Genomic DNA, 144,179 nt, shown 5'->3' with positions numbered 1-144,179 from the left:
ATATGCTAATCTTAAGAGATGTGGTCAAATATGCCTGGACCTAAGCATTTGCCTAGGGTGGCAGGCTGATGTGTGTGCAGAATTAGGATCGCCCCATGTGACTTCAAATAGAAAAACAATTGTTTGCATTAATTTTGCCAGCCTGAATTGTTCTCCCTTGGCAGAGCACTGTTTTTTAAGTGGATAATTTTGTATGGTCCGTGAATGATGTTATAAATATCCAAACGGCCCTTGGCAGAAAAAAGGTTCCCCACCTCTGTTCTAAAGCAATACACTTTCTTTCCAGGCCACTGCTGGCTCTTCTGATTGTTCATTCCAAACTGGGATATATGGAAGGCACTCAGTCTGCCAGAATTAAGTATAAAAATGTATACAGTGGTGACCATTTAACTAAATGTCCATGAAACTATGGGGCAAAAGATTTTCATCATGCGATACTACATGCAATTGGGGAGGGGGGGGCGGGAAAGCAGCCAAAATCAAGTTAACTCTCATTCTGTTTAATGATACAAAACACTTACAAATCTGTCCCTTGAAAAGAGTTTTCAGGAACAAGTTTTGTTCTGTTCCAAGGGCAACTGAATCTGGGCACAGCTAGGCTTTTAAGACTTCCTTACAGAATCATGAAAATTGGAATTACAGCCATAAAGATCTGTTATTACAGGAGAAGGGGGGAAACACAGATTTTCTGCTCTATAGCTGAGGCACAGAGGCATAGTCCTATTAAGAAAACAACCATATGAAGCCAAAAGGATCGATGATACTTAAATTCACAAACAATATATTCAGGGTGAATTAGCTATTTGTGTGTATAGAAAAGGATTACATTCCACTGCAGTCCACCTTCCACTGATGTCAAGGGCAAAATTCACATACATTCTAAATGATCCCTACAGCATTTTGCAATAATTTAATTTTTTTAAAAATCCAGTACTGTGATGTAAAAAACAACAACTATTTATTTTCCTGCAGGCCAGTATTATGGAAGTTCATCCATAAATCTTTATTTTCTTCCAAAATCTGAAAAGGCATGTCATCTGCTTAGGCTTTACTGTTCAACCTGATGGTGCTTCAAAATGAGATTTTGTTAGGAAAAACACTGCATTGGTCCCCTCTGGCTCAGACAGCATCTGAAGTAAATTCAAACAAATGGAGACTGATGATGGGCTTTCTTGGTGGTCTTTCTTGAGGGAGATTATTATGATAAAATGGGGATATATGGGCCTGTTAAAGTGCTATGCTTCTATAGGGCCAAAGAGCCATTATTATAACATTGTAACCAAAAGGCAGAATCATCCATCAGTCCAATAGCCTAATTCAGAAAGTTGTTTTCTACTAGCAGACAGTACAGATGCATGTGCTGGCACTAAATCTCTTCTGTCACTGACTAAGGCCAGTGCAGACATTAACTGTATGTTGTGGCTGGAGAAGGTCACTAAAAACAAGTTCCCTCTGGAGAGCTCCCTGTGCCATGGCTATGACTTCTGGCATTTGGGTCATTGCTATCATAGTGAGAGTTGGCTGCTGGCAACTGCCAGGGGCAACCAGCAGGGGTGTGAAAACACTTCACATGTTAACACAGGTCCCTATGTTCCGTTGCTGCAAATGTTACAGCCATAGTACAACAGTTGCCATTGTTTTCTGCATTTTTGGCAAATGTTACATATACAGCCTTTACATATAAAGGCCTTTCTGCCTTTGGAATAGTAAATTCCCAAATAATGAGCAATGCAAGAGTTATCCTTCCCTTAAACCAAACACTTAAGTCTCCATTTCAAAATTTCACTAATTTCAGTTGTTTCAGTCCCGCTATTTTATTTCTCTGTGATTAGAATCTGAAAAGGAAAATTTGCTTCAAGCATCACTTGTTCTATAACCAGGAGCATATTTTATACTCAGCGTTCTTTCTTTCTTAGTTTGCCATTAAGATCCCATATAAATGAGTGATTCCACAATGCCATTTCTGAAATAATTATTGTTATGTGTGTCACGTATCTGAGAAACAATCTCAAATGTGCTTGAGAGACATTTTTGCACACAGTCCCCTAGGACTGTTGGGGTACAATTGCAGTATGGCTGGGCCTTGCACATAGCAGCCAATGGGAGGTGAGCTCATTGCAGATATTTAATCATGGCTTGCCTCCTTGGTTTATTTCCCAGTTCCACATAGCAGCCACCAACTCTTCTAATGTTATTTAACAAGTTTACCTAGGTACCCCTTGGTGTCAAGTAGACTTTCTCCTTTTGACCTGAATTTGAATACAGAAAGAGTTGTTATGGTCTGCACTTTCTTTTGATACTACAGATTATTACCTTGTCTTGCTGCCTTCAGCCTGTCATGCTACCCTGTGCTTGTTTTTTCAACTAGAAACTCAGACTTCATCTCCTGCCTTGGCTTCCAAGCTTTGGACCCTGGACTCCAGACCTTCCTGTTTGCCCAGCCAGTGGACAGAACCTTCAGCTTCCTGACTCTGTGCTAGTTTGTTGACCTTGCTCTTATCTTGTGCCTTGATTGTAATTGTGCCTTCCAGAGACCCCTAGGCTTTGCCCTGAACCTAACATTTGCAGTGATAGATTGTAATTGTATTTGTGCATTCTGGAAACCCTATGTGGAGTAACATTGCCTGGCTCTGCCCTGAATATGATAGTTTACAGGAGCAGTGCAAGCTAAAGAAGCAAATCTAGAATAGGAAGCTAGAGTCAAAAGGGGGTAGGTTCTGAGATCCATAACCCAAGGATGTCTGGCTAGGATAGGGACCATCTTTGGGCCAAATCTTCATATCCATCATTAAACATACATCATTCATTGTGCCCCTCTGAATTAAAATGATGGGATAGATTGGATGGAACTCTGGGCCTAACGCTGCACTTCCACAAATGTGGAATAAAATGTTATCCCAACAGACCTAGTATTTTTGATCAACATCACTAAAAGGACAGGCCTTGAAAAGTGAAGTAGAAATAAGTCGAGGAATGAATATTACATTTTGTGCTTTCCCTCTGTCTAATAATCTATAAAGCAAAACTGTGATGCTACTAGTGCACATGTTCAATAGAAATCCCTGGAAGCTTTTTATATTTTCCTACAGCACTTTGTTGCTCAAGAAACACTGACTTCAAAACTAATCTGTGTCACAGTTGGTACCTTCAATACAGGACACATGAAGAGCTAGGGAAAGGTAATATATTGGACACCAGACAGAAAACACAGTCGTTATTTCTTGTTTTTTACTTTGTAGTAGGCAGTTATCTCCTTGTCACGCGGGGCATAATCAAAAGCCATTTAAAATTTCAAAACAGGTCACAAACTATATGCCAGCAATGCTTTGAAATCATTCAAGTTGGTGCATTATGGAGCACAGCCAGTTTGAAATAACACAGTAATTACCAGTGTGTAGTCTCATCAAGACAACATGAGCCCCATATAAAAAATGTTTTACATCTTAAAAGTTTTATTAAAAAGTTCTCACAGTATAATACAGTAGCTTGTTGATTAGTAAGCACCTTTGACCAAATTACAGAGGCACTGCCTCCCACTGCTGGATAATTAACTTCAGTTGTTAAAGTCTGTATGAATGGAATCTCATCAGGTGCCCAAGAAGTAGCTTTATATTTGTAGGACACCCATGGTCATCAAAGACTACAGTACAAATTTTGCTGTTGTTGATAAGTATTGCACCTCATTCAATAAGCTTTAACTTAAAAAAGCCCCAAAGATGTGGGTTAAGAGAAAAGAATGTTCTAAAATATGTAACATGCAAGGGTCGCTGCTTTTGTTTCTGAGACACTATGCAGTGTGGATACATGCAGGTCTGGCAGGTGGGGTTCTCATGCCCAAGGCAGAACCTCAGTGTGTGCTCCCCCCTCTGTTAAAAGTTTCCACCCATGTGTGGTGTGATGACATCACAGTGACATCAGTACACTGGGTGCTCAGTCCTCACTTTCGGCTCTGAGGGATCAGGGGAAGCTCCTCCGATCCCTCAGAGTCAAAAGAACAGTCAGCCCTTCCCTTCCCTGGCGCCCTCGGAGGATGCTGGTGAAGGGAAACGCCACTCTTTTGGCTCTGAGGGATTGGATATATGTATAGTATAGTATACATGTATCCAGGGCCGGCATGTGGAAGTAGATGATTGCCCCTCCCTGCTCACGCCATTCCTGAGCCCTTGCCACTCTTTTGGCTCTGAGGAATTGGATCCCTCCCTCCCTCTTTCCCTTCTTTCCATCTGACATTTATTCTATGTGGTTCTTACATTAAGCAAGTTTGGCCACCCCTGATCTGGACAATCCAGAGTAGCATGACATTGTCAGATCTTGGAAGCTAAGCAGAGTCACCCCTGGTTAGTATTTGAATGGGAGACCACCAAGGAATACTAGGGCCATGACAAAGAGGCAGACAATGGCAAACCAACCTTGACTGTCCCTTCTCTTGAAAGCTCCATGTGGTCACCATAACTCAGCCATGACTTGACAGCAACAAACACATGTATACAAACTGGGCACCAGCAGAAAGAAAATCTACACTTACACTTTAATTTCCTAGCCATGGTTGAATAGGCATATTGTCACCAGTACTATGGAATGAAGACCACAATAGTTCCACAATTGTAGTATCACACCTTAATCTTGCACAATAATTGATCAGTTTCCCCTTCTTGAACATATGGATAGTACCCCTCAGCAATGAGCTCACAAAATTGGCTTAAAAATATACATGAAACCAGCAATTTTGACATTATACCAGATGCAAATCTTTGCTGAAGCTGTATAAGTGGTGACGATCTGGTGCCCATGTACCTGAGCTTGTGCCAGGATGAACAACCAAGTGTTAGCAAACCCAGGTATATGTGCAATCAAAATAAGACACAGTATAAATCCCATGCAACAGCCACTGACTGATGTTATTGAGACTTTCCGTAGTTTATTTTTCCAGGTACTTCAAGGCAAGATCAAATTGTCAGTGCACAAGCATTCTCAACCGGAATAAAATTATTGTGTAGACTGCTTTGTGTTTGTTTGTTTTTGGCAAAATCCTCAGCTGTCTCTCACCATATGTCTTTCTGGGAAGACAAGCTGGATATCATGATAACTGTCTGTTCATTTAACACTAGAAAAATGTTTGCCTCACACATTTAATTTGATTGAAAATTATAGCACTGCTGTAAAGTGTCCCGAGTTTAAATTCAATTTACATTTGTTTCATACTGGCACAAGTAAATGGCAGAAACTATTAAGAACTTGCCTGGAGCAAACCATGTTGGAACAAATGGTATTTAGGTAAGATCACAGATGTGCTTTCCTTCCAATGCAGGGAATTGGACATTTACAGGTGGATTATTAAGAAAAAAATAGCCTCTAACCTGGGGTCATATTGCAGAAAAATAGGTGGTGGCGCTCATTCAGGGATTGTTATGTAGCTGCACATACTATTAAATGGACAAGGAGGTGGAACTCTCAGAAGGAGGAGGTGGAACTCTCAGAAAGGTTCAGGAGCTGTGCTCCTGTGAGCTCCTACTGAATCTGAGACCTGTCTCTAACTGATTAGAACCCAAGACTGACTCCTGAACAAATAAAACCTGTGTACCCAAGCTTTTTTAGCCTTTGAAACCAATTTAGGGGTTTATTTGTCTACTTCTATGAAAAATATAGCTATGAAAACAGTATTCTGCTCCTCCTTCTTTCTGCTGCCTTAGGTTATGAACAGTAGGGTGTACATGAGAGAATGAATCTTGCTCTGTACTCTATCTCTAGCAATCCCTCTAGCTTTACTAAGTCTAGGTATTCTGATGTGGATCAGCACTCGGATACACAGGTAAGTGTTAAGAGCAGTCAACAAATATCCCAAGCATCTTGAAAAGTACTCTAACAAGTGAACATAAATCCTGCATCAATTGAACGCAGGTAAATGGGAATTAATCGAACTACAGCTAGGGATGTTGTAGAAATAAAAATAAAATACCTTGCTGTACATGGAGAAATAAGCTTGTTAAGCAGAAATTTAACAAGGCTTGGCCTTGCTTGTCAGTCTTTGTTTTCTCTGTTCCTCCTTAACCCCCTTAAAAAAACAAAACCCAAACCAGGTCCTTTGTGGATTCAGTCAGAACTTTGTGTATTTGACAACACTCTCCCCACCAACACCCAACTACCCTGTATTTCACGTGTTGTGATAAGGAAGGTTTATGATGCCTGCATTGGAGATTACAAAACATCCATCTTGCCACATAAACAGTCCTGGCCCAAATGACAGTTTAAGTCTCCTTAGATTCATCCTGTTTTCTCTGTGCATTTGTCACCCTAAAGCTGTCTTCTTCTTTTGGAGTAATTTGAGATAATCCCTTAAATTATTTCTCATCCCATAAACAAGATATTTTTTTCCTAATCCTTCACATTTACCTCAGTATATAAAGTGTCTTTATACTGCTTCAGAATACTGTTTCATCTATTCCAACGCTGATTCCTCTGACTGGTTCCCTAAAGTCTAAGAAAAAGATACCTAAATCCTAGTGATACTGACATGACCTTCCAGATCTCAGCTGTTGTTGAGAAGAGAAGTATAGAATGTGTAAGATTAATAATAATAATAAAAAATAATAATTTATACCCTGCCCTCCGCGCCGAAGCAGGCTTATGTTAATACAGGTGGTCTGTTACCCACAGGAGTCCTCTGATCTTTCAGTCTCCAAAAATGGTGGAAGGAATGTAGGAATGGCATATCGGCCCAGATGTCCATATTACATTGTGTATGTAGTGGCTGAGCCTGGATTTGCACATTATATCATTATGTTCTTTTCAACTTGCCAGCCATGCACAAGTATGTATGTAGCACTTTTCCCACAACTTAAAAGTGCTTTTTCATGCAATATTGTGGTAATTTTATAATGATTGTCAACTAGGCCAGAATTGTTAGATGAAAAGTTAAAACTGTGAGATGATTAATTTTATATTGGCAGAAGTAGGCAGCTAGTCTAATCTAAATGTCCAGGGTATGTACACAGTCAGCCTCCAGGTGGAGCCTGGAGAGCTCCTGCTTTTACAACTGATCTCCAGCCAGCAGAAATCAGCTCCCTTGGAGAAAATGGCTTCTTTGAAGGATGGACTCTATGGCATTATACCATGCTGAGGCCCCTCCCCTCCCCAAACCCCACTTTCTCCCAGATCCACACCAAAGTCTCCAGGTATTTTCCAACACAGACCTGGCAGCCCTAACACAGCAGAATGATATTTGTCCAGGAAAGGCTGCAGCTGGCTCACCAGCTGAAGCTGATGAAGGTGTCTCTGGATATCATTGCCACATGCTGTTCCAACAGGGAGTCCAGGTCCTGGGTCAGATACTTCTAACCACCAGTTACACCTCCAGTTTGTCAAGATTGTTTCTGTTTATTAGGCCTTGTCCATTCCAAAACTGCACCCAGACACAGGTTCACAATTTCTATAACCTCCCTGGGATGTTCTGGAAGCATAAGCTACAGCTATTATCTGCATATTAGTGACAACCCAAACCCATTCCATATCTCCAGATGACCTCTCCCAATGGCTTAAAGTAGACATTAAAGAGCATGGGGGACAAAATGGAACCTTGCAGGACTTCATAGGCCAGGGGACAAAGGGGCTGAGCAGCAATGCCCCTGCACCACTGGTTGAAACCTACCATCCAGATAAGGCTGAAACCACTCCAGTACAGTGCCTCCCAGTCCTAAACTCAAAAGGCAGTCCAGAATGATACTATGATAAATAGTAACAAAAGCTGCTCAGAGGTCCAAGGTGATCAACACAGCTGCATTCCCCTTTTTAGGCAAGTTAGGCATGTCACTAATTGCTTTAACATGACTTCAAGGTTCCTGCATTATCATATCAGAACAGGAAGGGACTTCTCAGCACCTCAAACACATGTGAGGCGAGGGCAGGCCCAGGGCCAGCCATAGATAGGGTTGCCAAGTACAATTCAAGAAATATCTGGGGACTTTGGGGGTGGAGCCAGGAGACATTGGGGGCGGAGCCAGGAGCAAGGGCGTGACAAGCATAATTGAACTCCAAGGGAGTTCTGGCCATCACATTTAAAGGGACAGCGCACCTTTTTAAATGCCTTCCTTCCATAGAAAATAATGAAGGATAGGGGCACCTTCTTTGGGGGCTCATAGAATTGGAGCCCCTGGTCCAATCGTTTTGAAACTTGAGAGTTATTTTGGGGAAAGGCACTAGATGCTATACTGAAATTTTGGTGCCTCTACCTCAAAAAGCAGGTCCCCCCAGAGCTCCCAATACCCGTGGATCAATTCCCCATTATTCTCCATAGGGAATAATTACCCAGCAGACATTTCCCTCCCCCCTACCACTTTCCGATGACCCTAAGGCAGGGGATGGGTATCTCCAAACCTAGGGATTGGCAACCCTCTCTCTCTCTCTCTCACACACACACACACACACTTACTTACCGTTTCATCTGAAAAGAACAGGGGTTACACTGCTCTCTCTCTCTTTCTCTCTCACACACACACACTTAGTTCCTCTGAAATGAAAGCAAAACAAACCGAGGGACTGTATTGCTGACCCTTCCCATGAAGTACTTCCTGCTCGACTTTAAAGGCACACAGACACACACACATTTTGAAACGGACCTATCTGCAGGTTTCTAAACCTGCCGGAGATCTAGAGCTGCATGGTGGCTGTGAAGGCGGGGCTTCTGCCACCGGCCAGTTTGCTGGGGGCGGGGGGAAGCCTGTAAAACCGGGGGATCTCCCGCTGGGACCTGAGATTGGGAAGCCTAGCCATAGACTGTCTGGCACCCTAGACGAGGCTAACTTCTGGTGCCCCCCTTCTGCACTGATAAGATCACCGAGTCACATGGGGGGGTACCCAATGTGCCCCCAGAAGGCTGGACTCCTAGGCAATTGCCTAGTTTGCCTAGTGGCAGGGCCAGCCCTTGATAGGCCCTCATCCACTATACTTTCTCAGGTCCCTTAGAACCGTAGTCTAAATATTATGTTTAAATGCAGCTGAATCCTAAGAGATCTGTTTGTTGATTTCTTTATTCTTTTTGTGAAGCAGAAGTAACTTTTGTACTGGCATTCCTGAAAGATAATTTTAATTTTTCAGTTGAATGTTCTTTTATACAGAAAAGTGAGGAGCGAGTAAGCAAGACAGTCAAATTGCTCATTGAAGTGGGAACTGAAGACACACAGAAGGGGAGAAAACATCTTTTCTGGCGGCCATATCTATAAATGTACAAACCCAAAATAAAATGTCAGTGCCTATCTAATCAGCTACATATGATATTGGATAAAATTCCTCTTATCTATGTTACTTCATTATCTAGCAAACATTTCAGCAGGTTTTAAGAGACTTTCCAGTGGTGGCGAAAGGTACAGGCAAGATAAAAACAAACAACAAGGCTTTAAACATTGAAAATTGCCTGGCTGAATCTTTCATATTAGAAACTGTGGTTATTAACTATAATGAGTAGGCACAAGCTCAGAACAAAGAAAACCTTAATGTGGGAAATATCTTCAAAATGGTGCTATTATTAAGTACACACAGACAGACAACGCCATTTATCAGATACAAAACATGTACACATATTCATTCTGATCTTGGAAATAAAGAAAAGAAGTATGCACCATTTAATGTAGAAAAATAAGAACATAAGAGAAGCCATGTTGGATCAGGCCAATGGCCCATCCAGTCCAACACTATGTGTCACACAGTGGCCAATATACATATACACATATATATATATACACACTATGGCTAATAGCCAATGATGGCCCTCTGCTCCATATTTTTTTCTAACCCCCTCTTGAAGCTGGCTATGCTTGTAGCCGCCACCACCTCCTGTGGCAGTGAATTCCACATGTTAATCACCCTTTGGGTGAAGAAGTACCGGTACTTCTTTTTATCTGTTTTATCCGTTTTAACTTGACTGGTCAGCAATGTTATCGAATGCCCACGAGTTCTTGTATTGTGAGAAAGGGAGAAAAGTACTTCTTTCTCTACTTTCTCCAACTTCAAATCATTTATGAACAAGTTAAAGAGCATAGGACCCAGTACTGAGCCCTGCGGCACCCCACTGCTTACTGTCCTCCACTGCAAAGACTGCCCATTTATACTCACTCTCTGCTTCCTATTAATTAGCCAGTTTTTGATCCACAAAAGGACCTGTCATTTTACTACATGACTCTCGAGCTTTCTAAGGAGCCTTTGATGAGGAACTTTATCAAAAGCTTTCTGGAAGTCAAGGTAAACAACATCTATTAGGTCTCCTTTGTCCACATGTTTGTTCACCCCCTCAAAGTTAAAGAGCATAGGACCCAGTACTGAACCCTGCGGCACCCCACTGCTTACTGTCCTCCACTGCAAAGACTGCCAATTTATACTCACTCTCTGCTTCCTATTAATTAGCCAGTTTTTGATCCACAAAAGGACCTGTCATTTTACTACATGACTCTCGAGCTTTCTAAGGAGCCTTTGATGAGGAACTTTATCAAAAGCTTTCTGGAAGTCAAGGTAAACAACATCTATTGGGTCTCCTTTGTCCACATGTTTGTTCACCCCCTCAAAGAAATGTAACAGGTTAGTGAGGCAAGATCTTCCCTTACAGAACCCATGCTGAGTCTTCCTCAATAACTCATGTTCATCAATATGTCTACTCATTCTGTCCTTGATAATGGTTTCTACCAACTTTCCCGGTATTGAAGTCAGACTGACTGGCCTGTAATTTCCCGGATCTCCTCTGGAACCCTTTTTAAAGATGGGGGTGACATTTGCTACCTTCCAGTCCTCAGGAACGAAGGCAGATATCAATGAAAGATTACATATTTTTGTCAGAAGATCCACAAGTTCAACTTTGAGTTCTTTCAGAACTCTTGGATGCATGCCATCCGGACCTGGTGACTTATTAGTTTTTAATTCGTCTATCAATTGTAGGACCTCCACTCTTGTCACCTCAATCTGACTCAGGTCTTTCAACATCCCTTCCAAAATAAGTGGTTCTGGAGTGGGCAAACACTTCTTGTCTTTCACAATGAAGACAGAGGCAAAAAATGCATTCAGCTTCTCAGCCATTTTCCTATCCTCCTTCAGTAATCCTTTTACCCCATGGTCATCCAAGGGTCCCACTGCCTCCCTGGCTGGTTTCCTGCTTCTAATATATTTGAAGGAATTTTTATTGTTGATCTTTATGTTTTTTGCAATATGCTCCTCATAGTCCCTTTTTGCCTGCCTGATCGCAGTCTTGCATTTGATTTGCCACAGCCTGTGTTCCCTTTTATTAATCTCACTTGGACTAGCTTTCCACCGCTTAAAGGAGTCCTTCTTACCTTTTACAGCTTCCATTACTTTGTTTGTTAACCATGCAGGTCTTTTCTTATACCTGTTTGTGCCTTTCCTAACTTGTGGTATATATTTTATCTGAGCTTCTAGGATTGTAGTTTTCAATAGCCTTCAAGCTTCCCCAAGGGTTTTGACTGTACTTATCTTTCCTTTCAGTTTCCTCTTCACATGCCTCCTCATCTCAAAGAATTTACCCCTTTTAAAGTTAAACGTGGTTGTGCTGGTCTTTTGGGGCAATTCTCTATTTATACAAATGGTGAAATTTGTATAAATTTGTATAAATAATAAATAATAATGTTATGGTCACTGCTCCCAAGTGGTGCAATCACTTTTATGTTTTCTCCCAACACTAAACATTCCAACTCACCAATTTTACTTCAAACACTTCTAGCATTTGCATACAAACATCTATAATTTCCCAGGCAAGCTAGGCCCGCAACCTTCCTCCTGCCGCCTCGAGACTTTAGCAGACAGTCCATACTGTTTGTCACCATCTCAGTGGACAACTCTGATCCATTACCCGGACATTTGGAGGACATTTCTGTAGTTGTATACATTGGCATATATTTTGATTTTTAAAAAATAGTTATTTGTTCAACATGATTCCCCAGGGGTTTTGTTCATATCATATATATACCTTGTAAAGTTTTTATACACAGTCTGTATAGGGATGGATGCAAAGGTTCTGTACTGCTAACAATGGAATCTTCCACTGCTAAAAAAAAAAAAAAAAAGCCTTCGTTCAGAAGCACCTCACCGTTAGCAGAACTGACCCCTTGAATCCAGCTCCTGGTTCTTTTTAGACAACAGTTATATCTATAGATTTATCACATTTTTGTCCCACACTTCCTCCAAGAGATCAGGGTTCCATGCATTATTCTCTCTTCCCCATTTTATCCTCACAATTACACTGTAAAACAGGTCAGTCTGAGAGAGGACAAGTAGCCCAGCATTACCCAGAAATTTTCACACCAGTGGAGATTAGAGACCAGATCTTCCTGATTATACTTTGATACTCAAAGCATTATAACACACTGATGTAATAATTTATTAACACAAATGTTGAAAATTGCATTTTATGGGGAAATATTGGTGTGAGGAAACATAATTAAAAGAAAATAATCACAGGTTTGATGTTCACAAAAGAGACCTGGAACTGGAACAGGATCTAGGTATCAAAACAGCAGAGATGAGAAATTTCAACCTTTTCCTGGATTGGATTCCAACTTGCCCCACTCTGGCTGTCTTGCCCACTGTGTCCCCTGACCTGAGAAGTGTTCAGAAGTGCCCATTCTTCTGTCTATTCCTCACACATAGCCAAGGATAATTTCACAAGTTCCCATGTTCCAGCTAATGTGCAGCCACATTGCTGAAGGCAATACTGGACCTCTTTCTCAGAGAAAGACAAATATGTTAAAACAACTCCACCCTCCACTATCTGAAGGAGTCTTGGAGGGGCTTACAATCACCTTCCCTTCCTCTCCCTGCAACTGGCCCCCTATCAAGGACATGGGGTTGAGAGAGCTCTGAGAGAATTGTAACTGTCCCAAGGTTACTCAGCTGGTTTCATGTGGAGGAAGGAATCGAACCTGGTTCTCCAGATTAGAGTCCTGCTGCTCTTAACTAAACTGACTGTCAAGAAAATGAAGGCACTTTTATTGTTAAGTGAGTCAGCCAGCTCTGAATCAACCAAGAGCACTTTATTGCAAGATGAACAGTCACAAATAGCACAGGCACTTCATTCAATATATACACTCTGGCCATGATTAACCATGCCCCCCTAGCAAGCAACAGTTACTTCTAATGGCTTACTCCAGAATCCTTAATTTGCATCTCTTTGCTAGAAGTGGTTACATGCCTAGCATCCTAATTGGCCAGTTCTTTCAGGCTTCAGGATCCTGGTTTGCAAGGAGTGCCTGTCTCAAGCTCCCGCAATAATAACCCAGTAAGATGCAATACAGAACACAGCAAATACATAATAACTTTGCTGTCTGCTGCTTGTTTACTCTGCATCAAACTATCCTACACTGACTTTCAAAGCAAGTGCATTAGAAAAATGACAAGAAAGTTATTTTAAGACTTTAAATTTTTAATAGCATATTTACCTTTAGATTAGATTTGATTGTAATGAATACAAAATAGCAGGAACACAAGGACATGCAATAATACTTACAGTCAAAGGTTGTTAGTGATGGAAGAATTATAATATGATAGTTTGAGGTCACACACATGATGAATCCACATGCATATACCTTACACCATCTTCGGAGATTTAACCGCTAGAGACCAGGAAGGAGCCTGAAATTTGATGAATGCTTACTCTAACAAGTCATGGTTTAAAATATTTGTATCCCTGGCATCTCTCCAAATGAGAAAAAAGGACAACTGTTTACTTGGAACAGATACCAGAAAACAAGGACTGTTCCTAGCAAACCAGGGAAATTGAAACTATGTGTTGTTTATCTCATTTAAATCTCAAAAACAACTATGAGGGTAAAAATCTGTACAATGCAGAACTAGAGCAGGAATTTGCTTTCAAGTATGAAAGTGAAATTAAGAGCTTGTTTACAGAGACAGTTTCACTTACAAAATTGGTGATACTAATGTGTCCTTGAACTCTCTTCAACCTCTAAACTGTACTTGTTCTTATAATAGGAATGTTTTCATTACAGGTGGCTAAATGTGCCATTTTATAACCAAAGTGAGGCACAAAAAAATGAACCCAAAATTTACCGAGACAGAAATGTGCACCATACTTTTCAGAGACATGAAAATGCAGAAGTTGAGAAATCTCAGATCCTCATTATCTGCTCCTCCTACACCACTGATCACGTACATTCCATGGAGTGGGTGCGTAAAACCTTAGTATTTTCTTTTGCCATGGAGCAAAGTTTAAGAATCTGCCTGTATTTCCCCATATCTGCAATCTTGCCTGATTGTATTTCCCCATATCTGCAATCTTGCATGTGTCTTGCACTTCTAGCAGAGCTTCTGTCTGCTATAGCACTGGATCTGAGTCCTAACCTTTTTAGCACCAGGGACCGGTTTTGTGGAAGCCAATTTTTCCATGGACCGGGGGGGTAGGGCGGTGCTGGGATGTCCACCCACTCCCAGACAGGACTGCCTCCAGTGGCTCTAATCCCCCCCCAGCACAGCCCCCCCCCAAGCCTGGGGCCCACAGCCACCCACTCTTACGGGGAAGACTGGGGAGCTGATGGCCTCTACATGCACTGCAGGAGCACTGGTCCAGCCAGACGAGGCAGAGGCAAGCCCCCGTCGCAAAGCCAATCCTGGGGGTGGTCTGGAGGAGTGACGTGCCCAGACCCAAATGCAAGCAGAGCTTCATCCACCACCTGCCTTGGCTCTATGGGTCAGCAGGACACCGGGGAGCTTAGTGGGGCAGGCAGGGAAGCCGCGGCTTGATCTTCAGCCCTGGGAACAGGGCCTCCCAAGCCGTAGCAGGCCCACAGGCCCTGTAATGCAGCAGCAGGAAGGGGTAAGCCTGGTGGGTCCCGTGACCCAGAACTTGCCTTTAAAAGGGGAGAAGAGCCTGGCCTGGAGCCAAGGGGGGGAGACAGGGGAGCGGGGATGGGTAAAAAGGGAGGAGAAGAAGGCCAAGAGGGAGGTCTGTGAGGATCCTGCAGTGGAGCTGGTGCTGGTAGGCCTGCAGCAGTCAGAAAGAGAAAGAGAAAGTGAGGGCCCAGTCAAGATAATCCAGCCAGAGGGGTGACAGGGTGACTCAACCCATCCCTCCACCTACTTCTGAGACCTCTCAGCCACCCCAGGGTGGTGCCCAGGGGGCTGTGAGGTGATGGCCACCTGAGGGGTGGGCCCCCTGGACCAGGCAGGGCATGACAGAGGTTTTTGCAACCTCAGGCTGCCCCCCAACCGTGCTCCATCCCTGCCCCCATGGGGGGGTCTTTAAATGGGGGGAACACAGGGAATTTCTGCTGCCTCCCCACTAGGTGGCCAGGAGGCAGAAGGCCAATCTGTCTCTCCCTCCCATTTAAAGACCCCCACTGATCAGCTGATTGACAAGGGTCTATAAATGAGGGTTAGGTTGCAGCAGCACTACGCCTTCTGCTGGCTCAGGACCCGAGCGGATGAAAGAGGCAGTGAGGCCATGCTGCCTTTTTCATCTGCCTGGGTCCAGTGAAAGGGGCAGCGGGGCTGCTCTGCCTTGCTTCAAAGCTGCCTCTTTTGTCCATCCAGGTCTCAGGTGGGCAGAAGGATTGGCAGGGCTGGCTGCTGTGCCTCACTCTGAAGCCCCATTGCTAACAGACTACGGAGTGGTACCGGTCCATGGCCCGGTGGTTGGGAGCCCCTGTGCTATGTTATAGGTATGCTAGCTGGAGCTGCCAGACTATTGCAGAGGGGAAGCCATATGCCCTCATTAGGGCTGTCAGATCAGGATTTGGAAATCACAATCACAGACTCATAGAGGGAAGGGATATCCAGGGTCATCTAGCCCAACCCTTTGCGCAATGAAGGAATTTCACAAATACCACCCCCACACAAACATCCCTAGTGAGCCCTGTTCTACACCTAGAAGATGGCAAAAGCCTCTAGGATCCCTGGTGAAACTGGCATGCAGAGAAATTGCTGACTGATCCCAAAGTGGCAATCAGAATATTCCTGGGCATGTAAGAAAGGGCCATGAGAACTAAGCACTGATGCAACCCTTCCTGCCCTCCTCCTTGTGATCTGCCTAATTCACAGAATCAGCATTGCAGTCAGATGGCCATCTAGCCTCTGTTTAAAAACCTCCAAGGAAGGAGAGCCCACAACCTCTCAAGGAAGCCTGTTCTGCTGAGAAACCATTCTGTCAGGAATTTCTTCGTAATGTTGAGCTGAAAACCCTATTGATTTAATTTCAGCTTGTGGGTTTAGGTCTGACCTTCTGGGGCAACAGAAAACAATTCCACACCATCCTCTGTATGACTGTTGTTCAAGTACTTGAAGATGGTAATCATATCACCTCTCAGTCAACTCCTCTCCAGGCTAAACATACCCAGCTTCTTTGACCCTTCCTCACAGGGCTTGGTCTACAGACTCTACACCATCTTTGTTGCCCTCCTCTGAACATGTTCTAGCTTATCCATATCATTCTTAAATTGAGGTGCCCAGAACAAAACACAATTCTCTAAGTGAGGTCTAACCAGAGCAAAGTTATACCATCACTTTGTGTGATCTGGACACTATACTTCTGTTGATAAAGCCCAAAATCACATTGGCCTTTTTAGCTACCACATCACACTGCTAACCCATGCTCAGTGTACAGTCTACTAAGACCCCTAGATCCTTTTTACAAATACTATTGTCAATAACGATGCATTTTTCCTACCTAAATACAAAACTTTACATTTATCCTGGTTAAAATTCATTTTATCTGTTTTAGCTCAGTTTCCCAGCCTGTCCATCCTATATTCTGTCTCTGCCTTCTACTATATTTGTGACCCCTCTCGATTTAGTATCATCAGCAAATTTAATAAGCATTCCCCCTATTCCTTCATCCAAATCATTTATAAAGATGTTGAACAAAACAGGTCCTAGGACAGATCATTGAGGCACTCCACTTGTCACTCCTCTCCAAGATAATGAGGATTCATTCACAAACACTCTTTGGGAGTGATCTGTCAACCAGTTATAGATCCACCTAACAGTAACAGGATTCAAACCACATTTTCCCAACTTGTCACATCAAGAATAGTATTTGGAACCTTAATAAAAGCTTTACTAAAATCCAGATAAACTATGTCTACAGCATTCCCTTGATTCAGCAAGGTTGTTACTTAAAAAAAAAATAGATAAGGTTAGTTTGACATGATTTGTTTTTGAGAAATTTATGCTGGCTCTTAAACCCTTTTTTAAATGTTTCATGACTGACTCATTAAAGATTTGTTCTAAAACTTTTTCAGGTATAGACATCAAACTGATGTGCTGGTAGTTACCCAGATCCTCCGTCTCCCCATTCTTGAGGATGGGGACAACATTTGCCTGCCTCCAGTCTTCTGGCACCTCACCTGTTCTCCAAGAATTCTCAAAAATAATAGTCAGAGGCTCAGAAATTATGTCCACAAGTTCTTTTAGTAGCCTTGGATGCAGTTCATCTGCCCCCTGAGGACTTAGTTTTTTTTAAAGAAACCAAGTATTTATGTCCTACCCCTACACTGATCCTAGGTGACAACTCCCTTCCCTCATCATATGTTCTGTTTTTGCAAATTCCTGGAGATTTGTGGGTAGAGTTTAGAGAAGGCAGGGTTTGGGGAGAGGGACAAACTCAATGGTTAAATTGGGCTTAAACCACAGAGTTTGCCCCAAACCCCTCATTGTGTGTCCCCTGCACAATGTTCCTAATTTGATGACATCACAGGTGACATCACATCCCTGTTTAGGGGAGGGTTTTCCCCTGCCAGCTAGCTAGTCCATGGCACAGAGGAGCTCCCAAAACTGGGGGATCCTTTGCTGGGGGCTGGCAACCCTATGCATAAACCACACTACTCCTGGTTTCAAACAATTTTATTAGTAACATATGGTAATAAATTTCAATTTCTTACTTCATTAATAATTACTTTTTTTAATCTATCCCATATATTTTCTACCCACCCCTTCCCATTATTTGACCCACGCCAGTGTTATATACTTAAAATCTTAATATTAAAGGTACCCTTAATTAATAACCAAAATTAATATCCTCCTCCCTCTTGTACTTAGTCATTATCAAAAATTGTCCAATGTCCTTTTATTTTCCACTCTTTTTCTACGTATCTTCTGAACTTTTTCCACTCCATCTTAAATACTTCTAAATCATAGTCTCTTAAGGTCCTTGTTAACTTGTCCATTTCACTCCAAAACCACACTACTCCTGAGACTGCTTTGACTTGTTCCCAAAGCAAAGCTTTCCCTTGCCTATCTAACACATGTGTATAGAATCAGGAATGTGAAGTGATATGGGGGAATGACTTGCAGAAGCGGACATGTGGAGCATAAAACCAATCCTGCTCTAATGACCTAATGTCCCAATCTGCAGCTGATGAATTTTTTCTCACTGTCCGAACCTCTCTCACTGCCCAGGTAACTGAAATTAGACAGCAAAGTGACCAAATAACTCAGACTGGAAGGTTTCCAATCATTCCCAAAAGTCCAAAGTAATTTTCTACTGGTTCAGAGTGTTTCTAATATTTATGAATAGGAGCAGTTTAGGTTGGCTCTTAATTAGTAAATGTTGGATTGCATGCCTCTACTGTGTATTGATGAAAGTAACAGACAATGTGTTCTTGACAATTTTATTTGCAATGCGCTGCTGTATCATGTTTACAATGTTAAGCATTTAGTCAATACATTCTTGAAGATTTGCCTCTGCCTTTAAGACAGTCAAAAATATTTGCTGACAGTTAAAAGTATCCTTGCGTTTTAGAAAACAGCTTGGATGTTATATTTTGAAGAGGGAACACATTATTTCTAAGATGCTTTTAAGAGTTCCCTTCCAGAAGATTTTTTATGCTTTCTTTCTTTTGAAGTATTGTTGTTTGGTAATAAAGGGCTCCCTTCAAGCTTATGTGAGGCTTGAATCTTTCACTTTACTTCCAACTGTTCTATTTAACTTGGATGAACTATTTGCAACTAAACCTGAACAATGTTTATTACCAGCTCTAAAAAATCAATGGTTTCTACCCCTCCTCTTTATAAGCAAGTGTCCACATCTTCCAAGCCCCGAGCTTCCCATTCTCTACTGTGTACCATTGTTTCCTTTCATATCAGATAAAGTGCAGCTGTAGATCTCAAAACCACAACCTTGATTTGTAAACTTTTGATGGATCCATGATAATTTTGCTCAAAATGAAGCATGCACACAACCTGGGCTCACAGTGTCCTCATATGATCAATACTTTTCAAATATTTGCTTTTGTTCCGATGTATCCAGTTGGGCTTTGCTGTGTATCCTGGATCTAGGAGCCTGAAGCAACAAAACTCCTGAAGCATATTTTTGACAAATCTGTATGAGTTGTACATGCAAGCCTGCTGAACAAAGGGTCCGCTGCTAATAAATCAGTGTATCCAAGTTATTTCAGTAAGTCTCCAAAACTTAATGAATACAGGGAAAACAGTATTTTACAACACCCAGCATATGGGAATACCGTCCCACCCTCTAAACTTGGTCCATATTTTGTCCATCTGGAGTACAAAGTGTGTGTGTGTGTGAAGTGCCCACTTATGATGACCCCACAGGGTTTTCATCCTTAAATTCTCAAATCTTCCACAGATCCTACAGAATTGTTCACTTTTCATTGAAGGAGTAGCTCCATTGTTACTCAATTGCGTGAACTGCAGTTTAGGACAACTCACTGCCTATGTCAGAGGTCCCTGCGTTTCAGCAGGTTCATCTGACCCCTGTAAGAGCAACTCAAGGGTGTGGCTCAATGGTCAAACTTCTGCTTTGCACACAAGAAGGTACAACATTTAATGTCCAGTTAAAATGATCATGTGATATGAAAAACCTTGCCTGGAGAACTACTGCCAATCAGAGCAAGTGAGACTGACCTTGATAGATCAAGGGTCTGACACAATATAAAGAAGGACCTTTGGTGGGTTTACCACCTTCTCTGTAATAGCCCATACCATGTGGAACAGTCTGTGCCTTCCCTGGAAAGACTGAGTAAGGCTATACCTGCTTTATTCTAGCAGATTGCATATGTCAGCTGTTGATTTATACAGTTTTGTACAGTTAGTCACACTATTATGTTCATGGACAAGGTTTCTGGAGTAACAATTGGATTGTACTGAGTGAAAGTATTTTTGTTGCATCTGGGGCATTTTTGTTAGGCTTGTTTTTGTTAGGCTATATACTGTTTTAATGATTCTTGAATTGTTTTCTTGCAAAAGCATAAAATGTAGGATTAAAAATATGGAAACAAATAAAACAAATTCCTTCCAAAAGCAAGTCTTTTGTATTGTTAAAAATAACTATCCCTTGCTACTTTAAGCATTGGCTGCTAGATCTGAAAGCCATATTCCAATTCCAATTTTTCATTTCCAGTAGTAAAAAATAATCTTTTGCACCCAAAAGCACTGCTTTCAAATACTGAACTTCATAATCAATTAGTAGTATCACAGATTTGTGCTTAACTTGACTTCCAAGATGTGTTTTGTAAATTTAATATTAAAGGAAAAGAGAAGTCCTAGTGCCAGTTGGCTTGCATCTCGTGGCTTTATAAAAAGACGATTAATGAGGAATCACATTGAGGTTCTTAGATTCTAATCCTAGAAGCATTCATCTGGTTCAAACCCCATTTGTTTCAAAGTGGCATAGAATTTTGAAGATTAGGCATGCAGTCATGCATCCAGTCAGTGATAAAGTGCATGAGTGTAAGTACACTGTGTTGTCCCCACATTGATTTTACGCAGCAGAAAAGAATTTAATCTTGACATGTTATAGGTCTACAAAGTATTAAAATCCAATCATTTTGGTAAGAATTTCAACAAGTTTCAACTGAACCAAAGCAACAAATTTATTCCCTTTGACAAATTATTTAAAACAGACCTGTTGTTATGATTTATGAAAAGTCCTGAAGCTCCCTCAGAGAACAGATCCCTTGAACCACTGCAGACTAAGAAATCCCATTAATCCAGTTACTGTGTAAAATGCAATGGCATGCATTTTGCTTACTTTTCCACGATGAGGCATGGAGACAATTAACTCATCTTCCTTTGACTGATAAGTTTCATGTTTGCTCCAGCTCCAGCTCTCCTGCCACATTTTTGCCTTGTATACTATTAGGGAACTGACATGCCTTTCACTGGAAACCTATGGAGTATTTTAAAAGGTATAAAACTGAAACCTCAGCTTTTCCTGCCATGCTCTCATTATTGCTATACATCTGGTTCATATGGCCTACATTACAGAGTCTGAAAACTGTTATATAAAAGAAGTTCTGTAATTACCGGTTTACAGTACAAAAACAAAGTTAATACAGTTCTAGTGAATTATTCTTCCCTTCCAAAAGGGCTGAGTATAGCCTATTTCAAAAGTTGCTGTCCAATAGATGACAAAACCATGACGAACCTAAGCCGGTTTTATTGTGTTTATTTATTTAGGTATTTTATATGCCTTTGTATAAACTGAAGGCAGATTGCAAGCAATGTTCCCTCCAAGCTGCAGAGTCTTGTGAGCAAAAATTCTACTTTGTGAGCTACTGGCATTAAAGTTGTGAGCTGCTGGCATTAAGGTTGTGAACTACTGCATAAATTATAGTGTGCTTTGGGGTCATCCTTCCTGAGCAAAGACAAAAATGTGTGAGCTGGAGGTTAAAAATACGTGAGCTAGCTCACACTAACTCAGCTTAGAGGGAACACTGACTGCAAGTAAATCGAACTCCATTCCATGGAATTTACTCCCCAGTAAATACAGAAGACCTTTCATCACTTTCATGCTCTATTGTTTCTGTTCTTTCAGACTTGCTCTAACAGGGACTTCCTTACAAAACCATTTCCTCAGACGTTATAGTTACATGCCATAAAACTGAATGGACAAATCAAACCATTTTCAATTTTGAGCACTATCAAAATTTCCAGCATCCCCCCCCTCTCTTTCTTTCATAAAACTGGAAGAATTAACATTGGTAGTGGAAGTCTGGGATCATTTAAATGTTTTTAAATGGCATTTGTAAAGCCAATTAAATGAGCAGAAATAGTACCAAAGATAAGAAAAGAAATAATATCAATCATGTTGGTAGCAGCTAAATCTTTGGTTGCATGTGAATGGAAAACTAATATCCTTTGAAAAACCAGTGACTACATAAAATCAGGGATTATTTGGTCATGGAAAAAATCTCTGACTAGATTTTAGACACTAAAATCAATTTTTTTAATGGTTTCTCGTTTTTGAGTTTACTGGAAAAATAAGAAGTTAAAACAAATGATCCCTGGGAAATAGGGTTGCCAAGTCCAATTTCAGAAATATCTGGGGACTTTGGGGGTGGAGCCAGGATACTTTGGGGGTGGAGCCAGGAGACATTGGGGTGGAGCTAGGAGCAAGGGTGTGACAAGCACAATTGAACTCCAAAGAGAGTTCTGTCCATCACAATTAAAGGGACCACACAGTAGTCCAATGAGAGATGGTATTGTTTCTGAATGCTCCTCCTTGCACAGAAAAAGGGACTTTCTGCAAACACAATACCAGCAGCCCAGGGAGAAGAGACTGAAACCCTCCAGTCCAGATTTTTTTGTGTGTAAAGAACCCCCTCCACTTTTTGTCTAGGCTATCATCCCCCAACTGCTATCATGCACCTGTTCTCTGAGGTGGTACAGCCCTCCCCACAAGGCACCTGAGGACTCTACCACTGGGTCAGGGGTGGCCAAACTTGTTTAATGCAAGAGCCACATAGAATAAACATCAGATGTTTGGGAGCTGCAAGCCATGAACGTCAGATGTCTGAGAGCTGCAAGACAAGGAAGGGATGCAAATAGATGGAGGGGGAGGGAGGTGGAAAGAAAGTAACTTTAGTTTTAATGAGGCTGTGGGGGCTTTGAGAGTCACACAATATGTATGAAAGAGCCACATGGGGCTCCTGAGCTACAGTTTGGCCACCCCTGCACTGGGTCAACCCAAGGAAGGCCGCTCACCAGCTGCTTAAGGTCCTCCTCCGAGAGGCCGGTGAAGCGGTACCGCTGCTGCTCGAACTCTTGGCCACCACCACCACCACCCGAGAGGGGTGGAACCCCCTGCTGGCGGCTTTCGAGGGGAGCTCGGAGGAAGCATCCGCACTGAGGTGCCGTGGCTTCCTCAGCGGCGGCTCTCTCTGCGCCACCCTCCGCTCCCTGTTCAAATTCTTGCGGCGGCGGCAGCAACATCATCACCATCAACAGTGCTTCACCTTAACGTCTAAGCTTCTCCTCCTCGCCTCCGCCAGGCGGTGAAGCGCCATTGATGATGCTGCTGGCGCCGCCGCGAGGATTTGAACAGGGAGCGGAGGGCGGCGCAGGGAGAGCCACTGCTGAGGAAGCCATGGAGGCAGGTCATAGCCCCGGGGGCTTTGGAACGTCCTGCGGGCGCCACTGCCGCCACAGACCGAGGCCAGACAGCCGCAAGCCAGCCGGCCCGCCTTCCCTCAGCCTGCGCCTCAACTGCACAGCACGCGCTCTCGAACGGAGCCACTGCGCATGCGGCCCGCCCCCCCATTCCACTTCAGAGGGGGAGCGGGCGATGCCACTGCGCCGCCGCCCCCTCCCCGCCCCATCCCAGCTGCTCCTCCGAGATGGGCCCAGCCTGAGCCCATCTCGGAGGAGCAGCCATGGTGAAGCGGAGAAGGGGCGGCTCACCACGCTCCTTCGCGCCGTTTCTTCCCCCGCTTCCGTTTCTTTGGGGAGCGGGGGAAGAGGCTGGAAAACCTGGGGTCCCCCGCTAGGGCGGGAGGATTGGGACCCCTACTGGGAAATAAGGAATTTTAGCTTTCCACTAATACTGAATTTGTATTTCATTTTCTCCATTTGTTATAGTTATTGTATAAGTTTTACAGTAACGTTTAAAGTTGTATGAATATTTTATATTATGTAGCACCTTATAAAACAAAAAGTTATAAAAAGGAGTGGACAGTTGAGCATAAAATACTTTTTTTTCAAAAATAGTAATTTGAGATGGCAGAATCAGAGATTGAATTTAGTTCACCATTTTAAACATGTTGAAATATCAGTTTTGTTATTAAGTATTAAAATGTTACTTAAATATTACTTCCTGTTGATTAATAGCAATCCAAACACTCCTTATAGTACAACAGCAACACATAGCAACATAGCCTATTCCTCCTCTAGTGGCAGCTGTCTCAAGAACCACCCGTCAACCACAAACTCCACAGATGAATGGAACATGGGCTAGTACCACATTGATGAAGGGTGCTCAGAAGCTCTACAGGTAATATGCCAAATATCTGGCATCTGACCCACTAAGTATTGCCATATTAAAAGATACCATCCGGTCTCATTTTGGGCAGGTGTTCACAGGAGCAGAGCTCTAGAACCTCTAAATGTTATTGTGCTCTTTCTTTCCCCCCCCCCCCCCCCACACACACACAATACTTGCTTCTGGGCTCTATTGTTCAAACTTCCTGTGAGAATTTTGCTATACTCTAAGATTTAATGACAGCACAACCGAAGTTATAGTGACCAAATAACTAAGAATTTATTGAAACAAAATCATACAAATATGTTCAATAGAAGATTAAATAGCAATAACAATTCCCCAAAAGTTTCACAGTTCCATCAAAGGAGCCCTAATGAACAGGAGGTCGACTTGATCATTCCTGCTTCGAATCCTCTTCTAGCCCAGGGTGCTCCAACCACATCTCAACCAAAGGCAAAAGCTCAGAAAAAATATCAAAGTGTTTCTGATGCATCAATTAAGTTTCAAAAAGCCGCAAAACCCACAAGATTTTTTTTTCAGTGTGTCCAAAGGCTGCACATAGAATTCCCAATGGACAAATGAGTCAGAGAGTCTCCAGTAAGATTTCAAAATGGCACTAAACTCCAAAAGACTTTATTGAAAAGTACTCTAAGATTTGACAAACTTTCTAATATTCTCCCCAACAAAAAAATAGGAAAATAACCAAAATGGATAGAAATCTTCATTTTGCCACTGTGGCCAGATAGGAAAAAGTAATTTTAAAAGTGTGATGGGAGTAAGGTTTTATTATGCCAATTATAATTCAATAAATATTTTAAGCTGATATAATTTAGTACACCTTCCAGTTATGTCACGGGTGTGTGGCGTATGCAAATTAGTTGTGCTAATGAGCTCTGACACCTCTTTTTCTGCAAAATGACCCCTGGATTCCATCAAATGTGTGGGTTGGCTAATGCCCCTGCGATGTCAGCATACCACCCCAGTTCTTCATTATGCTACATTATGCCTTAAACCTGAAATAGTGTTTTGTCATCTTAGGCAGTGTTTTCCATCTTTGGAATTAGGGAGGCAAGTCTCCCACTATAGCTATAGAGAAGTGGGAGGGGTTAGAAGACCTTTCAGTTTGGGCCCCCCATTCCTTGACACTAGTCAACAGGCTGGCAGGAGAAATCAGTGCCCCCCTCCCCAGCATCAAAATATCACTTCTGGTGAAAACTACATGTGACATCTTTTAGCATTATATTAGAGCACAGCCCCGATACACACTTCCAGTTCACACTGGAAGTGATGCTGCAGTGCCAGTATGCTGGAACTCGTAGGCTCCTGCCCCTCAAAATTCCCTACCAGTTGCCAGAAACATTGTCTGTAAACCTATTCCTGCTGTGTTGTTTATTGGATGTCTTTGCTATCTGATAGAATTGCTTTTCATATTTTGTAATCCACCTTGAGTCTCAGTGAGAAAGACAGGCTGTCAATGACATAAATAAATAATTACATGCCGCCACCCCACCCCCCCACCCCCCAAAAAAATCTGAGACTCAGGCTCAAAGCATGAACTTGGCAAGTTTAGTCACATTCCTCAGAAGGTAACCAAAGAGGGGGTTATCATGAGGGAACAGTATGTTGACTAGATTCAAACTCAGAGAGCCATTCACCACAGCCACATCTTGAACCAAAACCAGTCCAAAAATCTCTAAAAATTGAAATCCAGGAGCTTCAGGCCAAGTCCCCAGATTTACCTATCAAAGGGGCACTATTCCATTTCACCAGGAAGGGCCATCATGCAGGGAAGAAATGAAACAGGTCTTGTGGGCTGAGCACATACACAAGCAATGAGCAGAAAGACAGTATCCCATGAAACAAGAAAGAACAATGCCACATCAGCAGCTACTATGCTGAGGAGACAATAACAAATATGTTATCTAAAGCCTGAGGACTTCGATATCTAAAAACAAGGGGCTTGGACATCATTTGCAAGCTTCCCTGAGTTTCCAAGGGGGCTTATTGAGTATTCCCTTCAGCCAGTCAGGTTTCAAGTGGTCTCAAACTATACTTCAGCTTAGGGGGGCATAGCAGGAGACCTCTCAGCTGGAGGGTCCTTCCTACCACTAATTGATAAGCTGCTGGGTGGAAATGGGAGTGCGGCTCTTCAGTGTTGGGCTTATGTGCTACATCACTTCCAAAACAAAATGGGAAGTGATGTCATCATATCAGTGTGATGCTCTAGGATTCATTTCAAATGCTATGGTTTAACCACAGAGTTTTGGGTGAATCCTAGAGTGTCACTCAGGTGTAATTTTGTCATTTCCAGTCTTGCACCAGACATTACTGTGTGTGTTGCTGCAAAATAAAAAATATTATCCCCATCCACTAAATGCTCCCACCAGGTATCTTGCTTCAATCTGAGGAACTAGCCTTTTATACATTGCAATACGTGCACTGAAATCAATGCAAAGAGAGGGCAAGGGTGCATGAGCTCCACCCCTACCTATGTGCAATTGCCATCTCATGAGTATACAGTCTATGCATCTTGCAAATGTACACACATATGCTCTCTCTCTGTAACAGAGAATGTTTGCAAATGTAGCACAATGCCAGTCTCTATATGTATGTGTGTGTGTGTGTGTACACACACACACACATATTGGCCACTGTGTAACACAGAGTGTTGGACTGGATGGGCCATTGGCCTGATCCAACATGGCTTCTCTTATGTTCTTATGTTCTAGGTGGTGGCTGGTGATCTCCTGGGATTACAACAGATCTCTGAACAGAGATCAGTTCACCTGGAGGTAATGGCCACTTAGAAGGTGGACTCTATGGTTTTATATTCCACTGAAGTCTCTCTGCTCCCCTCCCCTGCTCTCCTCAAGCTGTACCCACAAACTCTCCAGGTATTTCCTAACCCAGAGTTGGCAACCCTACCCATCACATGTGGCTACCAATGCTTCTAGGGCTAGAGGTAGCAAGGAACTGGCTTGATGACAATATGCATATGCCTAGCAGAGGGTGACAGTGGGTCGGCATAACACCAGCACTGTATGCTGCGGGGAAGCTTTGAGAATTAAGAAAAAAGACACCATAATACTATCCATTCTCATCTTCATTAAATGTACCTAGTTTTAATATGCAAATAGCTTTCTTGTATTAGTGAAAGCATCTTGCTATCATTTGCTTGTTTTTTTCCCTTAAATATAAGAGACAACAGTCATTTTGCACCTAGATATATCAGTGAAAGTTCATTAGCTGTAATCACAAGAAAGGGTAATTTAGTTCTTTTTCTCTTTGCTTATTTTTAGTTACACTATCTATTTTAACTAAGGAGCCCGAGAAACACTACGCATTTCCATTGCTAAAATATTGCATACATCTGCAAACTCATAAGCACAATTTAAATTAATTCACGCAATACTTGGGCAATATGCAGTTGGTAATAAATGTTTACTGAACTAAAGCACACAATATTATTGTTTTTCACTGCGGAACAATTCAATGTGGCTGTTATCTTCATCCTTTACACAAATGATTGCAACCTTCTCAAAATAAGCAACAAGGCAAACATGATCCTCTTGAAAGTATACAGAATGCAAATTCATTGAGAAGGGGTGGGGGATGAATTAAAGCACAACTGTTCTTCAGCAAATTAATCTTTAAACAGAGTAAATACAGTGCAACTGTTGGTGATAATAATGACAGTATATGTCATGCAATATTCTGCAACAAGCCAAACCAGCCATTGTGTTAAACTGGAATGAAAAGAGAAATAAAGAAGTCTAATGGAATTTTCAAAGCTATGATGGAGCACAGGGCAACCATTAGGAAATATAAGTATGAAGACAGTAAGGATTTGTGAAATGTTCTGTCAATGTTGTACTTTTGTGGGAACCATGTTGTTTCCTGAAAACTCCCTTCTGTTACCTTTTTTTTTGTGATTTCAGCAGTGTAATGGAACAGTCTGCTTCTCCTTTGATATCTGTATAATTTAGTTTGGTCTACCAGGTGGAGCTCTTGGTTTCAGTTTTCAGTTCTACTAGTTGTTGGTTGTTAGAGTTAAAGGTAATGGTAGTCCCCTGTGCAAGCTCTGAGTCGTTACCGACCCATGGGGTGATGTCACATCATGATGTTTTCTTGGCAGACTAGAGTTGCCTTTTTGCAAATAAATGGCTGATGTTTTGAACCAGCTTGTCTCTACTGAATGGACCTGAGAACAGATGTTTGAGTACTCTAGCCTGCATGGCTGGCACATGGGAGTAGGCGAGGAAGGCAGCAGCCTGGAGCACCCCCTTGCCTACAAGGCACTGCTGGGCACCCCCTTGACCCACCCTGTTACTCTCTGAGAATGGCCAGATGGCATGCCAGTGTGTGCTCTCCTCCAAGCCAGCTTCCTAGCCAGGCTTGGAAAAGCAGCATCTCTCCAAGGCTGCCATGGCCCCTTTCACCAACCCAAAACTCAGGGAGAGGAAAGAGGCAGTGCAGCCTCGCTCTGACTCCCATGGGGGGTGCAGGCATGGGAGTGGCCTGAGGCAGCAAAACCCCGAGTGCCACCCCTGTTAGCCTGGAAACCCACAGCCTAAGGGGGACATTACAGTTTCTCTAGCTGTCTACATCTTCTGTGACTTTCCCTTTCAATTTTTTGCCCCTCCTCTGTCCTTTCAGGTGGAATCCCAACCAACCAGGAACAACATGGTGATTATGATAATGTCACTGAGGCCAAATGGAGTGAGAGCAATGCTTTATCAGTGGGTGTCATTGGTGCCTCTCTGTGTGGCAGGCAAAACATTGGCCAGCTAACGCAGGGAAGTACTGGGCTATATCTCACCTCTCTTAAGTGGCACACGCTTTACTAATTTTGATAAGGTGATGGACTGCACAACATGCAGTATGAACCCTCCCACTCACTATGCAATTTGCCAAGACAGAGGGAGGCCTCACATCCAAAGTTCCATTTGCAAATCACTTGACAATTTCAGCAAGGCAATTTCTGCTATGTTCCACAGTTCATGAACTAGTAATCCCAACCATTGTGCATTAGGTTTCCCAATCCCCAGGTCCCAGCAGGGGATCCCCCGGTTTTACAGGCTTCCCCCGCCCCCAGCAAGCTGGCCGGTGGGGGAAGCCCTGCCCCCACAGCCACTGTGCACCTCTAAATCTTGGGCAGGTTTAGAAACCTGCAAACAGGTCCGTTTCAAAATGTGTGTGTGTCTGTGTGCCTTTAAAGTTGAGCAGGAAGAACTTCATGGGAAGTGTCAGCAACACACTCCCTCAGTTTGTTTTGCTTTTGTTTCAGAGCAACTAAGTGTGTGTGTGTGAGAGAGAGAGAGAGCAGCATAGCCCCTGTTCTTTTCAGATGTCGTTGTGGAGGAACCAGACCCAGTAAGTGTGTGTGAGAGAGAGTGAGAGAGGGTTGCCAATCCCCAGCTTTGGAGTCCCCCCCCCCCCGCTTTAGGGTCATCAGAAAGCAGCGGGGAGGGGAGGAAAATGTCTACTGGGCAATTATTTCCTATGGAGAATGATTCCCATAGGGAATAATAGAGAATTGATCCACAGGTATCGGGGGCTATGGGGGGGCTGTTTTTTGAGGTAGAGGCACCAAATTTTCAGTATAGCATCTAGTACCTCTCCCCAAAATACCCCCCAAGTTTTGAAACAATTGGACCAGGGGGTCCAATTCTATGAGCCCCAAAAGAAGGTGCCCCTATCCTTCATTATTTCCTATGGAAGGAAGGCATTTAAAAAGGTGTGCTGTCCCTTTAAATGTGATGGCCAGAACTCCTTTGAAGTTCAATTATGCTTGTCATGCCCTTGATCCTGGCTCTGCTCCCAATTTATCCTGGCTCCACCCCCAAAGTCCCCAGATATTTCTTGAATTGGACTTGGCAACCCTATTGTGCATATTCATATTTTTCTCTGCATGGTCATAAATAATAATAATACTTTTTATTTGTATCCCGCCCTCCCCGCCAGGGCAGGCTCAGGGCGGCTCACAACATACGAATGTAATATACAATAAAACCATACATAGTGATTACAATTATAATTATAAAATCATCATTAAATCAATTTACAAGTTGTATTAAAATTAACATTGTGGTGCTATAACTTAGGTCTTTAGTAAAATTCAGTGGCTAAAAACATGTGCAGTGGCACTTTCTTGGCTCGGTATTAGGTGAAGGCTATTTTGAAGAGGTAGGTCTTACAGGCCCTGTGGAATTGGTCTAAGCATCGTAGGGCCTGTACCTCCTCTGGGAGTTGATTCCACAGCAGTGGAGCTGCAATGGAGAAGGCCCGATCCCGGGTGGTCTTCAATCTGGCCTCCCTTACGATAAATGCTTATCGTAAGGCAGCAGCACTCCTCACACGTTCTCCAGGCACAATGGCAGGGACAGACTCTACCACCATGAGTTCAGCTGAAGGTATATGTACCTATATATACACCAAGCCATATGTACCTATATTGTCCGCATCAAGGCTCTGTGCATGTTACTGCATAAAAGAGCTTCAACTGAACTTGTGGAGATTAGAGCATGGGCACAATCCTGCTTCACTCCCCCTTCATACATTTAGTGGACATATGATGAGTGTATGCTTGTGAGCCATGTGTTTATGCCAGGACATTACTAACTGGAACTGATTTTGCATATGGTTGCCAGGTCCAACTCAGGAAATATCTGGGAACTTTGGAGCCAGAAGATTTTGAGAATGGGGTTGGGAGCAAGGTTGTGACAAGCACGATTCAACTCCAAAGGGAGTTTTGGCCATCATGTTCCTTTTAAATGCCTTTCTTCCATTGGAAATAATGGAGGATAGGGGCACCTTCTTTTGGGGCCCATAGAATTGGACCTCCTTCTTCAATCTTTTTAAAACTTGGGAGGCTTTTTGAGGAGAGACACCAAATGCTGTGCTAAAATTTGGTGTCTCTATCTCAAAACTCAGCCCCCCCAGAGCTCCATGGATCAATCAGCCCCCCAGATACCCATGGATCAATTCTCCATTATACCCTATGGAGAACAGGTCTCCACAGGGTATAATGGAGTGTTCAGCAGACATCCCCCCACTTTATGATAATCCTGAAGTGGGGAGAGGACCTCCAAACCAGGGGATTCCCTGCCCCCCCCAAACTGGGGATTGGCAACCCTAATTTTGCACAAGGCTTTAAATCTCAAGTGCCATGCACACTCAGCTTTTCAGAAACCATACAGTCCTTAAAAGGCAGAGGTGTTGCTACCATAAGAAAAGAAAACATATCAATTCACAGAGTTACTTATTTGTTTTGTGTTTGGTAGTCACTTTATCAGGCACATGCACTGCTTTGTATTTTCTGGATTTTTGTACTCAGGGACAAGAACAATTTATGGAGTGAAAGTGAGCTGAATATGGCTGCTAATAGAGATCTTTTGTGCAGACTTGAGCATGCGTAAGTCTGAGTAATTACCATGCTTGCATACACATGACCTACACCGTGTGCTTTGAACCTGTGTTCCTTATGCTTCACAAAGCACGTTTTGGCAAACTACAGATTCCCTGCAGCCAAGGTTCGGCCCCTTCCCAGCCGGGCCTGCTTGCAGGCCATAGGCTGGGGGCCGTCTTTGCTCCTCCGGAAGGAGGGAGGGGCAGAAGGATCACCCGATATCGGGTGTTTAGGCGGGGCGCGGAGGCGGGGCTATATAAGCCCCGGCTCCCGCCTCAACGCACAGTTCGGTTTTGGCTCTCTGTCGGAGAGCCACGTTGCTTCGCTGCTGCAGGGCTAGGCCTGGGCAGCGTTGGGGCAGCACTCACGCGCTTGCGGCGGCTGTTGAGGCGCGGCGAGTTTCGTAGGGACCAGCTGTTGGTCGGGTCCCTGGCGCGGCGAGGCGCGCTTGCGGCGGTGATTGGAGGCTTCGTTCAGGAATCAGCTGTTCGGCGCACCGAGGAGACGCGGACGTGCTTGCGGCGGCTGAACTGCGCTGCGACTGGCCAGTATCGGAGGGTTTTGGGAGGCCAGGGAGGCGGCGCGAAGCAGGCCCAGTTATAGGAGCTGGGCTGCTGTTGGCTCTTTATTGGTCCTTCTGCCTGGTTTTTCCCGCGGGGGTTGGCAGGGTCCCTTTTGCTACAACACCCCCCCCCCCCCGGTTTTCCCTTAACAGGGCCGGGGTTCAGCCTCGTGCTTTTTGGAAGCTTCCCCCTTTTCTCTTTTTCCCTTACTGTGGGGATTGGAAGGGCAAGGGGTGGCATAAAGTCTCTGCTCTTTGCAGGAGACCCCAGGTCGTTTTATTGCCTCTGCCATTGGTACCATTTGGTGCAGGGTGGTGCTGGGGAGTGGTAGTTGGCGCTACCTCAGTGCAGGGGTGCATTCATCTCTTCCCACTGTGGTTGGGGGGTTGAGTAAAAAGGGGGCCTCGGATTGGACGGTTAGCTTCGCTCTGGTATACTAGTGTCACCCGTTAGGCATGGCTCCTAAAAAGGGTCAGGGTAAGTCTAAGGGCAAGCAGCCTGCTCGCCCTCCTCGTGGGCGTGGTCAACAAGCAGCCCCAGTTGAGGACCGGGGCCAGGACGAGCGAGTTCGCCTCGCCATCTTCAACCAATTGGAGGCTCTTGAACAAGAACGGGTCGCCAGAGGTGCACCCATCTGGGAAGGCCGTCGCCGCGCCACTGGTAGGTCGGCGCGGCTGACTTTCGAAACTGAGTTACTTGCAAGGCTGTCTGCTTTACAGGGTGGGCAGCCGGAGCCTGGAGCGCCTTTGGAACCGGATCAAGATGAGGACCCAGGTGAAGGAACATCGGGCGTGCCAGCGGGTGAAGGGGCATCTGGAAGCGGTGGGTCGCTGCCTCCTGGAGGTCCGTGCGCCTTCCCTGGTGACGGTGGTAAGCCCATTACACTGCCAGTTCCGGGTTGGCCCTGGGGCCTCGCTCAGCCACCCCCTCATGTGCCGGGGTCGAGCGGGTTAGGATGGGGTCCTGGGTGGTTTGGCACCAGCGAGCAGTTGGGCCCCCCTCAGTCATGGGCTTGGGGGTCCCATACCCCCAGTTTGCCTTCGACTGCGGTCCCTGCCCCTGTTGGCCAACAGGTGAGCGCCGCTGTGCCGCATTCAGCCCCTCCCTCATTGCCCACACCTGGTTTTTTGCCTTGGGGTGGTCAGTTTGGGGCTCAGTTGACAGGGTCATGGCCTGCAGCTCAGGTGAGCGGGTGGTTCTACCCCCCGAACCCATACGCCAACATTCCCCTTCACGCATTCCCCTACGGCGACACTTCCTTGCCGCTGGGCGATCATCTAACGGCTGCCACGCGTGAGAAAATCCTCCGCGGGGAGTACGTGGATGTTTTTGGTCTCCTGTTTAGAGAGCTCGAGAAGAAAAGCAAGGACGAGCTCGATGACAGGGACAAAGAAAAGCTAAAGCGCAGGAAGATCGACAGGTCCTGGGCAAATTGGTTGCCCGGTTTTTTGATCTACGCGGGGGTCATTGCAAGAGCGCAGCCGGCTAGGGCGGCCGCCCTCTTTCAATATGTAGACATAATTTACAGGGCTTATACGGACTTCGTCGGTGCAGCCTGGCTGCAGTACGACGAAGCCTTTCGGATGCGGGCTGCCGTCAATCCGGCAATGCCATGGGACCAAATTAACCAGCAGCTGTGGTTGCAGCTGATGGCTCCAGCGAAACCAAATGCTGGGGATAGGTCCGACAGTGGCCACTTGGTGCAGAGAGCGCAGCAACAGCAGACCACTCCAGCGGCCCGCGTTTCCGCGGGCCAGCCGGTTCAAACCCGGCTGTTGTGCTGGGAATTCGCTTCCAAGGGGGTTTGTCCCAGGAAGCCCTGTAAATTCCGCCACGAATGTCCCCTGTGCAGCGGGCCCCACGCATTGTCGGCCTGCAGTAGGTCCAAGCCTGGAGCGGGCGGTAAGCGTCCCGGAGGCGGCGGCGGCGGCGCACAGCCACCTGGAAAAGGGGCCCAGCCCCATCCGCCTGCCGGTTCTCAGTAGGTTGCTGGCCGCATATCCTTGTAGGGCTGATGCTAGTTATTTACTGGATGGTTTTACGTTGGGGTTTCGGATTCCATACAGGGGGCGCAGGGCCCCCTTTGTAGCTTCTAACCTTAAATCGGTGGTGGGTCTCGAACACGTGGTTCGGGAAAAAATAGCTAAAGAATGCCAGGAGGGCAGGGTCCTTGGACCCTTTGATGTACCGCCGGTGCCCACACTGAGAGTATCCCCGTTGGGGGTGGTGCCCAAGAAGGCACCCGGGGAGTATAGGATTATACACCACTTGTCTTATCCTAGGGGAGCTTCGGTTAACGATGCTATTCCTGAGGAGCTTTGCTCAGTCCGTTATACTTCCTTTGACCAAGCGGTCAAAGTAGTTCGCGGATGCGGGGTGGGGGCGGAGTTAGCGAAATGCGACATTAAGTCGGCATTTCGCCTTTTGCCTGTCCACCCCGATGATTTTGAGTTATTGGGTTTTTCCTTTGAGGGGAAATTCTACATGGACCGGGCTTTGCCGATGGGATGTTCCATCTCCTGTGCAGCGTTCGAGCGATTCAGTTCCTTTCTGGAATGGGCGCTCAGGGTTAGGACGGGGGTTAACGACACGGCGCATTACCTTGATGACTACCTTTTGGTAGGTCCAGCCGGATCAGGTCAATGCGACATGTTGTTACGCTCCTTTCAGGGGTTGGCCCTCGAGCTTGGTGTGCCATTGGCGCACGAAAAAACCGAGGGCCCCAGTACGGTCCTTACTTTTCTGGGTATTGAGCTGGATACCGTTCAGCAGACATCCCGTTTACCGGAGAATAAGGTCTCCGATCTTAGAAGTCGGTTGTCCGCCTTAAAGGGGCAGCGTAAGGTTTCCCTTTTGGAATTACAGCAGGTTGTGGGCCACCTTAACTTTGCTTGCAAGGTGGTGGCCCCGGGCAGGGCCTTTTTGCGACGCTTTTGCGACGCCATGGGCCGGTTGCGCCTCCCCCATCACAGGGTCCGGGTTAGTGCTGGAATGAGAGCGGACTTGGAGGTCTGGGAGGAGTTCCTTGACTCCTTCAATGGGGTTTCCTTCTGGAGGGAGGACCTTAAGATTGAGGCTGAGCTTCAGATTTCTTCTGATGCTTCCGGTGCTAGTGGTTTTGGGGTATACTTTAGGGGCCATTGGTGTGCCGAGCAGTGGCCTGCGGAGTGGTTGGATAGCGGGCTCTGCAGAGATCTCACGTTTTTGGAATTTTTCCCCATCTTGGTGGCCGTTTGCTTTTGGGGAGAGCAGCTTGCCAACCACTCAGTTCTGTTTTGGTGTGATAACATGGCTGTAGTACATGTTATCAATTCCTTGACTTCAAAATCGGCGGCGGTCATGAATTTGGTTAGGTTTTTTACCCTGCGTTGCCTCCGGTTGAATGTTTTATTCCTGGCCAGGCACGTACCGGGGGTTTGCAATGGTGTGGCGGATGCTCTGTCTCGCCGACAGATGGAGCGTTTCCGGCAGTTGGCCCCAGATGCAGATTCATGTCCAGCGGAAATGCCCGCGGAACTCTGGAGGCTTGGGAACAGGAAGCCGGTAGGGCCATTCAGTTGGCGCTAGCACCTAGTACAAGGAGGGCATATGCCAGGGCGACCGCCCAGTTTGGTGAGTTTAGGGGGGCTGTAGCGCTCCCTGATTCCTGGCCCATCCCCGTGGAGCACATCATGCAGTTTTGCGTGCATCAACGTGAAAGAGGCCTGGGGCTTAAAACTATAAGGGGACAATTGTCAGCGTTGGCCTTCGAAAGTAAGGCTCGTGGCCTCGCGGAGCCCACCGGTGACTTTAGGGTCAGGAAGATGCTGGAGGGTTGGGCCCGTGAGCGGGGGCGTCAGGTGGATGACAGGCAGCCCATATCCCCGTCTGTCCTCCGCGGGTTGTTTGGGGGTTGGTCCAGGGTGTGCTCTTCCCCATTTGAGTCGGCCTTATTCCACACTGCCTCGTTGTTGGCCTTCTTTGGGGCCCTGCGGGTAAGCGAGCTCGTAGTGCAGTCAAAAGCGGACACTTCTGGGAGGGCGCTCCAATCCGGAGATATAAAAATCACCAATAGTCAGCTTGTTTTGACGATTCGTAGGTCCAAGACTGATCAGAGGCAGAGGGGAACCGTCATCACGATCGGCATGTGCGATTTGCATGAATTATGTCCGGTCAGGGCCGTTCGCCGTTACGTCCAACTCAGGGGCGAGGCCCAAGGTCCTTTTCTTAGGCACGATGATGGTTCTCCTCTTACCAAATATCAGTTTTGGTCGATTACAAGTAAGGCCCTGGCTCGATTGGGTCTTACTGGCGTCAAATTTGGGACGCATTCATTCCGGATTGGGGCGGCTTCCACAGCTGCTGTGATGGGCTACACGCCCTTGGCCATTCAGCACATTGGTCGATGGCGCTCGGCGGCCTATAAGTCTTATGTTCGCCCCCTGGTCGCCTAGCAGGTAGGTGGGGGGGTTGGTTACTTGTTGGACATGTTGCTGACTGTTGTTTGTTTTTCAGGTGCTGTGGCTCGGGGTGAGAGACGGCGGGTTCTCATCTGCGGGCACAGCATGGTTTTTTGGGCTGCCCATTTCTCCAGGAGGTCTGCTGTGGGCACCCAGCTGGGACTCAGTGAGTGGGCCACTGTCGAGTGGCTGGGTCGTCGTGGGCTGCGCTGGCCCGGCATTATGCCACTCTTGTTCCTTGAGCGGAAGGCATTACCCCCACACATTCTTGTCGTTCACCTGGGTGGGAACGACTTGGGGCTGATGCAGGGGAAGGCTCTTTCCCAGCAGGCGTTGGCTGACCTTCGCGAGATTCGTCGCAGGTGGCCTGGGGTCATATTGGTTTGGTCGGCAATTTTGCCGCGCAGGGTGTGGAGGTACGCCTTTTCGCCTGGTGGAATTGAGCGGGCCAGACGTAAGGCCAATAGGGCCATTCAGAAGGCCATGGAGGGGGGATTGGGAATATACCTCCCTCATCCGGCTATACAGGTCGATCAGGTCGACCTGTATCGGCCGGATGGTGTTCATTTATCTGATTTGGGTAACCGGGCCTTTTTAGACGAACTACGGCAGGGGGTGCGGTTGGCTCTAGGCCACCCGGTGGGGCGCTAATGCCTAAGCAGAGGCTTGGCATTGGCGGTGGCTGGTTTAGGTTTGGCCACAGGGTTTTCCAGGGGAGCACCTATGGCCTAGCACCTTTGGTGCGGTGGTCTGCAGGAACCGTAGATGGGCTAAACGGCTCAGTACGGTGATGCAGAACACAGGGAGCCTCACCTGGGTGGATCTTTCCATGGGGATTGTTCCAGCCCGGTTGGTGATGGCTAGAGGCCTGGCCGCTCAGTTACAACCCGATTACGGCGGGTTTGTGCTGGGGGCAGGGTGGCTCGCCCTTTAGACAAGGCGGGGTCCAGGTGTTGACCCCAGGGCTTGTCTGGTCTGTTTTCTCTCCCCCTGCCAGTTATATTTGTTAATTTTAATAAAGCGGCCCTGTTTTAAACCCAACAATTGTGTCTGCCTCTTCTTTCCGACTGGGGGGGCAAGGTTCGGCCCCTTCCCAGCCGGGCCTGCTTGCAGGCCATAGGCTGGGGGCCGTCTTTGCTCCTCCGGAAGGAGGGAGGGGCAGAAGGATCACCCGATATCGGGTGTTTAGGCGGGGCGCGGAGGCGGGGCTATATAAGCCCCGGCTCCCGCCTCAACGCACAGTTCGGTTTTGGCTCTCTGCCCGCCCACCCTTCCCATTGGCAGTACAGGTGTATACCGGTCGCCTTTTGGGGCCAGGTAGGAATTTTTTCACCCCCGCACAATTGGCCTATGCGGGGGTGTTTTTCGCCTACCTTGTACTGCCTAGTAGGTTAGGTTTTGTTGTGTTTTAGTTGGTCGCTGGCTGGTTTAGGTTTGGCCACAGGGTTTTCCAGGGGAGCACCTATGGCCTAGCACCTTTGGTGCGGTGGTCTGCAGGAACCGTAGATGGGCTAAACGGCTCAGTACGGTGATGCAGAACACAGGGAGCCTCACCTGGGTGGATCTTTCCATGGGGATTGTTCCAGCCCGGTTGGTGATGGCTAGAGGCCTGGCCGCTCAGTTACAACCCGATTACGGCGGGTTTGTGCTGGGGGCAGGGTGGCTCGCCCTTTAGACAAGGCGGGGTCCAGGTGTTGACCCCAGGGCTTGTCTGGTCTGTTTTCTCTCCCCCTGCCAGTTATATTTGTTAATTTTAATAAAGCGGCCCTGTTTTAAACCCAACAATTGTGTCTGCCTCTTCTTTCCGACTGGGGGGGCAAACACATCCATGCCTGAGCACACAAAATGAATTCCAGCTTGTCTTCTTACATTGTATAGAGGCTGGGGCAGAACAGGCTGCTGTGAATAGTTTAATATTTCTGAACGGTATGCATTAGAAAATAACACTTTCCAGGTCATATACTTCTAATTCTCTTTTTATGCATTGCATCATCAGGATGCCACTATTATTTTATTCCTCAGTAAAGAGCAAATGATTTGTGACTGCTGAATCCTAAAAGGCAGAACAATGGCCAGTAAGATGTATGTTTTTAAAATGTGATTCATCCGTACTTCTGGGGAGCAAGAGTTAAGGCTCTATGGAATTCACTGTTAAGCACTGTTGGTTCTATTGCATTGAAGAATATTATGCAGTATTTTTATGAGGGGGGGAAATTGTTATTTTCATTTCAATTGTTTTGTGCAAGCCCGCACTGTAACTCATCTAAACGCTTTACATTGGGGATTTACTAACAGGAGAATGCATGATCAGGTGCTTAATGAAAGAGAATGAATTCTGAATTATTTGCTTTGCACATAAAAAAGCAGAGCTGTATCATGTGGTGGGAGACTGTGGCTACTTTGCATATCACATTTGCAACTGATTAATACAATTTTCATGGAATTTCCATGTTGACAAGCCACCTATACAGGTAACAGTGGCTTGCAAAAGTGAACACTGTCTTGCAAAAGCAAATTCTGCACTGGAACCAACTCATTATTCTGTAATATGTCTGTTCCAAAGTCAGTACTCTGAAAATACCATTCCTCCTCCAAAACAGCCTGCCCTTCAAAACCCTTGAGATATAGATTTAAGCACTGAAAGTGTATATTGCATTTATGGGAACTCTCACTCAGGTGAGCAGAAAAAGTATATTTGCATTTAATATCTTGATTTTGATCCAGTCCACTAATTTGGGATTTACTACTATCTGCCTCCTTGTTTAATGTAACAAAGGGCCATTAAGTCTAGTTCTCTGCTACAAAATGCTACTTTGCTGGAGACACTGATAGATAGCAGAACAAGAGCAGAATCTGGCAAGTGAGACTGGCAAACTCTGATTTGCTATTCTGATATCTCATTACCTGGCTTCACTTTACTGGGCCAGGGAGGAACCAGGATAAGAGAGAAAAAAAGTGTAACTGACCAGAGACATGCCTCACAGGCATCTCATCCAACCACAAGAGTCAGCTGATCTTCCCGCCAAATTGGATTGTCCCAATTGGCATTTCTGAGTAAAGCATCTCCCTTTTCTGTCAATTGCTGCACCATCTCACTGGCTTTGAAAAGACTTTTGGATTCTACATGAGAACAGATCCTATGCTTGAATAAGCTATTTGGCTGTTAAGCAGGATGCTGGCAAGTTTAGATGGGAGGCAAAGGCTTAGACTTTCCATCTTCCTGGTAATAAGCAGGCCAACAGACATGCAGATTGAGTGGGGGATTAAAGCAGAGACTTAAAGCTTCCCACATTGTTGTAAATAGTAAATGCACACAAGTTTAGGAGACATGAGAGAAGTCAGTGATGAAGAAGACTCAGATCATCCCTCTATGCAAGAGACAATTATTGATACAGAATCTCAGATCTTTCTATCATGTTTATTATATGTAAAAGCAGTTGTGGGGCCACCTAATATGCAAGCATCTATTTATTTATTTGTTAGATTTATATTCTGCCCTTTCCCATAGCGGGCTCAGGGCAGATTAAAAAGGTAAAGGTGCAAGCACCAGTCATTTTTGACTCTGGGGTGATGTTGCTTTCACAACATTTTCATGGCAGACTTTTAATGGGGGGATTTGCCATTGCCTTCCACAGTCATCTACACTTTTCCCTCAGCAAGCTAGGTATTCATTTTACCGATCTTGGAAGGATGGAAGGCTGAGTCAACCTGGAGACGGCTACCAGAAACCAGCTTCTGTCGGGATCAAATTCAGGTCGTGAGCAGAGTTTAGGACTGCAGTACTGCAGCTTTACCACTCTGTGCCACGGGGCCCTTCAGGGTGGATTATAGACATAATAAATAACAATTAAAACCCAACATTAAAATAATAATAAAACAATAAAAAAGAAGCTCAGCAAGATAAAATATAACATAGGCAGTACAGGCACATTTTGCGGATTAAAACATAGATATCAGCCTGAATATAATAATCCAGATGGTAAATTGATAAATCATTGTAGGAGAGGGCAAATAGATGGTATAAGCAGTAGGGTAAGGATGCCCACTTGCTTCATCCCAAAGCCTGGTGGAATATCTCCATCTTGCAGGCCCTACGGAATGATAGTAAATCTGGTAGGGCCAGAATCTCTGTGGGGAGCTGATTCCAGCAGGTTAGGGCCAGGGCCAAGAAAGCTCTGGCCCTGGTCGAAGCAAGCCAGATGTCCTTTGGGCCAGGGATGGCCAGAAGATGTTGGTTATCTGATTGCAACAATCTTTGGGTCTCATATGGGGAGAGGCAGTCCCACAGGTATGTCGGTCCCAGGCCACATAAGGCTTTGAATGTCGGTACTAGAACTTTGAAGCAGATCTGGTACTCAATTGGGAGCCAGTGCAATTTGCACAGCATCAGCTGAATGCTTGCCTGTAAACGCAATTCAGTTAGCAGCCATTCTGTCGCATTTTGCACCAGCTGGAGTTTCCAGATCAGCCCCAAGGGCAAGCCTGCATAGAGCGAGTTACAGCAATCCAGCCTGGAAGTGAACATTGCATGAATTGCTGTAGCTAAGTCCTGGGGAGTCAGACAGGGCGCTAACTGTTTGACCTGCCAAAGATAGTAAAAGGCAGATCGTACAACTGCTGTGACCTGGGCCTTCATAGAAAGGGGGCATCCAATATCACTCCCAGACTCCTCACCTTCTGAGCTGGCACAAGAGGTGCACCATCCAGGGTGGGGAGTTGGATGCCCGATCTGTTTTTACTTTTTAAAAAGTGCATGAATGATGGGAGCTAATTCTATTCTACTCTTTTTTGCCTTGTTGAGCTGCTCTTTGAAGCATACTTTATTACCAAAGGTAAAGGTAGTCCCCTATGTAAGCACCAGTCATTAACGACCCACAGGGTGACATAACATCATGACATTTTTCTTTTTACAGGGTGGTTTGCCATTGCCTTCCCCAGTCATCTACACTTTACTCGCAGCAAGCTGGGTACTCATTTTACCGACCTCAGAAGGATGGAAGGCTGAGTCAACCTTGAGCTGGCTACCTGAACTCAGCTTCTGCCAGGATTGAACTCAGGTCGTGAGCAGAGCTTGGACCGCAGTACTTCAGTTTACCACTCTGTGCCATGGGGCTCCTACTTTATTACTACCAGGATCCAATACTTTTGGGTGTGGGGGACAGTATCTAAAAAAACCCCTACCCAGTGGTATAAGTGGGTACATGGAGTTAATATCCAGAAATGGATATTGAAAGTAATGGTAATGACTGTCAGTATGATCCCTATATATTATTAACTTTAAGTCCTATATTAAAAACCCAACTCAAATTTTTGGAAAACCAAAACTGATTGGAATCTGAGCATTGGGTCACTGTTCTTTTGTGCAGCTTCCAGCCCTTTTGTATTTCCCTCTTGCATTTCAATCATACTTCTAAAATCATAGTGACTAGAAGCCATCATGTTTCAAATCTCTCTAGAGTATCAAGGTCAAATCAATGAAGTGTTTGAGACATGTTAAGTAAGCTTCCACACACAGACGTTTACTAGCTATCATTTACACATTGAGAGTCGAAAGAAAGGGGAGGGGGTTGAAGGAAGAAAGGCAGGAATGAGGGTGGAGGAAAAGAAGGGCTTAATACAAATATCTGAGCATAAGGGCACATATAGTTTTGCTTTCCATTAGTGGAGTCGGATCACTTTTTTCATCATTAATCAGGATAATTACAAAAGGGAATAGAAGGTAAATTTCTCTTTGTTTTCATACCAGTATTTTCCTTTTAAAAATACGAACTTCTACTATTTCTCCAAGTAAAACCTCATAATTGAATTTTTACACTGGTGAATTCTGACAAAAACAACTGGAACAACTATTTCCATAACTATTTCCATCTAACCCAATTTTTGTTGTACCCTGACTTTACAGGCAACACTCCTTAGTTTTCTTAGATCAGCTATGGAGTAAATAGGTTCTGGCTTCAAAGGCATTCTGCATGTAAATGAATGGCACTTAGCCTGAATGAGAGAATTCAATTAGTTTTCAATTCTGTAACTACCATATAAAACACTTAATTAACATCTCCCCAGTGTCCCTATGTTGTTATTGTGAACACTCTTTTCTAGTTAGCTAAAAGAAGTGAAACCTCTTGTCTTGTTTTCACTTCCATTATCTATTAAGAACATAAGAACATAAGAGAAGCCATGTTTGATCAGGCCAATGGCCCATCCATTCCAACACTCTGTATCACACAGTGGCCAATACATATATATATATACACACACACACACTGTGGCTAATAGCCACTGGACCTCTGCTCCATATTTTTATCCAATCCCCTCTTGAAGCTGGCTATGCTTGTAGCCACCACCACCTCCTGTGGCAGTGAATTCCACATGTTAATCACCCTTTGGGTAAAGAAGTACTTCCTTTTATCCATTTTAACCTGACTGCTCAGCAATTTCACTGAATGCCCATGAGTTCTTGTATTGTGAGAAAGGGAGAAAAGAACTTATTTCTCTACTTTCTCCATCCCATGCATTATCTTGTAAACCTCTATCATGTCACCCCACAGTCGACATTTCTCCAAGCTAAAGAGCCCCAAGCGTTTTAACCTTTCTTCATGTTCCAAACCTTTAATCATTCTAGTTGCCCTTTTCTGCACTTTTTCCAATGCTATAATATCCTTTTTGAGGTGCGGTGACCAGAATTGCACACAGTAAATGAGACTGCACTATCGATTTATACAGGAGCATTATGATATTGGCTGATTTGTTTTCAATTCCCTTCCTAATAATTCCCAGCATGGCGTTGGCCTTTTTTATTGCAATCGCACACTGTCTTGACATTTTCAGTGAGTTATCTACCACGACCCCAAGATCTCTCTCTTGGTCAGTCTCTGCCAGTTCACAACCCATCAACTTGTATTTGTAGCTGGGATTCTTGGCCCCAATGTGCATTACTTTGCACTTGGCCACATTGAACTTCATCCACCACGTTGACGCCCACTCACCCAGCCTCACCCTTTGGAGTGCCTCACAATTCTCCCTGGTTCTCACCGCTTGTGTATTTTGATCACACAAACCATTGTGATAGATGCACCAATATTACATTACTTGGGCATAAACCTGTGCATTACAAAGATCATGTACTGTTTATGTAAACATGTATGATATGTTAGTAGCTTCACAGCCAGAGCTGAGTTAGGGTTACCAACCTCCAGATGGGGGCTGGAAATCTAGAATTACAACCAATCAAAAACATTTATTTCACATCTCCTGAAGAAAACGACTGCTTTGGTAGATGGACTGCATGGCATTATAGCTTGCCAAGGTCCCTCCTCTCCCTAAAACTCACTCTTCCAGGCTCCACTCTCAAATCTTCAAGTATTTCTGAATGCTTAGCAGCCCTTGTCGGTGCGGGTGTGTGCAGAGTGAGCGGTGTGATATATACAACAGTGAGCCCTAGTAAGTAAGTGAGCCAGACACCTGCAGCTAGTGCTAAAACAGTGTATTTACAGAATATATACAACATGTCCACTAGTGCAGTAATATACATCAACCTTAGGATCAAAGTGCTCCGCCAGCATGTGATTCCTCAAAGAGAGACCTGTGCACTGGTAGTGCAGTCCATATATAGTTCCATCAGCCAATCCTGGCAGTCCATAGTCATGCTGACTCAGCAGGTACTTTCCACCTGTCCTTTACCGGCTAGAACCGGCTTGTAGATAAGGTCACTGTGACCTAGCCTGCCAGCTAGATCACTTGCTGTCATGTTGTAGCTGTCAAACTGTGTAAAGGCAGACTTAATACTAACAGCCCTATGCTGAGTCCAGTGACAAGGACAGTGACATTGCATGCATGAAATCCCAAGGTTGATCCTTGACATGTTTGGCTGAGTGATAGAACAAAGGAGGGCCTCTGCCCCAAGTCTACCATACATTACATAGAATGTTTGCTGTGGTCGACTGAACAGATATATGAAGAACATGGCCATATCTGGTATCAGGCATGAGAGCTAACTATTATTTTCAGGTTCAGAGGCAGAATGCTTCAAACTTAGCTAAGTTGAGTGGTAGACTACAGACCAGTAATTCAAAAATGAAGGAGGAAATCTGTGGACATAGATCAAGAAGGCAGAGATTCCAACTGGAAGAGATTACATCTGGCAAATATAATTATAGAACACTATACATTTAGTGTGATGTGTGCTAAATTGACATGGGTGAGATCACATGAGAGATTTGACTTGACCTAATCACGCCTCTCCTCCAGATTTAATGTGTGCAATCACGTGTGCACATCTGCCCCCCAAGTCCTGCCCATACTTACCTCATTTTAGGACAGGCTGGGACTGGATTAAATAGCTATTAGAAACTTCCCAGTAGCAAATCTCTAAAGTGCATGCAGGACATGTTTCCTAGCTGTGTGAACGGCTGGGGTGCGCAATGCACATGCCTTACATGTGCATGAGCAGTCTGAATGCTCTTCTTGTGTGTGCGCAACCCGTGCCTCTCCCAGCAGCAGGATAGGGGCTATGTGATTGCCGTGCTGTGCATCAAAGAGCACTGGCTTTTTCAAAGCTGAGATACTGCCACACCAAATTCCCAGTGTGATTCCACCCATGGTAATTGAGATATTTTATGTGCTCTAAAATATTAAAAATACAGAGCATTTTTTTAACAACAAAAGTCTAGGTTTTGCAAACCTGAACTCACAAGCATTCTGTTTTAAAAATCTTCCCCTTTGACCTAAAGGAAGATGTTTCACAAAGAGTTTGACAAGATCTTTTTCCTCCACCAAACAATTGCTTGAGGAACAATATAATAATGTACACAAAGTGCCAATAAATATGCTAAATGAAATGGGAGAGAAAACACTGGTGTGTGCATTTTTTATTGTTCTATCTCAATAATAGTATTCCCTTTTGGCTATTACTCCTTCAAATATTGTTGCTTAGTAAGCAGAGTCAAGAATATCCAGTGAACTGCCCCATTTTAGAGTTTAACATAATAGCCTTATTATTCGAGATATCCGTATATGACTGACTTCAAAAATCAATGAATTCCCAATATGACAAAGAAGTATTTCAGTTCAGCTAGAAGCAGAAAGATTATGATTCCTTCAGTCAGTAACACTTTTTCCCTCCAAAAATTATTGCAGGTGTCTTTTTTTTTTTTTGCATTGGCATTTTTAAATTCAACTACTTAAAACATTCTGTAGCTTGAATGTGGCTCAATCTATGGGCAGTCAGCCATTTCACAGGTCATTTGTTCCTCTTTCAGAGTAGGAGAATATGCTTAACATTTACTGTTTGCTGACAAGGGCATTTCTGGCCTTTATATTTCATGCACAGAAATCAATACTTTATCAACAATAAACACTACAGAAAAGATAGAGAAAAGGCTCTATCAATGTTCTGGCCCATTCTCCTTATTATAGCTTGAGCTATAGAATAGGCCATAAATCTACAAAAAAGTAAACTATGCTGAAATTCTTGAAACAAGCAATACATCCTTTTTGTGATTCCTGAGATATGTGAAGCCCGTCTGTAGGAAATATATACAGTTTGTCATAGAAATCAACAGTGGAAGAGACCTGCTGATGTTGGGAGAGAGCCAGATGATATGTCACAATAATGTTGTTCAGCTGTCTTACCCTTTCATGGAGCCCAGTGATGTCATGGTGCTTTAGCAAGAGGTTAATTCCATATAGTAGCTTTCCACAAAGAAAGTTTTCCTCTGGCATAAACAAGGCTACTTCAGATTAGATCTCTGATCTGATTTGGTATTCGATAACTCCTTAAACCCTTGAAGAGCTTGGTCTGGTTTGACCAATGTACTAGGGGTTAAGCCTGTTTAGCCTTTTTGACGGGATATAATGCCACAAACAGTTTGAAGCCTAATTCTTTTCCTATTTCAAATTTGAGAATTTGAAGTGGGATTCTCTTTTCTGTTTCAAAATGATGACAGCTATAAACTACACTCTTCTTAAACCAGTTGCGTGCAGATGGTTTCAAAGGTAGGATTAGGGGGTGGGGGGAGGGTTGACAGAAATTTACTAAAGCAAAGATAATCCCAGGAAAACCAGCTGCAAGCAATGTTCCTTCTAAGCTCCAGAGTCTTGTGAGCAAAAATTCTATTTTGCGAGCTACTGGCATTAAATTTGTGAGCTACTGGCATTGAAGTTGTGAGCTACTACATAAATTAGTGTGCTCTGGAGTCATCCTTCCTGAACTAAGATGAAAATGTGTGAGCTGGAGGCTAAAAATCTGTGAGCAAGCTCACACTAACTCAACTTAGAGGGAACACTGGCTGCAAGTATCATGGATGGACATGAATCTGAAAGATCCACTCTCAGTATTACTTTGAATGGGAAATGATCACTGAATAACTATAAAGATTCATTTGCTCACTTCATTACCCCATGTTACTCATGGAAAAATAATAATCTGTTGTGAATAAATGAACTAATGATTTCCCCCTCTTAGTCTATTAGCAAATTAGTCACAAGTGATTAGCATTTCTCATAATTGAATTATTCCAAATAATGTCTTCTATGACTCAATTTTGCTTGTCACATCCCCAAGAAAATAATATTACATGGACAGGAAAGAGATAGAGGGGACCCTACAAAGGCTGCATTCAGGTGATCAATTTGAGCTGACATAGGCACTTTCCTCAGGCAGATTTAAAAGTCAAGGTCAGACACGCACAGCTGCTGCCTGTTCTGCCCTCACACTCACCCGGTTCTCTGACACCTCTGAGACACATCAAATAGTTAACAGTTGAGAAGTACAGCATACTGTTGAATGAATACCGTCACCACAGAAAAACTGTACGATGTATAACATCAAGATTTTAATATTAATCTAATCTTAGAATGCTTTTTAATTACAATGATGATTAATTTTATAAATGTTTGATTTATAATATGTATGTACGTATGATAGGTATTGTTTTAATTGCTGAAGTGCCTGTGTTGTGAGCCGCCCTGAGCCTGCTTCGGCGGGGAGGGCAGGATACAAATTAAATATTATGAATATTATTAAGTTGTAGCAAAGTCTTCTCCTGCACTCCTCTTGTGTTTCCTGGTGTCTGACTGTGGGAACATGCAAGCAAGGCAGATTGGCAGTGTGAATTGCCCAGTCTGCTCTAAGCACTCACTGCCACAACCATAAACACACCAATGTGTCCCTGCGCAATATACGGGTGCCTCATGTGGGAGTGTGATTGTGATTTGTCCACTCCATTTTGAAGCGGCAGGATTTGCAATGCCTCCCATGTGCACAGAGCTGCCTGTATCCAGCCACAGTGTCTCTGACAGTCAGAAACAGGACAGCTATACATGGATCAAAGGTTATACTTCCACGATCATTTCACAAAATGATGATGCAAGGAATAAAAGTTAGAATATTTTATCTGCTGTGGATGTTTTGTTATCTGTCACTTATTCCAATGGTCATAAGTATTATAACCCATCTGAAAGGAACCCTGGCCTTGTTTACTGAAGAGGATGAACATTCCTCTCTGAAGAGACCACTAATAATACTTGAATGATGGTTGCTAATAAAATCCTGTTTTACTGTCAGCAGAATTTGCTAATGAGACAAGCTGACAAATGCATGGAAGTCCATGTGGCGAGATCCCTGGCATTAAGAAGTGTTTTTTAACATGTAATGTTGTTTGGTCATTAAGTTACTGATAGGAAAAATACTTAGTCACTTCCCAGCTGTTCAGTGGCAAGCTAAAACATAAAATTCAAACCATTAAATAGGTCTGAAAGCAAGAGAACAGGTGGCAAATGGTTTATATGGCAGATGGTGTCTTTTTTAATATTTGTACTCGTTGCTAATTTACAATACGAGAGTCTATAACCACCAAGTTGTATTTGTATTTTACCTTTCTCACTCCAGTGAATTGTGTAGGAGGGTGTATGAAAACAAATAACATAATTCTTTGGCTTAAAAGGTAACATTATGTTTTGGCCTGCTTCATCTTGATGCAATGCTCATAAAACATAGAACCAATTTCTAACTCCAGGTGTCCTTTGCCCCTCAGATGGGAATCCAATCTGACAGTTGGTGGGTTCCAGAAGCTTACACCTATGCCAATTTTCATTTATAGCTGAAAAGACACTGGAATTACTATTCAGACAATCACAGAGTTTTTTTTTCCCTTCTAGGTGAGAACAAGTTCATAGTAGGCAGGTGTACTAAAGGTTTCAATCAGACAGTTTTATTGTTCCTCTGCAGGCAGACCACCAGAAAACCTGCTTCTTTTGGCGTATTCTTTCCTTTTGGATGGTCCACGGATAGGTAAGCAAATGAATAAATAAAAAATGAAGAACAGGGTGAAAAAGGACTTGGGAGAAACAGTAGAATGCAACATAAACTCTTCTAAATTAAAACAGGAACAATCATGGCTCTATAAATACCACCCGGTGCTTAAAATTATCATCTGCTAAATGCATAAAGCAAGACTACAGATAAGCAAGGCTGGCAACTGTTTTATGGACTATGGCATAACATAATGCTGTGAACCCATTATCTTTGTCTGTGGACTTCTGGTTCTCTTATATAGAATATAGACTAGAATATAGTCCATTACCCATTTTAAGATTACCCCAGTTATATTCTGCTCAGGATGTGAACCGCTCCACTCAGGAGGGGAAGTGGATTAGAGGGGAAAACATTGAGTAGACTTAAACTATGTTTTGCAAAGTTCTGAAAAAGTTAAGGCCTTGGCTCTAAATCAGCTACCTTGTCTCGGCAGCACCTTCCACCAGCGCTGATCTCCTGCAGCCTGTGATCCTTCCCTCTCTGTCCAAATGTCTTCCTATGCTGTTGCCATTCCTGTCTGTTGCCACCATTTTGAATTAAGTGGATCCGTACCTGTATTCGCCCTGCAAGTGCCTCAATATTATTATTTTTAAATAGGTCTCCCAGAAAAATACGTGGTGCTGCACTGTGATAAAGATAATAATTATCATATGGTATTGTGTGTAGAATACCCAGAAGACTGTTTGGCAGCCAGAAGTTCTAGCTCTTTTACCACTATGCAGCACTAGACGGCAAGCTAGACTTATTTTTAAGACAGACATTTCAGAGGTAGTTGGCCATTGCCTGCCTCTGTATCATGACCCTTGTATTCCTTGGAGGTCACTCTTCCAAATGCCAGCCCAGGCAAACCCTGCTTAGCTTCTGAGATCTGATGAGAGAAGGTTAGCCTGGGCTATCCAGATCAGGGCTGTAATAAAGATAATAAACAAACTCTGCCTTCAGGCTTACCATTTAAAAATACAAGACCATTAGCAAAAGGGAAGAAAGGTAAAAGAAGAAGGAACCAGAAAAATGCAAAACTGGGAAGAAAAAAAGTGAAGTTCTGAAACAGATTAACCCAGAAGTCGAGATGGAAAAGAAGTAGTAAGTCAAGATGGAAAAGAAGTAGTAAGTCAAGATGGAAAAGAAAGAGAGATGTCTGCAGCAGAAAAAGAAGAGAATGGTTTTTAGCAATATATAAAATTGGTAGCAAGAGAGCCTGGTATTACTGTCACCAATTGGAAGAAAATTCCAAGAGATTTGGGGGAGATAGAGCCTGGAAAAAGGAGGAGGACCTCAGCAAGGTGCAATACCATACAGCCCACCTTTCCTCTGGGGGGACTGACCTCTGTTGTCTAGATATCGGTTAAAATTCCAGGAGATCTCAAGGACCACCTAAAGGTTGCCAACCATAACTAACAGTAGATTAAATAAAAGAACAGAATGAGAGAGAGAACTCACAGAGGACTCCAAGGGTCTGTACTTGGGCAAAAAAAATGGAAGCATAGGACACAAGAACATAACAGAGAAAAGGGATTGGCAGAGAAGTAGGAAAATGGGCTAACATTTCAATTTTAGATAAGTAAAACTTAAGGTAAAAAAAAAAAGACATTCAGTCAGAAAGGCAGCAAGAGCAGATATATCAGAGCAAAAAGTCAAAGAGAGATCAGAAGAAAAGTGAGTCTGTAGCCCACTGGCAGTAATGCTTAATGTTAAATGAATAAATTGTAAAACCTAAAGGAAGGAAACAAAGTGAAGACAATTCTTACGAAGTTCCAGATGACGAAAGAAAGAAAAGTTGTCAAGATTGTCCATAGGATATGGGAAAAGCAACACATACAGTACAACCATATGCAGTTATCCAGGTCAAGCCCGTTGATACCAGTGGTCTTGGATGCAAGTAACCCTGCATAGACTGTGCTATTAGAGAGCTAAGAGTAAATGTGTGCCCATTAATTCTGAGTCCATGATGAAGAAGAATACAATAATTAGTTGTGCAAGGAGCTAAAAATGAGTTGCAAAAGAAGAGAAAACTTAAAATGTGATTTAGTGAGTAAGACATCATTAAAAATGCAAGAGCAGTTTCAACAGAGTGATACAAATAAAAAACCACATTAAAACAGAACTCTCTAACAACAAACATTTAACAAAGACTGCTGTACGGGAAACAAGATGGTAGGTAAATGGACAACAGTGGCAAGTCAGTATTAAACAGCTGTGGTAGAAACAGAAGCTATAGGCAGAAAACTCTACTGAAAGCACTTTACAAAAGAAGGAATTCCTGAAGAGGCACTGAAGCTGCCAATAAAACAATTAATTTGTAAGCATTCCAGCAGCAGGAAAATAGATCAGTATCACGCAGCCAAAATAAACCAATACAGAACAAACTATGCTGGACCAGACTTGCTATGTAATGTGCTGATTTCAAAATTACCACAATATTGAAAATCTGTGTTCTAAGATGCTACACAGTAGAAATGAGAATTTCTATATTGTCAAAAACTCTTACAAATAATGTCCAATTCAACTTAAACAATATAACTGAATGTCTTTTGAAGGCAACAATCCCAATAGTAATAGTCCTGCAAGGACTCGAAGCATGTTTCTTCAATGGGAAAATTCATACAGTTGTAATTTCCAAGAGGGATAAGTAATAAAGTCACCAATTATAAATTAATTAGTCATCCACGCAACTTCCGGATTGTCCAGAGGTTTCAAGCAGAAACCAAGCCCTTCTTCAAGATGGTATATTTTAGGAATATTTCCTTATGATACAAAAGTAATTTTTCTACATGAGATCCCAATTAGAATATTCAGACTGGAAAAGCTCACTGGGTTCAAGACTTTGGGAAATACCCAAAATAATTAAGCTAGTCATCACTAATACTCAGCACACTATATTTTTGGTGGCACAGGAAAGATTATCACCATCTTTCCTCCAAGGCAACTTGCATTTGATGATGCAAAAATAAAATGTCAAAACAAATTAACCAGGTGTCTGACTGCTTCATTGTACTGTATTTTATTGTACATTATTTTTATTGTTTGTAACAGTCACTAGCCCTATGGAATAAAACTGAATTGAACTGACTGCCTCATTGACACAGAGCTAAGGGTCATTGTAAGAGTGGAGGTATTAAGAAACTCACTCAGATATAGGACAAAACAGGAAAACAATGGCTCAGCTGCCTTGATTCGAGTTAGCTCATACCCATACAACGCACAATGTGGGTGGGGAACTGAACAAGTTACCAGAGAAATTTATCCTCCTGCTTTAATAAATTTCTCCTTTATTTGAACAAAAATATTCAGCCTCATCTATCTGTTTACTAGCTGGAGTATACATCTGTATGAGCCTCTGGCTAAGAAGCCTGAGAAGCTGGGCAGGGGCTGTGGCTCAGTGGTAACAGGGCTGTCAATTACTGGTGGGAAACTTAGTGGGGCAGCCCTCACTGGCACCATAATGATGTTGCAGGGAATGTGCTGATATCACTCACCATGGATCCAGAAGTGACATTAGAGCATCTCATGTCACTTTCAGTTTAAACATGATTTAACATAGGCACACTGGTGCACCACCGAGATGCCAGGCCTTTCTTCCATTGCCAGCCCCAAAGTTCTCCTTCTGATACCCAGGACACCGGCAGACATCAAAAGTCTAGGGAGCCTCCCACTAAATCAGAAAGCCTGGCGACCCTCACAGTAGAGGATCTGCTTTGCAAAAAGAAGGCTCCAGGTTCTCTCTTCAAAATTTCCAAGGTTTTTTAAAAAATCAAGAAACAGGCAATGTTAAAAAAAAAAAAAAAACTCCACCTGAGGCCCTGGACAACCAATGCCAGTTAGAGTGGACAGTACTGGCCTTGGCACATCTGTGGTCAGGCTTGGTATAAGGCATGTGTTCTAGATCCAGTCTTTGGTCTCTTCCCACTTGGCAGGAAGGGTTAGTGTTTCATGCAGTGGAAGGGGTAGAAGTTCAACAGTAAATGTTCCATCACCCAACTCCATCAGTCATGTGTGCTGGCCAAACGAAACCCAAAGGACTCTATTATGGTCCCATTAACTTCCCTCCCACACATATTTTCTCTCCGTTTTTCTTTTCCTTTACTGACTGAGCTGCCCTAGTAATGTGTTTTCTTCTTTGCTAAAGAGCCCCAGCTGTCCCACTCTTGTCACAATATGATATTTTGGCTGTTGGCTCAGCCCAGGCGCCTGAGAGAAGGATCAGGTGCCTGCTTTAACTTAAACAACTTAAATGGTGCTTAAAGTGTTTTGAAATTCAAAAAATAGCAAAGTATTTTATTTAACAGAAGGGAAAGGTCAGGTGAAATCCAGGGCTGAAATTTCTGAGGTAAAACGAATACATGCATAGAATTTAGTTCTTATGTTTCAGGCTAATCAAAATTTCTAAAACTATTCACAGAAACTTAAATCTTTATGTTGAAAGGCTTTGTTTCAGTGTTTTCCCCAAAACCTTCAGTACCCTTTTCTTTGCACATTTTCTGATTCTTTTGGTTTCCAGAAGGCTGATAGACTCTTTCTATTATCCAAACCCCTTCTCTTGAAACACCAGTACTTACCCTTGAATTTTTAATTGATTCTTAAGGTTTTTAAGCCCATTTTTTAATCACACCAGACCAATGATCTCTGCACTTTTCAGAGCTAACTCCCTGTTTGACTGTTTCTTCTCTCTCTATCCCCTTTCCTTGGCCAGAATGGGAGTCTTTGCCTACATCCCAAACTTCCTTGCCAATTTCTCTTGTCTATTTTAATTTGCTCTCAATCAGGGCTGAATTCCAAAACTGTCAGTACTCAACTCTTCTCAGCTAGGGCTGAAATCAGACTGAATTTTCCTCAGCATCCAGTTCACAAGTCTTTCTCTGTTTAGCTGCTCGGGCAACCTCCACAAAGTGCTCCCTCCCTCCCCGTACCCCCTGCCTTTGCAAAGGCTGCTTGAGCCTCGGGCAGCCTCCGCAAAGCGTCAGATTTATTTCTCCTGTTGCAGATCTTTTAATTATTAATAAAGTTGCAGCCCATCATTTCATCCAAGGATACTGTTACCATCTATTTATTCAGGTAAGATTTGAGTTTACACAAGCTAATCTAACAATTCTAATAATAGGTTGTTGTGATCCTAGGCCTAGTATGGCCTACAGGCTTCAGGGAAGCCTGTATTGGAGTAGTAACAGGCCTACATTTCCCAGGAACTCTTCTGTCCCTCTGATTGGCTGGGCAGAAGTTCAGAAGGGGAAACTTGCCCAGTGGAGACCAGAGGGGTGGAACTTGGGAGGAAACAATAAAAGGACTAACTAGAGAGGGAGGGTTGTTCCCTCTGGAAAGGCTGAAGTCAAGAGAGTTCTCTCTGGAAAAAGGCTGAGCTGGAGAGAGGCTGAAGCTACGAGGGTTCCCTCATTCAAAGAATGGTGAGTCAATTGGAATTATAGGAAGGGAACATATAGTGAGTCATTGTCAGAACTTGGATGAACTTCAGACGAGTCCAATACTTGTTACGCGCAGGGACGCAGTTCCCCCTCTTCGTTCCTCTGCATCAATATGGGTCCTACGGCGACGTCGGAAGCGTCGCATTGAACCACGAAGGGTTTTAATTCATTGGGGTGAGCCAGTATTGGTTCAGAAGTGAAGAGCTGTTTGAGTTCTTGGAAAGCTCTGTGACACTCAGGCGTCCAGACTAGGCGCGCCCCGGGCTTTTTCGCTGCCTCCCCCCTCCCCTTCGTCTTTAGAAGTTCTGTGAGGGGGAGCATCACCCGGGCGAACCCCTGAATGAATCCGCGGTAAAAATTTGCGAACCCGAGAAAAGATTGTAACTGCCGTCGGGTTCGTGGTGGTTCCCAATCTAGAACCGCTTGGATTTTTGCTGGATCCATCGCCAGTCCCTCCCCCGACACTCGGAATCCCAAGTAGTCTAGTTCCGTCTTGTGGAACTCACATTTGGATAGTTTGGCGTACAATTTGTTTTTACACAGCGTAGTTAACACTTTTCGCACCAGGGGTACATGGGACTCAAGGTCCTTTGAATAAATAATGATGTCATCAAGGTACACCACTACCCCCTTAAACAGAAACTCTCTTAACACTTCATTTATAAAATTCATAAAAAACCCCGGCGCGCCCTGGAGTCCGAATGGCATCACCAGGTATTCGAACTGTCCCATAGGGGTGTTGAATGCAGTCTTCCACTCGTCTCCCTCCTTAATCCGTACGCGGAAGTACGCGTCCCGGAGGTCGAGTTTAGTGAAGATTTTCCCCTCGGCCACTGTGTTCAAAAGGTCTCTTATCAACGGGATCGGGTAAGCATTTGACATAGAAATCCCGTTTATCCCGCGAAAATCTGTGCAAAGCCTAAGCCCCCCGTCCTTCTTCTTACGGAAGAGCACAGGGGCTGCGTGGGGGGCCGTGGCTGGCCGAATGAAGCCCCGTTTCAAATTTTTGTCAATGAATTTTCTCAGCTCCGCTTTCTCTGCCCAGCCCATGGAATACAGTTTCGCCTTTGGTAGCGTCTGCCCTGGGATTAGTTCGATGGCACAGTCCGTAGGGCGATGCGGGGGGAGCTCATCCGCTTCCCGCTCACTAAATGCCTTTTTCAAGTCCCTGTATTCTTTGGGGATCGAACCTATCTCCTCGAGTGTAAGGCAGAGTCTCTCGTTCTGGGGGGGTTTCGGGCCCCATCTCGTTTCGGGCCCCATTCAGGTTTCCAGTGGTGGTGCTCACACCGCCAGTCCGGGAACCGCACGATTTGCTCAGCCCAGCGGATGTCCGGTTGGTGCCTGGCTAGCCATCCCGACCCCACCACTACATCGAAAGAGCACGATGGGGCTATGACGAAAGTTTCTATGCCCCAATGCTCTTCTGTTCCCACTGGGGTTGCCTGGGTCTCCAGGGTGCATGGTTCCCCCCTCATGGTTGACCCATCCATCTGTTCGAATTGGATGGGGTGGGGCAGGGGGGACGTGGCTAACCCGAGCGCTTCCACTAAGCGTGGGGTGATAATGTCTCTCGTGCACCCGGAATCAATCAGGGCCCGGGCGTGCATGAATCTTTTTAAATTGGGGTTCAAAAGGGTGACCGCCATGAACAAAAGCCCCCCAGTAACTCTCACCGTTAGTAGTGCCGGCGTTTTGTCGACCTGCCTCGCGGCACTGATTAAAGCAGGTCGCTGTCGTTTCCCGCCGACTCTTGGTCCCAGGACTCCTCACTGGATTCTTCTATGGTGGTAATATCCTCGTCAATCGCCAAGGAAGTGGCGACGGTGCCCCGACTGGGCTCCTTCGCACGCACGCCTTTCTTCTTCGGTGCGGTGGGTGTTTGTTTGGTCGGAGTTGGTGTTGGCTTTACCGGGCAGTTCGCGGCCAGGTGATTTGGATCTCCGCACCTGAAGCACTTTCGGGTGGTGGTGGAGGGGGTCGAGGTTGTGGGGCCTCGCTTGCCCTCTGCTTTGCTCGGGGAGGGGCTCGACTTTACTCCCTTCTTGCCCTGTTGTTGGCGCCGCATCCCAACATGCTGGAGGTCGGTCTCCACCTCTCCAGCTAGTTGGATCCATCCCACCAGGGTGTCTGGCCTCCCTTGGTGGTAGCACCGGTCTAAGATGTTCGCGTTCAGACCATTTTTGAACGCGGTGTACTTCATCACTTCATTCCAGCCCCTGGCAGCCGCGCAGTGGCCCATGAACTCGGTAGCGTACTCGCGTGTGGAGCGGTTGCCTTGTTCTATTCTTTGGAGGGCCGCGACGGCTTTCTCCTCGCGTAGGGGATCTCCGTACTGGCGGAGCATCGCCTGCAGGAAATCTGCCACCGTGGCCAGTTCGGGTTTCCGACCTGTGTAGAGCCCCACATACCACTTCTGGGCCGGTCCCCGCGGCCACGGCTCCCTGGAGCGTACGTATCTGGTCTCGAATCGTCCCTATGTTCTGCTGCATCTCTTCCGCCATCAGGGTTCGGGAGGCGTGGACCTCGTCGTGGATCTCTCTCACCCAATCGAACAATTCGTTGCGTAGTGTTCGGATCGGGTCCCCTCCGCCATAGGTGCCGAGCCCCTCGTCTCTGGGCTCGTCCTCGTCCCCTTCTCCTGCGCCCGCTGCGAGGGCTCGGTAGCGCTGTTCCGCGGCCGTAGACTTTCTCGGACTCCAGGTTCGCTGAGGAAAGGCGTCCACGGAAAACGGCGTGGGGACTTTAATCTTCCTCCTCGCCCCGGTTACCTTTGGGTCGAGGGGTTCTTCGTCTGGTGGGAGGTTAGGCTCTCCGTTGTCTGGGGCCAGTGCCGCCATCGGGCCAGGTTGCCAGCACAGATGAGTCCAAACAAAAAGGGATTACTGTTATAATGTCAGAACTTGGATGAACAGACGAGTCCAATACTTGTTGCAAGTTAGGATCTTTATTGAAGAACGACAGTACTATAGTAACGAAATAACAGTAATGGCGAGTCTGGGCAGTTGGCTACATTTTATGCCCACAGCAAAGCATAATAAAACAATAATTCACACGGTCTCAAGCGGTTGTCTCTTCTTCCCAGCCTTCGTTATCAGCGAAGGAGGATGCCCCCCTGTTGCGAAGGCCAAACGGCCTGGCTTCAAAGGGCACCTGTGGATGTTAAGCAGAGACTCTCTGCCGCCTGTCTCTCTGCCCTAAATATTTGGCATAGCAGAGGGGCTTGGGTCAATGACCGCTGTCAGGCACCTTAAGTTACAACATGGAGTCAGTTTAGTCAAGCAAAGCATTTAAAGTTACAAGTTCTGACAGTCATGTCAGGGCTTTTTATTTTGCTTTGTACCACCTTTACTTAGGGTTGCCAGTCTCCAGATGGAATCGGGGCATCTCCCACATTTACAACTGATCTCCAGCTGGCAGAAATCAGCTCTCCTGGAGAAAATGGCTGCTTTGAAGGGTGGACTCTATGGCATTACACCATGCTGGGGTCCCTCCCTCCCCAAACCCTGCCCTCTCCTGGCTCCATCACCAAAGTCTCCACATAGACCGGGCAACCCTACCTTTACTGTTTCCTTGTTCACTGTTGCACTAAACAAAACCCACTTGTTTGTTCATGAGCACTTATAATAAAATTATTGTTGTTATACTGTCTGAGTCTGCATGCCTCTTCAGTCATGGTTAAAAGGTACTTGCTAAGAAGGAAGACACAGGGGTCAGGTGGGTGCTCTGTGCCCTCCCATACAGACCATTACCAGAGTGGTGGCAGCCAGCAGAGGCCTTCCTGGGGGCCCTGCTTGTGACAGAGATGGAAAGCTTACCTTCTGAGTAGGGATAGCAAAGACTTTTTCTTGTTCATTCGTCTGACTCATGACCAGGGGTCTTTTTGTAGAAAAATAGGTGGTGGAGCTGATCCAGAATTGTTATGCAGCTGCACCTACTATTCAATGGATAAGGTGGGAAGGAGGAGGTAGAACTCTCAGAAAGGTTCAGGAGCTATGCTCCTGTGAGCTCCCACTGAATCCGAGGCCTGCTCATGACCATGACTTCAATATGGCTACATGGATTCAACAGTCTAGAAGTATTTAGTCAAAAAGAAAATATTTTGCATTCATCTTAGAATTTTCACATTCATATTTTCCCAAAGGATTTAATTATTAATTATTGACGCAATGGTTGATACAATGTACACTTCAGGACACACCGGGATCAGCCAGAAAAAAAAAATCACAGGCATATTTTAATTGACTAAAGTTTAGCAGAACAGCCTAGCCCATTAAAGAAAAAAATTAGGGTTTAATCCTATGAACTGTGAGCAAAGTTTTGCTCACATGATATAACTTTTCAGTTCCCTCTTCTAGCTACAGCCCCCACCCCCACAGCCTTTAAAATGCTGCCACCATGGTTAAAGGGATAGACAGGTACACTTTGAAAGTAATGCTGTACAAATTAATGACATCTGCAGCTCAGTTGAAGGAAGTTCCATCTGAAAAGTATTACTTTCACTAGGAGATACAAATTGAGACTTATCCAAAAGTGCAAGCTCATATTATGTCCAAACTGGTTTACAAGCAAGCAGGTTCTTCCTTTTAACACCTACTTCTTATGAAACATTTTTACCATTTTCTACATCACCAAAAAGAGAGACAAGAGTGTTCTGTAGTTGTTGAAAATATTTGCCAAATGCACACACATCTCATTTCAGTTCAGCATCACAGTCTTAAATCCCTTAGCTCTGTACTGCTGACAAAGTGATGTAGAATCAGATTTCTCTGGCTGAACTAAAAAGACCCTACAACGAGGTGCATTGATATTGATTCACAGCCTGTATTGCCAAAAGCCTTCTGTTTGCTTTGTTATCTTTGTTAATCATCCTGGGACTGCCTGCAGATTCTGCCCAAAGATTTCTCAGACAAAGTGATCTGTGAATATTACACAGGCCAAGGAAATTGTTTTAACTTGCTCTATAGCTCATGATTTTTCACCTTCAAAATTGCTGCTTTCAAAAGTAGTTGTAGCTGTTCTCTTAAGACAGGGAGTGAGGAGGTAAAGAGCACACATCACTGAGGTTAGCTTCTAATTTGCAGCTCATGATTCAGAAGCATGTTCACTTGTTCAAATCAAACTTCAGTAACTCAAGTGGGTTTTTAAAAAATTGAATGATGAAAGTGTAGCACCATTTAAACTGAGGGATGAAGCTGAAGCTGCTTAACATGTTTCATTTACAAACATTGACAGAAAAGTTTTAAGATATGGGAAGACAAAGCAGGAATAACAAACAAAGTTGATATGGCCAACATTTATTTGGATTTAATTGGGGGGAAAACAGTGAAACAATATGTCAAAATAGGAGATAAATTCATAAAAGTATTCCTCCTAATTGTGGAAAGTTAAGAGTTCAACTGAGACTCTTTTATTACACTCCAATGCATCTAACAAAATGTGCATGCACATGAAAGGTCACACCTTGGATAAAACTTTGTTGGTCTTAAAGGTGCCACTGAACTCAGACTTTTTTCCTCTAAATCCTTACCCAACCGTACTTAGAATCATAGGTCGTTTTCGCACTTAGCGTTTGCTCCCCTTATTCCGCGGCACAATTATGTCCGGATCATTTTTCTCGTTTTCGCACATTGCCTCTTTAGTGGAGTCGCTTTCCATGAAGCCCCGGCTCAAATCGTTTTCGCACTAGCATCGACTTGAGTTCGATGCCCTGTCAATCATTTTTTTTTTAAGCGCAAGTCTGGTTGCGTAACTACGTAACAACGTAACAAGAGCGTCACGTGTGCCGCTTCTGCTTATGGATTGGCTGCAGCTGTAGCATCCTCCACAGCCCTTTATGTGTTAACAGAAGCATTCACAGTGGAGAATCTGGATGTCAACTTCCCGCCACTGATGGTGATTGGCGGGTGCTCAGCACGCTCCGCGGAGTCGTCTGGGTGTCCCCAGTCGCCTCCGCTGGCTGCGTGGACTAACGCTATTTCGTTATAACGAAATGGTTGCGCCATAATGAAATGGTTATGGCGACACACTACACGTTGTTCAAACTGGAGAAAGCTTTTACATTTAAGCCTCCCAGCACTAGTGTGTGTGTGTGTGGCAGGTTCTTCCCTTCCCAGCCTCGCTCCCTCCCGGGTGGCGAAGCTGGGATTTCCTCCGCGCTCTGCCCTTTCCCCGGCTGGCGCTTGCAGCTGCAACGGCGACCTAACGAACTAATGAAATGGTTGCGCCATAATGAAATGGTTGCGTTATAACGAAATGGTTATGGCGACACACTACACGTTGTTCAAACTGGAGAAAGCTTTTACATTTAAGCCTCCCAGCACTAGTGTGTGTGTGTTTGGCAGGTTCTTCCCTTCCCAGCCTCGCTCCCTCCCGGGTGGCGAAGCTGGGATTTCCTCCACGCTCTGCCCTTTCCCCGGCTGGCGCTTGCAGCTGCAACAGTGACCTAACGAACTAACGAAATGGTTGCGCCATAATGAAATGGTTGCGTTATAACGAAATGGTTATGGCGATACACTACACGTTGTTCAAACTGGAGAAAGCTTTTACATTTAAGCCTCCCAGCACTAGTGTGTGTGTGTGTGGCAGGTTCTTCCCTTCCCAGCCTCGCTCCCTCCCGGGTGGCGAAGCTGGGATTTCCTCCGCGCTCTTCCCCCTCCCCGGCTGGCGCTTGCAGCTGCAATGGGGACCTAACGAACTAACGAAATAACGCAACAGCGGAAAAGCAATAATATCGCTATTACGCAAGAAATATGAAGTTAAAAAAAAATGGCCGTGCGGGCACTTTTGGGAAGCGCCGTGAAGCGCTGATGATTGGCCAAGGGGGTGGATGGGGTGGGAGGACGGAAAGGGAGAGGGTGACGCCCACAAAGCAGTCGATCCGGCGTGGATGGATTTCCCACAGCAAACTCCGCGGAGTGGATCCGGAGTGCATCCGGAGGTTTTCAAAAACTCCGGAAGCAGGTGGATCAAGATACTCCGGCGTGAAACCCCTGCAGCACCGGAGCAAACCACAGCGCTGGAGCAACAGGTGCGAAAACCAGGAAAAGATCCGGAGGTAAATGGGGTGCTACGCCGAAGTAAACGCTAGTGCGAAAGCGGCCATAGAGTGGGAAAGGACCTCCGAGGTCATCTAGTCCAAACCTCTGCACAATGCAGGAAATTCACAAATACCTTCCCCTAAGTTCACAGAATCAGCTTTGCTGTCAGATGGCTATCTAGCCTCTGTTTAAAAATCTCCAAAGAAGAAGAGCCCACCACCACCCAAGGAAGCCTGTTCCTCTGAGGAGCCACTCTGTCAGGAAGTTCTTCCTAATGTTTAGCTGGAAACTCTTCTGATTTAATTTCAACCCATTGGTTCTGATCCTACCTTCTGGGGCAGCACAAAACAATTCTGAACCATCCTCTACATGACAGCCCTTCAAGTACTTAAAGATGGTGATCATATCACCTCTCAGTCATATCCTTTCCAGGCTAAACATACCCAGCTCCTTCAACCTTTTCTCATAGGGCTTGGTCTCCAAACTCCTTACCATCGAAGTTGCCCTCCTCTGAACATGTTCCAGCTTGTCTGAATCCTTCTTAAATTGTGGTGTCCAGGGCATTCTTTGAGCAGGAACACACAGGAACATTGTGAGGCATGGGGTGGCTTAATATGCAAATGAGTTCCTGCTAGGCTTTTTCTACAAAAAAGCCCTGTTGGTGACCAAAACTGAACACAATACTCCAGGTGAGGTCTAACCAAAGCAGAGTAAAGCAATACCATGACTTCATGTGATTTGGACACTATACTTCTGTTAACAGCCCAAAATCACATTGGCCTTTTTAGTCACTGCATCACACTGTGGACTCATGCTCAGTGTACAGTTTACTAAGACCCCTAGATCCTTTTCACATATACTACTGCCAAGACAAGTCTCTCCCATCTTATATTTATGGATTTGATTTTTCCTACCTAAATGCAGAACTTTAGATTTATCCCTGTTAAAATTCATTTTATTTGTTTTAGCCCAGTTTCCTAGCCCTTCCATACTGTACCCTGTCTCTGTCTTCTACTGTATTTGCAATGCCTTACAATTTAATATCAACTGCAAATTTAATAAGCATTCCCTCTATTCCTTCATCCAAATAATTTATAAAGATGTTGAACAAAACAGACTCCAGGACAGATCCTTGAGGCACTCCACTTGCCATTCCTCTCCAAAAGGATGAGGAACCATTCACAAGCACTCTTTGGGTGCAATCTGTCAACCAGTTACAGATGCATCTAACAGTAACAGGATCCAACCATATTTTACCAATTTGTCAACAAGGATAGTATGTGGAACTGTATCAAAAGCCTTACTGAAATCAAGATAACTATGTCTACAGTATTCCCCGGATGCAGCAAGAAAGTAACAACAACAACAAAAAAATAAGATACAAAGTTAGTCTGTCATGACTTGTTCTTGAGAAATCCATGATGGCTCTTAATCACAGCCATCCTTTCTAGACGTTCCAGGACTGTTGATTTGTTCTAAAACTTTTCCAGGTATACTTGGAGATCACGGTTTGTTTGTGCCCCTGCCTTAATCCATGTCTCTGCTGACTGCTCATTATTTTATTATGCTGATGACCAGTGCTCCTTCTAAGCTGAGTTAGTGTGAGCTAGTTCACAGTTTTTTAGCCTCTGGCTCACACATTTTTGTCATTACTCAGGAAAAATGGCCTCAGAGCAAACTAATTTATGCAGTAGCTCACAACTTCAATGGCAGAAGCACATGAAATGGAATTTTTGCTCAAAGCTTAGAGGGAGTATTGCTGATGACTCAGAATGATCAGCTGCTATTTAGTCTTTTGTTGAAAACTGAAAAGTTGCAGGTTAGAGGAAGCAGAGGAATTCCTTCTACAACTGGAAACATAGGGTTTATAGGAAAATACTGTATAGTCAGTTTGGAATTTTTTTTCCATGCAGCCCCCCCCCCCAAAAAAAAATCTTTAATTCTTAATCATGCAATAGTTGATGCAGTGTACACATCAAAAGACATTATAATCAACTAGAAAAGCACTAAACCCTAGAACTGACAGATGTAAAACAGGAATGAAACAGGAATGAAACGTTTAACTAACGTTCTGCAGAATGAGTTTTTGAGAAAAGAACTTCAGGAGGGAAGAACTTGGGTTCCTTAATTATTAAAGAACCAATCATTGATAGACCCATGCATCTATAGAACTGGTGGGTAAGAATCAGGATGTACATTCAGTAGTTCTCCCTAGTGACCGTTAGACTGAGGCAATTATTATTACAGTACTACCAATGGCTCACAGAGTTAGATAAGCAAGACTGGGCAATTAGTTTTCTAATCTATCAAACACATTTTCCCTCAATGCCTACAAATGTACTGGAAATTATTTCAGTAACACTATTGTTCGGTATAAATGACTCTGAAGCTTCTATCTAACCCAATTATATAATGACAGAGACAACAATGCCATTAAATAGATAGCTTGAAGATACATATGACAGATCTTTCTATTTTACACTTTTGTACACATTAGAACAAGCTTGCCCAATCTCTACTTTATGGAAGGCAAACACAGGAAGAGAGCTCATTATCATATTATCCAACAAATCAGATCATAAAAAAATACAATGGTCTCCAGGGTTCACAGATGGTGTTCTTTCAAAGATTTATTCTGCTAAGGGTTGAGGCCAATAAGTCCTGCTTTATAAATGTCAACATAGTGATCTTTTTCAGTGAAAAGCAGACTGCCTGTAAAATATACTCTACACATGGGATCATCTCTATATTAGATTATTTGTTTCTTGATGTTTTCCCAATCATTAAGTTCTGCAGAGGAACAGAAATGTAATTTTGTTCTTAGCAGCAGAGTACTACTTTTGACCAATTGACCATTATTTTGTCTTTCAAGGGAAGGAACTTTAATTTTACTTCAATATCTTGTCAACTGTTCAACAGAAAACATCATGAGTAAGCTGCTTTGCAGGACAAAAGAGGTGCCAGATATATTACTCTAGGAAGCATTTCTACTAAAGCTATGCCCTATGTGGAATCCTTCTTAAGCAGTGACCCTGAAACATATATGGGAGGCAGCAATTCAGAAAACAAATCCTGTCCTACCCAAAATTTGCATACATTCAACCATCCAACAGCCATTCCCCAAGGAGCACTTCTCTGCTTGGGTTGAATTTCAAGGTGGCCAACAGCTACTTTTTTCCACCAGTGTTTCGACTCACTTAGTGACTGCAGCTGTGGAAAAGACAGCAAGGGTGGAAGTTGACTCCCCCCCAGCACTTGAAACACATCTTTGCCAGAATTCAAGGGGCAGCGGAGAGGGAGGCAAAGAGTCGGAGACAAAGAACTTCCTCCCCACCTCTATGCTGCTGTTGGAGGAGCAGCAGGAACCATCATGAAAGGAAGTTTGGGAGCTCGATGAGACCAATTTGGAAAATTCACTGTTCTCCCAATTCTATCTCATTTGTTACCTGTGGGACCTGGGATAACCAAACAAAAGCACGGACAAGCATGCAGGCACAATCTACTAATAATAAAATGCCCCAAACTGAAGGCACTTGAAAAGTCCTTAAAACATATAACCTAACCACTTGCCTTAAAACCAGAATGCATCACATATAAATGTTCAATAGTGGAAATTAAAACTGTGGCACATGTCATGTCTCGCTGCCACTACCACATGTAAAACTAAGCTTTGTGTGTGGAAAGATTAAGATGCGGAGTAATATTAAGCTTTATGGAGCAGAGGTCCATCAGTGGCTATTAGCCACAAGGTATAGATGGAAGACTACATCTAGAGCAGTGATGCTCTGCATTCTTGGTGCTTGGGGGAGCAATAGTGGGAGGGCTTATGAACTTCTGGCTCCATTGGTGGACTTCCTGATGGCATAGAGTGTTGGACTTAGTGGGCCACTGGCCTGATCCAACATGGCTTCTTTTATGTTCTTATGTATGCAGTAATTTCCAACTGCAGTCATTAGTCCAATAGCTGGTTGTTAAAGAGTGTACAGATTTTAGCCTTAGGATGAGGCAACACGCACTTAATGATCTGGAGAGTCACTCCTCATCCACATTCATGCCAGATATTAAAGTCTTTATGCATTATCATCAAGAATGCCACATACCAAAGTACAGAGACAATGAAGGCCTCACTTGCCAGGAGTCTGCCCTATTCAAATACTCTGTTTTTGGTTTTGCTTGTTACAAAGTCTTATTGTGCATTCTACAGGAGAGGATATCTATGAATAATGCAATTTCTGTGCATGATTGATAATGGGTTTATTGCTCAGGCACTCCTAACATGCTATTTGATATCCTATCAGCCTTATTTTCCAAAGGAAAACAACTGCTGTCGAAACCTGACATGTTTATCATTGCAAAGCCAAGCCAAACCAGTTATCAAAATAGAATAGCTCTTGGTATTACAATCTCCTGTCGAGCCTCAGGTAGTTCATAAAGAGTGCATGCTATAATTGCTATATTTTTTTTGTAAGTGCATTTTGCAAGGCTGCCAAAAACTGCCCCAGGTCCCTCGTCAAAGATACCTCCAAGGCCCCATCCCAACACAAACCAAACCAAACATGCACATCAGCACAAACACAAACCAAATATGATTTGAAAGCAAACCCCATGACTTGCCCTGATCTGTGGTCCCCTAGTGTGAGCAAGGCCCCCAGAATTTTGTTCTTCACCGTCTTCTCTTTGGGAAGCCCTGGCATTTGACAACTGCCTCTGTTGGAAGTGCTTCACTGGCTACATTTAAAGAGCTCTTGCCTAAAAGAATATAGTATTGTTCTTCTCCTTTACCAGTTAAGATATGACTGCTCTGCCCTTGCCTTGACCTTATGGCCCAGGCCAGCCCAATCTCATCAGATCTTGGAAGCTAAGCAAAGTTGGCTCTGGTTAGCACTAGGATGGTAGACTGCCAATGAAACTAGAGGTTGCTACATGGAGGCAGGCAATGGCAAATCACCTCCATTTGTCACTTGCCTTGGAAACTCTATGGGGTTGTCATAAATTGGCTGCAGTTTGATGACACTTTTCACAACTACTCCACCCTTAAGGCTCCTCAGAAGATGTTTACCAATGATGTAGAAACAAAGTTGAGATAGACCAGATTATGATAGTAGCCAATACAGCAGAACATTGAACTATATAAAAATCTTCACCCTGAATCATTGCTGCAATGTGTTAGAACTTCCTATGTTTAACAGGAGACATACTATAACAGCATGAGCTTCAAACACCCTTCAAAGATAGTCTTATATGGATGTGCAATTCAGATTTAGAAACTAATGCTAATTTTGAAATATTGGAAATACTTTTTAATCTGAATTTCATAATTCTGAATAGTCAAAAGAATACTGAATATTCCAAATCCTGCAACTTCTTTCCTGCTTGGAAAATGACATTAAAATATAACCCCCAGACAATCAAAGGTGGGTGGGGGCAGGGAGCTGAGTATCCCACAAGTCAAGTTGGCATGGTTGTGCAGATAGAACACCACTTGTACATACTCAAGAAGAATGACCCTTTGGCTTATCGAGACAAGCAAAGGTCTGTTTAGATAGGTCTGTCCAAGGGGAAAGCCAGAGTGAGGTCCTGTTCACCAATGAGCATGCCCAGTCAATGGGTTTTCCCCTAGGCAGGGACCACTGACAGTCCATGTCACTCTCCCCTGGAACCTGAATAAAGTTTGAGTCCAGTGGCACCTTTAAGTTCAACAAAGTTTAATTCAAGGTATAAGCTTTCATGTGCATGCACACTTCTTCTGATACAAATGAAACACAATCTCCTCAACCATTACATATAGGTAGAAAGGGGAGGTTAGTTACCAAGAGGAGCTAGTTAGAATCAAGATGCATAAGTAAATAGGCAATTGTAGCTGAGATTGGATTAAAGTGGTTAGTAAAATCTGTGAATAGCAGTAAATTAGCATACAAATATAAGAGTTAACAAATAGATGTGAGAACTGAGTTTGAGTCCAGTGGTACCTCAAGACCAACAACATTCTGTTTTGCGTATAAGTACAAGCTGGGTATAAGCAAGAATGGAGAGACTTGGCATGTGTAGATGCACACTTCTTAGTTACATTGAAACGGATTTCCTCAGGGCTTTCTTTTTTTTTTTAGAAAAAGCCCAGCAGTAACTCATTTAATATTAGGCTACACACCCTGATGTCACCATTGTTTCACACACAGAATTTCTGTAGAAAATGCCCAGCAGGTACTCATTTGCATTTTAGGCCACACCCCCTGATGCCAAACCAGCTGGAACTATGTTCCTGTGCATTTCTACTAAAAAAAAAAAGTCCTGGATTTCCTCAAATGTTACATAACCTGAGTTATGTTAAGCTAGTTTTCCTTAACATCATTCTCATTCAGCTAGGCTTCCCTAAGGAGCCCACTGAGTATGAGGGTCCAGCACATACCAGGCCCTATTCATAAAGCAGGGCATTGCAGGCTTTCTGCCTCTTTCTCCTATCTCTTCCATTCTCAAATGCTACTCCAGGATTGTGCCTACATATTCCACTGTGCCAAGCCTAATGATAACTGGAGTAGCCACTTGTTATTCTATCATTAACTACCCACTACTGCAGTCTGTTGAGCAGTGCTACCTAGGTTACTTGCTCCCCACCCCAGCTATCTTCTGCTTCACTGTTGGCCTGGTCAAGTTTCACTCAAACTGCTCACGGCTCTGAATTTCCAGATTGGAGCCATAACCCAATGGTCTGGTACAGCTGTCTGGCAGCTGTAGCTATTGCTTTGTTCTTGCCACATCTGCTCTGGTCTTTAAGGTCAGAAAAACTGGGGTAAAGTTGAATGTTAAATGATACTTTTTTTAAAAAAAAAAGTGGGTTTTCCTGCTTTTAGTGGGAAGTTGATATTTCCTATTAATTGTAATGGAATTCAAAATATCCAGAAATTTTGAGTTTTTTAACATTCCAGATTCTGAATCTGATCACAATTAGTTATGTGAATTGCAAATCTGGACATTGGTGCTCATACACACACACAGACACACACACACACACAGAGAGAGAGAGAGAGAGAGAACGTGCCAGTAGTGCTGAATGAATTACAATGATAAACATGTCCAAAAATTCTGCTTTATCCCAACAGAGCAGATAAAATACATTTCTACCCATCATTGTAACCTTGATTTCCAGGGTGAATACCTAGTATGTTTCAGAGCTAAGAACACGAAAAGCCAAAAGATGGGCATTTCCACTGCTGAAAAAGTGAAGTGGGGGCCCCCTGACCACCAAATCATGGAGCATGCATGGGCAAAAGTCATGTAGGATGTAGGCTATAGTAAGGAGTAGATTTAGGTGAGACTGAATGGAAAAAACAGCTGGATCCACCAGAAGGACATAGGATTCTTATATCATTACAGAGGCTAATTCCCTGTCCCCAAGTATTTCCCTTCTGCTCTAGTCAAGTTGATTATATTATGCACTATGCATGTAACAGTATTCTGAAATGTGAAAGCAACCCCATTCCTTTCCATACACGGAGAAGTGTTATATGTACATCCCTTTGCATATGTGAAGCATGCATGGACAAAAGTTTTATTTGAGATTTTATGCATGGACAAAAGGTTTATTTGAGATTTTATAACCATATGAATTCTCAAAGTGGAAAACAATACTAAAAATTTAAATGACATTTTAAACCTTCAAGCAAATAATAAAAAAATTGAATCAGCAGCATTATGTTAGCAACAAGGAAAACCAAACAAAACCCACTAGACTTCATCGTAGAAGTCAAAAGCTTTCCTACAACAAACAGCCCTTGATCAAGTTCTTTGATCTCTTGGAATCTCAAGTGACAGTGCTCAGTTTATTTTTGAATATAACTGAGCCAGTCTTGTTACCAAATTTCATGACAACTCATATTTAAAGTTCAAGTTTCTTTTAAGGTTTCTTGCCAAGGTTAATATTCTTGGCAATATTAATGAAGACTGATAGAAATATAGCCTGTTTCTATATAAATGGTTTATACATTGCATTAAATGGTATACAAATGACATAAAAGAAATGAACAAAAATTAGAGATTTTCAAAAGAAAGTAGGCAAGAATGGCCCTTTTGACTGTATAGAGAGAAACAATAAAATATATATCTGTCCATCACTAAACTCAACCTCAGAAAAAGAACAGCACCTGCAACAAAGCCTCAATTGAGAACCAGAAAGATGTTATATGTTCCTGGCACTAACAATCAACCAATCTTGCCACCACATTCTGATCTCTGTCCCTTCAGTGAACCCAGTGAGGAAGCCTTTGAAAGTGTGAGAATTCCATGTGTCAATTTAAGTTATACATTTTCCCTCTAGATACAGGATATTTCATTCTTTGTGAAATGGACTGAATTATTCATTGATTCTTCAAGTATTTTCCTAATTTTGTGATGTTGAGGTGAAGAATATTTCACTGAATTAGTTCCTTATATTATTCTACACCTCTCCTGCTCATAAAATCCATTATTTTTCACAACTTCTTGGCACTCCTTTCTGCACTGTGGTTTACAGTGGCTTTCATAACAAGATAACGTTGTGTTTGCACAGCCAATCTGATCTCCACACTTTGGGAATTCAAACATGTGTCAACACTTCCTGGAAGACCTCACACAACACTGAATTCTGTTTAGCACCATGATGCCAATATATCAATTCAACCTTTGTCAAGTCATCATTGAAGGCCATGAAGTTCAAGCAACTGAAGAAAAGAAATGGATATTGCAAAAAGGGCTTTAACACAAGTCCCCAAAGTGGGCAGAAATGAAAAAGGCACAAGACATTTTTTATTATGTGCAGAAGACAGAAACATTTCATACTTGGTCAGGATCTACTCTTGTCATTTTCAGCTCCTGAACTCAAAGATGAAGCTGCCTTAAAGCATTCTTCACTGACCTCAGCTTCCATCACTGTAAATTTGGAAATCCACATTATAAACTCCATCAAGTGGCAGTTTGTTCTGGTTCACAAACTACAAAATTCTAAAAAGGCAGGCCCTTACCTGGGAAAGGTGATGTCAACACTGGTATTTTGATCGGTGACAAGGTGAGCACATGACATGGCTGGACACTGGCTGTTGATGGTCCCTGAGGGGCTTCCGCATCTACCGACACCATGGCTGCAGCAAATGCAATTGTCTGGTTACTGCCAGCATGTTTAAGGCAACCACCTATGGAAAAACCAAGTAGGGTTTGTATTATTTTTAGGGAATGCTAGCAAACTGCCATTCACAGAAATTGTTTACTCAATGCCCTGATGTTGCAATAGTGCTGCAGTAAAGCAACAGATGGTGCCAAAACACTCCCATGTCATTGCCATGAATAAAACACATCAGCACTTAGGCCTCTCAGGACACATATATTATATATATTAGCCTAAGGATGTGTTGGGAACAGGGGATGAACTGGGTTTATATACAGAGCACTAAGTTTCAAATTCTTTCTCAGTTAGGGTTGCCAGCCCCCAAGTGGGAGTGGGTGATTCCCTCAATTTTGCAAGCTCCTGCCCATTGGCAGCCAGCTGGCTGACTGGGGGAAACCTTGCCCTCAACAGCCATGATCTAGCATGACGTCCCAACATGAAGACATCACGTGGAAGTGACATCATCATGTCAGGGACATCACACACCAACGCTCTGGTATTTCGGGCAAAACTCTATAGTAACCATAGAGTTATGCCCAAAATAGCGGAGTGTCACAGCATGACATCTCCAGTGTAATGACATCACTTCTGCATGGCTCATCACATTATGCTCAGCAACATCATGTCCCCTATTCCTGGAAAGCTCCCTCCCACCCCCTGCTGGCAACAGTCTAGATCCTATTCTCAGCCATTAATCTCACTGTAGATGCTGTCAGAAGAAATGCAGTTAATCACAGTCAGATACTGAGAATTACATTAGTGAAGTTCCTGAAGCAACTGTGAAAGGCAGAATGAATGAGTTAAGAATGAAAAGCAATCTCACAGCACCGTTATGATACATCATAGCTCTTAAATGGATTCAAGTCCAGTGGTATCATAGAGACCAACAAGACTTTGGGGTATACGTTTTCAAGAGTCAAAGCTCCCTTCATCAGACACAAATTGGAATGGAGATGGCTGAGTCTTTATATCCCAGTCAGAAGGTGGGAAGGGTCTTACAAAGAAGGAACTCAGGATGCAGAGGAGCAGAGGAGGATGCAGAGGAGCAGTGCATGTTGTAATCAGCTTGACTGGCACAGAAGGGAAATGCTTTGGTGGCAGAAATTTAGCATCTGTATTGATATAAGAATCCTATGTCACTCTGAAACTATCTTCATTCAAATGACATCACTCTTGACACTTCAACTTTTACTCCCGTCTTTTACAACCCGTCTTACAACCCGTCTTTACAACCCATCTTACAACCCATCTTTACAACCGCCTCTCCCCACATGTTCCCCAGAGAGTACTGAGGCCGGGAACCCAAAATCTCGCTTGAAATCCACCAGAGAAAGGGCTTTCTCTGTTATGGCCCCTACATGGTGGAATCAGCTGCCGGAAGAGGTGAGGGCCCTGCGGGACCTTGTTCAGTTCCGCAGGGCCTGTAAGACGACCCTCTTCCAGCTAGCTTACACCTAGCTGTGATGAGAACTCAATGTAGCTTGCCAGACTCCTGTTTTTTTTATATATATATATATATATATATATATATATATATATATATATATATATATATATATATATATATATATGGAATGTTTACTGGTTTTTAAGGTTTTAACTGTTTTAAATGTTTAACTGTCTATATATTTAAATATTGTTTAATTTTATGTTTTACTAATTGTTGGGAGCCGCTCTGAGCCATTTGTGGGAAGGGCGGGATACAAATCATAAATAAATAAATAAATACTCTCTCTGTAATCAGTAGTGCAGTACCTATCTACCTCAGACAGCTACCTTAAGAACTAAATGAAATGAGGACATATTGTGTCCCTTGAGCTTCTGAGAAAGAAATCTCTAATAATAATCACAGATTGTATAGTTGGGAAGATAACCCAATTAGGGCAAGACTACCATTGCTGAATGAAGTGTAATAAAGAGGAGCAGTGTCAGGGTTACTGCCTTTTAAGTACAGAAGTGATATAGCTAAGTGAATACAGCCCCTCCCAATCACGCTGTCAAAAGGCGGCATAGGGCAGGGGCTGCCCTATGGAAGGATGGGAGGCTAACGGGCCTTCCCACCCATCCAGGGAGTTGGTGGGGGCGGGGTTATGGGGTATTATAAGCCCCAGCCCCGCCTGGAATGTCGCAGTTCTTTTTGTTCTTGGCCCCGGCAAGACGCACACTTAGTTCATGCGTGGGGCGGCCTAGAGTGAGGCCAGCTGAGCCACAGCTTTGCAGCGGGTGGCAAAGGTTGCGGTGTGCTCTTTCTGGCGGTCAGGAGCAGCGGGGATGAGGATGCAGCGGCCGGGAGCCATATGGCCCCGGAACAACAAGGAGGCGGCGGACACAGCCTGCATTGCAGCAGATTGAGTGACCCTCTTCCTTCAATTCAGGATGTGGGGGGGTTGGGGTTGGGGTCTGCACAGCCAAAGGTTTTCCTGAGATGGGCCGCTTGGGGAGCTTCGTAGCCCTACAGGGACCTTATTGCAGGTTTATTTGCAAGGGGGTGGTAGCTATATTTTCAGGGACTCCCAGTGCAATGGGCCCTAAGAAAAGGACGGGGAAGCCCAAAAGGAAGCAGCCCCTTAGGAATCTGGCCAAGAGGCATTCGGAGACTCCCGTCCTGGGTAAGGAGGAGGACGCCAGAACAAAACAGGCCATTATGGACCAGTTGGGGGCATTGGAGCGACAATGGGGCCTGGAGCCTGGGGCTTTGGGGCAGGCAAAGGGGTGGAAGGCTGCTAGAACGTCCACGCAGGCTTTTGAGCAGGAGGTCCTCACACATCTTTCTGCTCTACAGGGGAGTGCCACCCTAGAAAGTGGCGGTGTGGGCCCTAGCCATGTTCCGGTGGAGGAGGATGAACCAGAGTCTGAGGACGAGGGCGACGCCCAGGGCACTGCGAGCCGTCCGGGGTGAGCAGAGGTTCCTGCGCCTGTGGCAGTTGCAGTCACTGTGGAGGATCTGGAGGTTAAGTCCAGTGCCCAGATCAGTGGTGATTGGCCTTGGGGGCAGTGGGGCTCTCATGCATGCCACAGCTGGCTGCCCCTGCGGTCATGCAGGGTTCAAGCATGGGGGGCAAGGTTATCAGTCATCCCTGCACTTCACAGCTGGCTGCAAATCCAGTGCAGGGTCAGTTCCTTTCATGGGGTCCGGCCCAATTTCCCCAGCTTTAGGAACTCAGTCGTCCTCCCTGGGCACTCAGCACAAGCAGACCGCCTTGGGGCCAGCACCCCTGTGTATCATGGCAGCCAGGATGGCCCCCCCACCCCTGGAGGACATGGGGCATGGCCCCAACCCCCTATGGTGTCATTTCCTTTCAATGTCGCCCGTTTGGGGACACGGCCATGCCTCTGGGAGACCATTTGATGGCAGCAACCAGGGGAAAGATACTGAAGGGGGAAAATGTAGATGTTTTTAGCCTTCTTTATAGGGAGCTCGAAAAGAAGGATAAGGAGGAACTAGATTATAAAGATAAACAGAAATTGAAGCGGAGAAACGTGGACAGGACCTGGGCCAACTGGTTGCCGGGGTTTCTGATGTACACAGGCGTGATAGCGCACGCACAGCCTTTCATGGTGGCCTCGCTGTTCCAGTACTGTGACATCATCTACAAGGCCTATATGGACTTCGTGGTGCTGCTTGGTTGCAGTATGATGAGGAGTTCCGTATGAGGGTGACCCTTAATCCGGCCATTCCCTGGGACCAGATCAACCAGCAGCTGTGGCTGCAGTTGATGTTGCCGGTTAAGCCCAATAGCAGGGACATGTCTGATAGTGGACACCTAGTGAGTAAGCAAGCAAATCCCTCGGGGCCCCGCTTACAAGCGGGACAGTCAGTTCAACCCCGGCTCCTTTGTTGGGAGTATACTTCCCAGGGGGGTTGTAACAGAAAAACCTGCAAATACAAGCATGAGTGTCATTTGTGTGTGTGGGGGGGGGTGCATGCTTTCTCAGTATGCAATAAGTCAAACCCAAAGGGAGGCAACAAGCGTCCCACGCCTGGGGGACCTTCCCAGCAGTCTGGAAAAGGGGCCCAGTCCCATCAAAATGACAGTACTTAGGCGCCTTTTGGCTGATTACCCAAATGCAGTGAATAGGAAGTATTTATACGAAGGCTTTGCCTTTGGGTTCCATATTCCATTTCAGGGCCCCAGGGGTCCAGTCATGGAGCATAATTTGCACTCAGTGCAGGGTATGGAGCAGGTAGTTCAGGAGAAGGTAGCAAAGGAGTGCGCTGAAGATTGGGTCCTCGGCCCCTTTGCCGCTCCCCCTGTGCCAAATTTGCATATATCCCCCTTAGGAGTAGTGCCCAAGAAGGCAGCAGGTGAATTCTGTTCAATTCACTACCTGTCATACCCAAGTGAGGTGGGGTCGGTGAATGTTGCTATTCTTGACCATCTTTGTTCTGTTAAGTACACCTCATTTGACCAGGCAGTCAAGGTGGTGCGAAGCTGCGAGGTGGGCACGGAAATGGCGAAATGCAACATTAAGTCTGCCTTTCGTCTCCTTCCAGTCCACCCTGCAAACTTTGAACTACTGGGTTTCGCGTTTGAGGGCAAATTTTACACGGCTAGGGCCTTACCCATGGGTTGCTCTATATCATGTGCTCGTGGGTTGCTCTATATCATGTGCTGCCTTTGAGCATTTTAGTACCTTATTAGAATGGGCCTTAAGGTGTCAGGCTGGTTCGGCTGACACGGTTCATTACGTTGATAACTTCATTACGTTCATGGGTCAAGTGGGGTTGGGCCAGTGTGCCCGGCTGCTGGAGCCCATGAAAAGACGGAAAGCCCAGCCTCGGTGCTGACATTTTTAGGCATTGAATTGGACACTATGCAGCAAGCTTCACGGCTGCCTGCTGAGAAGGTTCAGGGTCTTTGGGTTAAGTTAGCAGCGTTGAAGGCAAAACGGAAGGTTTCCCTTCTGGAGCTTCAGCAGTTCTTGGGCCACCTTAACTTTGCGTGCAAGGTGGTGGCTGTCGGGAGGGCTTTTCTGTGGCGACTGTGTAACACCATGGGTGCCCTGCATCTCCCTCATCACTGACTGCAGATGACTAGAGGCATGTGCAATGATCTGGAGGTTTAGGAACAGTTTTTGGGGTCCTTCAATGGTGTCTCCTTTTGGAGAGACGACCTGAGGATTGAAGCCGACCTCCAGATCACATCTGAAGCAGCTGGATCCATTGGTTTTGAGGTGTGCTTCCGTACCCATTGGTGTGCAAAGGAATGGCCTACTGAATGGTTAACTAGTGATCTCTGTCAGAATTTGACCTTTTTGGAATTTTTTCCTATAGTGGTAGTGGTTCAGCTGTGGGGGGGCCGAGCTCATTGACCATGTTGTGTATTTTTTGATGTGACAACCAAGCAGTAGTTCACGTAATTAACACTCTCTCCTCAAAATTGGAGCCGATGATGAATCTGGTTAGGGCCTTCACGTTACGTTGTTCGTGCTTGAATGTTTTGTTTCTTGCCAAACATGTGCCTGGAGTGTGTAACGGTGTGGCAGATGCCCTGTCTCGCCAGCAGATGGAGCGATTTTGCCAGCTTGCACTGGGCGCCAACCTTTGGCTGACACGGATGCCCCCGGATATGTGGAGGCTTGGAGGACTGAGGCTAACCGGGCAATGCAGTTAGCCCTGGCTCTCAGCACCAGGAGGGCATATGATCACACACTTTTTCAGTTTCATTCCTTTAGGGAGCAGGTAGGGTTGCTGGGATCCAGCAGGGATTGAGAGGGCCAGGCGCAAGGCTAAAAGGGCCCTCCAAAAGGCATTGGGCGGGGGCTTAGGTATTTATCTGCCCCACCCTGCAATTCAGGCTGAATGTGCAGATCTGTATCGGGCCAATGGGGTCCATCTGTCCATTAAGAGTAACAGGGCCTTTTTTCAAGATCTCCTGCTGGGGCTGTGGATGGCTCTGGACCACCCAGTGGGCGCAAGCGCCTAAGCTGAGGCTTGGCACAGGCGGTGGCTAGAATTAGTTTAAGGCCATTAAGGATTTCGGCATCCACCCACGGCCTACCCTGTTTTAGGGAGGTAGCAGGCGCGAGCAGCAGCTGGGCTGTACGGCTCTCTGCTGTGTGCGCCTGCCACTGGTTGCCCTCCTCTATTAAGGTGTGCCTGGTTGGCAGAGACTGGGGCAGGGGAGAGGAAACCCGGCCTTGGCTGGCCTGGCATTAGCCAACTCACTGGCTCATGCTGGGGGCAGGGTGGTTTACCCTTGCAGGACAGGGAAGGGTCACGGTTTTCCCTTGGCCTGGTCCTGCTGTTAGCAGGCCCCCATGCCAGTTTAAAATGGTAAATAAAGTTGCCCATTTGTTACCCAACAATGTGTGAGCCTCTTTATTCTGACTGGGGGGGGGGCAATACAGCCCCTCCTGACTGTGCCGCTGCCTGGAAGGATGAGAGGCTAACGGGCCTTCCTGCCCATCCGGGGAGTTGGAGGGGACAGGGTTATGGGGCCTTATAAGCCCCAGCTCTGCCCCAAACATCACAGTTCTTTTTGTTCTCGGCCCATCCTCCCACCCAACGATAGTACAGGCTTCACCAGTTGCCAGTTTATGGGACCAGGTAGGAATTTTTTTCACCTCAACCGATTGGCCGTGGTTGGGGTGTGTTTCACCTACCTTGTACTATTTGTTGGCGCAGGGGTTTTGAGTAGGGCGGTGTCATTAGGGTATGTTTGGCTGGAATTAGTTTAGGGCCATTAAGAATTCCAGTGTGCAGATGGCCTTTCTTCCCCGTCTCTTTATTCTGACGGGGGGGTGGGGGGAAATGAGAGCCCTATTAAAAGACCATGGGTTTTGTTGCGATAAAGAAGAATGAATCTCTTCCTTCCTAACTTGCATATCTACAGGAAATGGGTTTCGGGGGAGACCACTGGTGTTCAATCATGGCTAAGTATGTTAACTAAACAAGGGAAATGGATAGTAAAAATCTTAAGGAAAGCTAATTTGACAATCACCAGCTGTTACCCTCTCCGTACTAAGCTGTGCATTCAAAAATTGAGCAATCATTAGCTTATTATGTCATTTAGCAAATGTTTGCAGTTCAGATAGAAATCCTTCAGGCACTATGAGGCAACAAATAATTCTGGAAAAGCTCTGTTTGAACCAAGTCATGACTTTGGGCATTTTGGGACATTACTACCCTCCTCCTCCTTTCAAGTATATTTGTTCCAGTATTCCTTTGCATGTTAAACAGTCTCTGGGTTCTGCTCCTTGATCACTGGGAATACAAGCACCCTCAGCTAATAGATAAAATTCAACTGGTCTAGATAAAGGGACAAAATGAGAAAATATTCCCTGTTGTTGTTTTTTTAATAGGCATTCATTTTAGATAGATAGATAGATAGATAGATAGATAGATAGATAGATAGATAGATAGATAGATAGATAGATAGATAGATAGATAGATAGATAGACAGACAGATAGATAGATAGATGTCATTTAAATGTATAATGTACATCTTACATATAACACTCATTACTGACAACAAAAAAACACATATATTTGACAGGAAAAAAATCAGGGTGACAAAACAGACAATGGCACAAAAATAAAGAATCACAGCTTTGATATGCACAAGGGACATGAAAAATACAAATGGGAATTTTGTGGCTGAAACAATAGGGATGACAAAATCTTCCCTCTCTCATCAGATACTGCAAAGAGAATAATGCTAAACATCCCCACATTCCCTAGACAGTTATGTCATACACCAGATCTAGTTTAAAACAAACTCCTGCCCCAGACAAAGCCTTTCTGATAATCCTTATTTACTTGGTTTATTTAATTTACTTATTTAAGCATTTCACCCCACTTTTGTCTCAGGAGGACCCAAAGAGGATTACAAAATACAAAAAATACAATATAAATAAACAAAGAGAAAACAAATCACATCCTGAGGTTTTTTGTGGTGGGCCCACCTCCCTCAAGGCACCAGGCGACAAGGCAATGGGGCTAAGAGCCAATGCCGAAGAGCAATTTAGCTTGGTGGTCCTGGGAGGTAATCCTCCCCTTTCTTCCAGCCATAGCAAGCTGCTACCAGGCAAAAGATGGAAGGGAAGTCTCTTCCAGGGTGGTCCCTACCCTCTTTCTCCCAGCTGACCAGTTAAGTTTGGGTGGGGGCTGTTTGGGTCCATTTGGTTCATGGTTAGGTTTCATGCCCATCCCTACTTGTTTGCTTTTTGTGGCTTGAACAATCAAAGCTTTTGGCACAACAATGTACTTGTAGACCAATACTGCACAGCTTGGGCAGCTTGGAATATGAACTCTTCTCCATTGCACACTGTATCATTACTGGCTGCTGATTTGGTGAGATGCCTACCTTCCAATACACTGGACAGGGCAGATTAGGGATGGTGGCAATCATCTGTAGCTCTTTGTTCTACCTGTTTGTTGTGCAAAAGTTCCCCTGATGAATTGCCAGCTTGCATTCTTGCTCATCACAGTATATCAGGTTAAATCAACAGAACACTACTGCCTACTAATTTACCTTATAAATTAAAGCAAAATTGTAATCTATTTCCTTTATTTTGTATCCTGCTTTTTCAATTAGGTCCTCAATGCAGCAGAGTTATGAAAAATCAAAAACTGACTTTAAAAACAATATATACATACAACAATTAAATACATAACAGGAAGGAAGCTGAAAGAAATCCACCCCCCCCCCCCAAAAAAAGTCTTCACCCGCTAAAGGAAAATAATGAGAGAAGAAGACACACAAATCTTGGGGAGGCAATTCCACATTTTGGTGCCAATGATGATTGTAATGTTCAGGTAGGCTCATACAGGAGTAGGCAGTCCTTAAGGTATGCTGGCCCCAAGCCATGTAGGGCTTTAAAGATCAATATTAGTACTTCCAATTAGGCCAGGAAACAAGCTGGGAGCCAATGTGGATGAACAAAACTAAACTGATATCGTCCTATGACACTCCAGGCAACATTTTGCCTGAAGCATTCTATACCAATTGTACTACAGCACATTGCAGTAATCCAATACAAATGTTGCTGGGGCAGGTATCACAATGCAAGATATATATCCAGTAAAAGTTGAAGCTGGCTCACCAGCAGAACCTAGTGAATGGTGCTCCTGGCCATTCTCACCCTCTGTTCAGCCAGCAGGAGATTGGGGTTCAGCAGCACCCTAAAGCTGTGAACTAGTTCTTTTAAGGAGAAGGCAACTCCATCTAGGACTGGAGACAGTTCAATACATAAGCCAGTCATTCTGCCTACCAGTAGTACCTCTGTTGTGTTGGGATTAAGCTTCAGTTTATTAATTCTCATTCATCCTAAAGCTGCCTCCAGGTACCATTTCAAGTTGCCACAGCCTTTCTGAGATCTGGTGGAAGCTTGAGATAGAGCTGTGTATCATCCCCATATTGTAAGGTTGCCAATCCCCAGGTGGGGGCAGGGGATCCCCCGGTCTGGAGACCCTCCCCCCGCTTCAGGGTCATCAGAAAGCGGGGGAGGGGAGGGAAATGTCTGCTGGGAACTCTATTATTCTCTATGGAGATTTATTCCCATAGAAAATCATGGAGAATTGATCTGTGGGTATCCGGGGCTCTGGGGGGGCTGGTTTTTGGGGTAGAGGCACCAAATTTTCAGTATAGCATCTAGTGCCTCTCCCCAAAATACCCCCCAAGTTTCGAAACAATTGGACCAGGAGATCCAATTCTATGAGCCTCAAAAGAAGGTGCCCCTATCCTTTCCTATGGAAGGAAGGAATTGAAAAGGTGTGCCATCCCTTTAAATGTGATGGCCAGAACTCCCTTTGGAGTTCAATTATGCTTGTCACAGCCTTGATCTTGGCTCCACCCCTAATGTCTCCTGGCTCCACCCCCAAAGTCCCCAGATATTTCTTGAATTGGACTTGGCAACCCTACCATATTGGTCACAACTCAGAACAAATCTCCAGATGACCTCACCCCAAAGTTTCATGTAGATGTTATAAAGCATGTGGGGCCAGGTAGAGCCCTGGGTTTCTGAAAGACTTGAGAATAAAGCAGAAGATCAGAAGCCTCATGAGCAGGGCTTTTTTTGTAGCAGGAACTCCTTTGCATATTAGGCTACACACCCCTGATGTAGCCAGTCCTCCAAGAGCTTACAGGGCCTACTGTAAGCTCCAGGAGGCCTGGCTACATCAGGGGTGTGTGGCCTAATATGCAAAGGAGTTCCTGCTACAAAAAATGCCCTGCCCATGAGTGTATAGAAGTTTCATGAGCAGTTTTTTTTCAGATCCCAGCTGTAACAATATAAACAAATGAAATTTCAACTAATTAATAACAAATATATAATTTCTCAAAACGGATCACATAATCTACTTTCGATATGCAGTATATGTTTTACTATTATGTTTTGGGTTTTTTTTCTTTTTTGTTCTTTTCTTGGCTACGCAACTTACCTGTATATGTAATACTTGGAGAAAAGCTTGTGGAAACTAAGAAATCCAATAAATTTTGAATTTAAAAAAAATGGATTACATTAGGCCAGAATGTTAAATCCTATATAGTTTCTTAATGTGAAATATATGTAGGGCATAAAAAACTGAACATATTGATGATATAAAAAATACTTAGAAGTAAACTTCATTAGTACTAATGTGTTTAGAAGGAAATATTTAATACCATTATCTTTCAGCCACCTGGACAACGCTGAAGGCTTCAATTTATAATCTAACTCAAGGATGTCTGGATCCTCTCAAAAGGCTTTTTTTCCTTTCTATGTGGTTGCAGTTCAACTCACATAAACATGATAGTGCCAAATGCAACATCACACCTTGATTTCCACTAGCCAGATTTCACTGAAATTCATCAATTTTGGTATCTCTATTTATGGGGGCCTCCTAACATGTTGGCGGTCGACAAACTGTCAAAGTTACAGCAGAACAGCAACAGCGATCAATATCCATATGGCACCAGCAATAGCAACAACAGTTAAGAGCCACATGGCAATACTTATGTTGCAAAACAGCAAAATGCATAATCCTGACAACCATTAACTTCAGATGGTGATCCAGCCAAGGCTGCTTGCCTTTGCTCTATTTTGCCATCAATCAATTTTAAAAAGAAACGAACAGGGAAAAGAAAACTCGCATGAGAAGTGCCCCATTATCTCAGAGTCTTCCATATTCAACTGTACGGCTGAATTATTTGAGGGACATGAAAGGACAGAAATCAACTATTAGATATATATGTTTCTGCTTCTTTTCAATTAGACTATTTTATTTTTTCATGGAGAGGCCTTTTAGTAACTTGACTAGGGTTGCCAAGTCCAATTAGAGAAAAATCTGGGGACTTTGGGGGCGGAGCCAGGAGACTTTGGGGGTGGAGCCAAGAACAAGGATGTGACAAGCATAATTGAACTCCAAGGGAGTTCTGGCCATCACATTTAAAGGGACAGCACGCCTTTTAAAATGCCTTTCTTCCATAGGAAATAATGAAGGATAGAGGCACCATCTTTTGGGGCTCATAGAATTGGACCCTCTGGTCCAATCGTTTTGAAACTTGGGGCGTATTTTGGGGAGAGACACTAGATGCTATACTAAAAATTTGGTGCCTCTACCTCAAAAAATAGACCCCCCCAGAGCCCCCAATACCCACGGATGAATTCCCTATTATTCCCTATGGGAATCGTTCTCCATAGGGAATAATAGAGTGCCCAGTAGACATTTCCCTCCCCCCCACGCTTTCTAAAGGGGGGAGGGCCTCCAAACCACGGAATCCCCTGCCCCCTCCCTCTCTCTCACACACAAATACTTACCAGATCTTCTTCCGGAGAACTCTTGCTGTGAAAACGAAAGCAAAAGAAAGGGAGGGGCTGTTCTCCCAAGCCCTTCCTGCTTCCTGCCCAGCCTTAAAGGGGCATACATTTTACAAACGGCTTAGGAGCTCTATAATAACATGAAGCCTACAGGTATGTTCTTCCCCCCCTCCACCCCCCGCCCCCTGCTTCCCAATTTTTGAAGAGCGGGAGATGAGGCTGCAAACCCAGGGGTCTCCCGCCAGAGCGGGAGGTTTGGGAAGCCTAAACTTGACCACAAACTTATGTGTCCAGTCTTCAACATCAAACATGTGACATATTTCTCCAAAGCTATCCTATGCAGTTACACCCTTCTATGTCCACTAAATTCAGTGGGCTTAGAAGGATGTAACTTTGTTTAGGATGCCACTGGTGATATCAGGTAAAGTTTATTGTCTGAGATAAAGCAATCTGAGATATATATATATCAGTTGTAGTTATAGTTACATAGTTATATAACTATAATTACAAATTTCAGGCTTTAAAATGATCTAACCAAAATGTACTGATCAAATAAAAACATTACTGTCTCTAAATACAGCTCAAGTCCATATTTTCTTGGCCATTAAAGCAAAAAGTGAAACTTTAGGATCAGTGTCTGAGAGATAACAAAAACAGCTTCTCTGAATCTTTAAAAGTTCTGTAAAAAAAGTGGTTCTAGGCTAGGGTTGCCAGTGTGGGGCTGGGGATCCCCTGATTTGGAGGCCCTCCCCCTGCTTCAGGGTCATCAGACAGCGGGAGGAAAATGTCTGCAGGGCACTCCATTATTCCTTATGAAGACCAGTTCCCATAACGTGTAATGGAGAATTGATCAATGGGTACAAGGGGCTTGGGGGGGGCTGTTTTTTTAGGTAGAGGCACCAAATTTTCAGCATAGCACCTGGTGTCTCTCCTCAAAACACTGCCAAATTTCAAAAAGACTGGACCAGGGAGGCCAATTCTATGAGCCCCAAAAGAAGGTGCTTCTATCCTTCATTTTTTTCCAAATGGAAGGAAGGCATTTAAAAGTTTGGCAGTTTCTTTAAATGTGATATCCAGAACAATTTTACCACCACCCGTTGCTTTCTGGGGAGCACTGACTGAATATTAGCACTTTTGGGAGGTTCTCCCAAGTCCTGCCCCCCCCCCAGCCATAGAAAGGGAGAGCAGACTGCCCCCCCCAAAAAAAACCAGCCTAGTGGGGATCTGCAGAGGGAGGGGCAATTAGTGGAAATCAACACAACCTTATAAGTGAGTATTGACACTACTTTTTTAAAAAAATACAAAAAAAAGCACTGCCTCCCCACGGTCAGTGGAAACAATTAAAATGATAAACGGAGTTGATGGTAGCCTGGAGTCAATTCTCCAGGATGCTTGCCAAGTACAGTTCACCCACCAGCAGATTTCTCATTATAAAAGTTGTCCAACACTTCACTCATATTAACTTTCTTATGCACACAGGGCTTGTACAGAAGTTGGCCTTTCAGCCATGCCTGCTGCATGAACTAGGAGGGCATGGTTCTACTACTTTTCTTCTCTTGTCCAGACATTCTAAGTACATTGTACTATCACTGCTGGAAGCTGCTGCATAAAAGTTTAAGAACACTCTGTGAATAGTGGTCTGTACTATGACTCCTCATTGAACTCTCCTCCCCATACTTGACCTGACCTTTCTCAGCTTGTAACACCGCTGACTGTAGTCTGAATAGTGGTAGGCACTGAATAAGGAGGAAGTAAGCAGCAGTGATGAGAAAATAGCACCTGCCCTACTCATATCAGTTCAAATCCCTTTGTAAAAGGCACTGCTCTGAGAAGTTAGATTCTTGTAATACCAAAAATAACCTGGCTTTGTAGAACATGCCATTTGAGCTATGCCAAATATATATATATATCAGAATCTTTAGAAATTCAAACGTTTATAAAATATATAAAAGCTTAAGCAACACAAATACAGCTCTCCAATCTTAATAGTTAACAGAGCCTGGCAATTGATCTCATTAAGCAGGGAAGCAAATATGTACTGGGTAAAAAATAGGGACTATTTATGTAGCAGCACCCCACAATAGCATGTTGGTATACAGATGCCTTTAAATTGCTTGATTGCTATTTCAAGCATCATTACAGCCACTACAGCCACATGCTACCTGGTTTCCCTTAGTCCAGGCCGTATCAGTAGGCTGATTTTTTTTCAGTAAAGGAACATAAGAACATAAGAGAAGCCATGTTAGATCAGGCCAATGGCCCATCCAGTCCAACATTCTGTGTCACACAGCGGCCAAATATATACACACACACACACACACACACTGTGGCTAATAGCCACTGATGGACCTCTGCTCCATATTTTTAGCTAACCTCCTCTTGAAGGTGGCTATGCTTGTGGCCGCCACCACCTCCTGTGGCAGTGAATTACACATGTTAATCACCCTTTGGGTGAAGAAGTACTTCCTTTTATCCTTTTTAACCTTTCTGCTCAGCAATTTCATCGAATGCCCACGAGTTCTTGTATTGTGAGAAAGGGAGAAAAGTATTTCTTTCTCTACTTTCTCCATCCCATGCATTATCTTGTAAACCTCTATCATGTCACCCCGCAGTCGACGTTTCTCCAAGCTAAAGAGCCCTAAGCGTTTCAACCTTTCTTCATAGGGAAAGTGTTCCAGCCCTTTAATCATTCTAGTTGCCCTTTTCTGGACTTTCTCCAATGCTATAATATCCTTTTTGAGGTGCGGCAACCAGAACTGCACACAGTACTCCAAATGAGACCGCACCATCGATTTATACAGGGGCATTATGATACTGGCTGACTTGTTTTCAATTCCCTTCCTAATAATTCCCAGCATGGCGTTGGCCTTTTTTATTGCAAACGCACACTGTCTTGACATTTTCAGTGAATTATCTACCACGACCCCAAGATCTTTCTCATGGTCAGTCTCTGCCAGTTCACACCCCATCAACTTGTATTTGTAGCTGGGATTCTTGGCCCCAATGTGCATTACTTTGCACTTGGCCACATTGAACTGCATCTGCCACGCTGACACCCACTCACCCAGCCTCAACAGATCCCTTTGGAGTTCCTCACAATCCTCTCTGGTTCTCACCACCCTGAACAATTTTGTGTCATCCGCAAACTTGGCCACTTCACTGCTCACTCTCAACTCTAAATCATTTATGAACAAGTTAAAGAGCATGGGAGATTGGGAAGAAGGGAAAGTAACCAGGGAAAGCTTGGGACATAATTCTTAATTGCATTTTCATTGACATCACTATAAAGCAATAACAATTGTTCTCTCTACAAGTATCCTAAAAACTTAAAATCTCCCTCCTCCATGCCTGCTACTCAGACGTTGCCTGGAGCAGCCCCAAACAAGGCAGCCTGACCTAAGTGGCCCAGGTTAGCCTGATCTCAGAAACTAAGCAGCATTACCTAGGAACTCCAGTAAGCAATGCCACAACATGTGGCAGTGGGAAAGAGAAAGCAGTGATAGCAGAGGTGCTATAAAATATCCAATTTCCCCAGTTTAAACTGCTATGACTGCTAAATGTTTCCATTGCTTCAACAGTCCCCCCACTTTTTTAAAAAGCTCACTTCTTTTCCCATTGTCTGGTGATCGGTTTGGGATTTTGTTTTTGTTTTTGCAAAGCCAGAGTTTTGCTGAAGTTTTTTTTTTTTTTAATTCTGCAGCCTGGATTTTTGTATTATTCCATTTAATACAATGTATTATTCCATTTAATAATAGCCGCCTGAGTCTGCTTGCCGAGAGGGTGGGATAAAAGTTGAAAGTAATAAACAAACAAACAAACAAACTTTGTTCCATATTTCATTCTTATCTAGATTTTCAATGGCCCTTCCAAACTTGTAACAATGCCTCACTGCTTTGTCTGCAAACCCCTTTGTATGTGTGTGGGTCATTGCATAGATCCAAGGTATTCCTTTAAGCCAGATATAGCACCTAAGCTAGCAGTTCTTTTAAGAAAGGTGTCAGAGGCAGAGGAAGAAAAGTTTTCTTGCTTGTACTTAGACTATTTTAGGTGGCTGTGGGCCAAACTGAAAAGTGTCTAGTGTGCCTGTACCTTCCTGGCCACCCACAGCATCATGACTAGTTTCAGTCCTTTCACTGTTTTAAAAAAATTCCACACCATTATAAGAATGTTTTTTCACATCAAAGCCAGGAAAATTATTCATTCCTGTTCTCTTTCAGCACCTTCTAAATCCTGAAAACACAGGGAATAGTGCTGACCACTTTAGACTACATGCCTGATCTCCTCCACCCATTTCTCAGGCTAAGTAAAGAAACTGATCCTCCAGTCCTTTTTATGCTTCATCGCATCTTATTTCCTAGTTCTTTTACCACCTGTGATTTTGCATTCAGAACTACCTGCTAGTAATATCCAATACTGAAATTTTAAGGAAAATGTGTTCCAGTCTCTTGTGGATAGATAGCATAAGTACTCACTGCAAAGCACAGAACTTATTTCCACCTGACACAAATATATGGCAATCCTGTGCCACTGTTGGCATTGCCCTATAGTTACTCTGCACTAGCATCTGAATCTGCAAATCATTTAAACTGGCATCCTTGCTGTTCAAAGTAGTTCATACTGAGTTCTACTTAACATGCATTTAAACTAGATTTGCTCTATGGAAGCAAGTGAAAGAATTCCCGTTCACACAGCTCATTCATTTCCCATTGACTTCAGCAGGACAAATTCCACGTTAAGCTTCATTCTAAGCATGCCTACTTGGGAATACACAACATCCCCAGCATCAATGGCTCTTCTTTCTGGATAAATCTGTCTAGAACCCACCAGAGAAATTTCAGTAATTTTATCAGTACTTCTTTTGTTTCTTTTGGAATTCTGATGATTTTTGTGTGTGTGGGAAAAGCCCAAATGTATGTCAATGTTTAAGCAAAATGAAGAGGTATCTTCTAACTGAAATCTCATGGTAACAAGTTAAATTGCTTCTGGATTAAACCAGCATATGTGACATCATGGAAGAAAAACTTACTTTTGATCACTGGTGATATCTAGAAAAAAAAGGTTATGGCTCTCTAACACTATTATTGCACCAAAGGTGTTTTCCAGCAAGCAATACCACAGCAGCACCTGTCATCATAAAGAAAATCTATCTGTCTTCATCAGAAAAAAAGACAACCCTTCTGCTCCAAAAGATCAATGAACACTGCAGATACCTTTATGGTGCCAAGATCTGGGAAACAGAAGCAACTATATTTGATAGCAGAGGCAGGATCATTAAGGTGGTGGTGGGGGGGAAGTCCTCTGATGTCATTTTGATCCAACCAATAAATTACTTATAGAACTCTAAACTTCTTGAGGAGTAGCACAACAAAAATCCATCAATAGAGATCTCTAATCTATTCCTCCACCATATACACTCTGGACTTTAAGCCTGAAACATTTCAAAACTGAGAGATGCGAGCTCGTGATGGAGAAGCAGAAATTCTTGGTGCCAGTCTACATTATCAGAATAGTTACATAGTAAAGCTCTGCAGCAGCCGTACCACATCACAAGTAAAAGGATTGGATGTTACAAATGAAACAAACAAGCATTCGCTAATTTTGAAAACTAACATAAAATGGGGGAAAGGAAGCTTGAATCTATTCATATGAACCTCATTAGCTTTATAAACTGAAGCCAAATGTGCTCTTCCACATATGGAAGTGACTTCTGCTCTCTGAATGACTGTCTTACACATAGAACTAAAGTAGTACACAAAACAGTGAAACTGAATCCAAATGACTTTGTGCAAGTCATTGTGAAATAAATGTACAGTTCCTCACACAAGCATAAATCTAAGAACTGCTATAATCCTACCAATTATAGTACTGAGCAAGATTGTGATCATTAGCAGAGCAGAGCTTGCAACTCTTTTCCTTCTATTTATGGGTCTTTCAATATGACCCACAAATTATTTTGTTAAAATATATCTTGCCTTCCTGAATTTAATCAATAATATCAGTGCCACTGACTCCAGAATAAAAATTGATTTACACTATGGGTCACATCCAATGCATAGAGAAATTCCATAGTATGGTTCTGTCCACCATCTCCTATGAAGCTGTTTCTGAGGAGTGCAACAATCAAGGAATCGCGCTGAGATGTCATGTGAGCAGATGCCATGCAAGCAGGAGAAGGAATTAACAGAAGACCATTTTGGCTAGCCCCTGCCCCACTTTACAAAACTGGAGGGAAAGAAGCAGCATTTATCAGTGACCTGAGCAATGGAGGTAGACAAAGATCTGCTGGGAGCAAAAAATTCCCCACTCCCTGCCACTGCTCCAAGTGGCAGTGGGAGATTTTTTTTTTTTTTAAATGCAGCCTTGTGTACTTAGTGGAAGTTTTTACTATGAGTGACAAGGGGTATTTCTAGGAATAGCTGGAAACTCTATCTTTTTATGGATTCTGAGAACTGCCCTTTGTCATTTATGGTAAGAACTTCTGATAAGTGCATAAGGCTACAATTGTTATTTATATATCTATATATATCTATATATATCTATATCTATATATCTATATCTATATATATCTATATATCTATATCTATCTATCTATCTATCTATCTATCTATCTATCTATCTATCTATCTATCTATCTATCTATCTATATCTATATCTATATCTATATCTATATCTATATATATATATCTATATCTATATCTATATATATATATATATATATACCACAATGCTGCAGCCCCCAATGCTAATCAAGATGCAGCATCTACAGGTGCAGTGTATCAGAGGATGGCAGGCAATGGCTACTTAACAACCAGTGGTTGTCTTTGCCTTCCACTTTGATCAATGGCACTTGGCTTTTGCAAAGTGGGAAAGGTTGCTTAAAAGATAAGGGGTGATTTCTGTGGATTCCCCTCAAGCTGTAGTCCCCCAAGCTGCACACCTTGCATGGTTCCTCAATGTCCCCAGATTCTCTGGAGTAAATTTTGAAGGCACAAGAAAGAAGGTAAGGGAGTATAGAACCATACTGTGAATAGATTCCACTCAGGGTTCAATGCATGCAGTATACTGAAAATAATTACATGTTGCAGCTCAGGAACAGGGGTAGTACATACATCTTCTTTCTGATAAGACAGTTTTTCAAAGTGCAGAGAGAGGAACATTCAGCTGTGCACCTGAAGTATACACCCCATTCATTCTAAAGTAGAACTTTACCAACAACATATGACACAGTAGTATACTCTTCTTGAAGAAGCTTTCCCTGGATACAGATTAATTTAATTAACATCCTTGGGCATTCTTGGATTGTCTGAATGCATTTCAATGTCACTTCCAACATGGTTTTGGAAATGAAACTGTCCTGCCTTTCATTAGGAGACAGACAGGTACAATGCAATCCTGTTCATTGTTCTTGGATCTCTTGGAAGTTTTTGGTACAGTATTCTATATTAGCTGTTTGAAACGATTATTGGGAGCATTCTATATCAGGGGTTTCATTCCTACCTGGCTGATCAGTTCCAGGAGGTGGTACTGGAAGATAGCTTCTTGGCTCCACGGCAACTGCACTACAGAGTCCCAATATCACCCATACTATCTAACCCCTACATGAAATTTCTGAGAGACATTATCCAGGAATTTGGAGCAAGGCAACATTAGTATAAAGATCAAGGGCCAATCTCTTTTGCCTTGCTAACATTGTAGCTGAGCTAATCAACATTTTGAACAGATGGCTGGAGATAGTGGGCTGAATATCCAGGCAAGACTAAAGTAATGCTGGTCAATTATGCAGCTAATCAGAGTGTAAGGAGTTCATCCTTTCTGGGTAGGGTTGCATTCTCCCTAAAGAACCAAGTTCATAACATGATGTTGCTCTTAGATATACAGGTATTGGTTCAAGTTGGTATGACAGCCATAGTCTTCCTTTGAAAAGTTAAGATCTTTTCAAGGTGGCAGCCCCTGACTGTGAAACATCCTCCCCAAAAACATCAGGGCCCTGCGGGACCTAACACAATTATGCAGGGCTTGCAAGAACTAGCATTTAATAACTAACAGGGAGGCAACCACTTTTCCACCATCCCACAGCACTGACACCTGAACCTTTCCCAGTACAAATGCAGAGTACCAAATAACATCCTATAACATACCGTATTTTTCGCACCATAAGACGCACTCCCCCCCCCAAAAAAAAATTGGGGGGGGGAAGTGTGTGCGTCTTATAGAGCGAAGGTACCAGTACCTACCTTCCGGGGGGGGGGCGATCCACTGCCTCTGCCTCTGATCCCGGCGCTTCCCCCGTGCCTGCCTGCCTGGCTCCAGCTCTGACGCTTACAGCAAGCACCAGGATCGCTCCCTTTGCCTTCCGATCCCGGCACTTGCTGTAAGCATCAGAGCTGAAGCCAGGCAGGCAGGCACAGAGGAAACACCCGCCCCCTCCGCAAACCCAGCACTTTGCGAGCGCCAGCTGTGGAGAGGGCAGCGTGCTTCCTCCGTGCCTGCCTGCCTGGCTTCAGCTTTGACGCTTACAGCAAGCGCCAGGATCGCTCCCTCTGCCCTCCGATCCCGGCGCTTGCTGTAAGCATCAGAGCTGAAGCCAGGCAGGCAGGCACGGAGGAAGCACCCACCCCCTCCGCAAACCCAGCGCTTTGCAAGCGCCGGCTGTGGAGAGGGCAGCGTGCTTCCTCCGTGCCTTTCTGCCTGGCTTCAGCTCTGATGCTTACAGCAAGTGCCGGGATCGGAGGGCAGAGGGAGCGATCCCTGCGCTTGCTGTAAGCGTCAGAGCTGAAGCCAGGCAGAAAGGCACGGAGGAAGCACGCTGCCCCCTCCACAGCTGGCGCTCACGAAGCACTGGGTTTGTGAAGGGGGCGGGTGCTTCCTCCATGCTTGCCTGCCTGGCTTCAGCTCTGATGCTTACAGCAAGCGCCGGGATCGGAGGGCAGAGGGAGTGATCCTGGTGCTTGCTGTAAGCGTCAGAGCTGGAGCCAGGCAGGCAGGCACGGAGGAAGCGCCGGGATCGGAGGCAGTGGATCGCCCCCCAGGAGGAAGGTGCGTCCTATCGTCCGGAGCACCTTATGGTGCGAAAAATACCTACATATATGAACATATGAAGCTGCCTTATACTGAATCAGACCCTCGGTCCATCAAAGTCAGTATTGTCTACTCAGACTGGCAGCAGCTCTCCAGAGTCTCAAGCTAAGGTTTTTCACACCTATTTGCCTGGCCCCTTTTAGTTGGAGATGCTGGGGATTGAACCTGGGACCTTCTGCTTACCAAGCAGATGCTCTACCAGTGAGCCACTGTCCCTCCCTCATCACTATATGTAGCGCTCAATAAGAACTAAAATCTGCCATCTTGGATCCTAGGGAGTGAACCTAAAACTGCATTTCATGTTTGAACTGTATGAACTATATGAAATGTTTTAATGATTTTATTGTAACTCTGTTTTAACACTATGTTGTTTTAACTGTTGTTAGCCACCCTGAGCCCATTAGGGGAGGGTGAGATATAAATGTAATAAAATAAAATAAAAAATTACCCAAGTTTTGATCATAGCCTAGTTAAATTACTGTATGCACTCTGTTGGGCTGCCTTTGAGAACTGTTCAGAAATGTCATTCATGATACAGAATGTGTCAACAAAGCTGCCTGTTGATGGAGAACACAGAGATCATACCCTCTGTGTTCATTTCCAAACACAAATGCTGGTTTTTACATTTAAAGCCCTAAGCAACCTGGAAGTAAGGAACTTGAAAAACTGCCTTCTCCATATGAACCCCGTGCCACTAAAGATCACCATCAATGGCCCTCCTGTGTGTGTCCCACCTACTGAAGTAAGGTTAGTTGCAACCAGCCATAGGGTAGCAGGCTGGCTTTGACTGTCAGCAGGAATGCCTCAGCAGTGTATTATCATCTCCATAATAGTTTGCCTGGTGTCTACTGTTCTATTTCAAGTGCAAAGGGAAGGGTTTTTATTTGCCTGGACACTGGGTGAACTTCAGTTCCTGAATTTTCTATGTGTATTTAGAACACACCCTTGAAGTGTTCTTATCTACTGCCGAACTGTTCCTATCACATCCACTTTTTGCTACATTATTCTTGCAGCTTCATATTTTACACTGTTTCTCTGATTTTTAAGTTGATTTTTGCAAGCTGCTTCCAACATGTTTTCTAAAACCATTTTTCACTAACAGAAGATAGGCTGGACTTAAATGATGATAGATCAGTTCTTCTCAATGATCAGACTAGGCTTGCCAATCTCCAGGTCCCAGTGGGGGTTCTTCCGCTTTCCCAGGCTCCTTCCTGCCCCCAGTCAGCTCGCTGGTGGGGGGAAGCCCCGTCCCCACAGGACCATGTGCCTTTCCACCTCTGGAGGCTTCAGTCTCCGATTGAAAGGCTTCCTCTTGGGATGGTGTGTATGTGTTACTCTGAAGAAGTTAGCAGCAACTCGTGAGTAGAGAGGCCAATCCCTCACTTCAGAGTCACCAGAAACGGGGTGTGTGGGGGGGAGGGAAACGTCTGCTGAGCACTTCATTATTCCCTACGTGGAGATTGATTCTCATAGGGTATAATGGGGAATTGATCTGGAGGTTTCGAGGGCTCTGGGGGAGCTGTTTTTTGAGTTAGAGGCACCAGATTTTTAGTATAATTTATAGTGCCTCTCCCCAAAGCACTGCCCAAGTTTCAAAGCAATTGGACCCGGGGGTCCAATTCAATGAGTCCCCAAAAAAGATGCCCCTATCCTTCATTATTTCCTATGGAAGGAAGTCATTTTAAAAGGTGTGCTGTACCTTTAAATGTGATGGCCAGAACTCCCTTGGAGTTCAATTCTGCTTGTCACACCCTTGTTCCTGGCTCCGCCCCCAATGTCTCCTGGCTCCACCCCCAAAGTCCCCAGATATTTCTTGAATTGGACTTGGCAACCCTAGATCAGACAGAGAATAACTTAGTTAGATTAAACCCAGACTCACAGATGCAGCTCTAACGCTCCACCACCTAAACAACACCAGTTCTGTAATATTCAGCATGGTTCAGAGGTAAGATGCCAAATCCAACATAATTTATTCAAAGATTATGATTTGTTAAGCAATCAAGATTTAACAAATCGATTCTACCAAGATATCCCTTGAAAGAATTTACACTCTAATCTTTCCTGCTTCCTTGGGCTCTCCAATTCCCTCTGATTTTCTGCCATATTACTTCTCACTTCGACTTTAAAATAAATGAGATTTGGAGAACCGTAATAAACTTGTAGCGCTTCCAAAAAAGAAAAGAATAACACTAGCTGTACTCACTCATCTTGAAACATTCAATTAAATGCAGCTTTACTTGAAAATTAAAGATACATTTAAGAAAATAGAAAGAATTTTTTCTATAGAGTTGGGCTGAATGTCAAAGTAACCCTGTAGGCTATGACCAATAAAGAGTTATCTAATGGATAGTGAGCAGTTCTTCTGGACATGTCCTGTTTTAGATCACACACTGTATTATCTTAAATTTCAATGGATTGGCAGAATGTAACTCTTCTTAGAGATGGCACTGGCAACCTTTACAAGCTAGCAAAAGAAAAGTGGGATAGAAAAGACATCAAACTACTTGCTGGTTAACTCAGCTCCATATTGCATTCTGTAGTCCCAAGCAAACCCCCAAACCCCTTTTATTTAAACAATCTATTCCCTATACAAAGAGGACATATTGGCTGGAACTAGCAGAAAACAAAAAAACAAACTATAATTTCTAGGTGATAAAATAAAATTGTAAGGGCATATTATCCAGGTTTTGCAATCCACTTTTACCTGCCAAGGGATAATGACCTATTATTCCTTCTTACAGCAAATAAAACTTTCTGCTCCTGGGTGTTTGCAACTGCCAAATCAGGCATGTTAGTATTTGCCAATGTTCAATGGTTCATAATGAATGAGCAGTCTTTTCTCATTCACTCTGCTGTCACTCCAGTGGGGTGGAATGCTAATTATGGATAGTGATGCTCTTTATATCAATATTCTCAGTTTCTCACCATGAATCTATATAAACAGAACCACAATCATCGTGATGAAAATGCCACATTTAAGAAAATTAAATGGCATTACCTGAGTATCTGTATTAATCCATAACAATATACAGAAATTCTAGATTCACTCTACCTAGTATAAAGGGCCAAATGAACAGAAGCTGCACACCAGTAGTTCTTAGTGGATTGTGTGGTTTCATGCATAAAACAATTCTAGCCACCTATGAAAATCATAACTCAGCCATTAATCTTTTTTCAGCCATGGTAGAGCATCACTGTTCTAAAGAAAACACTATAACAAACATTCGCTCAGCATCTGTACTTCAAAAGTACATATTTTCACAGCCATCTTCTGCTGCTCACAATTCAACTTTGATGGAGCAAGTGGATTTAACTGGTGAACTTACACAAAACCTACAGAAACACTGACCCAGGGACATCAGCAGCTGGTAGAATTGAGCCAGTTTGATACCTGAGTATGCAAACATAAGCCTTGAACCTGTGCTTCTCCTACCTAGAAGACTTTTATTAATGAGAACTTTGGTTCTCTAAGATGTATACACATCTTGTGATATTCTTCAACCTCTACTTCTTTCTCTTTTCCTACTCTCCAGAGGATGTTCACATAAGCAGTGGTCATTTTGTAGAAAAATAGGTGGTGGAGCTCATCCAGGAATTTTTATGCAGCTGCACATACTATACAATGGACAAGGAGGTGGAACTCTCAGAAGGAGGAGGAACAACTCTCAGAAAGTTTCAGGAGCTGTGCTCCTGTAAGCTCCCACTGAATTTGAGGCCTGCACATAAGAATGCATGAGGAATTGCTCAGTGAAACATGAGTTAGCTCCAGCATCATAAAAAGGAAGCCCCAACCTGTTCATCCAATGAGATTGGATCTTCCTGCATTTAAATGCCTAGATAAAAGACAGAACTGTTGTAATCTGAAAGCCACAGCTACTCCAAAGGAGAACTTGTATTAAAGATATGCTCGGTAAGAAGATCATTTCAGTTCCTTGTTTGGTAGACTGCCTGGTCACATCCCAGCCACCTTCTCATCCCCAATTCAGAGAGGAGCTTGGTTTATAGTTGTTCATCTTGTCTAATGATTAACAGATTTTTCTCATTCCATTCTTCTGTTGTTCCAAATTTTTTTATACACTGTGTTCAACTCTGCCTTTATTCCAACTTAACTAGAACTGGAGGAGGAACCTCCAAATCAGATCACACACAGAGCTTCTCATGACTTCAGTTCATTTGTTCCCCCCTTCTACATTACCAATACATGTGTACTGATAAAATTCTGCAAAAAAAGGCCCTCTGATATGAATGTGGCAAAACAGTTTTATACAATGTTTTCCTGCTGTGCATATGTGTTTCTGCATATTAGCACAACATCACACAAAGATAAGCTATACAGACAGCTGTATGCACAAACACATCAAAATTTTATTTTTGCAGTGTTTTAGTAATGTGGTAACACAGCAAAGGAAAAGATAGTCAAGAACTGAAGGCACTGAAAGCTTCATGAAATTTGGAAATCAAAGACAGAATTCTTAATGTCTTGTTTCCAATTCAGAATAGATCCAGTAAGTCAGTATCCTCCAAACTAGGGACAAATCAAATGAGGAGAATTATGGAAGTAGCCCTAACTTTGTCCCTCCTTTCAATTTCTCCTCCAATACCTCTACTCACAGGAACGTTATATCAGATCAGACAATATCTGAAATAAATTAATCTCATGGCCTCTATCTCAACACCTGAATCTAAAGTATGAATGCTGGTGTTAATCAAACACCATCCATGATTCCCTTAAGATACCTCCCAAATTACCCTACTCTAAAATACCTTAAAATACCCCCCCCCCAATTTTCCCTAATTAAGTAATGCACCAAGATAAGGTTTGGACATGGTAGAGTGTCCCCAATAAATTAGTACCAAAATAATTAACTCCTCCCCTTAATTTATGTTAGATTTCTTTGTAAATTATAAAAAGAGACTGTAAGATCAATCACAGCTATTGGTCCAAGCAAACAAAAGCACATAGGGAATGAAATGTTACTTTTGCAGATGCCACAATAGATAGCAATCCAGTGTCTGTGAAATCTGCTGGAATAACTAGTAATAATGGTTTATCTGAAGTATAAACCACAAGTCTCTTCCTCATCCAGATAGAGATGTATATGCAATCCTGTCCATCCACATGCTAGTTTATGGTTTTCATAAACCACAGTAGAAGGCTGAACAGCACAATAGCAGATCAATAGTTAATCGTGGAAAAAAGGGAAGGCAGTTTATTGTAAATTATCTGAAAAAGCCATTGAACTCCAAGAATTATCTGGCTTGTTCTACCATATCAATGCAAAACAAGAGTTGTAGCTATAATTAAAATAAATAAGTCTTGGTAACTGCCGAGAAACTGAATTTTCCCCTAACAATGAAATCCTGGGCTGCATAAAAAAATTATCTGATCTCATTGTACAAAACTACCCAGAGAAAACGCAAAAACACTGTAATAGCACAATACTGTTTCTAATTAGGAAAAAAGTTGTAAAAATCACACAGAACAATTACTATCTAGTTATTGTTTTGAAATACAACCATTTTTGAACTTAGCAAAGAATGAATAAAGCTGTAAAATCCTTTAAAATCCAAGAAATCTGCAGTGCATTATCTTTTCTACTTTAGCTCTGTTCAGATGCCTTTTTATTAGAATTGTCAATTAATACACTTTTGTGATCAATAAAGTACAAAAAAAATATTAGTGTTCTGAGTTATCTATCTTCTGCCACCTTCCAGACACAAAAAGTGGGAGAAGTGTATAAATAAACCAATTCCATTTTGCACGGCTTCATACTGTATCTGTGATATGGAGATTTTTAAATTGATTTCATGCATTTTGTGGTGTGTAAATTAGCTTTAATGAGCTGATGGATTAATTAACAGTTTCTGTTAATAATTGTCTACCCAGACTAACTTGACTTCTAAAAATAAGTGTGTGTCATTAACATTATGCAGAAAATCAGGTCAGCATTTCAGCTTCTTTTTAACCACAAACTAAGCCATTCAGCATACCCAAGCTGTGTAAGAAGTTTAAGTCTACCATGTATAAAGCACAGGTCACCACAAGCAATGCTGAGTTTGGCATGTGGCAAAACAGCCCCACAATGATTCCAGTTTTAAGTACATAGAATCATAGAATCGCAGACTTAGAAGGGACCTCCAGGGTCATCCAGTCCAAACACTTGCACAATGCAGAAAATTCACAAATACCTCCCCCCACACCCCCAGTTACCCCTGCCTTAAGCCCAGAAGATGGCAAAAAAAAAAAACCCACCTCCAGGATCCCTGGCCAAACTGCCCTGGAGAAAATTGCTTCTTGACTCCAAAGTGGCAATCTGCATTTCCCTGAGCATGTAAGAAGGGCCATGAGAACTAAGCACTGGGAGGGATCACACTGGGAATTTGGTGTGGCAGTATCTCAGCTTTGGAAAAGCCAGTGCTCTTTGATGCTTGCCATGGCAATCACACCCCCACACCCTGCTGCTAGGAGAGGCATGGGCCGCACACGCAAAAGAGGAGCATTCAAACAGCTAGGAAATGTGCCCTGCATGCATTTTAGAGATTTGCTACCAGAAAGTTCCCAGTAACTATTTAATCCTGTCCCAACCCATCCTAAGATGAGGTAACGATGGGTGAGACTCGGGGTGGGGGGGGGGCAGATGTATGTGTGTGCACATTAAATATAGAGAGGAGTGCACATTAAATCTAGAGAGGAGGCGTGGCTAGGCTGGGCCAAATCTCTTGTGTGATCTCACCCACTGATGCAACCTTTCCTGCCCTCCCTCTCAAGATCTGCCTAAGTTCACATAAAACAGACCATAGCTAATGGTGGGAGAAGATAATGAGTTAGAAATCACCACAGAGGGAAGGGATTTCCACCAGGGAAACAGGACTTGCTTCTATTGCCCCCTGCAGCTTCCCCTCACAATACAGCTTCTAGGGGACAGAGGAACTTTAGGGAACGTATGGGGCAGAGTCAGAAGTCTACAGCAGAGTTGGGGGAATCAGAAAATTTCTCCTGGATCCAAGTCACTAATTTTTGAAAGCCAGTAAGGACTTGTTTCATATAGGACTGTGGGAGTGAATTTCACATGGTTCCCAATATCTCTGGAGTGCAAGACAGAGCTTTTCAGAAGCTTCTTTGAGCAGAATAGCGGTTCCATGCCAGTACTGAGCGACATTTTAATTATTTATTGTATAACTAATGTCTCAAAACTGCTGTGAGAATTTAGAAAAAGCAACATAGAAATCTGTTAAATAACGAATAAACATCTGTAAACATGTGCAGTAGCATCCATTGCACTGGAGCCTATGCAGCTGTCTGAAAAAATGGTGCTGGTGGCAGCAAGAAGGGCTTCAGTTTGTTTTGTGACAGGACCTGAGGTCCAAAGGGCCCTGACTTCCAGTTGTAATGTCCTACAACAAAATCTTTGACTGCGTTATTTCAATACATGAACATATGAAGCTGCCTTATACTGAATCAGACCCTTGGTCCATCAAAGTCAGTCTTGTCTTCTCAGACTGGCAGCGGCTCTCCAGGGTCTCAAGCTGAGGTTGTTCACACCTATTTGCCTGGACCTTTTTTTGGAGATGCCAGGGATTGAACCTGGGACCTTCTGCTTCCCAAACAGATGCTCTACCACTGAGCCACCATCCTCACTGAGCCACCACCATCCCATACATGCTGCAGTTCCCTTTGTTTGCCTCTGAATAATATGTAAACAAGTGATAATGTGGTTATTCCCCTCTCCATCCCCAAAAAGCCAGGAGGCACTATTATTTCTTGCAGAGGCTGTTTTGTAGAAAAATAGGTGGTGGAGCTCATTAGCATAACTCATTAGCATATGTCCCCCACACCAGCCAAAAGCAACCCGACACAAGAAGAGAGTACTCCAGGTGAGCAAGGCCTGCAGGCTTTGCTCACCTGGGGCTCTCCTTGGCCACCTCCCTGCATAGTCAAAAGGCCAGCAAGCCATCCACTGCCCAAAATCACATAAGAAGTAGAGAAAGGGTGACATGGGCTTCTCCAGAGATTAATGAGGGCTGCTGGGGGTGTGGCAAAGCTCCTGGTGGCTGGCTGGCTGCCCACTCTCCGAATCCAGGGATTGTTATGCAGCTGCACCTACTACTCAATGGACAAGGTAGGTGGGGAGGAGGAGGGGGAACCCTCAGAAAGGTTCAGGAGCTGTGCTCCTGTGAGCTTCTGCTGAATTCAAGGCCTGATTTCTTTTTTTCTATTTCTTATACAGTAGACCTCAGATTAGCACACACAGCATTTTTGTAGCAGTTTTTGTTTTTCCTTTCTCGGAGAGACAGTGATATGCCCAAGATTATTCCATGATGAGCTTTATGGGTCAGTGGGGATTTAAGCTCAGGTCTTTCCAGTCCATATCCAGCTCTGTATACACTACATCCCTTTGGCTTTATGGCAAAGACGCAGATCTCCAAGAAGCAGATGCTGAACACAATGACAACATAGGAAATTCTTCTCTGTGTCTTGCCATAGAATTGGTGCATGTCTTCCACATTGTGTAAACCCTCTGATACTTAAAAAAAAGCTATAAGACTTTTACTATGTTTGTTTTTATGTGAAAGAGTAGTACAGTCCTCTCAAGTGGTGATGGCATCCATAAAACACAGATGGATTACTGAAAATTATTATTGAAAAATTTTAACACTTTATAGGGATCAATCCTAAGCAGGTCTATGCTAGTCCCAGCGTTCTTAGGATTGCATATTTAGGCAAGTGTCCTCCTTGATGTGCAAATTTTCAGCATTGGAGATTTTCATATGGGGTGCATTCAGACAAGCACTGAACAGTTCAAGGAAGGGCTGTGGCTCCACGGAAGAGACTCTGCTTTGCATATGAAAGATCAATCCCCAGTTATAGGTTCAGACAGGAGGTGAAGTGAAAAACCGCAGCCTGAGACCCACTTCCAGTCTGAGTAGACAATATCAAATTTGATGGACTGATGGTCTGATTCAGTATAAGGCAGCTTCAAGTGTGTTTCTAGAATACACTATGTCAGATGCCATCCTAAACAGAGTTACACATTTCTAAGACCATTGACTTCAATGACCCTAGAAAGGCATATCTCTGCTTAGGATGGCAACTGTCACTCATTTGAGAGGATGTACCACTTAACAACAGGCACCTTTTAAGTCAGTTGAAGAAGTACCATAAATAGAGCAAAACAGTAGACAAGTGCACCTTTAAGACCAACTAAGTTTTATTCAGAATGTAAGCTTTTGTATGCTCTAAGCAGACTTCATCAGACATATCTGATGAAGTCTGCTTAGAGCATACAAAAGCTTACATTCTGAATAAAACTTAAGTCGTTTTCACACTCACCTCCAGCCGGCGCGACCCCCCTCTTCACCGCGCAGGATCTGCGCGGATTTCGCACTAAATGCCGCGGAGCAGCCTTTTGCGCCGGAAACTCCCGTCGCAAAAGCCACTCAAACGTAAATCGCCAAAAAGCAGTTTGGCGTTTGAGCGGCTTTTGCGCCGGGAGTTTCCGGCGCAAAAGGCTGCTCCGCGGCATTTAGTGCGAAATCCGTGCAGATCCTGCGCGGTGAAGAGGGGGGTCGCGCCGGCTGGAGGTGAGTGCGAAAACGACCATAGTCTTAAAGGTGCAACTTGTCTTCTGCTTTGTTCTATTGCTTCAGACCAACACGGCTGCATACTTGGATCTATATAAATAGAACAGAAAATGTACAGCTGTGGGGACAGGGAGGGGAACAGTGTTCCCTCTAAGCTGAGTTAGTGTGAGCTAGCTCACAGTTTTTTAGAATCCAACTCATACATTTTTGCCTTAGCTCAGGAAAAACGGTCCCAAAGCAAACTAAATTATGCAGTAGCTCACAACTTTAATGTCAGTAGCTTCCAAAGTAGAATTTTTGCTCACATGATTCCATAGTTTAGAGGGGTATTGGAGGGGAATGTAATTATTTACTTATAACTAACCTGGAATAGGCTGGGGGGTTAACACCATTGCAGGAAGAGGCCTGGGGGCAGCAGCTGGCCTAGATAAAGCCACAGCAACTTGATTGGACATAACAAGAGGCTTCTCATGTCCTTGGTAGATCCGTACTTCCTCAGGGTGTATCCATGCTGAATCCAGAGCAAATGCATTGTTCAAAAAGATCTGTCCAAAATGAGAGATGGAGAGGGGGGGAAGCAGAAATATATTTATGAAAATAACATAATTCAACTGACTGCAATTAGTTTATTTAAAATTCATTAGATTGCCCCTGGCTGTCTAATTATCTGAATTCTCTGCATCTCCCCATATTATCTGATGTCAGTAAAACCCAGTTTCAAAACCACTATAAAGAGAAAAATAGTTTTTATACTACAGAATAGAAAAGAATTGTACCAGTAGATGGGGGGAAAGTAGAGCTAGGGTACAGTCAGTAAGTGCAGGCCTGCCTTTGGTTATACATTGGAAAATCTGTTTGATTTCAGTGGGTTTTATTCATGAAAAACCTAGGGACAATGATTTACCTTTTTTAAACCATGTTACTTCCCTTAAATAAAACAAAACAACTCACTTGTAAAAACCACTCAGTAAGGTCTGAAAGCATTGTGGACTGCATTTTTAAAGTCAAGATGATTTAAAACTAAGCTGTAGTTTTTTCTACTACTGATTTTGGCACTGCGATGGTACTTTTGTTGAAAAAAACAGCCACTGTAGTTGAGGGAAGGTACCTTAGGTTAGAGGGAGGATCCTTAAGAGGATGCATGGATCCAGCCCATTATACAAAACAACCAAAGCAACATTTAATCTTGTTTAATATAAACAGGGTTGAAGTTATTGTCTGCACATCTGCTCTGCTAAAACCAATCGGAATTTTGCTATAGTTTTCTGCTGAAGGAAGCCTGAGAGGAGTGTCCTCTTTACATGTTATAAAGTCCTTGTGCTTGTCATATGTCTCTATAAGGACTCTGAAGCCGATGTTCAATGGTGGGAGCTTTTGTGTCCCAAAATCACACATGCCCCTTTCTCCTTGTGACAAATGTGCAAGAGCAGAAACAGCTGCATCCTAACCTTCCATGCTGTTTTCTCCTCCCCAAACCACCTAATGGAACTACTATTGGCTCCTTTTGTGAAATCAAATTACTTAAGTGGCTGCACATAAGTTCTGCCATAAATCCATAGGGAAATATTAGGAGGAGAAAACACCACCAAGGGGAATGCTGCAGCCTCTACTGCCCATGCTCCCCACTCTCTTACAGAAAAGGGAAAATGTGAGGCTGGAGGCATAAAATTCTATTTGAATGTCTGCTTCAAAAAAACATTGTATTGTTGATAAGAACAAAAGGTAAAATACCAAATACGTGGAAGGAAGCTGTTATTTCGTTGATTTCAAAGGAAGATAGAGATGTTACGAACGTAAAAAAATTATAGACCAATTTCATTATTAAATAATGACTATAAAATATATACAAGAATCTTGGCAGAACGGTTTAAACAATATTTGATAAATTTTATAAAGGAAGATCAAGCAGGGTTTCTTCCCAAAAGGCAAATAAGAGACAATATCAGAACTGTTGTAAATATTGTAGAATATTATGAAAGACATCCAGAAAAGGAAGTAGCATTATTCTTTGCAAACGCAGAGAAAGCATTTGACAATTTAAATTGGGATTTTATGTTTGCAGTAATGGAGAAAATGGAGCAGGGAGAAAGCTTTATAAGAATGATAAAAGCAATATATACTGAACAATGTGCAAGGCTATATATAAATGCTGATCTTACAGAAGACATGATAATTAGTAAAAGTACAAGACAAGGTTGTCCACTTTCCCCACTGTTCATATATGAACATATGAACATACGAAGCTGCCTTATACTGAATCAGACCTTTGGTCCATCAAAGTCAGTATTGTCTTCTCAGACTGGCAGCGGCTCTCCAGGGTCTCAAGCTGAGGTTTTTCACACCTATTTGCCCGGACCCTTTTTTGGAGATGCCGGGGATTGAACTTGGGACCTTCTGCTTCCCAAGCAGATGCTCTACCACTGAGCCACCGTCCTTCCCCAAAAAGGCAAATGCAATTTTGGACTGTATCAACAGAAGTATATGAACATATGAAGCTGCCTTATACTGAATCAGACCCTTGGTTCATCAAAGTCAGTATTGTCTTCTCAGACTGGCAGCAGCTCTCCAGGGTCTCAAGCTGAGGTTTTCCACACCTATTTGCCTGGACCCTTTTTGGGAGATGCTGGGGATTGAACCTGGGACCTTCTGCTTCCCAAGCAGATGCTCTACCACTGAGCCACCGTCCCTCCTTGTTGTTTATAATGACTCTTGAAATATTACTGATGCAAATTCAAGAAGATAAAGAAATAGAAGGATTAAAAGTAAAAGGATTTACTTACAAATACAGAGCATTTGCAGATGATATAATGTTCATAAATTAAAACCCCATACAAGTCACACCTTTGTTGTTAGCCAAAATACAAGAATATGAGGAGTTGGCGGGACTTTGTATTAATAAAGAAAAATCAAAACTTCTAAGCAAAAATATGCAAATAAATAAGCAACAAGAATTGCAGAGACTAACGAGCTGTGAATTTACCTCCAAGGTAAAATATTTGGGTGTGGAGATAACAATGAAGAATATTGATTTGTTCAAAAATAATTATGAGAAGCTATGGCGTAAAATGGATGAAGATATGTTAAAGTGGAATAAACTTAATTTGTCACTGTTGGGTAGAATAGCTGCAATTAAAATGAATATTCTACCAAGAATAATGTAATTGTTTCAAACTATTCCGATTGTGAAAAACAGTAAACAATTTAATAGATGGCAAAGAAAAATTTCAGAGTTTGTGTGGGCGGGGAAGAAACCAAGAATTAAAATGAAAATTTTAACAGATCAAAAGAAAGAGGCGGATTTCAATTACCAGACTTAAAATTATATCATGAAGCAGTTTGCTTAGTATGGATAAAAGAATGGATAATATTGTTAAACAAAAAACTCTTAGCGTTGAAAGGTCATGGAAATAAATTTGGCTGGCACGCTTATATATATTATGGGGGGGGGGGAGATAGACGGCTTTTTCTCTCACCATTATATAAGAAACAGCTTGCTAAATACATGGATGAAATATAAGAAATATGGAGATGAGAGAAAACCATTATGGATAGTGCCAGCCAAAGTGATAAAAATAACAGCTGAGACAGGTGAAGAAAAGTGGTTGCCATATAATCAACTATTAAAAATACAAAGTAGCAAAATAGAATTGAAAACTGCCGAAGAGCTGAATAATAAATATGATTGGTTTCAAATGCAACAAATAAAGAGCTTGGTGGAGAATGACATTAAAACTGAAGGAATAAGAAAAGAGCAAACAGAAATGGAAAAAGTTCTGCTTGGAGACAATGAAAAATTAATTTCAAAATTATATAAATTACTTTTAAAATGGTCTACGGAAGATGAAGTAGTGAAATCTCAAATGATTAAGTGGACAATTAATGTAAATAAAGAAATACAGATGGAAACTTGGGAATATTTGTGGAAGAACTCTATGAAGCTTTCGACATGTCATAGTATTAAAGAGAACTGTTTTAAAATGATCTATAGATGCTATATGACTCCTAAGAAATTGGCAAAGATGAATAATAAAATGCCAGACAGATGCTGGAAATGTAAACAAAATGAAGGTTCTTTCTACCATATGTGGTGGACTTGTGAAAGAGCAAAAAAGTATTGGCAGATGATTCAACAAGAAATTTCTAGGATCTTGGGATATGAATTTAAGAAAGTTGCAGAGACTTTTCTGTTGGGATTACAAATGGAAAAATTTCCAAAAGAAGATAGAACTATAATTTGGGACTTGCTTTCAGCTGCTAGGGCATTATATGTGCAGTTGTGGAAGCAAAAAAAAAATACCAGAGAAATGGGATTGGATTGTAAAAGTTATGACATGGAGTGAAATGGACAAATTAACAAGAATTTTAAGAGACTATGATTTAGAAGTTTTTAAGATGGGGTGGAAAAAGTTCAGAAGATATGTAGAAAAAGAGTGGAAAGTAAAAGGACATTGGACAATTTTTGATAATGATTAAGTCTTAGAAAAAAGAATATTAATTTTTGTTTTTATTAGTTAAGGGTACCTTTAAACATTAGTACTTTAAGTAAATAACACCGGCGGGGGTCAAGTAACGGGGGGAGGGGTGGGTAGAAAGTAATATATGGGATAGATAAAAGAAGTTATTAATGATGCAAGAAATATAATTTGTTACCATATGTTACCAAATAAAATTGTTTTAACCTAAAAATTACATTGTATTGTTGCTCAGCAAACACATGGACTTTGTAACATGTAAAGAGGCCATTAGGGAACTGGTGATATGTATGTATGTATGTATGTTTGTTTGTTTGTTCATGGGATTTATATCCCACCCATCCTGCTAAGGCATATCTAAAGAATTGCACAAAAGGTTACATGTACCCAATAAAGTCTCAGCAAATGCTACTCCAATGGCAGCTTTGCATGCCAAACTGTGTTTAATTAAAATGGGGGGGGGGCATTTAAAAGCTATTTGTAATATGTCACAAAAGTCTGCTCTTTGAAGGTGAAAACTCAGCTGTCCCACTTGGCATGCCTGAGCTCTGGATCCAAGTTGATTGTCTCCTATCCATAATCTATTGAATTTTAGCCAACATTTTATTTGGGAACCTGTCTGGATCTTAATACCAGACTTTTCATAGTGAGACAAAGTATATAACACCCTTACATTGCCTTAGTCAATTTTAGTAAATTGGATAATGGAAACAAATGTGCAGGTGGACACATGATATTATTCTAATGGGACTCAGTCACCTGGAGGATTGTTAGCTTGGAAGCATTCCTATTTCAAAAGCTTGCTACCCATGCATAACTAACCGAAGACCAGTGAAAAGAAGCTAGTTTCCATGTACAGTGTTAGACTTCAGTGCATTTCCAAAGAAGCAATTTGGTACATACATCCTAAGATGGCAGAGACCTGTGAGACAGTGTACAAACAAACCTGAATTGGTTCTAATAGCTGGATAGGGATGAGATTTTTATAATCCTCAAATAACATCTGGAATGTCGTTAGACTCCATTTAGGTTTATGTCCAACTCCAGATGAGTTTCCATCACCAAAGAATCAGAATAAGAGGAAATGGCAGCCAAGTGTCCTTACATTGTTCATCCTCACAGAATGCATTAAATGTATGTTCACATGTTATTTGTATTGGATTTTGACTCTTGTGAGACATTTTGAAGTCATTTTTCACCCAAAAAGCAGAATAAAATATTCTGGCAGCAGGATGAAGGGCAGAAGATATTGATGACTTCCTGGCCTGTAAGCTAGCAGCAGCCAAGTCTGATCTGGGCTAAGTTTGGTTTCCTTCAGCTACTATACCTTCCTTTCAGTTACTATATTTTGGCCATGGCCAGAAACACAATCCCTTGGGTACAAATCAAAGGTCAAGAGTAAAATGGTTCTTGACCTTCATCCAATGACTTACAGCCAGTGTCCCTTGGATGAATCAGCCATGGAGTTCCAATCAGTCCTAGATGTCTTATTCCAGGGGTTGCCAATGGTAGCTCTCCAGATGTTTTTTGCCTGCAACTCCCATCAGCCCCAGCCAGCATGATGGCTGGGGCTGATGGGAGTTGTAAGCAAAAACATCTGGAGAGCTACTATTGGCCATCCCTGTCTTATTCTGTTTAAAGAATATACATTTATTTATTGTAAAGTTTGTCTGGTCTGTTTTACTGTATTTTTGTGTTCTTGTGAGCTGCTTTGGTCTCTTTGAGGAGAAAAGTAAAATTTCAGAGTGTGTGTGATTACTGCAGCTACTTGCACCACTGTAGCTAATGCATACTAAGATACATTTGGTTTTTAGAAGTTATATTTTCCAAACTTAACTATAACAATTAAAAAGGAATGAGGCAAACGTTAAACTTACTTTGCAATTTGGTAGCCTCTTTTCTATCCAACTTTTTCCAGAATGTGGTGGCCCAGTAGTTGTATACACATGGGGGAAAAGAGGAACAAATTCCAAGTTTGATGATGGTGAAAATCCAATGGCTGGGGAATGAGTTCCAAACATCCACTAAAATAAAGATTTTTAGAATTAAGAATATGCTACAATAAATCAATTCATAAAGTTTTGCCTTTGTATTGTTCCAGTTTTAATTGATATTGCCAATCTGTGTGCATGCAAGTGCACTACACAGAATTGTCATGCATGGTGATTTACTGTTTATACATCAGGTCTGTACTAGAATATTCATAACATGGCAGGTCTGTAAATAAAATGAAAATGCACAAAATCTTATATATAATATTATATATAGCAAACATTAGAATCAAAGAGTTGGAAGGGAACTTCAGGGTCATCTAGTCCAACCCCCTGCACAATGCAGGAAATTCACAAATACCTCCCCCTAAATTCACAGAATCAGCATTGCTGTCAGATGGCCATCTAGCCTCTGTTTAAAAACTCCAAAGAAGGAGAGCCCACCACCTCCCAATGATACCTGTTCCACTGAGGAACTACTCTGTCAGGAAGTTCTTCCTAATGTTTTGCTGAAAACTTTTGATTCAATTTTCAACCCACTGGTTCTGGTTCGACCTTCTGGGGTCATAGAAAACAACTCCACACCATCCTTTCTATATGACATCCCTTCAAGTACTTGAAGGTGGTGATCATATAATCTCTCAGTAATCTCCTCTCCAGGCTACACATACTCAGCTTCTTCAGCCTTTCCTCATAGGATTTGGTCTCCAGACCACTCATTGTAGGTCAGTAGAGATTAGCCAGAGTCTCACTAAACTGGTGTGGATAGAAATGATGACAGTGCAACGATAAAGAAGTGTAAACATAAATATCTCTTACAGTATTCAGTAGGACTTACTCCAATTTAAGTGTGTGTGAAATTCCCCAGTTAGTTTGCCTGTTACTTCAGAAAGCTATTCTCACTGTGCTGGATTCCTCGTCTGATGAAGTGTGCTTAAGAGCACACGAAAGTTTATGTTTTAAATAAAAATTAGTTGGTCTTAAAGGTGCAACTTGACTCTTGCTTTGTTCAACTACCTTACTGAAGTACCTTTGAATTCTGATTTAGGTGGAATCTAGTGAGAATTTTGGAGACAGAGGAGTCATCTTCATTCATTTCCCCATCATAGCTTCATCATGGTCCATTATACATCTCATTTTGTGCTAGCTTGCTTGGTGTTGCTGGTGCATCTGACAATACTAGCTACTGTGTCTATACTCAGACAGCTAGATCTCACTGCCAGCATGAAGCTACAGATCATGCCCCTTCACAGGTGCAACAACAGCTGCATCACATCCTAAACTTCTTGTCTGTCTACACAGTGACTCAGAGAACAAAATCATTAGAAATCAATCCCCTATACTAATCTTATATTTTAAACCCATCCATGTAAATTACAGATAGCAGCAACATATTGTAACTTTTTAAAAAGATTCCAAATATCTCACTTTCAGCAAGCAAGATTTTTTAACAGACTAATCTCTCCCCCACAATCCTTGGTGTTTTAAAACATGTTAGGAGAATGTTCCTACATTTCACCCTGACTTCACAACTTTGCAAATGAATGAATTTTCATTCAGTTCCAGAGAGTATGCTTTCACCTACAATCAGGCTTTATTCCTATTGACTACCAAGAACCAGGAAATGCTTCTAGCTTTGACATTTCAATAAAAAGCTGAAAATCATCCAAAGAGAGCCCAATTTAAAAAACAAATCAATATTAAATCTGTCAAACCATCCGTAACTACCACAAACATTAGCATAGTCCATGAAATCAAGTTAAAGTACTTGAGGCTAATTTCCAAGCTGAACATCCACAGTTACTTTTAAATTTGCTTTATTAACCTGATAAATAATTGAAATATTCATATCAGAAGGGCTGATGAGATGTATTGCTTAAACGAATATGTGATCAAGACCAGTTAATACCTGTTAGCGAACAACAAAGAATATCACAGCAGAAGACACTGGATTTAATGGCTTGTGTTAGCATTTTCTTTATCTATTTAGCAGACATCATCATGAAAAATTTAAAATGACAGGATCGGGGTAATCTTAATGAGCAGACTCATAAACAGTCAGCCACCTAATTAAAATAAATATTCTGTACATTTTCAAAGGGAAACCCAAGTTCTTAGATGTTAAATACCTCTAGTGGCAGCATCCTGACACAACAGCTGGGGGAAGGAGGGATGTTGCAACACATCTTTGTTTTAAAGCAACCCTATTATACACCTTGAAAAATTCTTATGGTGCAGGCACAAATACTCTAAAAAGCGATATAGATTTAATGAACATGCCACCTCATCATATGTGCTGATTTCTTAAAGAAAAACTTGTCTTAATATAGTAATGAAAACTGCAATAACAGAACAGTTTTTTGTTGCTTTTATTTTGACAAGCTCCAGGTTACGTCTAAGGGTGATATGCTATGTGAAATAAATGTCTCACTGTGGATTTTTTTAAAGCCTTCAGATCATGGGGCCAGTCTGTGGATTAGGCTTCATCTGCAGTAGATTCATGCCACACAGTTCTTTTAATTGAGTTTTCCACAGTATACACTTCTAAATGTGTTCTGATTGTTCAAAACAAACTCTGTACTGCTATTGTAAAATATATGATCTCTCTTTTCAAGCCCATATTAAGATATCAACAGGAATTTGCAGGAAGACAGAGGAAGAGCACACTACTGTAGTCCTATGGAGTCACTGGATATCCATTAGTATAAATGAGCAAAGGATAACCTATAGAACACCAGAAAACTGCAATCTAGTTACAGAACCAGCACTGCGTGTGTATTGGGGGGGGGGGGGGTTATGTTGTAGATGCCTGTGCACGTTCAGCTCAAAAATTGCATTCTGTTTTGTGTATGAGTGAAAAAGAAAGAGCTCGGTATTCGTGATAGGTTCGTATTAATAGTTAATGTGGTCTCTTGTCTGTCTTTCTCTCTCGCCTTGTCCTTAAAGTCTGGAGGAGCTGCGGTTCAGTTCAGCCTGAACGCGAGGTTCAGATTTAACACGTCCGCCGGCAGCGAAATATACGGGCAAACTTCAGCACCACAGCGCGTCGGACAGCGACAGAAGTTGCTTCCCCCTCTCTCGCTTCGTCGCTGCCGTCCCTCGGAATTGGAAAGAGACCACCCCAACGACCTCTTCCCCCCTTTGCGCCGTTTTACCCACCACGAGAAGAACGGGTGCAAACAGGGAATCTCGACGTACACACATGCAAACGGTTACATCGTACGCTTTACCACCCGGAACCCCATTAAAGTAAGCAGAAGCTCTGATAATCAGTACAGAAGGGAGGGAAGTGCGTTGAATAAGAAAACGGTGCCTCCTTACCTGTCCGTTCACAAAGGGAAGCTGGGGAACGGCGGAATGGTGCTCCGGTGCCATCAAAGGCAGGAAAGGGTCGCAGGGAAGTTGCCAGCCTGAAAGCCCCTGGAGCAGCGGGGCAGGAGGCGGTGGGGGTGGGTGAGGCGGCGAGGAGAGCAGCAGAGGCGGGGGCACCACGCCAGCAGCGCCCCTGATCCGAAAGAGCCCAGCCGCGCTCGGGACCATCCAAATCCAAGGAAGCGCTGGGGGCTCCGCATTCCCGGGCCACAGGAGAGGCTGCTGCCGCTCGGCTCTCGGCACCGGGAGCATTCTACATCTTACAGTGCGATCCCACCACTCGCATGGGGAGCCTCCGGCGAAGGCAACCGACGGCCACAGCGGCGGCGGCAGCAGCTCGGCACCCAAGCGGCTTGCGGCTGGACTGCGATGCCCATCAGTTCCCCTCCAACTCTCCAAAGCAGCGTCGAGCGGCAGCGACGTCGGGAGAGCCTCCCGAGCCGGCTGGAGCTCCACTTCGTTCTCTGGAGCTGCTGAAAGCCCCGCCCCCTGGCAGTCCCTCCCGCTTGGCCACGCCCGCAGTGCTGCTGCTGCTGCTGCTGCTGCTGCTAGTGGTGTTGCAGGGAGCCCGGGACCGGGCAGGAGGCGCACCCTGCTGCAATTGCCCGCCAACTTCTCGCTTCCAGCCGAGCGCGGCACGAAGGCTGCCCCCGGCCTGCGCGCAGGAGGGGAAAGGAGCCGAGCGCCCCGCAGAATCCGCAGGCGCTGGAAGCTGAATGCGTGGGAGCCGAGACTGAAGGAGGGAAAGGTGGTGGTGATGATGGTGGGGAGAACGATGCGAAAGAGAAGGACCCGCCGCAAAGATGGGAACGGGGTGGGGGGGAGAGCTGGGGAGGGCGGGAGGAAAGGAACAAATAAGAGGAAGGGAAAGGGAACGAGAAGGTAAAGAGGCTCCCGCAGTCTTCATTCCGGCCGGAATTTCCCAGGGTTTAATCTTGAAGTGCATGTGCAGAGCGCATTTAGTAGGTGCAGCCCCAAATCATCAGAAGGGGTAACGGAAAGTGAGAAGGGAGGGGAGGGACGAGAGAAAAGCAAGAGAGGAAGGAAGGAAAAAACAGCAATTACAGAGGGAGGGAAATATGGGGAAAGGAGGTTCAGGGAGCACATATGTCAGAATGTTTCCTTCGAATTAAGCAGCTATATACTGCTGTATGAACTGATTTCGTGGAGCAGTTCAGGATGCTACTGAGAAGAAGCCAAAGGGAACCTAAGAATGTTGTGTGTGACAGATTCATTTCTCCTGCCATCCCACTGAGCTGGGTGTGCTGCCCTCCTCTCTGGGGGTGGCCCATAACCAGGCCTCGTTTTGGGCAGGAGCTCACAGGAGCAGAGTTCTGGAACCTCTAAATTTTATTGTGCTCTTTCTTTTTTATTTCCCACCACCACCACCAATGCTTGCTTCTGGGCTCCATTGTGCAAACCCTCTGTGAGAATTTTGCTGAACTCTTAGGGTTTGACAAACTTTCTAATATCTTCCCCCACAAACAAATGGGGAAATAACCAAAACATATAAAGCAGACAGATGGAAATATTCATCATGCCACTATGGCCATGTAGGAGAAAGTAATTTAAAAAGAATGATGGGAGTAAGGTTTTATTATGACAATTAGAATTCAAGAAGCATTTTAAGATAGATGCTGAGCTTATATAATTTTGTGCACCTTCCGGTGATGTCAAGGGTGTGTGGCATATGCAAATGACTTGTGCTAATGAGCTCTGGCACTTTTTTTTCTGCAAAATGACCCCTGCCCATAGCCCTGTGGGGAGAGGGAAAAGAATAGCCTTCCCATTCAGATGCTATAGAAAAAGCATGAAAGGCATTTACAGCTTCTCCATGCAAGCAAAGCTATAGCACTTATTTTCAATTCAGCACTGCCTTTACACCTTATAAAAGAGCCCCATGGTGCAGAGTGTTAAAGCTGCAGTACTGGAGTCCTAAGCTTTGCTCACGACCTGAGTTTGATCCCCAGTGGAAGCTGGGTTTTCAGGTAGCCAGCTCGAGGTTGACTCAGCATTCCATCCTTCCGAGGTCGGTAAAATGAGTACCCAGCTTGCTGGGGGAAAGCACAGATGACTGGGGAAGGCAATGGCAAACCACCCCGTAAAAAGTCTGCCATGAAAACGCTGTGAAAGCAACGTCACCCCAGAGTCAAAAACGACTGGTGCTTGCACAGGGGACCTTTCCTTTTTTACGCCTTATATTTTGAGAGGTCCAGTCTCAGACAAGAGTGATGCACTGTGTTTCAACTACACCAGGCTCCCACCATAGTTTGCATCCTTTGGGATTTTTCTCTAGCACTCAAGTGATGAGGATGAAGTAGGAAAACTGAAAGATGACTCCTGTTCCAAACAAAAAGAAGGCTGGATAGGCACAGTTGTAATACAATGGGTAGGAAGGAGGTGTGTGGGAAGTGAGATGAAGTTCCTGCTTCCCTCTGTGTTATCTTATTAACACCAAAATACAAGAACAGATATCATATGAATGCATCTCCATGGCAGCAACCCCTCTGGGGTAGGAGTGGAGAGACTAACATTATCAGTAACTTCTAGATCACTTTCTGTATGCAAAGTACTTTAAAAGCCTCAATGCAGTCGACTACAGAGGAGCAACATGAAGTAGGCCACACACAGGCTGCAGAACTGGGAAATATGCTTTGGCCCAACATCATACAGTGAGGCCATTATTCCATTTCTGTGTCCCAATCTCTTATGTCCACATTCAATGATATCCATTTTAACTTGTGTTGGGATGACAAACATGTCACAAAGAATCAATTCACACAATAAATTTGCATCCCACATAAGGAGTCCTCTCTATCCTGTTGATGCACATGTTTATATTATGTGAAGTAGAATATCTTGCAAATAAGCCAGTAGCAATGATCACAGCAGTGAGGAAAGCGCTGCCGTTAGCATCAGAGCTTCTGTCTATACCCATTGTCTCACATTCACAGATTATATTTGTCCATGTGAGCTCTTGTTAAGAATTGCTATTTTCATTCTTTGTTTTCATTTTTAACTTTTAAGTCCCACTGAGTCCAATGGAATGTAAGCATACATAAGATTTCAGCCATAGTTCCAATTAAAGATTAAACCTGTGGGCACAATTCAAATTGTGAAATTCACCAAAATTTAGGAAAAAGAAAATGCTGTTTCTCTGGGGCTTAAAAACATAAAACATTAGAAGTTGCTCATTACATTCCAGCATTAAGATTTGAATTCTCTCAAATTGTACTTCCCATCTAGTTCATGTTTCTAAAAAAAATTAAAAAAACCATCCTCCTCTAACATTAGAACATAAACGGTTGTATCTTATTAAATAATCTCTTTAATTGTAAAATAAACTTAGTTTGGAGGTGTAGTGTAAGGGTGCACATTGGAGAGCTGCAATACAGGCTTCCTTTCTCTTCCCTCCAGCGAACTGTTCCGGGCAGGCAGCTCCAAAGGTCAGAGACAGCTAACCTTACCTGACACTTGCCAGGGGACTTCTTTTCTCAGCTACAATATCTAATTCAGAACACTGCATTGAATATGATTGGGAGGATTATATTTTCCATTACATTGGATTTATTACTTCTGACTTTCCTCTTTGCTCTCTGCTTTGAACTTCTTTTTAAAATTGCACTTCTTAACTTCTGCCCTCTTTTTTTTTTTCCCAAGCCATTAGAGAATGCAGAGCTGGCTCAGATCCTTTAGGCCTTTCAGTACGCCCCAGGAAAGACAGGTCAAGAGGACAATGTACTGTTGGCCCCTGGAACTTTAATCAGGGGATAGATAACATGGAGGAAGTGAAGTTGGCTGTAATGAGATGAAATGCCCATATTTACCACATGTGGTCAGGTACATGTGTGTGTGAATGAGGCACTTTCTAGTTCAGTCCCAAATTCACAATAGGGTAGCCTCAGCAGAAGGAAGAAAACCTTTCTTCCACTTCTTGTCGCTCCCAGCTGCAAACATGTTTCCTGTTTAGCTTAAGAGAATGCAGTGAACCACATACTGGGTAGTTCCACTGAGAAAAGATTTTCCGTGTTGGGGTCATGTTGCCAGTACTGGTCTGATCCAGTGTTTCCTCTAAGCTGAGTTAGCATGAGCTAGCTCACATAGTTTTAGCCTCCAGCTCATACATTTTTTTTTCCCTAGCTCAGGAAAAATGACCCCAGAGCACAATAATTTATGCAGTAGCTCACAACTTTAATGCCAATATCTCACAACTTTAATACCTTTAGCTTACAAAGTATAATTTTTGCTCACAAGACTAATTATGCAAACAAAGAAGGCTCCACCAATAACTAGAAGAAGAAAAAGCAGTGAAACAACTGGTGCAGTGGGAAAAAAGGATTTATTCAACTTGACCTTCTTTATGAAGTTCACTTATGCTTCATCAGGGGGGTCTGTACAAATATATAAAGTTCCAAGAATGATATGTATAATCTAAAGCTAACATATTTAAAAATGTTTTAAAAAACAAACAAACAGTGGTACCTCACCATGGAAGAATATAATACCTAGATGTCCCAATGCACCAGTGTCTAGCTACTGGGATGTCAGTGTATCAATTATATTGTTAGATGGTCAACTTCCACTGTTTTCTAGGAATTGTTTTTAAACATGTGTGTTTTTAGCTGATATGTGTGTACATCATTTGTGACACTAATTCTGGAAGACTAGGTGAAATGTGCAGAGACTGTCAAATTCAATACATTATTTTTCCCCATGGCTCTATTTTCATTTTTTTAAATTTCATTTCATTATTTTTTTGCTTTTTCTTGTCCTGCTGTGGTTGCTTTTTCATACAAATGCAAACTGCATCCATTCTTCAGCGCTGTTGCCATACCATAATGATTCTCTCCTCCCCACTTTAGGGGAATGCACACAAAACTACAGCAAAATATCACAGTACTACAATTCATGTTTTTTAATAGGGAGGACACATGCATAACACCGCTGTAGCATGATGGAATACTAGAATACTCTCCTGCACATGGAAGCATCCCCTCAGTTATCTGTCCCTCACTGTCCCCTTCCCCTTAAGGGCTACTGTTCTGTGGGAGAGGGGGGGGAACCCATAGTATTGACACTGCAAAGTTACAATGTGCCCAAAATAGTGCAATTGCACTGCCCTTCCCCTTTAAAAACTACACTATTGGAACATGGTACTTTCTTTTCTTTCTTTTTGGTCCAGCCATTGGACTACAGTCCCTTGCCACCCACTTGCCCTCAATTACTCTTGCATACAAGAGAAGGGAAATCCTCAGTATTGAGACTGCATTATGTGCCAGGAATGGGGTCATTGTGCTCTCTGGTATTATATGTTAAAAATATTACAAAATTCTGCTTAAATAGCCACAAATTATCAGAGCCAATCATGCTTTCACACAATTGTGGAGTGTAGTGCATAGTCACTATACCCATGAAGATGGACCAAGATAGGTGGAATTTATTGCTGTAATTGAAGACTGGCTCTGAATATTGTCAAATAAATAAATAAAAGACTCCCAATATATAAAAGACATCAACAAATAAATGGTGGGGATGGGTGTAGGGGAAGGCTCATAGTGAAAATACACAGGAGAGGTTGTCCCATTCAGTCAAGCATAAGGCATGGCTTCCTTTCTAGACCCATGAAAACATTGGCCTGACAATGCCATGTTGATTTAAAGACAAGCAGAGTTTTCTGCAGAGAAACTGGGCTTCAAACAATTTTTGTATGCATGGAGGACAGAGCTGGCTTGCCCACTAGGCAAACTAGGTGGTTGCCTAGGGTGTTGGGAGGAGGGGCGCTTAGGCTGGACCCTACCAGCTTCAATGCGGCTAGTGCGCCATCTAACGCTTTGAAGCCAGCATGGGAGAAGGCTTCATTCCCCCTCATTTCCAGTTCCAGGAAGGAGGGGGGAGAAGCCTTCTCCCACGTGGGTATCAAAGCATTAGATGGTGCACTGGCCGGTGGGGTCCAGCCTCGGTGCAGCATGGCTCAGCATGCCTCTGAGGGGGGGACAGAGCAGGGCTGCATTGCAGTGCTGGGTGGGGAGGGAAGGCGGTGGCGGGCCTTGGTGGGGGGAGAGCTGAGCTTCATGTGTGGGGGGCGGCAGAGCACATTAGGCTTGGCGACAGAGTGCAGCTGCATTGCAGTGGCAGGGGGGAGGGAGGGTAGGTGGCGGGTCATGGCAGGGGGAAGCCAAGCCTTGTGCATAGAGGGGAGGTGATGGCTGAGGGGGGTGGCTGGGGGGGGCAGCAGACAGGAAGCCTGCCTAGGGCGCTATGCATCATCAGGCCAGCACTGATGGAGGATGGCGTTGTATCGAAATAAAACTCACACAACTTGGATTGCTTTGACAAGTAACAGCTTACGTCTGGAAACACCCATTGTTAGATAATACACAATTATCATGCTAAAGGAATGATTTGCAACTAGATTCTCCTGTGCGGACAAAACATTCCACTTGCAAACAACTTCTAAACATGATAGTGGGAAATCCAAGGGTGTGTGGATGCAGCCCTGACAAACAGCAATAAAGGGATCAGTGACAAAGCGACAAAGTTTGTTGCACAAATTTTGGAAGCAGTACTAAAAGTCTTGGATTGAGTAAAATTGAAGATAAGTTTATGGTAAGAAAATAACTAGCAAAATCTAAACAGTAATGCCAATATCAAGCATACAGCCTCTAGTCTACACTGCAATATCCATACCAGATGCCCCCGCACACTGTACAGTCTGTATTACTCAAGAAAGCAAACAGCCAAGGATATAGAGGAAGAAAGTAAACAAGGGAGATACCTACCTGTCAGTTCAGGTTCTGTTGCCAAAAGAAACTCTCCCAAAGTCTGGACTCCATAGCCCCTAAAAGACAAAATGCAAAGGTAGCGTAAGGACCCCAGAATAAAATATGTACCAAAACACAAATAAACTGCATTCAAATATCTAAAAACCCAAGGGAGTAGAAACATGAACGGACAGATGATATCAATACATTTTTCCAATCAAAAATAAATATATTAAAACAAGAAATAATGAAATCCACAAAATATTAGTATTTACACAAACAAAAAAACCCTATGGTATAGATATCTGGGCAAAAACTTTTTGAGTTCAGTTTCATGCCATTCATAGTCTAAAAAAGGGATCCATTTGTCCAAAAGATTAATCATACCTGAGTGAGATTCCATCTGGTTTAAGGAATCAGCAATTTTGTCCATTGTTAGGAATAACCAGACCTTGGCTCACCACTGATCTAAAGAAGGAACTAACTAAAGGGGATTTCCAGGATTTAGTTGTTCTAATAGGCACCCCATTTTACAGCCAAGGTGCCAAGCATATTTGAAATGCAGAGAGTCTTATAAAGCCACCTTGGTACAGCCATGACATTAGAAAATCCCAGGAATGGGATTAAAAAGAGATTAAACGCACACTTGCACAGTTCAGTGGCATATCATTTTCAATAACAAAAGACTTCAGCATGGAAGAGATCACCCAATATTCTGACATACCAGCCTAAGGTAGTCGCTATTTCATTTAAACACCTGGTTCTTCTTTTTCCTTCCCCCTCCCCCCTCAATCAAGAAGGCACTCAGATCATTACTTTTTGCTCTATCCTGTTTCAGGAGCTATCTTAACTCACTCAAACTTTTGTGTCAATGCAGATCTGATTCACTTCAACCTAATTAACATAAAAAACATGTTTCTTCACTCTTTGTGCCCATGCAGCTTTGGCTCATAATAGCCCAATCAAGAAATCTCCCCCACTTCTTCTGCCAAAGTTTGACAGAAAGTAACTTTAAAGCAGCCACTTTTGTTTGACCCAATCCTTTTGTTTGACCCAATTTTGTTTGACCCAAACCTTTTGTTTGACCCAATCCAAAGCCAGGAAAACCAAACCCCATTAACTCTTCGAATATTCTGTCCATAAAAAAGGGCCCCAGACAATAGTAATGGTTCTGGTCTGGATCTCTGCTGGACAGGGATCCCCTGCTACATTCTGCAGGCTTTTTCTTCCTTATTCCTCATTCTACTCCTTGGGCTTCAGCTATGTCTGCTCCTGAACCTCTCCAGACCTCAAGACCTGGATTTAAGGTTATATGTCCCTTTCCTAAAACTTACCAGTTTCCTCCCTCTTGCTTGTGTGTGTACATGTGTGGTTGCTTTGGGAATCAGTTCTCCAGTGCTTTATAAAGTTCTTTACATTTTTTATTCTTTTTATTTTGTTTTGTATACAATAAAGTTATTTGTTTGTGTTTACAACCACTTCTCACTCTTTGTTAATGATTTCATTTTGGGATACCCCAACCAAGATCCACCCTGATATACAAAAACTACAAAGTCTTGCATAATTCCTTTCTGGAACCTTTTCTAAAACTAATTTTCCCTTCTCTGGGCCCAGTTTGGGTAACAGAAGAGGGCAACATAAACAGACATATACATATGAAGTCATTATCATGAAGCTGTCATGAGTCATTGGCCTAGCACCATCAGTATTATCATCATTGGCGTAGCAACATCAAGTGTTGTCAGATTTGACCTGCAACAAGTTGCTGGGATGTCAGGAAGAGTTCTTTCACTTGCAACAGTGTCCTTAAAACTGGAGATGCCAGGGATTGATTCTGGGACGTTCTGCATGCACTGAACCAGGGCTTTTTTTGTAGCAGGAACTCCTTTACATATTAGGCTACACCCCCTTGATTTAGCCAATCCTTTAAGAGCTTATAGTAGGCCCTGTACTAAGAGCCCTGTAAACTGTTGTAGGATGTAGCTTAATATGCAAAGCAATTCCTGCTACAAAAAAAAAGCCCTGCACTGAACCATGGACCTTCCATGAGAGGACACAACAGATGAGGGTTTAAGGCGCTACATCAACACTGTTGGGTGGTTTAGAGTGGATATCCTGGTTTGGAGTCTGGCTGCAAAAGTTAAAAACAAGAGATTATTTTCTCTCCAAGCTTGGGGAGCACTGAGTGGACCAGGGGAGTTAACAAACGGTTCATCTGATTAGCCCAAGGTAAAGAGGAGGGAGGTCTGAGGTCCTGGGAATATTTCCAAAGAAGGGAAAGTGAGAGAAATCTTTGTACAAGGAGGAGACTCATTGGAGGCAGTCTTGGCTATCTACCAAGTAGAAGTTCAGGCAGAAGATTCCAGCTGTCCAAATTAGATAACTCAAGAGTAAGAACCAATTAGTGGGGGATGTTAATATAAGCTTAGATCTTTATAAGGGCTTGATCATTTTTAATAGAAGCATTCTGGTTAATTGATTAGCTATCTAAAGCCTGGTTGCAGGGTGCAGTTTGGTTTCTCTCTGAACAAATATGTTACTCAGTGAGCATGAATTGGAGTTATGACTAATCATGCCCTCTCTCGCTGCTGGTTCTCAGCCTGGAGATGGCCCAAATCTTGTTTCTGGGCCTCATGTGATAACTGGCAGAGAGTAGCTGGTCTTGGTGCCAAGGGGGGAGGGAGATGTCAAATGAGGGATGGATGGCAACACCATCCCCACTTTATTTCTATTATGCATGTGTATCTGTCTGGCATCCAGAACCAAATGCTGAAGGCACAGAGATACAGCATACATACTGATATAAATCAAGTGCTCATACCTTCCATCGTATTCCAGATGACTCCTGATACAGTTGTGTTGTACTTTACACAATCTTTTCATGCTTCAGTTTTTACAGTGGGATAGATGCCAACAAGTATGAACAAAGTGGTATCTAGTATCATGTGTGTAAAATGCCATCAACTCGCAGCCAACTTAAGTCAACTCAACACAGTTTTCAAGGCAAGTTACTAACAGAAGTGGATTGCCACAGCTTCCCTCTGCATAGCAAGTGGAATGCATTGTTTTTCTCTCATCCAAATACTAACCAGGGCCCACCCTGCTTAGCTTCTGAGATCTAACAAGATCAGTGTAGTCTGGGCCATCCAGGTCAGGGCAGTATCTAGTATTTTGTTGTTGTTCAGTCGCACAGTCGAGTCCGACTCTTTGCGACCCTATGGACAAAGTCATGCCAGGCCCTCCTGTCTTCCACCATCCTCAAAGTCTGCTCAAATTCATGTTTGTTACATCATTAACACTGTCCAGCCACCTCATCTTTTGCCGTCCCCTCTTTCTTTTGCCTTCTGTCTTTCCCAGCATCAGGATCTTTTCCAGGGAGTGCTCCCTTCTCATTTGGTGGCCAAAGTATTTGAGCTTCAGCTTCAGCATCTGACTTTCCAGGGAATAGTGTAAGAAAAAGCCTCCTACTTTTCATACACATGGACATCGTGATCACCAGTATGGTTGCCAGGGTGCCTGGAGTTTTGATTCACACACATCTGTTCTAAGAAGTGGACTTTGCCCGCAGTTTCTAAGGCTTATGTGGATACTATAAGCCTCAGCTTTGCAGCAGCATTCTACATCTCTGGATGGGTGTTAGCCAGAACTACAGACGAGCTTCCAGCCGCTCCTTGAATGCACAATCTCGGCCATTGCAGTGGAAGAAGCCACGCCACCATGAACTGTACAGGCAAACAGTTTCCAGCCTGTTCCCATGAACCAAAGGCTAACACCACCAGAATCCATCTTGTTTTCCTGACTCCATTACAGTGAAGCAAGAGGCCCACATACACCACAGCTGTTTCAAACACCTGCATAAGGCAATCAAGCTTATCTTTGGTGTGCATCCTGTCAGATCACCCAAGTCTTTGTCAAACAGAACTCTTGACACAGAAAGGTACTATCCAGTGGAGAAAAAAGAGGAAGAGAAGCTGTATTACAAGACCAGAGCCATTGTATAAATCGGGTGTCACCTTAGGTTTCCATTTGACTCTCTATTGTCCCTTTTTAGATACATTTGAGTAGATTATTTTAATCCCCTCCACCCAGGACTCACCCATTCCTTGCCCAAGCTTTCACACTGGAGCCTCCCCCTGCCCATTGTTACCTGGAAACCCAATCAGGTAACCAGGGCCAGGTCTGCTCATTGGCTGGATATGCGCATCCAATCAGGTACCCAGAATAGACTGGCCACTGCCCACCACACAAGTACAGCTCCTATGGTCACTTTGGAGCCTCCCCTTTTCTGAGGTCATGTACCATGTGGGTCAGCATCATGTACCATCTGACCACTTGTCATCCGCCTCTGAACCTCCTATTCCCCTTAGGGGTCAAGGTAGACTTTATAACCTCTGACCCAAGATTCTGCACATGTGCATCTAGCAGTACCCCATTCCTGCTGTTTAGATACATTCTCAATTCCTGATCAGTTGAGAGTCCCTTCCCCCATCTCCCTAGTTTGTTGCCATTGGAGCCTTCCTCGAAGACTACGATCGGTAATTATCACCCTGTTTGTCCATCCTTATGCTACCTTTATATATTTCTCTCTATTTTTATTAGGTCTGTATGTATGTTATATGTATCTATTATCTTGTATGTGTGTTCTATATTTTCTGTAATAAAATCATAAATGTTTTAATTAATTAGTGTCCTCTGTAAATTTAGCAAGAATTTCTGGAAGTCAAATCCTGTATACATAGATTCTAGATCCTTTTGAGCCAAAGCTGCCCACCTGTCAATTCCCCAACTTCTTTGGAGGGCATTTTGGCTTACAACAGTCTGGGTTGATTTCCCTTAGGACTGACTGATTTGATCTTCTTGCAGTCCAAGGGACTCTCAAGATGCCTCCCCAGCACCATATCTCAAAAGCATCTATTCTTCTGCACTCGGCCTTCCTTATGATCCAGCTCTCATAGCCATACATTACTACTGGGAATACCATTGCTTTGACTATATGGACTTTTGTTTATACTGCCCAGGTTCACCATAGCTGTCCTCCCAAGGAGCAAACATCTTTTAATTTCATGGCTACAATCACCATCTGCAGTGATCTTGGATCTCAGAAATGTGAAGTCTGTCACTACTTCCATGTCTTCCCCTTCTATTTGCCAAGGTGTGATGGGGCCAGATGCCATGATCTTAGCTTTTTTGATGCTGAGTTTCAAGCCTACTTTTGTGCTCTCCTCTTTCACCCTCAACAAGAGGTTCTTTACGTCCTCCTCACTTTCTGCCATTAGAGTGGTATCATCTGCATATCTGAGGTTGTTGATGTTTTTCTTAGCAATCTTAATTCCAATTTGTGCTTCATCCAAGCCAGCATTCTGCATATAAATTAAATAAACAGGGTGACAATATACATCCTTGTCAAACTCCTTTTCCTATTCTAAACCAATCAGTTGTTCCATATCTTGTTCTGACAGGTTTCTCAGGAGACATACTGTATGAGTTGGAATGGTACTTCCATCTCTTTAAGGACTTGCCACAGTTTGTTGTGATTCACACAATCCAAGGCTTTAGCATAGTCAATGAAACGTTTTTTATGAAATAGACGTTTTTCTGATACTCCCGTGCTTTCTCCATAATCCAGTGAATGTTGGCAATTTAATCTCTAGTTCCTCTACCTCTCCGAAACCCAGCTTGATCTTTTAGTAGTTCCCAATCTACATACTGCTGAAGCCTAGCTTGTAGGATCTTTAACATGACCTTGCTGGCATGTGAAATGAGTGCAATGGTGTGATAGTTTGAACATTCTTTGGCATTACCCTTCTTTGAGATTGGAATATAAACTGATCTTTTCCAATCCTGTGGCCACTGTTGCATTTTCCAGATTTATTGACATAATGTGTGCATCACTTTAACAGCATCATCTTTTAGGACTTTGAATAGCTCAACTGGGATACCATCATCTCTGCTCGCTTTGTTGTTAGTAATGCTTTCTAAGGCCCATTTGACTTCACACTCCAGGATGACTGGCTCAGGGTCAGCGGTTTCACTGTCATGGTTGTCAAGGACATTGAGATCCTTCTTGTATAATTCTTCTGTGTATTCTTGCCACCTCTTCCTGATCTCTTCTGCTTCTGTTAGGTCCCTACCGTTTTTGTCCTTTATCATGGCTATCTTTGCACTAAACGTTCCCTTGATTTCTCCAATTTTCTTGAAGAGATCTCTTGTCCTTCCCATTCTGTTATTTTCCTCTATTGCTTTGCATTGTTCCTTCAAGAAGGTCTCCTTATCTCTCCTTGCTGTTCTCTAAAAATCTGTATTCAGTTGTTTGAATTTTTCCTTTTCACCTTTGCCTTTTGCTTTCCTTCTTTCCTCAGCTACTTGTAAAGCCTTATCAGACAGTCACTTTGCTTTCTTACATTTCTTTTTCTTTGGGATGGTGCTGATTGCTGCCTTCTGTACAATGTCACAAACCTCCATCCATAGTTCTTCTGGCACTCTGTCTGTCAACTCTAGTTCCTTAAACCTATTTTTCACTTCCACTGTATATTCATAAGGGATGTGATCAAAGTCAAACCTGAATGGCCTGATGGCTTCCCCAGTTTTCTTCAGTTTAAGCCTGAATTTTGCAGTGAGTAGCTCATGATCTGAGCTGCAGTCAGCTCCAGGTCTTGTTTTTGCTGACTGTAAGGAGCTTCTCCATCTTTGACTGCAGAGTATATAATCAATCTGATTTCTGTGTTGCCATCAGGTGATGTCCATGTGTAGAGTCGCCTTTTAAGTTGTTGAAAGATGGTGTTCGCTATGACCAGCTTGTGGTCTTGACAAAACTCTATTAGCCTTGCCTGGCTTCATTTTGTTCTCCAAGGCCTAACTTGTCAGTTGTTCTGGTTACCTTTTGACTTCCCACTTTGGCATTCCAGTCCCCTATGATGATGAGGAGATCTTTTTTGGTGTTAATTCTAGAAGGTGTTGTAGATCTTCATGGAACTGGTCCACTTCAGCCTCTTCTGCATCAGTGGTTGGGGCATAGACTTGGATTACTGTGATATTGAATGGTTTGCCTTGGATATGGATGGAGACCATTCTGTCATTTTTGAGATTGTATCCCATTACTGCCTTCCTCACTCTCTTGTTAACTATAAAGACCACACCATTTCTTCTATGGGACTCTTGCCCACAATAATAGATGTAGTGATCCTCTAAACTCACCCATTCCTATCCATTTTAGTTCACTGATTCCCAATATGTTGATGTTCAGTCTTGCCATCTCTTGTTTGACTACATCCAGCTTATCTTGATTCATAGATCTTACATTCCACGTTCCAATGCAGTATTGTTCTTTGCAGCATTGGACTGTTCTTTCACCATCAGACACATTCACAGCTGAAGTGGCCCAGCCACTTCACTCTTTCTGTGGTTACTTGGACTTGCCCTCACTCTTCCCCAGTAGCATATTGGGCATCTTCTAACCTGAGGGGCTCATCTTCCAGCACCATATCTTTTAGCCTTTTGTTACTGTCTCTAGTAGTAGTATATCTAGTATACTACAACTGAAAAACAGAGTGAGAAAATAGGGATTTGACCTTGAAAGTTATGTAGTCAGAAGCTGCAATACCATTTCCCAAAAAAGAAGTCTCAGACTTCTTGTGCCCTTTGTGCCATACTCTATAAATAACAAACTCATCTGTGTAGCCAAGAGGCACTGCCTAACCCACGGAAGTGCCCCAATACCTAATCAGGTCCCCATACTTGTACCTGAAACAGAGATCCTACAAAACAGGCCAACTGAAAACACGCTGCTTAGGCCAGAAAACTTGCCCAGGCTTGTCTAAAGAGTCTTTGCATAAGGTTGCAAAATAGCATCCTCAAGGCTAATACAGTCTCCTGCCTCCCTGCCCCCCACCCCCATACACAATAAAGTGTAAGAATATCCTGGTACAATATTCGTATGTCTTAACCCTGACTGGCAACTGTGGCCTAATCCTCTCTTGTCTCCAATACCCTTTTCTGGTACCTATTGTGTTGTCCTATGCTAATGTGCACCTCTATTCATACAAACCCTCTCTTTTCTGCCTCCCCCTCCCATCAGAGTATTGAGGTAAAATTGGAATGTTAACCATTCTGGCCCTTCCTGACCACCATCAAGAACACACTCGCCTTTTGTTTTAACTAGGAATCTATTCAGAATACTCAGGAAAAGCCCATTAACAATCATTAACTTATATTCCAGGAGTGGGTCTCTGCCCCTCCAAATACTATATAAACTGAGAGCAAACCACTTAACCATGTGCATTCTGTTGGAACCATTTTACAGTTTGTACCCCCTTTTACTCCTTGTAATTGGGCCTCTTAGATGTGTCATGCTGGTCGTGCACATCTCCTCCTGCATTTATACACAGATTTCTGCACATCTGGACAGGTAAATATCACCTGTGTAAAAAAAATTGTAAAGGTAGTCCCCTGTGCAAGCACCAGTCATTTTCAATTCCGGGGTGACGTTGCTTTCACAACGTTTTCATGGCAGACTTTTTACAGGGTGGTTTGCCACTGCCTTCCCCAGTCATCTACATTTTACCCCCAGCAAGCTGAGTACTCATTTTACCAACCTCAGAAGGATGGAAGGCTGAGTCAGCTACCTGAACCAGCTTCTGCTGGGATCAAACTCAGGTTGTGAGCAGATGGCTTCGACTGCAGTACTGCAGCTTGCTTATATGTGATTGTATTCCTACATATTTTTCTAAGTAAACATTTTGAACTATTTCAAATCTGGAGTCTTCTTTCTGATACTGGACCACCATATTATTGGTGAGAGAACCCTACTCCAAAATAGCTCCACCTCTGGTCTGCCTCTACCAATCCCCCCCCCTCCAACAAAAATAGAGGAGACCCAAGCAATTCCAGTAACACCTGACCAAATGAGCTTTAATCTATGAAAGTTTATACCCTGGAAAACTGCTGGTCTTTAAGGTATTACTGGATTCTGGTTTTGTTCTATTACTACAGACTAACATGACTGTGAGCTATAAATGCTGGTTTCCAATGACAAATGGAAAATGTAGATAAAATATTTTCAAGAGAAAAACTATTTACATAGTGAGAGAAAGACCAGTAAAATCCTGGAGAGAGTGAAATTGTTAATATTTTAGTCATAATGCTTTGCTATAATGCAACTGTAATCATTATGGATTATGTATTCATAAGAAACTGGCTTATGTTCAATCAGTTCATCCATTGGGATCAATATTATCTAGTCTGGCAGAATCATTTAAAGTTCTCAAGAAAAGGAGGATCTTTCTTAAAACCTGTTTTCCTGAGATCCTTTAACTGGAAATAACAGAGACTGGCCTTCTACAGTCAACCACTGAAATGTGATCCATTGAACCAGTTGCTTACAGTGATCTACTGACCTGGAAGGTTGGAACTCAATGACCTTTACCCTCACAATGTTTATGTGTAAACTGCTGCTGAGTTTCAGCTGGCTCATGATGACCCCAGCAAGGGGTTTTCAAGGCAAGTGAGAAGCAGAGGCAGTTTGTCATAACCTTCCTCTACAGAGTCATCCTTGGTGCTCTCCCTTCCAAATGCCAACTCTACTTAGCGTCTAAGATCTGACAAGATTGGGCTAAACCATGCCACTTTCCCTCTTACCCTCACAACAATGACTGTCAAAAGGTAAATAACAACTGTAAAAAGGTAAAACTAGTTAGGAAATATAATGGAGAGTTCCCCTCCTCTCTATCCAATTGCATTTGGTGGAGGTTGTTTGTTTTCCCTGCTTCCACTTGCTGTTTTCCAATTTGTATTTGGTGAATAAGGATACAAGGCTCTTGAGCTTTAATGTTCCTGACATTTTTATTATTATTAAAGCCAAGCAGAATTGTTGACAGTACTCAAAGTTATTTTCTTACATGAGCAGCAAAAAAAAAAAAAAAGCTAAAAAGATCCATAACAGTCTTTGAACATATATTTTTCTTTTATGCCCAAAGGAGATGTTTTTACTTCAGAGGAATACTATTTTTTGTCTGTCTGTGAAGGATGCTGTTCCACTCCTAATTGTGTGCATTTGTTGTTTCTTTTTCATCTTGGGGATCCACGTTTTTCTTTAGAAATTAACTCATAGCAGTGGAAGCAAGGAGGAAGAGAAGGAAGGAGGCAACTGATTACTACCTGCTAATAATAGTCATCAACAAAACTCTTTTATTTAGAAGGCCTATACATAAAACAGATTAATAAAGCTGTTCTCTCACCATAGGACTGAAGTATGCTTTGTTTGATGCATCTTGATGTCTATGTGTGTTAACTTCCATTTCTATGTATTTGAGGAAGTGAAGAAGCACATACCTTGAATAAACTTTTTTTGGTCTTAAAGGTGGCACTGGACTCAAAATGTGTTTTGATCCTTAATCTGTTAGATATACTATCATGAAGGTAATTTACTCAATAATGGTGGAGGAGGGGGGTTTCTACTTCTGCATAGCTTGTAGGCCATAATAAAGACTATGTAAAGCCCTCAGGAGAAATCGTTTGTAGTTCTGAAATTGGATGCTTGCTATATGCTAGTGACATCCAACTCTATCTCTCTACTGAAATCTTCTGGTGATGTGGCAGAGGTCTTTGGCTACTGCCTGACTGTCTGGGTTAAATGGGTAAGTATGAATACATTGTATTTGAACACTGACAATAAAGAAGTAATGCTGGTTAGAAAGTCTGAAGTCATGAATGACATTGTAAATCCCACTTTCAAAGGACTTTGCTGACTCATTTAACAGCCAAGTATATTATACTAGATCCAGCACTACTGATAGACAAGCAACTCAGTGCAGTTGCAAAAAGAATGATTTATTCCTACTTGGTTTTAGCTTGATTGCCCCCTGTCTTGACTCAGTCAGTCTGGCTACCGGTATGCATACTACAGTAGTATTGAAACACACATTACATAGGTCTCCCCTCTAAGTCAACTTGGAGACTCCAGTTGTTGTAGAGTGCTGCAGCTTGCTTATTATCAGGACCTAGACAGAGGATGTATATTACAACCCTTTTGCAGTCGGTCCATCAGCCTCCAATCAGCTCTTAGGTTCAATTCAGTGCACTAGCCATCACATGTAAAACCATTCATGGCCTTGGACCTTCGTATCTGCAGTATCACCTCTCCTCTTATGCTCCACCATGACAAATTCTTCTTCAGGTAGCACCCTGAGCAGGGTCGTCTTCAGGTAGCACCCTGCAAATTGGCATGATCAACAATTGCCCATGTGCATTCTCTGCGGCCTCCATCTTTTGGAATGCCCCACCCAAGGAGGTTAGGAAAGCTCCCATGCTAAAATAAACATATAATCAATTTGGTTAGCATGGCCAGGGATGGTAATGGGGGTGGTGGTGGTGGTAGAGATGACTGCAGTTACATCCTGAATGGGATTGAACACACTTTTTGGATAAAACCAAAGTGGACACTAGGAATTTGCAGCTTACTGTTGTTATTGTGTGTCTGGACTCTCATAAAGGAATTGTTTGCACATTTTATTGAACTGCAAAGAACTGCTACATCTAGAATATAAAATATTCTATATTCTTGCTAAGACAGTAAAGTTACCATCTTAGTAAGTATCTGTCCCTGTCTCTTTAATTTGTAGTGGTATATTAAACCTAGCAATGTGTGCATATATAGAAGAACTTAAATATCACCTTGTATTTAGGATCTGGAATTAGCACATGTTGGAACATTTGCACATCTCTCCATTTTGGTAGCAAATTGGAGCTTATTTCTTGGACAGTCATATATTCATTTGCAACGGCATGCAAAGCCTCTTTTACAGTTCCATTTGTGATCATGCTTCAGACAAAAATAGAGCAGTACTTCAGGTGAGTACGATGCAAAAAGGCCTAAAATCTGAGAGGGGTGGATCAAAGCATGTCCAGGAAGATGCTTAATAGCGTCATCAGGCTTCACCAGCTTTGATGGCTTCCTCTCAGAAGGAGTCATACTCAAAGCAGAGGGTTCTTCTAAGTAATTAAAACAATTTGATGCATGAGTCATAGCTGCGGTCCTGAGGCAGTGCATATGCCTTTCAAGAGGAAAACTGAGGTTCAAAATGAAACTGGAGAAACTCAGGAAGATGTGTTTGGTGGATAGACCCACACATCCATGAATAAATGTCCACATAAAGAAAGGCTACTGGAAAATAGGCTGCACATGCACACACTGTGAGCCAAAATTCACTTATGGCTGCCCATTTTCCAGGACATACTGTCGAAGAGATGGATTCCAGTTCCCTGAATTGATTTCCTGATTCACACTTTCTCTGTGTGGTGTTGTATGCATAGCTCACATGGAATGATCTGACAGTATGAATTACCCCTTTTGGGGGACTGAGGGAAATGATGCCGAGTTCCAAGTGTAACCTTTAAGTGGCACAGTAACAAGATAAATTTGCCATGCCTGATGGCTTCAGTGTACCACTACATCTATTCAGCACGTACCAACAATGTTCTAGGCATTTTTACAGCACGTAAAAAGGGGCCAGGTCCACAGGGCTTACACTCTTTGCTATACACAGGGATAAAGGGATGAGAGAAAAGGGATACTGCAGCAGCAGCAGGACAGATGAAAGTCTGGAAAGAGGCAAACTGCACAAAGGACAGTGGAAGGCCTGCTTTCAATGCGGTGCTGGAAGGCAAAAGGGACCATTGCTAGAGGCGGAGGTGTGCAGGGTCCCAGACTCCAGTCTCCTCTCTGAATTCTCAGTTTTCATTTTTCAAAAAAGTATATATCTAGCTCTTCCCATGATGAAGCTTTAAGTGAACATTTGCTAGCTTTTTTTTGTCTGGCTTCCTGTGAAGAAGTGGGGGAGGGGGGATTGCAAGATGTTAAGAGCTAAACCATTCTACCCGTTCCTGATTAAATTCATTCTCATTTGCTTTGCTTTATTTGTCCCCCCCCCCCTCCCAAATGCTTTGCTTCTTTCTTGTTTTTTCTCTCTTCATTGTCTGCACTGACAAATAAGAACAGACAGGAATCCTGAGTGAAACCTATACTGCTTTGTGGTTGCCTCTACTGTTTGCAATGAGTGGGGAATTTGCCATGGGAGGTGGGGTAGGGCAGAAAAAGTGAATGCCCACTTTCACTCTGCCTAGTGTCAGTCTGTAAGCAAGGCCAGCCCTGCCAGTAGGCAACCTAGGCAATTGCCTAGGGTGCCAGCCTTCTGGGGGCACTGCATTGCGTGCCTCCCATGTGACTTGCTGACATTGTCAGTGCAGGGGGAGGGGGTGTCAGAAGTTAGCCTTGCTAGGGTGCTAGACAGTCTAGGGCTAGCCCTGTCTGTACGCCTCCTCACTGCAACTTGTCTGGAATTCACTCAGGACATCGGGTCCTTCCCAACAAGCCTCAGAGCCTGGGATAATCCTACCTCAGTAAACTTAGCTCACCAGCCTTATGTCCATCATGGAAAACATGCTGGATATCACCCTTACTGGGGGAGTGGGTCATTTGACCTGGGCAATCCATACAGAATTAATCATACTCACATGATGACTGTTCTATGCATACAGATTTGTAAATGCTGAAGTTTCATGCAAAACAGCTATGAGCTTAGCTAATCATAATAATGGGCATATGTATGGTGGCATTTTCTTACTTGCCATGATCACACTGAAAGCAGGCTGAAAATGTGGGCTTAGAATGACCACTTGAAGAAAGAGATGGCTTGACTCCATGCTTTCCCCATAGTCTAATAACGAATAATTTGGCGGGGGGCGGTTGTGAGGCAAAGCACTCCTCAAGGGTTAATGTGAACAGCAACTGGCCTGGTCCATCCTGCAGGTGTTACTGATTGGTCAATGGGCCAAAAGTGATCTGATTGGATCTCATGACCTCACCTGCTGGGCCCAAAAAATATAATTGCGCTAAGGCCTGGAAGAAGAGAAACTAGTTTTGACAGACTAAAGGCCTGAAACTGTGACCTGCTTGAATTGCAATTGCTAGCAATGTAAAAAACATCTGAGCTTTGGCCTTTGACTTTGAAATTAAGGTTCGTGCCATCTAACTCAAATTCTAAAAGTGTTAGATACTTTAAGCTAGTTTTCTTACTGCTTGATCTTAAAGAAATGTGTTGGTTGTAGAATATTCATATTAGAAATTAAAATAAACTTTATATATCTTTTGAAAATAAAACAATGGTCTGATTACTTGTGTACATCTGCCCTGAGGACCCAGGAAGTCAGTCTGGACTCCTTGACAGGGGGCTACTGCAAGCACGCAGAAGCACTGAAAGGTGGAACAAAAATGGGACAGAAAGACAGGTAGAGAGAAGACCTGAACAGTGATTAGGATTCTAACCATGTTTTCACCATGATGGGGAAGGGGATTGTGGTCTCTGGCCAAAAATATTATGGTGGTCCCTGGCCCCAAAGATATCTGGATGTCCTCAACCTGCCTGGATAGAACTCTTTACCTACAGACATCCACGCCCTACAGGACCACCTAACCCAGTTCTGCAGGGCATATAAGACAGAGATATTCCACCAGACTTTTGGTTGAGGACAGCGATAGCTTTTTGCCATATCTGGCCTGTGACTTGTCCTAAGGAGGGGGAAGAAGAACAGTATCCCATTAATGATCTGATGCATATTATCTCATTGATTTTATGTAATTTAACTGTTATTTATTTCTTTTAATTTTGTATGTTTATTCAATGTTGTACACCACCCTGGCCCTTCAGGAGAGGGTGGTCTATAAATTAAATAAATAACAGGGCTCAGTTGGGGGCAGACCTCTCTGGAGAACAGCTCTGGAAGCTCTAATCAGGCCCCCAAGCAAATGGCTATCATCTGCTTTCTTCTCCCATGCCTGCTTTGGTCGCCATTTTTTCTCTCTCCCCTGTGAAGAGGCAGCTGAGCAAAGCAGCATCTTGCTCTTTCACTCTTCCCCCTCCTTCTCCCCCAAAGGAGGAGGAGCCTCAGCCAATTGAGGAGCTTGGCTCTGTAGCTCTGCTACGTGATTGAGTTTGCCAGGGTTGCCAGGCATTCTTAATCACACTCCAGAGCTACTGAGCAAAGCCTCTCTTCCTTCTGTTCGCTAAGGCCTCCCCCTCCTCATTCGCCTCCCCCTTTGTTCACTAAGGGAGAGAAAGAGGGAGAGTTTCCTTTACCTAGTTCCCTCTATCGATTTCATGGGAGAAATACAAAGAAAGCAGTTTTAAGACCAGCAATGTTTTATTCAAGATATGAGCTTTTTGCCTTGCTACACACAAAGAGTGTGCTTTGTTGGCTTGTTATGCCTGGGCTCTCCTGGGTGCAACTGAATTTGCTTTCCCCTTTCCACTGTATTAATGCCTTCATGGTCCGGAAGAGGAATAACAACAAGCCAGGTTTAGGCTGTGTCCAGACCAAGTTCACCCAGCACATTTTATTTTTCTTTCACATTTCACATTTTCCTTTGATTTCCTTTGAATGATTTGGGATTTTGAACTTAGACTTTCCAGAGAGTAGGCTGATACTGACTGCTATATATTTCTCTCTATAGCAGTTGTAGTAATTTCCCTGGGAAAGACTGTAGTTTTGTAGACAAACACATAGCCCTCAATCTGTGTCATAATGCCTTCACATGTTCTTGACCAGCACATGAAGCAATTTATGTACAAATGTTCACAATGTCCAGCCATTTCATGTGTTCCCCTGGGTCCCAGGGCACTGAGCACTAAATATGAAATTTCTGTAATGAATGTCAATAAATGTCAATAAATCAAAAGTAGGTTTGCAACTTACTGATACACACTTGAACAACACCTGAACAGCATACTCAGAATTGCCACAGCACAATTGTCTGCAGATTTTAATGCAATAATTCAGAGCAAAATATTGCAAGCATGCTAATGTTTTAAGCATGTTTTAATTAAAGTTAAATAAATTATTGTGTTTCTTTGTACCCTTTATAAAGTTTATATCTCTGCCACCTGGTAGTGATCAGGGGTGGGTGGCATATGCAAATGAGTTATGCTAATAAACTGGCACCTCTTTTTCTACAAAATGACCCCTGATAAATAATAGTAATAAACAAGGCTTGAATTCAGCAGGAGCTCACAGAAGTGCAGCTCCTGAACCTCCAGCCAGGGTCTGATTGCAGCGGGGAGTTTTCTCCCCACAGCACAAAGATCCCGGGGCATGTGCAAATGAGATATGGTACTGAGCTCCTGCACCTTTTTTGGCTAGACAATCAGAGTAGGATCTAGGAGGCCCGTGTTTGAATTCCCTCTCTTTCACCGAACTTGCTGGATGACCTGGGGCCAGTCACACACACTCAGCCTAACCTACCTCACAGAGTTGTGGTGAGGATAAAATGGAGAAGAAGAGAATGATGTAAACTGCTTTGGGTCACTGGGAAGAAAGGTGGGGTATAACTTAAAGTAATAATTCTGTAAACTGATAACACAGAATTGTTCAGGGTGGCATTTCTTTAAAGGGAATAAAGGTACAGCATAAAGGAATGGAGGGTACTTTAGGCCAGAGGTTTAGTCCACTATTTCTTGCCTGTATTATATTGCTCTTACTACATCATTTTCTGCTTTTGTATATATTTTGTTTATTGTTTATATTTCTAATTCTGGTGATTGTTTCTAATTTTGGTGATTCTGGTGCTATTACCTTGTTTACTGGATGTTTCATGCTATCTGACTGCATTGTTTTACACTGTATAATCTTGCCTTGAGTCTCAGCAAGAAAAATGGGCTATAAACAAACAAACAAACGCAGCTTTGATTCTGTGCAGCAGTGGCAAACAAGACAGTTGCAGAAACAACAAGACCAATTATTTTGGAAGGGCAATGCTGTTGGCAGGGTGGCAGTACTCTAGAACAGGATGAAAGCAATACAACCAATGTGGGTCCAGGGGCAAAAAAAGGGGAAGCATGATAATCTGATAATATTGGGAATAAAAAGGCCACAGCTTTACTTAATGCACCACAGAAGCATTGGAGCAGCATGGGGACGGATCCTACATCAGATAACCCACCTGCCAGCCAATGAACCCCCACACCCCAGCCCACCTGCTAAGGGTGCATCCACTGAGTGGCAAACCGCAGGAAATCATGTGGGCGCAGGCCGCTGCATGGATCCTTTTGCCATCTGGTGGTGAGAGCCCTGCTGACAGTTCCTGAGGTGGGAATACTATTGAATTGGCTACAGCCCAAGACCCCTTCCCTAGCTAAAAAGACCCATCCCAATGTCCAAATACTCTAAAGTTGTGAAAATAACAATACAGAGACAACATAAGCAAGACATGTTAAAAAAAAAAAAACTGAAGCACAGTGAGGGTGGGAGGGAAGCTGCAAAAAAAATCTGGGATGAGGCTGCAGTAGCAGCACAGATTTGTAGGAGTGGGGTAGGAGGTCCCAGCCCCCCAAGACTTCACACAGCCCCACACCCAGTCATCTCCCTACTACTACCACAGACCCCACCCATGCACAGGGCCATGTAGTTAGACTGCCAGAGACTGCAATAGATTTTCACTGCTCTGTCCCCCTCCCAGCTCCAGAGTCCACAAAGGTGGCACGGGAGTAAGTCCCAGATGAGACCTGTTGGCTGCAATAAGAAACACAAAGGGAAATCATTCTGTTAAAGCCACTTGGACTGGCAAAAGAGATTTTTGAACTCTCTCATATACTGAGCCAGACCACTGGGTGCTCTAGACCTCCACTGTCTATGGTGACTGGCAGTGGGTCTCCACTGATCCATCAGTTCACAAGGGGTTGATTCTGCCCACAGAAACCAGTGCTGCATCACTGCCTGTATATGCGCCATCTTTCTCAACCCCATCAGAAAGTCAAACATCAATATTTAGCTTCTCTTTCAGATTTAGCAGAGGAGAGATCATGAGAAGCCTGTTTTATTAAACAGATATGAAGGATGAGTTACTGGTATCCCTGAACAACACAGAATTTGAGCTATGTGAGACTCATAGTTTCCTGAAGATTGCAAAAGTATTTACTTTCTCATCTAATGTTTCCCCAATATGAGAAGTCACAAGTCTGCACAGGCTGCTATTGACATCCTAGATTTGTTGTCCAAGTCAGCCTGAAGTTCACAATAAACATTGGATTTCCCACTTCATTTTTTTCTAAGTGTATATGAAGCATGTCCCTGCGTTTAGGGACAATGTGAAATCATGCCTGCCAGTCTGTAGGAACTCCTGTTGCCATCTCAGAAGATAATAGTTTAAACAGAAGGATTGTTCATGACTTCTCTTTTGACCACAGAATTCCCAGGATGATGTCACTTCCCCCTTTTGTGAATTGAACTCATGTCCCTATAATTTTCTGTTCTTTGCATCAGACTTTTCCTGTACAATGCACACCTACATTATTTGGGTATCAATAAACTAGTGTTATACACCATACATACAAATAACATATCAACTATGTGTGGAAAGCAAAACACTATGCATGCACAATGCAAACTAATCTACAGAATTAATAATGACAAGCTGAAAACTGAAGTCATTGGTTTAAAAATCAGTAGAGAAAGAAATCAAATAAGGACCATGTCCAGGGGTGGCAGCCCCACCCCCACGCTTATTTCCTCCAAAGTGAACCCGGCTGAGGCCATGCTTGGAAATGGGAGGTGGGACTCAAGCAGCAGACCACAGGACGAGGCCAAGGGACTCAAGCCACAGGAAGAGGCCAGCAGCAACTGGAGCCCCCTGGAGTCTGTGCAAGCAGGCAACCTTCAGGGGAGAGCAGAGCTGGAGAGGAAAGTGCCCAGCCAGGGAGGCCAGTGGCTCAGATTCTATTCAATCACCATGCTACCACCCTTGAAGAGAGGGCATTTGGGGAGTCCACAGTCAGCCTAATTCTAGACCACCCTCTATTAGGCCAGCCCAGGGAAGCCCAAGGAGTAGGGTTGCCAATCTTCAGGTGGGGTTTAGAAATCTGGAATTACTTTGCTGATTACAGAAATCAGTTTCTCTGGAGAAAACAGCAGCTTTGGAGAGTGGGTTCTATGGTATTGTACCCTACGGAGGTCCCTCCCCAAACCCTGTCCAATCCAGGTTTCACCTGGATCTCCAGGAATTTTTCAACCCAGAACTGGCAGTTCTATCAAGCAGAAAGGACCAATCCTGTCCCATATCAGTCACAAAGAGGATGCTGGGCATGGAGAGGGGTTCCCAAGATGTTGCCAACCCCCCTCCTCTCTGAACTCACAGCCAACAAAAAGTAAGACTTAGAGGGCACAGCAGCCCTCCGGATCCCGTCCTATGTGAGGAGAGCCAGAGATTATGCCTAATTAATATCTGGTTGGATAAACACTTCCCTACTTGTACAGTTAGTCTATCCCAATATGCCAGCTGTGCTTTTTCCTTCTTAAAAAGCGATGGGAGCATTCTGTGAACTAAACAAACTCCCATTGTTTGACTATTTTGATGCTTTTCTAATAAGTGCCTGGGAATAGCCACAAGGAAACAGACAATTAGTCTAGTCTGCTGAATTACAGTAATTTGTTTCCAACACAAGCTGCTTCATAAATCGACATAAAATAAACCAACAAAATTCTTAATTGTGCAGAGCTGTGACATGAAAAAGAAATTCTGATTTTGGCTCAAAAGCTGTAGCAGAAGGTTCAATTGCCTTTAAGCAATTTATCTTACTAATATAATTTATAATTGTATATTTCACATACCTCCAGACAGTTAGAGCTAGTCACACCACTCCCCTTCCTTTTGGAAATCTGTACATGCTGATGCAGACAAGATGTTCCCTTTTAACTTAACTCTGGGTTAAATCTCCAGATATTTCTCCTCTTAAGTGTCTATTATGACAATGTTTATGTAGTATAGTTTATATAGCATTGAGAGGGCAGTGGTGTTGAAGTTGCAGAGCTTTCTGGAGGACGCTTCCGTTCTAGACCCACACCAGTCCGGTTTTCGCCCGGGCCATGGGACAGAGACAGTGCTGGTCGCCTTAGTGGATGATCTCCAGCGACAACTGGATCAAGGCGGGTCAGCGGTATTGTTGTTGTTGGACCTGTCGGCAGCGTTTGACATGGTCGATCACCAGCTGCTGGTTCATCGCCTCGTCGACACGGGGATTCAGGGGTTGGCCTTGCAATGGCTTTCCTCTTTTCTCTGTGGTCGGGGACAAAGTGTGGCAATTGGGGGATGATCATCCCAGAGGCATCCACTTAATTGTGGGGTGCCTCAGGGGGCAGTGCTTTCCCTGATGTTGTTTAATATCTATATGCGCCCCCTTGCCCAGATTGTCCGGAGATTTGGACTGGGTTGCCATCAGTATGCTGATGACACCCAGCTCTATCTGCTGATGGATGGCTGACCTGCCTCTGCCCCAGAAAATCTGACCCTGACATTACAAGCCGTGGCTGGGTGGCTCAGGCTGAGTCATCTGAAGCTGAATCCAATGAAAACAGAAGTTCTTTGTCTGAGCTGTGGTGGTCTGGGAAGGGAAATCCCTCTATCAGCCTTTGATGGGGCACCACTGATACCGGTGCCCAAAGTCAAGAGCTTGGGGGTGCTACTGGAGCCCACATTGGCTATGGAGGCCCAGGTAGCAGCCACTGCAAGATCTGTCTTTTTCCACCTTAGGCGGGCACGACAGTTGGTCCCCTTCCTAGAACACAGCAATTTAGCAACAGTGATTCATGCGACAGTCACCTCGAGACTAGACTACTGTAATGCCCTCCACATGGGGCTGCCCATGTCTTGAATTCGGAAGCTGCAACTGGTGCAGAATGTGGAGGCCAGGCTGTTAATGGGTCTCCCTATTCGGGACCATATACAGCCGGGGCTGCGAGGACTGCACTGGCTGCCGATAGGATTCCAGATTCGCTACAAGATGCTGGTTATCACCTTTAAAGCCCTATATGGCTGAGGACCTGCCTACCTTAGGGACCATCTCTCCCCATATATTACCCAGAGGGTACTTAGATCCAGATCGCAAAACCTACTAGTAATCCCTGGGCCGAGGGAGGTGAGATTGAAGGCTACTAGAGAAAGAGCCTTCTCTATTGCGGCCCCCCACTGGTGGAACCAACTCCCAGACGAAGTTAGAGCCTTGCGGGACCTTGCCCAGTTCCGCAAGGCCTGCAAAACAACGTTGTTTCGAATGGCTTTCAACCAAAGCGTGTAGATGCCCAATATCATTGAAGAATGGCATGATTTAGCACTAAACTATTGTTTTATGACTGTACTGTACAAAATTTTAAATTGTAACCTCTTAATTTTTAATTGATATATGATGGTGATTGTTTTATATTTTAGTGTTGATGATATGATGCTGTTAGCCTCCCTGAGCCTACTTCAGCGGGGAGGACGGAATATATAAATATGAAAAATAAATAAATAAATAAAAATTTTCCAAAGAACTTCATAACAACTAACTTGCAATCCAGAGCATTATTCTTATTCACCAGACTTCAGATGAGGAGTTAAAACTGAAACAACAGTGACTACTTTAAGATTACTTAATTCTAAGGAAGGGCTGGGGAGGGAAAGCCCAATCTCATCAGATCACAGAAGCTAAGCAGGGCCAGTACTTGGAAGGGAGACCACCAAGGAACACTGCAGAGGAAGGCAATGGCAAACCACGACTGATTTCCCACTAGCCTTATGCCACTGTCACGCTCCTCTTCTCTGCGGGGGTTCTGTCGGTTTTCACACTATCTGCCCCGGGGCTGCAACCAGCTTTGCCTTTTTTGCATGGCAAACAGAAACCTCTAAAAACCAGTTTCTGTTTGCCATGCAAAAAAGGCGAAGCTAGTTGCAGCCCCAGGGCAGATAGTGTGAAATCTGACGGAACCCCCGCAGAGAAGAGGAGCGTAACAGCGACGTAAGTAGGGTTGCCAAGTGCCCTGCTTCCTGCAGCAGGGGACTCTCATGCACAGAGCGTGCGCACGATATGATGATGTCATCCAGAAGTGATATTATCAAAATGGTGGTGCCCATGCAGGGCTTCTCTAGGCGTTTCCGGGAAAACCATGGTTTTCCTGGACGCTCTAGCCATTTGGGAGGCTAAAACTCTATGGTACCTATGCACCACAGAGTTTTTACCTCCCAAATAGCTAGAGCATCTGGGAAAACCATAGAGTTTTCCTGGAAATGCCTAGAGCGGCCCCACATAGATGCTGCCATTTTTATGACATCACTTCTGAGTGACATCATCACTCCAACGATGTTGGGGGAGGTTTCCCCTGCTGGCCCAATGTGGTCCGGCGAGTTGGGAACCTCCCGGGTGGGAGAACCCCCGCCCAGACCTGGAGACTGGCAGCCCTAGGCACAAGGCTAGTGGGAAATCAGTCCATCTCTGATTCTCATTTGCCTTGAAAACCCCTTGCTGGGCTTGCCATAAGTCAGCTGTGACTTGATGATGCTTTACACAGAAAGAGAGAGAGAGAGAGAGGAAAGGGCTGGGGCTCAGTGATAGCATGCAGTCTGGCATTCAGGAGGTTTCAGGTTCAATCTTTGGCATCTCCAGTTAAAAGAACCAGGTAGGAAGAAGAAGAAGAACTGCAGATTTATACCCCGCCCTTCTCTCTGAATCAGAGACTCAGAGTTGCTTACAATTTCCTATATCTTCTCCCCCCACAACAGATACCCTGTGAGGTGGGTGGGACTGAGAGGGCTCTCACAGCACCTGCCCTTTCAAGGACAACCTCTGCCAGAGCTATGGCTAACCCAAGGCCATTCCAGCAGGTGCAAGTGGAGGAGTGGGGAATCAAACCCGGTTCTCCCAGATAGGAGTCTGCGCACATAACCACTACACCAGTAGACCTTTGCCTGAGACCCTGGAGAGCTACTCACAGTCTGAGCAGACAATATTGACCTTGATGAACCAGTGGTCTCATTTAGTACCACTATAAATGCATTACAGTGAACATACATACAACCAATATGTATGTGCATACACCTCTTTGTAAGAAAGAACCAATGTACATTTACTTCACAAATGAAACTAAGAACCAGCACCTGAGGTTTCAATCACATGATCAGCTATACATCTCTTGAACACAACACTGGAATTACTCAAAGCAAGCAGGGGTCATTTTGTAAAAAAAAGATGTGCAGGAGCTCATTAGCATAACTCATTTGCATAACTCATTTATGCAAATGAGTTCAGCTGTCAAAACAGCTGGTCCTGTAGTGGAGACCTCTCCCTTCAGGATCAGTTCTACAGGCTCTGGTGTGCTGCCCGATTGAAACCAGGCAGTTTAGCAGAGCCTGAGCTGAGCCACAATCAAGGCCACAATCACTGCAATCCTTAAGTATTTTTGGAAAAATCCCTTTGTGCTACTGTAGGAATAATCCTACACAGGTATACTTGAAAGTACGTTATTATTCATTGGGGCTTACTCCCAGAAAAAATGTTCTTACAATTGCAGCTTATGAGTGGCAGGATGCTGACAAAGGGTAAGGGGTCAAATTCAAGGCTAGATATTTTTCAAAATTGCTCCCAATTATCCTCATCCTGTCACACTCATAGCAATCCAGCTGTGACGTGTGTAGAAGAGTAAAGTGAGAAAAGGCTAGTAGCATGGAAGGAAAAGATTCACACACAAAAAAAAAAAAATGTGAGCACAGCTCCACAAGCACAGAACACACACAAAGAAAGAGATGTGGACTCTGCCCTCCTCACAAACAAGCCTACACACAGAGCCAGACTGCCTTCTATCCTCCAAACATGAACCCTGCAGTTACCCTACAACAAACATGTGCCAACTTCTCCATATGGCCAGCTGAAATCAACAGAGCAGGTACAGAAATGTTGTGGTGTAGCCAGTTTGGTGTAGTGGTTAAGAGCAGTAGACTCTAATCTGCAACCTGATCTTAATAATAATTTTCAATGCTTTTGAGGAATGTTTATCTTTTTTGTCAGCTATTTTTTCCAGTGATTTATAGAATAATAAGACTTTCAAAAATGTGTGAGTGACTAAGCATTGCTCTGGGAGTAAATTAGGGTTGCCAAATCCAATTCAAGAAATATCTGGGGATTTGGGGGGGTGGAGCCAGGAGACTTTGGGGGTGGAGTCAGGAGACATTGGGGCGGAGCCAGGAGCAAGGGTGCGACAACCATAACTGAACTTCAAGGGAGTTCTGGCCATCACATTTAAAGGGACCACACATCTTTTAAATCCCTTCCCTCCATAGGAAATAATAAAGGATAGGGGCACCTTCTTTTGGGGCTCATAGAATTGGACCGCCTGGTCCAATCTTTTTGAAACTTGGGGAGTATTTTGGGGAGAGGTACTGGATGCTGCAAATCTGGTGCCTCAACCTCAAAAAACAGCCCCCCCCCAGAGCCCCAGATACTCGCAGATCAATTTTCCATTATTTCCTATGAGAATAAGTCTGCATAGGGAATAATAGAGTTCCCTCCCCTCTCCCCGTTTTCTCTCTCTCACTCACACACATGCTTAACTGCCTCTGGTGCAAATGGGCTGCAAATGGGCAGCCATGTTGGTCTGAAGGAGTAGAACAAAGCAGGAGTCTCTGGTGCCTCCACAACCAGGAGCTACACTGCTCTTTTACACACATGCTCACTTGTCCGAAAGGAAAGCAAAACAAACAGAGGGGCTGCACTCTCAGAAGGTCTGCTGTTGCTAACCCTTCCCCATGAAGTACTTCCTGCTCCAATTTAAAGGCACACACACATTTTAAAACTATACCTGTTTGCAGGTCCTGCCCAAGATCTAGAGGTACAGGGTGGCTGTGGGCAAGGAGCTTCCCCCACCAGCTGGGTGGGGAAAGCCTGTAAAACCGGGAATCCCCGGCTGGAACCTGGAGATTGTGAAGCCTAAGGGGAAGGGAAGGGGCTTGGAGAAGCTGCTGCGATGGTGGTAGGTGAGAGGGGAAGGGAAGAGGCGAGGAGAAGCTGCTGTGATCGGGGCTAGGTGGGAAGGGAAGGAAAGGGGCGAGGAGACGCTGCTGCGATGGGGCTGGGTGGGAGGGGAAAGGAAGGGGTGAGAAGAAGCTGCTGCAATGGGGCTGGATGGGAAGGGAAGGGGTGAGGAGACGCTGCTGCAATGGGGGTGGGTGGAAAGGGAAGGGGCGAGGAGATGCTGCTACGGTGCTGGTTGGGAGGGGAAGGGAAGGGGTGAGGAGAAGCTGCTGCAATGGGGGTGGGTGGCAGGGGAAGGGAAAGGGCGAGGAGAAGCTGCTGCGATCAAGGCTGGGTGGGAGGCGTAGGGAAGGGGTGAGGAGAAGCTGCTGCAATGAGGCTGGGTGGGAAGGGAAGGGGCAAGGAGAAGCTGCTGCGATGGTGCTGGGTGGGAGGGGAAGGGAAGGGACGAGGAGACGCTGCTGCAATGGGGCTGGGGGGAAGGGAAGGGGCGAGGATAAGCTGCTGTGATCGGGGCTGGGTGGGAAGGGAAGGGCCACAATTTTTCTCCTTGCTTCCGGATGTTTGGTGAGCGGGGTAGGAGGCTCCAAATTTGGGGGGGGGGGGAGCCTGGAGCAAATGCACAATGTATGCAAGATCACACCAATAATTTAAGCATGGGAGGGAGAATCTGGCTGTTACAACATTTCAGTTTCTTTGTGATCTTAATGAAGGAAGATGGAGGAGGGAAGCAAACAGCCATTAACTCCCCATATTAGACTGACTACCAAGTCTGTTTATTAAAATCCATAGCTCAGGCTAATCATACTGAATTGCAGAGTCAGGTAAGCTTGTTCTATTTCAAGAATACTTTTTTTTTCAATTACATATGCAATCTAGAACAGAGCACCATGCTGTTTTGCATGTAAGAAGTCCTGTTGGATTAAATTATTCAAATTAAGGTAGTTAAAGAAAGAAATGGCAAGGGGCATAATAACAAGAGGGGAGAAAACTTTTAAATTATTAAAATGGAAAACATACATATGTATTAACATAATGTTTTACAGAGGCATTTATAGAGTAGCATGGTCCCAATCTTAACTGGGTGGGGGCCACTAATAGGACTCAAAGGTATAAGAACTCAAATATTTATTATGCATTTGAAAAATGGGGGCAGGCAGAAGAAATCAGCCAGGCATCAATAGAGCTATGAAAAACAGTTATGCTAGGAAAAGGATAAACTTTACAAATTATCCAGTGAAAGAGTTAAGAGTTTCTTCAAAGTGGTACATACAGAGCTCAGTTCCAATGATAGGAGAGTGGCAGCACATAATTCATATGACAGAGTATGATACAAGACACTTTTAAAAACATATATGTTTAGAAAATAGATACCCTGCCTTTCTGCCCTAGCATTTGCTTCCAAGACAACTAACCGTTTAAACCATATATGATAAAATACATTATAAAGCCATTAAAATAACTCCTGCTTCCAAACATACCTCATGAAAACAACTTTTTTAAAAAAGTTAAAAACAGAGTTAACACACTTATAAACCACTTAAAGTACATACAAAACATAAAACTTTGGTTGGGAAGGAGGGATCAGTGGAGGGATACCAAATGTCAGACATTGTAACTTACCTGGTTAATATGCCTTAAACTGTTCATGTCCCCTTGCCCTAACCTACTCCATTTTGAATGATTCTACTAACCCTGTGAATAAAAGTTTGCATTTCAAACACTCTTGCAACAGTTACTAACTCCCATGAGAATTCCTAGCATAGCACTAACAAATGTAACAGGGCTTTGAAGACAGTGAGCCTCAAGGTAACCAGCAGGGTTCCTTCCTTG

The 144,179-nt window shown here is 43.5% G+C and overlaps 1 protein-coding gene across 1 annotated transcript; it reads right to left on the bottom strand.

The window, feature by feature from the left end:
- Positions 1-36,023: 36,023 nt before the first annotated feature.
- On the bottom strand, positions 36,024-117,961 carry LOC132590791 (transcription elongation regulator 1-like protein). Its single transcript, XM_060263718.1, has 7 exons — positions 117,916-117,961; positions 110,717-111,594; positions 107,282-107,428; positions 101,297-101,477; positions 70,391-70,558; positions 56,511-56,748; positions 36,024-36,156 (listed from the first exon to the last, which is right to left on the bottom strand). Exons 1-7 carry the CDS (start codon positions 117,959-117,961, stop codon positions 36,024-36,026), a joined length of 1,791 nt encoding a protein of 596 aa, XP_060119701.1.
- Between the last annotated feature and the right edge of the window lie 26,218 nt (positions 117,962-144,179).

This window comes from Heteronotia binoei, unplaced genomic scaffold (assembly GCF_032191835.1).
Source record: "Heteronotia binoei isolate CCM8104 ecotype False Entrance Well unplaced genomic scaffold, APGP_CSIRO_Hbin_v1 ptg000757l, whole genome shotgun sequence".
In the NCBI taxonomy this organism is placed as follows: Eukaryota; Metazoa; Chordata; class Lepidosauria; order Squamata; family Gekkonidae; genus Heteronotia; species Heteronotia binoei.
Note: the sequence above shows the minus strand (reverse complement) of the source record. Positions and strands in the feature narration are given on the sequence as shown.

Coding starts and splice junctions, on each gene's coding strand:
- LOC132590791 (XM_060263718.1), bottom strand. CDS start 117,961: ATGGACAAAATTGCTGATTCCTTAAACCAGATGGAATCTCACTCAG. Junction 111,595..117,915: donor CCAGATGGAATCTCACTCAG/GTATGATTAATC, acceptor CGCCCTCCCCAG/CTCTCCCCCCCACCCCGTTC. Junction 56,749..70,390: donor GTTGACATCACCTTTCCCAG/GTAAGGGCCTGC, acceptor GGCTCTACACAG/GTCGGAAACCCGAACTGGCC.